Source organism: Castanea sativa, chromosome 11, assembly GCF_040712315.1.
Source record: "Castanea sativa cultivar Marrone di Chiusa Pesio chromosome 11, ASM4071231v1".
In the NCBI taxonomy this organism is placed as follows: Eukaryota; Viridiplantae; Streptophyta; class Magnoliopsida; order Fagales; family Fagaceae; genus Castanea; species Castanea sativa.
This window is the reverse complement of record NC_134023.1, coordinates 38088151-38212916: the sequence shown is the minus strand read 5'-3', so window position 1 is coordinate 38212916 and position 124766 is coordinate 38088151. Positions and strand designations below refer to the sequence as shown.

The 124766-nt window shown below is 33.3% G+C and overlaps 2 protein-coding genes, 1 long non-coding RNA gene and 2 pseudogenes across 3 annotated transcripts; 2 read left to right on the top strand and 3 right to left on the bottom strand.

Moving 5' to 3' along the window:
• Positions 1–8876: 8876 nt before the first annotated feature.
• Positions 8877–45332, bottom strand: LOC142616465 (uncharacterized). The gene is made up of 6 exons (XM_075789318.1): positions 45290–45332; positions 41205–41720; positions 40946–41095; positions 36054–36152; positions 21283–21713; positions 8877–9582 (listed from the first exon to the last, which is right to left on the bottom strand). The coding sequence occupies exons 1-6, from the start codon at positions 45330–45332 to the stop codon at positions 8974–8976; spliced, it is 1848 nt and encodes a 615-aa protein (XP_075645433.1). The 3' UTR covers positions 8877–8973.
• A 9847-nt stretch (positions 45333–55179) lies between these two features.
• LOC142617131 (uncharacterized) lies at positions 55180–120882 on the bottom strand. Its single transcript, XR_012840905.1, has 3 exons — positions 120658–120882; positions 120423–120487; positions 55180–55205 (listed from the first exon to the last, which is right to left on the bottom strand). It is a non-coding gene; the product is annotated as an uncharacterized LOC142617131 (long non-coding RNA).
• On the top strand, positions 57930–63727 carry LOC142615302 (nudix hydrolase 26, chloroplastic-like; annotated as a pseudogene).
• Positions 77755–79411, top strand: LOC142615300 (exocyst complex component EXO70A1-like; annotated as a pseudogene).
• Positions 87857–119932, bottom strand: LOC142615298 (uncharacterized). Its single transcript, XM_075788035.1, has 9 exons — positions 119622–119932; positions 119393–119541; positions 111384–111887; positions 111115–111264; positions 105593–105697; positions 98193–98240; positions 91741–92171; positions 88506–88652; positions 87857–88339 (listed from the first exon to the last, which is right to left on the bottom strand). Exons 1-9 carry the CDS (start codon positions 119930–119932, stop codon positions 88334–88336), a joined length of 1851 nt encoding a protein of 616 aa, XP_075644150.1. The 3' UTR covers positions 87857–88333.
• Positions 120883–124766: the final 3884 nt, after the last annotated feature.

The window sequence follows — 124766 nt, the reverse complement described above, 5'->3', positions numbered from 1 at the left end:
TGAAATTAGATTAGCATTAGCTTCTGCTGTGCTAAAAGAAAAAAACTTTTTGATTTTTAACACACCAAAAAATTATTTTATTTGTATACTACTTTATAATGCACCTTGCATCATATTTCTTATTTTAACATATTAACAATTAAATAATCTAAAATAACACTCACAATCTATTAAAAAAACAAAAACAAAAAGTAATAAAGAGAGAGAAGAGAGGAGAGAGATATATGAAAGAGGAGAGAGAGTTAGTAGAGTAGAGAGAGAAATTATTTAAAAAGTTAGCACATAGCTAAATACACTTATACTAGTAGAAGTGTGCTGTAACATGCATGTGTTAAAATAATTGACATATAACACATATGATGTGGTTTGATTTTTGATATTTAGTGTACCAAATGCTAAAAATTTAGCATTTGGCACACTTGATACTCGTGCTCTTATGTCTTCACATTTCTTAAGGCCACAACACTTAAAAAGTCATTTTTCTTTCTTATACAATCACACACTTTAATGTAATTTCTTCTCTTTATTTATTTATATAGTTAATTTTTTTTTTTAAAAAAAAGAAAGAAATAAGTTATATCTTATAAGGTTTATATATATAGTGAAGAGTCGAGGGATTTGACCTCTAAATATTTCTTTTTGAAATACCAAGAGGTATCACTTGAGTCACAAGCAAGGTAGTTGATTTCGTAGGCCAATATTACTGATATTTTCCTTATCAACATGCAATATGGTACAAAAACAGCCCTAAATCATACTATGTTGGGTGCTGATCAAAACTGGGGTGTTTCAGCCATATCAAGAAATATATCGTGTTTCTACCAAGAGGCAATGCGCATACATACATCTAAGGCCTACCAAGAGGCAATGTTCATACATGCACTGAGAGACAATATCAAGAATCATACATCAAGTGCCTACCAAGAGGCGATATCTAGAATCATACATCCGGGTCTACCAAGAGTGTCAACATTTCAAAGAGAGGATCTTTCCCAAAGCATTGAATCTAGAATTCAACGAATCAAGGAACCTAAAGAGCCCATAATGGGGCAATCCTTCCATTCTCTTGAGCATTGGTTGGAGTCTCAATGATCCAACACAACCAACAAACACTTTCGCCTTCAGGTAGTCTTCGGACTTGTTTCTCTCGTTGAAACATATACACCTTCGGGTAGTCTTTGGATGCATTTCTTTCGTTGAAACACCTTTCACCTTCGGGAGTCTTCGGACTCGTTTCTCTCATTGAAACACATTCACCTTCAAGTATCCTTCAGATGCGTTTCTATTGTTGAAACACCTTTCACCTTCGGGTAGTCTTTGGACTTGTTTCTATTGTTGAAACACCTTTCACATTTGAGTAGTCTTTGGACTCATTTCTCTCTTTGAAACACATTTAGCTCTAATTAGCCCCCAGAGGTTCTCTTTCAAAACTTCTCCATGCTTCCACGACGTAGGAATCCTTTATGGTACTCAATTTAGCCAACCAGCTTGGTACAACCTTCCACACTTCCACGATGTAGGAACTTCTCCACGCTTCCAAGGTGTAGGAATCCTCTTATGATACTCGATGCAGCCAACTAGCTCGATACAACCTTCGACACTCACAGCGTAGGAATCCTTTTATGATACTTAATGCAGCCAACCAGCTCGGTACAACCTTTCACACTTCCATGATGTAGGAACTTTTTCGCGCTTCCACGGCGTAGGAATCTTTTATGGTACTCGATGAAACCAACCAGCTTAGTACAACCCTTCGCGCTTCCACAGTGTAGGAACCCTTTCCAAACTTCCAAGGTGTAGGAACTGCTCCACGCTTCCATGGCATAAGAATCTTTTATGGTACTCGATGCAGCCAACCAACTCAGTACAACCTCCCACACTCACGGCGTAGGAATCCTTTTATGGTACTTGATGCAGCCAACCAACTTGATACAACCTTCCACACTTCCAAGGTGCAGGAACTTCTCCGCGCTTCCACGGTGTAGGAATCTTTTATGGTACTCGATGCATCCAACCAGCTCAGTACAACCGTCTGCGCTTCCACGGCGTAGGAATCTCTTATAGTACTCAATGCAGCCAACCAGCTCAGTACAACCCCTTTGCACTTCCACGGCATAGGAACCCTTTCCACAATTTCACGGTGTAGGAACTGCTCCACGCTTCCATGGCATAGGAATCTTTTATGGTACTCGATGCAGCCAACCAACTCGATACGACCCTCCGCGCTTCCATGGCATAGGAACCTTTATGGTACTCGATGCAGCCAACTAGCTTGATACAACCCTCTATGCTTCCATGGCGTAAGAACCCTTTCCACACTTTCATGCTATAGGAACTACTCCACGCTTCCACGACATAGGAATCTTTTATGGTACTCAATGCAGCCAACCAGCTCGGTACAACCCTTTGCACTTCCATGGCATAGGAACCTTTTATGGTACTCGATGTAGCCAACTAGCTCGGTACAACCCTCCGTGCTTCCACGGCATAGGAACCCTTTCCACACTTTCATGGTGTAGGAACTGCTCCATGCTTCCATGGCGTAGGAATCTTTTATGGTACTCAATGTAGCCAACTAGCTCTGTACAACACTCCACACTTTCATGGCATAGGAACCTTTTAATTTTCACTCGATGCAGCCAACCAACTCGGTACAACGCTCGGTGCTTCCATGGCATAGGAACCCTTTCCACACTTTCACAGTGTAGGAACAGCTCCACACTTTCACGGCGTAGGAATCTTTTATGGTACTCGATGCAACCAACTAGCTCAGTACAATCCTCCGCACTTCCATGGCGTAGGATTCTTTTATGGTACTTGATGTGGCCAACTAGCTCGGTAAAACCCTTACAACCCTCCGTGCTTCCACAGCACAAGAACCCTTTCCACACTTCCACAGTGTAGGAACTGCTCCATGCTTCCATGGCGTAGGAATCTGTTAGGTTCTAAGTACTTAGGAACTAATGTATTAAAACTCTAATATGTATTATTGGCGAACCATGATCAAAACAGGTGTCTAGTTGCGTTTTAGACATGTTCAAAGTATGTGATTTATGTAAAGTTGGAATCGAGTTAACTGCAGAAGTTACTGTGCATTTCTGCCTAACTCGATCGATTGAGAATTAGACTCGACCGATCGAAAGTCGTGCAGATTATTTTTCTACAAATTTTCCAACTCAGCCCTAAGCCCATATAACGTGTAGGGTTTTATGTTTTGTCCTAGGTATAAAAGGCAAACCCTAGCCACGTTTTTGAGGTTACTCATATTGCTGTTTGTGTGAATCTCTTGTGAGATCTGAGAGGTGCTTGCCTTCACACAAGCTTAGGATTATCAAGAAGGAGATTTCATCGAGAGCTTGATGATCGTTCAGTTGCTGCCATAATAGCTTAAAGATATACAAGCGGGGGTGCTTGTACTTGCTGGAGAATCCAAGAAAGAAGGAGTCCGTGGTCTCAAAGCTTGTACGTGGTCGTGTCAGTAAATTCTACTAGTGGGTAGCAATAGGATGTTAGTGGTCTAAGTCGCTATTGTACAACTTCGATTCTTTCATAGTGGATTCAGGTTTACCTTGAGGATAGCTAGGTTAAATCTTCCCTAGGTTTTTTACCGGTTTGGTTTTCCTAGGTCATCATATCCTTGTGTTTTTATATTCCGCACTTTACATTGATATGATTATATGATTGTGATAACCTAGATCTGGAATTTGGACTAAGTAATAACTTGGCTTATTAACTAGCTTAATCCAATTATGGTATAAGGGGTCTAAACAATATTAACATAATCTATTATGGTACTCGATGCACCCCAACCTGCTTAGTACAATCTTCCACACTTCCACGAGGAAGGACCTACTTCACGCTTCCCCAGTGTAAGAATCTTTTATGGCACTCAATGCACTCTAACCTGCTCAATAAAATCTTCCACACTTCCATGGGAAGAAGCTGCTCCACGCTTCCATGGCGTAGGAATCTTTTATGGTACTCGATGCACCTCAACCTGCTCAGTACAATCTTCCACACTTCCATGGTGTAGGAACCCCTTTATCAAAATGTCATGATTTTCAAAACACCTCTCTCTCAGGATTCAATTAGACCAGATTCGTTTAATCCTATTTCTTTTTATCTCAAAATGTCAAGGTTTTCAAAATACCTCTCTCTCATGATTCAATTCGACCTCGTTCGTTTAATCCTATTTCTTTTTATCTCAAAATGTCAAGGTTTTCAAACACCTCTCTCTCAGGATTCAATTCAACGGTGCTCGTTTAATCCTATCCATCTTTTAGAGATTCAATTTGACCACGTTCGTTTAATCTCATGTGGATTCAATTTGGCCATGACCGTTTAATCCTATCTATCTTTTGAGATTCAATTCGACTATGATCGTTTAATCTCACACGAGTTCAATTCGGCCATGACCATTTAATCCTACCTTTCCCAAAAACTACTCTCATTTAAAATTGCGTTGTTCCCACATTTTCAAACCTTTCCCAAAATTTCCTTGTTATCATGCATAGTTTCTCATGTTTACCTAGCATTTCTCCTAGTTTTTCATTGTTTTTCTGTGTGTTTTTATAGCATCGAGCATTTGCATGTTCATTTATGTTGCCTAAAAAAAAACTAAAAAAAAAAAAAAAACAACAACAACAAAAATGCCATATCATCTATGACTATGTCCATGAGGTGTTGCAAGTTATGCCAAAGTCAAAGGAAAGGCAAAGAGGAAGCCGAGCATAGATCCCAAGGCAGGTAAAAGAGGTAACCGAGCATAAATCCATCTGTTGATTATTTCAAAGCTTGCCTTATTTTTTATGAGAATTGGAATGAGATGTCGGCAAAATACATCATCATTATTCTTTATCCAATACCTCTTATTGCAGTCGAGGTATTAGATATAGAAGGGGCAGCTATAGATACCGTATTTTGTCTGACCTTAATTTGGTTGGGAACCCAAGTTTTAAATCAAGGATCTTAGGGGCTTGTTTTGACATGACATTAAACATACTAGAATTCTCTTCATTTTCATATCCAAAGACCAAAAAAAAAAAAAAAAAAAAAAAAATCAAGCTTGAGTTGATCGAATTGTTGTGAAAGTGAGAAATTTTCCAGTTGCAGGTTTGCCATTAAAATGTGCTTTATTTCTTAAATTGACAATTGTTTCCCCTTTGAGATGCTTTAAAGATCATATTTGACATATTACTAGAGTTTGCTGGATTGCTCTGGTGAGCTGCATTCGGAATAGAAATTAATCTTGGAACATGCTTAGAATTACCATTTGATGTAGGATTTTAGCTGTGTTTAACATGAAATACTTGTCACTAGTATTAATTGGGGTTGACGGTTTCACAGTTATATTATTTTGGTCCCATGATGTTTATCTCTTGACAAATTTATCTAACTATCCTAACATTTTATTGAGTGTGTTTAAGGTCCGTTGATTATTGAAGAGTGTCAAAGAATGAATGGTGGATTGATGAGAAATGGCTTGGTTCTAGAGTATTCCCCAAGTAGCCAATTTTGGACATATCTGCTGCCAGCTCATGCTTGGCTAGCACGCAATTACAGCTCATACCTCTAGCTACACTCCCACGCATCACTCAATGTTCTATACCCACACACATTCCTCATTTCAGAGGAGGACCACAAAAAGGCAGAGCTCACTGATTGCAAAAATCCCTTGGAAACCCACGGGTAGAGAGAGAAAATCTCTCTAGCCCTCCCTTATTCTCTCCTTTTTCCTCCAAAAATCTCAAAGAAAGACTGAAAAAAGAGAGAAAAGGGAAGTAGCAAACACAGGACTTCCATGGCATCTACAGAGAACCCATTCACACAACCATGAGATTTCTCTTTCTGTATTCCTTTACTCAATTATTTGTTTTGTTTTGATTTGAATCTTAACCCGTCTCTGTGTTTTCTCTTCAGCTAAACATCAACAAAGATAAGCATATTCAAGGTTATCACATACACAAAATTAAGCTAGAATCAACAACAAAAAGAACAGCAACCAACAGGCCAAGCAATGACAAAAGAAGATGCAACCCCACAAAGGGCAATGTTCAGTAGATTAGAGGCCTAGCCTCCCCGAGTGGTTATGTCCTTCTATCTCCCTCTCTAAGCCTCTTCTTTAGAGCATGTATTAGGGTTCCCCCTTTCCTTGTACCCTTTAATTTTCCTGCTCTTTGCTTGGGCCGCGTTCCTTGGGTATGGCAATGTTTGTTTTACATTTCCTATACCTTGCTAAGCCATACCCTTAGAACATTGGCAATGTTATTTACTTTCCTGTTCTGTGTGATAGCATTATGCATGATGTATGAATATCTATATTAGCTTATAGGTGATTATGCACTTTGTATGATGGACTCTCGTGGCTATGTGAGTGACCCTCTCTAGTCATGAGAGCTCTTGACCTTGTAGTATGGGTATGTGCTCAAGGTGATTGTCGTAGGTGCATATTCATGCTATATTGTGTGCACGATCATCGCAGTGTGATTGTCTTGATCCATGTCACTAAGTGGCGTTGGTTTTCTCGTGTATGCGGCACGAATCAACGTGTTTGACGCTTTAAAGGGCTTCGGCTCGTCACAGTACAAGCATGTCGATACGCGCCATATACATAGATGCAAAACCTTGCCGGTGCTCCATAGTGCACCAAACGTGAAACTCTGCTGGATTTTTGCTGTGAAAATAGGGCATCCCTATTGCCGTACTCTCACGTTGAAAGCTTGGTGAGAATAGCATTTTGCGTGCTATAATGCATCTGAGGTGAAGCGCTGCCGGATTTCCACCATGAAAATAAGGCAAAATGCTGCCGGATTTTCACCGTGGAAATTTGGCAATGATTTCAAACACACTTAGAAAGCATCGATCGGGACCACACCCATTTTGAAACCAAACCTCAAAGCCCAATTCATTTAAAGCCTTGAAAGCTAATGCCAACAGCTTGTTTTCAATTGCCAATGTCTAAAAATTATGATTTTACCAAAACAAAAGACTATCCATTGACAAGCGTTGTGGGGTGCCTAATACCTTTCCCACACGTAATTAGGCTTCCGAACTCAAGAATCAAGATTTTTTGTACATCCATATTAGATTAGGAAAAATGTCATTTTTCTTAACTTGGAGTTGGTAATAAAATCAAATAGAGTCAGGTGACCAATCACATCTTACAAAAACCCAATGATTGGTGGCGACTTCACTTACCCTTGGTAATTTCCTTAAAATTGACTCATATTCCAGTCACACACCCGAGGTATGACACACCTCCACACATAGTGTGTGAGCGTCACTGCGATGGGTGGTCTAGCAGCTGCAAGGCGTCGACATGTATTTTACTTTTCCTATCCACATCCACATGTTTTCTCATTTTTAAGTGCAAGTCACATTTGGATATTCTTCTCAAAAATAAAAACAGTCACATCAAGATGTTTGAATTCCCATTAATTTAGCTCATACACATAGACTCAATATTAATTTAGCAACATACATATAGACCTTGAGAAAAAGTGGATTTCAGTATTAGTCAGTTCCATGACATTGGTTCTAATCACACATGTCAGTAGGGTGCATTTTATTTCATGTAAAAGTTTTTACAAATTGCCTTAAAGCTACTTTAAAGAAGTGTATTTTAGAGATTTTTGCTCGAGCAAAAGTGAATCTTGCTCAAGCGATAAAGTTACTTCACTCAATAAGTAAGTGAATCTTGGTCATGCGAAATAATAAAGGAACTTGAGACTTCACTTATCCTTTGTTCAAGGTTCGTTTGAAAGAGATTGCGGAAACTGTTATCTAACAATGTTTTCTATTTCCGTTTGGGCTAGAAGTTTCACAAGTCTTTTACCTTACTCTGTGTACCTAACCTATAGATAGATGGAAGCCACACATTGAGCTTCAAGAGAAAACCACGTATGACATAACTTCTCTCCTTGTGCTTAACAGAGAAAACCCTTCTTGTAAAATAAAATCCTTTATGGTGTGGCTCACTACAACAAAATCTTTCAAGAGATGCTTTGGAGTGGTAGAGTTTCTGGTTTGTGCAAATGAATAGTTCGTGGAGAAGATTCACTTAGCTAGATTTTAGATGTTCTAGGGTTACTATGGTAAAAAGGCAAGCGGAGAATTTACAGACTTTGCAATGGAGAGTCTAGCCATACAAAGGTTTTGTAAGTAGATTATTTTAACTACTTTTCCTATAATGAATTTTCTACAAGATTTTGTCCTCAAAGTGGTTTTTCCATTGAAAAATTTCTTTGGTTTTCCATTTTGTTATCAAATCTTGGTATTGATATATGTGGTAATTGTTTATCTGTGTGGTTTAATTTATATTGTGTAAGATTTATCACTAATTTCAATAATTTCATTGAACAAATCACATAGGGTCTAAGTTTTTTTACAAATGAACCAAAGCAAACAAATAAGTGAATTTTAGTCACTAAATTAGTAACTGAACAACCAAGAGCTTTGTATCTCAATTGATTAGCACTTTCAGGGTTCAAATTTTTCCTCCCTATTATAAATATCAAATTATCAAAAAATGACCTATAAACAAAAGAGAATTGAGAATTGTAGCATATCAAACTGGACCATATGCAACATATGATATCAAAAACTCCCTTTATATTAATAAATAAAATAGTTATTAAATGACGAACATTAAACTTGTAACCTCTTTGTTTAATTTCCAAGCTAGGTAAAGTCCTAATATTGAGGTTTGAGGGGATAATCTACTAAAATATAAGGTATTATTCTACCCATCCCCAAAGTAACTAAAAGAATAAATATTGAAGAATAGCAACGTCATAGCTGTATGATTTACATGAAAGAGTTGTAATCTATCTACGACGAAAGAATCATAAAGTGTGCAATTGGAGCTAAACATTCAGCAGTTACAATCCAAGAAAAAAAAAATTTAGGTTTGCCTGGTGTAAGACAATTATTAACAGAACACTTGTACATCGTATAGCATATTCAATGAATATGTTAAAACCAACGCTCCATTTTCCTATTGAAGATGTGAGGTCGGTAGGTTAAAATGGTCATGTCAACAAGAAGGGGAAATTGCATCAATACAAAAAGGGTGACAGGAACACTAGCCAAGCAAATGACAGGAATGAAAATCCATGATTGTTCACGTAGCATAAGAAAAAGAGCAGCAGAAAAGGTTGTCATCATGGCTGCAATAGAGAAGAAAAGGGTAGAAAGGCCTATTATCATTTTTGTAGGCAAGGACTTAAGAAAATCTTCTTCTGCATAACGAGATGTGAGGATTCCCAAAAACATCAAGACTGAAGTTGAGGAAGAAAAGAGTGAGAGAGCATCGGATACTATAAAGACCATAAATAATTTTTCATTTAAGAAAATTGGGAAGCCCTTATTTTGGTCGTTACCACCTGGAACAGTAAATGCTGCAGCAAACATTATGGTTACAATGAGAGCACCCACCACGGTACAAGAAGATGCTGTGTCCTTCATCCATTTCTCTCCGTTGCTCATCATGTCTGCATGGTTCTTTGTAAACAATTGTCGGGGAGTCAAACCCTCTTTGTTTAAAAATCCATGAGACTTGGAAGGGACAATGCTCTCTACCTCCTACATTTGTTAAACAAAGTCTTAAAAGCCAAAATAGCCCAACATTAAAAAAGACAAAAATTTTACCTCATGGTATCGGAAATGTAAATATTAACATTAATATTTAATAGTTCCATAAGTATCATTAACTATAATTCATATCATATATATCTTTATTTTATATTTACTATAAAACCGGATCCTTTGATTTTTGTTGACCTCATAATATGTTGCATGTCAGCTTTGTAACTCTCATAACTTTCCACATCAATATCAATATTTTAATTAATTTTTTAAGGTTTATTTTCAGTAGTCGATTACTCAATACATTTGCTCTGTTTCTTTCTTTGTGTTTGAAAATTGAACACCCTATGGTCTAACACCCCTTCTTTCTCTTCTCATTGTCAAAGCCATTGCCCTATTCTCACTCTCTCTTTCTTCTCTTCTTTTGTCGGTGATGACAAAGATGATGATTCATCCCTTAAAAAAATTACTGTAGAGTTCAACTTATTATTGTAAAACTCAAATTTGAACTTTTAATTTAGCTTAAAAGTAAGAATAAAAATGTAAATTTAACCCTTCAAATTTAACAAAAATTCATTTTGTCTCTAACTTTATCTTCATTCAATTGAATCTTTTAAATTTCAAATTTATTCAATTAAAATCTTTCCTCCAATTCCAATAAAAATTGCCTTTAAGTTTGCAATTAACTAATGAAAAAAATATTTTTTGATAAAAAATTTCTCACATAAAAAATCTATAAAATATTTTTATTTATTTTATAGATTTTTTTCATGTGTGAAAAATATTTTTTTAATGGAAAATTTTTAACGAAATGGGATGGAAGGCTTGAATTAAATAAATTTGAAACTTAAAAGACTTAATTAAATGAAAGTAAACTTAAAGCACTGAAATAAATTTCATTCAAACTTGGAGGGCACAATTTGCATTTTAGCCCAAATTAATCCGTACATTTAAAATTTGGGGTCTAAATCATTATCTAGGCTAGATTAGGTAAATCTCACTAAGGATTAGCAACAAAATCTTACTCAATCTTTTTGGTTTTTGTTGTTTTAGTATCTAGTTGGTACAGCTATTTTTTTTAATTAGTTGGTACTACTATTTAAAAGCAGGGCTACAACGGCACAAGTTGAGCTTTGTCGAGTATTGAATATTCAAGCTCAGCTTGAAAACTAAAAGCTCAAATAGTGTAAAACACTAGAGTTTGTTTAGACCCCCAATTTTAAACTTATGGTTAAATTGTTTTTACTCTAACTTATCTAAGTGCGAAACAAGAGTAAATGATATGCAATAACCAAAACTACTCTCTAAGCCATAACCACAAGCAAGCAATGATAAATATAAAGCTTAAAAAGTAAGGGAAGAGATATGCAAACACAAGATAATACAGAGACGTGTTGTCGAAGAGAAAGCCGAAGAACTTGGTGAAAAACCTCTCTGCGACTCTCCAAGTCAAAATCGATTCACTAGTAAATAAGTTGGAGTACAATGATACCCAAAAGACCCTCTAAGCCTAATCTACCCAAAGTACTTAAGCTCTCTAAGCTCTAGATACCAACAGACTTCTCGGAGTCTTATATTCACTAGTTATCCAGATCTCGCAATACCACATGATTGCATCTGCCAAGCTTTACCGGCTTCTTTTGGCAAATCTCCAATGCTTCCTAAGTTCCAAAACACTATCTACACTCTGAATATGTGTAGGTTGTGCTTGGGTACAAATATTCTCTCAATGTATAACAATGGGAGAGAGAAAAGAAAAGAGACTATAAGGATTTCTCTATTGAGGATGAGTAGCTCTCTCTAACAAGGTAGGTGTATTGTAAAAACCACTCTAGGGTTTTCTATTGAATAGCCTCCTTACAATTTTGTGGGTAATAAGGGTATATATAGTATGAGTGAAGGGTATAAGAGTCACACTAAAAACCTCAATTGTCAGTGCATTTTGCGGGTCATCTCGCGACTTGGCCAACTCACTAGATGAGTTCTGAAACACATTGATTGTTCAGCTTCTAGCATGTGCTCCTCATGTGACTTTCGTGGGTTGCACCACTCGTGAGCCAAGTCGTGAGATCAACTTCTTGAGCAATCTTCACCAACTTAATACTAAACCCATTACAAATAAATCCCACAAAATAGAAGGAAATAAATTAATGCAATTACAACACTTTTTATCATGGAATAAAGCCAACATAAATTTTATGTGAAAAACCATAACTTAACAAAAACAAATACAAAATTTTCAAGATTAGCTTAGGGATTAGCAACAGACTCTTCCTATTTTTTTTATAAGAAAATTTCTCACTTTTTTTTTTTGTTTTTGTTTTAGTTTCTAGTTGACACTACTATTTTTTTAATTTTTTAATTAGCTGGTACTACTATTTGAAAGTAGGGTTGTAAACACGCAAACTAGGCTTTGTCAAGTAATGAATGTTTAAGTTTAACAGCTTCAGCTTGACAACAAATATAAAATATTGAAACTTGGCTTGAACTTGAACCAAGCCTACAAACAATGTTTGAGCTTAAGTAGTCAAAAAATCCAAAAGCTTAAGTTTAGCTTGTCTTGACTTGATTCATTAATCAAACTGAGCTCGAGCTCAATACTAAGCTCAAACTCAAGCTTTTGAGATCAAGATCTAACACAAGTATATTATCAGGCCCATATTAACTATTAAGCATATCCTCAAGCTCTTTTGACTTGGATGATGGTCTCAACTCACAATCAATTAAAGACTTAGTAAGATATGAGTTAATTAATAATCTCATAAGTAAATATATATATATATATATATATATATATATATATTTTGGATAAATTTTGGGGGGCTTATTTTTACTTGGAGGCCTTAGGCAATTGTCTAAATTGCCTATAGCTTTAGCGGGTTTTATTTTCATGAGATGATAATTGCAGGGGGAGGGGGGTGGGGTGGTTTGTTCACTTGAGAGTTGAGACGAACAAATGTTTTACACTCATATGCAGTCTCAATTAACTCTCAAGTGGCTATCCCCCCCCCCCCCCCCTCCCCCCAAAGTTATTGTATCATGATGGAGTTATCCTTAAAATTTTCAAAATCACCAAATATCCCCTTAAAAACTTCAAAATGACTGAATTCCTCTAAATTTTCCAAAATTATTAGAATACCCTTTCAAAACCTTCAAAATACCCCAAAAACCTTTAAGATAACCAAAATACCATTAAAACCACTAAAATAATTGGGGGGGGGGGGGGAATACAGTTTGAAATTCTCTAAAATAAGACCTACTAAACCTATAAAATGACAATAATACCCCCTAAGATATTTGAAATAACCAAAAATAAATAAATGAAAACATCCACAATAACCAAAGTAACCTACAAAATTACCAAAATATTCTTGAAGCCTCCAAATGACCAAAAAACACCTTCAAAAACCTCTAAAATCACTTAAATGCCCCTACAACCACCCCAAAAACAACTTTCAAGTGTCCTTTTATAGGTTTTAAGTGTTTGTAATTTTGCATGTGAATGTGTAAGTTTATTTGATAATTTTTACTAATTGTTTTAGCATTTCTTTGTTGTTGCACTCTTGTTTTGATTTTTGTTATTAGTGTAATTCCCAATAATTTTATTTTGATCGTGTTTTTTTTTAAGTTGATTTTAGTTTTCTTTTATTTTGATCGTGTTTTTTTTTTTTTTAAGTTGATTTTAGTTTTTTGTGTTAATATTTTAAAGTGGTCAATTAAAATTTATTATCTAATATTTACATAAAAGTATAGAAATTTTTTGTAATTTTCAGTATGGGTGAAAGTACTAAAACCAAATACCAAAAAATATTAAAAAGGGCCACAGTAACATTTTTTAGTTTTTTTTTTTAAAAGAAAAAAACACATTCAAGGCATGGACAGATTCAGGATTTCAAGCTAAATGGCTGGAGCCGAAGTATAAGCAAAAAAAAAAAATTTACTCCAAATCGACATCTATATAGTATTAACGAATTATAAATACACAAAATCATTTTTTCTTAATACATTAAAATTCATCATCTACCAATAAAGACAAAAAAAAAAACACAAAATAATTTTATCTTTTAATACTAGGCTAACTAGGATTTAAAAAAAAAAAAAAAATTAGAGCATCCACAGTAGTGATGCTAAAAAATTAGCTTTTAGTGCTTAAAAATGCTACTTTATCTATTTTACCACCTCACTTTACAATACACCTAATATCAAATGTTCTATTTTTTTTCCACTTCATTTAAAATAATATAAACAACTCATTAAAATAATAAAATAAGAGAGTGTTAGGTTCTAAATATTTAGATTAAATGTTTAGAATCATGGTTGTAATGTGCTGGCAAACTGAGAGCAAAACTAGTCTAGTCTAAGTGTTTAGAGTGTGCTTAAATAAGTGTATTTCAAGATTGCATAGTCCAGCTAATTGCAGAAAAGAGAATTCAAGTTCTATCATTCTAGACCGATCAAGAAATAGACCAGGCCGATTGAAAATCACAGATGGGGTTTTCTACATAAGGTTATTTAAGTCCAATCACAACAAAAACGTTTAGGGTTTCACTTAAACTTCGACACATATAAAAAGAAACCCTAGCTACGTTTTGGAAACTTTTAAAAGACTTATGTGTTATTCTTTGTGAGATTTGAGAGGTTTTGTACCTTCTAACTACACAAGATTCTACCGGAACTTAAACTACAATCAAGGATTGGTAGAACTAGTTGTTGCATTAAAGATTAACTACTGATGGTGATCTGAAACCTTTAAGTGGAGTCTCAAAGTCACAAACAAGGGTGTGCTTGTGTTGCTGTTAATCCAAGAAGAGAAGGTGTCTGTTGATTCGGAGCTTGCACATGGTCGTGTCAGTAAGTTACTACATAAGGTAGCATTAGACTTAGGGTTAAATCTTTTGTAAAAACTTCAATTCTCTTATAGTGGATTTGGTTTATCTTGAGGATAGCTAGGTTAAATCCTCCCCAGGTTTTTACCTTGAAACGGGTTAGTTTCATTGGTTTTCTTGGGTAATCATATCGTGGTGTTATTTATTTTTCCACAAATTTGCATGATATGATTTATTTGTTTTAACCTAGATCTGAAAATTAATCTAAGTAATCACTTGGTTAATAAATTAGGTTAAACAATCTGTTTAAGGGGTCTAAACAAACTCTCAATTGGTATCAGAGCAGGTTAGCTCTTGTTTTTAGGTATCTTTACCTAGAGTTGATCATTGAACCCCACTGTCATGGAACACGATCACTCTCTTGTGATCCCCCCACACTCTGATAGAAATAACTATGCTTACTGGAAAGTTAGGATGGAAGTTTTCTTGAAATCAATTGATGAGAGAGTATGGCTGTCTGTTGAGAACAGTTGGGATAGACCAACTACTGCCATTAGTAAATGGTTTACTGCCCAAAAGGGAGTAGCAAGCTTTAATAGTAAAGCTATGAATGCAATATTCAATGCTATTTCCACGAAAGAATTTAAGAGAATCTCAAATGTGGAGATTGTTCACACTGCATGGAACATCTTGCAAACTGTGGATGAAGGCACTAAGGCAATAAAGATTAATAAACTCCAACAATTGACATCTAGGTTTGAAAGTATTAGAATGTTTGAAGATGAGTCTTTTGATGAATTCTATGCAAAATTGAATGATATTGTTAATTCTGCTTTTAATTTGGGCGAAGTCTATGATCAACTTAAAATTGTTAGGAAAATTCTTAGATCTTTAACTGAAATCTTTAGACCCAAAGTGACTGCCATCACTAAAAGTAAAGATGTTGACTCTATCCCTGTAGATGAACTAGTAGGATCTCTTCAATCATATGAATCTGATTTACCTAAGACTAATAAATCCAAATCTATGGCCTTAAAATCTGTTGATGATGTTGATGATTGTGGATTTGATGATGAACTATCATCTACTGAGATTGCTTATCTTGCCAAGAACTTTAGAAACTTTCTAAGAAACAATAATAGGAGGGAAAGAAATAGAAACACTACTGATTCTAGGAATGTTAAGAAGAATGACACTGCTAGGAACAATAATACTGAAAAATCTAAAGAAAGAGTTGGTCAATCTTCAAATAATTCTTTGGGACAACAGTGTTATGATTGTCAGGGTTATGGTCACATGAAATCTGAATGTCCAACCTTCTTGAGGTCAAAAGGTAAGGCTATGGCTGTTACTTTGAGTGATGATGAAATTTCTAATCATGATTCTAAAAGTGATCAAGAAGGAAACTTTATGGCTTTAACTGCTACTGCTGTAGTAAGTGAAATTGAGAGTATTGATAAGAACCTTTCTGATGGAAAATTCTCAGAAAATACAGATTTGCTGGAAGCTTATAACAAGCTTTGCAAGATAGCAACTAAAGATGCTATGAGTGTGGAATTAGGTTTGAAAAAGATAAACACTCTTGAACTGGAAAAGAAAAATTTGTTGCTGAAGTTGTTTGATGCTAATGAACTCCTGAATTCTGTTAAGATTGAGAACATGTCTTTACTTGAAAAAGTTAAGAGTTTAGAATTAGAATTATCTATTGCTAGAGAACAAATAGATAGAACTTCTACCTCTAAACTAGATAAGATGTTACATGTTCAAAAGTCTGTTTCTGATAAGACTGGTCTAGGGTTTGTTGAGAATGGATCTTCTACTGTTGTGAATCCTCCTAAGTTGTTCCTGCTACATCATCTTCTTTTGTTCGTCAAACTTCTATTGATGTTAAGGTTCATAAGGTAGTAGCTCATGTTTCTAGAAGAACTAGAATAGATCTTAGTAAGTGTAAGCCCAAAAAATCTAATCAATATGGAAACAAGAAAAACCACAAATCACAGTGGTTTTGTCACTTTTGTGGTAAAGCTGGGCATACAAGACCTAATTGCTTGAAGCTGCAAGCTTTAAAGCAATCTCCCAAACAAAGAGTGCATGTGTCAAAAGAACAATATCCTGTTGCACTTATTTATGAGTTGGTGAAGGTTCTTAACCTTTATACCAATGATGGAGCTAACATAAGGAATAATTCCAACTCCAAGGTTGCATCTAAAAGGGTTTGGATGCAAAAGACTCAATCTCAGCAAGTTAGTCTGACATGGTTCTTGTGTTAATTCTTTCTATCTCTTATGGCCAAAAACTGTTTTTCTATAGGATTACATTTGCATTACATTCATGCATTACATTCTAGGTTTGTTTTGTTTTAAGATTTTAAAAAAATTTTGAAAATTGTAAAATAACAAAAAAAAAGGTTTTTGTATTATGCATCTTCAAAATGTGTAATTGAGGTTGGCTAATGAAATTTACATTTCATGACTGTGTACCTTGTTTAGCTTTGATGAGCTTATTTTTTTCTACACTTTGCTAGTTTGTGCTATGTTGTGCTTATATTGTGTAAGTTGTTTATGGTTTTTAAACACATGATCTCAATTTTGAGGTCACATTCTTGTGATTGTAAGGACTAAAAAAATTATAGGAGAAAAGCATAAATAACCATCTCACCACTTTACTCGCCAATCATGAATACTTGTGTGCAAATCATAAAAGTCGTGCTCGGTAAGGTGTAGCACTTGTACAGCAAAATTCTTAAGGTGTTATTGTACGTTAGTTAAAAGAAGCAAAAAAAAAAAAAAAAAATTAATAATAATAATAATAATAATAATAATAATAATAATAATAATAATAATAATGAATAATATGCTTCAAAAGAAAAAGAAAAATTAAAATCAATAAAAAAAAATTCATGGTTGCAAACGTGGTTTCTAGGAGAAGTGGGAGTTATATGATGTAACTCTTTAGGTGATAGTTACTTTCAAACTTATGTGATGAATAATGTAGAAAGTGTGTTTATTTTCTGTTTACATACCACCTTGTAAGTATCTCATGCACTTGCTAGTTGAACACACCACAAGCAAAACTTTGTTAAATTTGGTACATATGATTGTGTTGTGATGTTTTTGTGGCCTACCAAAGTTAAATTTCTTGAAGTGTTTAATGCATCTCTGGGGTGTGAGAAAAGAAAAGAGTGAGGAGTTTGATAAAGTTGAATTACCTTTTGAAAATTTTGATTTTGAAAATCATTTGAAGTCATGAACATACATGTCATACATAAAATAAAAATTAAAAAAAAAACTAGTTTTCAAATGTTTTTGCCAAAAAAGTTTTTCCAGAATTTTTTTAAATTTTTGTTCTTTGAAACTCGACCAATCGAGCTTATTCTTCGATCGATCGAAATGTGAAGGAGAAAAACTGGATTTTCTTTTAAAAGTCTCGGGTTTTCCCGATTCCTACCCGATTCCTCTAGACCGATCGAGCCTATTTTATGTTGTTTTCGATTCCTGTCTGATTCCTCTCAACTGATCGGATTCGGAGTTTTTAAAACATATAGGAATCATATCTGACTTTTTCAAAACATCTTTTTGTCTATCTCTTCGATTCCTCTCTCGATCTCTCATCTAAAATTTTTTTTTTGTCATTTTCGTGGTCAAAGCTTCCAAGATTTTCTTCATCTATATTGGGTAAGACCTTTATACCCTTTCTTTTTCATCATATTACATGTTTTCATGCATTTTTCATTGATTTTTTCGCACATTAGAAAATCTGGGATTTTTTTATGAAAATTTAGTTTTTTTTCAAATCTAAACCATTGGTTTTTCTTCATGCATCATTTAAACATGATTCACATGCTTTAATTTCAAAAAATTTAAATTTTATTGGAAATTTCGAAATTAGGGTTCTAAGTTCTTGAGAATTTGGGGATTTTGTGAAATTGGACAAAATTGTTTGAAATTGGCTAATGTTTTTGATAAATTGAGTAATTATAACCTATTTTATACATGTTGTGTTGTTCAATTGATCAATATAAGGATTTTTGAGAATTAGGTTTTTCAAAATTGAGAATTTTTCTATAATTCTTAAATTTACCTTGTCAGTTTTGCAAATTTTGATGATTTTGGATTGTGTAAGAACATTAGATCATGCATCATGCAAGATTAAATGTCATGCATCATATAATTTTTAAATTTGCATGTTATCTTGTCTCTAATCCTTCTTATGCAGTCTGCCCTTGGTTTTTACACTTAGACATGGCTCCTAAACCTAGTGGGATATTTAAAACTAGAGCCAAAAGGACCCTTGGTTCTTCCTCTTCATCTAGTTCTGCTGTAGGTGTTAGGTTTTTGACAAAACAATATGAGGAAACCTATGAGACCTTGAAAAAATATAGGTCAATTTGGGGTGAAAGGGAGATAGTTCTGAGTGAGTTAGATCCTTCCATTCGTAGGACTTTTGTGGCTAGGAACTGGGTTTCTCAATGTGAGTTGTCTGATACTCCTCCTGCTGCCTTGATTAGAGAGTCTTACTCTAATCTTTCTATTTATTCTGAGGACACCGGTGGTCATTATTTAACTACTTGGATCCATGGTCAAGAGTTTACTATAAGTAAACAAGTTGTTTCTGATGCTTTAGGAGTACCCATAGTTCGTAAACCTGTTTATCCTTACACTGAGTTTCCTACTGTAGATGATATGATGTCTCTTCTTTGTGGTTGTCCTGTTTCTTAGGGATCAGAACCAAGAATCAACTCTTGTGAGTTTACTGAGTTTAACTCTTTATACTTACGGATCACTTGTCATAACATCTATCCTATCTCTCATGTTCATACAGTACGCATAGAGCGTTGTGCTTTTCTTTATGCTCGTATCATTGATGGTTCTATGTGTTTTCCCTCTATGTTTATTAAGACTATTGTTGATGTCTATCGTAGTAAAAGTGAAGGTCAAAAGCTTTTCTTCCATTTGTTTATTTTTAGGATTTTGAGATATTTAGAGATGTTTGAGTTCCCTTCCCTAGAGTTAGTACATATTATGGCCCCATAGGAACTACCTATCTTAGATAAAGATAGGCATAGATGAAGAGGGCTGAGCCAAGCACTGGAATGTTTAAGAGACCAAGAGGAGATGCTTCTACTACCTCTAGTGCCATGCTTGCTGCTGAGGAGATTTATGTGGAACCTATTGCAGCTGTGGATCCTGCTGGTTGTCCTGAGGATGTTGATCCTTCAGGAGCTCCTCCTTTGTCACTTCGAGCTATGATGCAGTCTATCATGACGACTCAGGCTGCTCAGGGAGAGTTGCTTGATGAGCTCTTGATGAGGTTGCATCCTTGAGAGCTGACTTCTCGGATTATAGGAGTTCTTTTCCACCACCTCCACCCTTTGAGGACTGACATTGCCTTTGGCAATACAAAACAAAAAGGGGGAGTAGATTTATGTATATAGTGGGAGTTCACTATGTATTTTGGCTAGGAGTACTTTGTTTTTATTGTATTTTGCTTTATTTAGTTTTGATGTATTTCTGTTTTTAGTTATTTTCTTTGTTTCACTTAAACATTGATGTGATGAGATTATGATGGTTGATTATTCGAAGGTTATTCATTTTGATGTGTTCACTATCTACTTGTTTGTTTTGGTGTTTTCAAAGTTTAAATTCTGTTTAGAATGTTTAACTGTATTTTCCACACATGCGTTTATGAGTTGTTTTCAGTGTTTCAGGAATTTACAGGTTAAATCTTTCAACAACTGCTAATTATACTAGCAACTAATAGTTAGTAGTTGTGTAAGATATGTATTTGGACAATAACTTGTATTTGAGCTAGTTTTTATTTAGGCATTGCATTGGTATATTTGTTTTGTCATGGATTGACAAAGAGGAAGATTGTTAGGTTCTAAAGATTTAGATTAAATGTTTAGAATCATAGTTGTAATGTGTTGGCAAACCGAGTGCAAAACCAGTCTAGTCTAAGTATTTAGAGTGTGCTTAAATAAGCGTGTTTCAAGACTGCATAGTCTAGCTGATTGCAGAAAAGAGAATTCAATTTTTGTCATTCTCGACCGATCGAGAAATAGACCCGATCGATCAAAAATTGCAGATAGGGTTTTCTGCAGAAGGTTATTTTAGTCCAATCTCAACAAAAATGTTTAGGGTTTCACTTAAACTTCTACACATATAAAAAAGAAAACCCTAACTACGTTTTGGAGACTTTTGAAAGACTTGTGTGTTATTCTTTGTGAGATTTGAGAGATACTGTACCTTCTAACTACACAAGATTTTACTAGAGCTTAAACTACAATCAAGGATTGGTAGAACTAGTTGTTGCATTAAAGATTAACTACTAATGGTGATTTGAAATCTTTGAGTGGAGTCTTAAAGTCACAAACAATGGTGTGCTTATGTTGCTGTTAATCCAAGAAGAGAAGGAGTCCGTGGATTCGAAACTTGCACGTAGACGTGTCAGTAAGTTACTACATTAGGTGGTATTAGATTTAGGGTTAAATTTTTTGCACAAACTCCAATTCTCTTATAGTGGATTTGGTTTATCTTAAAAATAGTTAGGTCAAATCCTCCCCAAGTTTTTACCTTGAAACTTGTTAATTTCATTGGTTTTCCTAAGTAATCATATCGTGGTGTTATTTACTTTTCCACAACTTTGTATGATATGATTTATTTGTTTTAACCTAGATCTGAAAATTAATCTAAGTAATCACTTGGTTAATAAATTAGGTTAAACAATTTGTTTAAGGGGTCTAACACAAACTCTTAGAGAGAAAATTTAAATTTTTTAATTGAAGGAAGAGAGATAATCTTAAAACAACTATCATCTTTGTTAAAAAAATAAGAATAAAAAAAACCAAGAAATTTAAAGTGAGAGAGATAACCTTAAACCACTGTAGTTCTCTTTGCATCTTCAAAGCTGCACCTGGGATCTGATTAAGTGATGTAGAAGCTGCTGACATCCCTGCCATATGTAATAAGTTATTTTTGTTGGTGAAATCTGGAAAACCCGCCAAACCGTTTTCAATATTAAGACCATGAATAAGGCTAAAGATGTTGGCTCGACGATATTCGACAGCAACCGAAAAAATGTTTCTTGATCTTGCATCATGGCTCCACACAAGTTGTGGATTCGCTTTCACCATTTCAAAAACAATCTCAAAAATCCCTTCCTTTGTTGCACGGAGGATGGCATCTTCGACGCGACCAGCCCTTATTTGTTGAATATTTGAAATTGATAACTGGTCCCTCATGCGTCTCAGGAGTTCATTGGATAGGAAGTGGGCCAACTTCATATCATATAGATGCTTGATACCTTGGTTAATAATCAAAACATTGTCAACTTAAATTATAAAACAAAAATATCACAATTTCTATTGCTCGTAACTATCTAAGCTGCCTTACAGATTAGAGTAGTCCATTTAAGTCTCATTTACTTGTCCCCTTAATTTACTTAGCAAAGAGAAAAGAATTTCTGATCCCATGGACTTAGTTTGATAGTGTTAAGAAGTGAGTAAGCATGTGTGCTTATAATAAGTAACCAAATTACCTAATAAGTTCGGAGTATTATTTTTTAAGTGAGCTTTAAGACTAACATTTGTAAACTCTATCCACTTGTATTCTTCATTTTCATTTGGTGAGAATAAGCAAGTGAAAACATTAAAACTTTAAAAATTGGAGGGAATGTAATAAAGAACCAATTGGAGTCAATGTGATGTTAATATTTTCAAAATGGACATGGGAGGAAATGTAAATTTAAAAGAACCAATTGGAGAGAATGTAACGTGAAATTTTCGAATATAAAATTAGATTCAGGTAGAAATATGAAAGTTGAAACTCTAACTTTTGAGTTTTGATTATGAAGGGAATGTAACTTGGAAAAAAAAAATTAAATAGTTATTTTAGGAGCTGTGTGTTCCCATTTTGAACCTTTTTTTTTTAAACAAAAAATAACCAAACTAAAAACAATAAAAATTAGTTATACTGTTCTTAGTTGGTATCATTTTTTTCTCAAAAAAAAAAAGGGTGGATTTCAATCCAATTGTCAAACACGCAGAAGAAATCATGTGAAGTCAAACAATTAAAAATCAGTTATATTAAAACCAAATATGAGAGAAAATCTAATTAAATTCTAAATTGGATCTCAATTGAAGTCTAATATTGAGTCATGTGTCAAATAATTTTCTTAATTTGGTGCATGTATTTTTCACTCATTGCAAAAAAGAGGAGTTTGTTAGTTTTATATTAAAGGTGACACCACTTTTAATACAAATTATTTCTTTTTAAAATATAATAATTCTATAGAAAATTGAAATTTTAGTTTTAAAATTTTCATTTATTTCAAGAAAATTAGAAAACTCCTTTAAAAAAACAATTCTTTTTTAAATATAAGAATTTGATAGGAATTATAATTGAGTAAGATAATTTCAAAATAGATTTTTCCTATAAATATAATTAAAAAACTTAAATTGTAATTATAGTTAACATAAGCGATAATTTATATGAGGACGAAATTAACTTTAAGAATATAATTTGAAAAGAAAATTTGTTAGTCTCTAAAAGTGAACTCTTATTTTTTTTCCAAGGTCCCCACCAAGAATAAATTTTTTTATTAAATTATAATATAACGATCAAAAACATAGTTTATGATATTGACTCTAAAACATAATATAAAGACCAAAGTCATAAAGTAAACATATAAAAAAAAATCTACAACAAAGGTCAAACTATTCTAGTCCAAAAACCAAAAAAAATCAAACAACAAACAAAATAAAATGTAGATTTTCAAATAAATAAATAATGTAAATTGCAGACTACATTCCTAAAGTTTAAGGGTGTTTGAATTTTATACCATGAAATTTCAAATTTTGGATTTTACCCCCCTGAAGTTCTGTTCTATTTGCATCAATAGCCCTTCATTTATATTTTCCATTAAGTGTCACATAAGCTTGCTACACATGTTTAGTTCATCCAATAAAATGATGCTTGTAGGGGACTTGGGCTAGGTGATCAGTACTGACCCACCAAACTTAACCCTAAAACCTGTAAGCCAAAAATAACCTGGGGGGATTTGGGCCGGCTCGAGTCCTGTCGAGATGGGCTTGGCCCAATAATAAGTGTATAAGGATCTGGAGAGCGATACTCGGTGAACTCGTTAAGTGTTCGGTCGCATCTCGGCCCAATACTAACTGTCCAGACAATATGAGATTAATGAGGAAGTAGAGAAGTTTAGATAGTCAACGAACACTAGGAGTGCTTTTAGGAAGTCATTGTCAAATACTATTTGGCGTCTGGAACAAATTTCAAGAGAATTTTCAAAAGACGTGATAATCCCTTGGGATTCTGGGTGAAAGTGTGATTACATGAAATTTGGTGAAACGTTAATGATTTGAACCCTACTCAAAAGAGAGTATATAAGGAAAGGAAGAGGTGGAAAGAAAGGGCGGACTAAGAGAAAACACCATAAGGGAGGACAAAAGAACTAAGGGAAAGATACGGGAGAGAAGAAGAGGCAAGCTCTACGACAGAGAAAGTATTTGGGCTAGCAACCACCATAGTGCTCTTAGCTAGGCTATTTAGGCTTTGCTTGAGGCTAACCCATAGGACTGTGAGGAATCCCACCAACAAATAGATTTGGGGCCCGAATTCACGCTCTTATCTACGTTAGTAGGGTTGGGCACCACAATACTGTTAGGATGTGTGCCTTTAAATCCTATTATATGATGCTATGTATTTTATTATGTATGACTTAATGTTGTATTTAATAAAATTGTTTTGTTATTATCTAAAAATAATGGTAACATGAATATTAGAATATTATCATATAGTCCATGAGATGCATTGTATGTGATTTAGTCACAGAAGATGTAAATCACAAGTTCCTTGTAAACTCAAAATATAGTTCGTAGTCGGTGATGAAAATTGAGTATTTCATCTGCGAAGACTATAACATATCAACTAATATGATTTTTCTTGATCATGGAAATAGAGATTTCTAGTTGATATGTTGATATGTTTTAAAAGTTAAAACATATTGAACTGGACCACTGTGAGATTTATTATTTTCCTAACGACTGTCAAATGAATAATAAACTCATTACTTATATTTGCATGAACTCTTAATCCTGAGAGAATAATGGACTTGATCATGAGGTGTAAGTTGCTTTGATATATCAGGAGTGAGATTTAGAGTTACAGTCAAAACCTCAGTATGTTGGGCAATCATATTTAATGTTGATGGAACATATATTTTCAAAATGAAATTCATAATCTCTTAAAGGAGATACAAAATATTCCCTTGAGATAAATTTAATGGGTTTGTTATTCAGAATGTTAGGCCTAACTATTTTAGTAAATAGTTACTAGAGTATATATTTATGAAATTGAATTTCATAAATATATGATGAATAACTTAAAGGATTAAACCGGGTACTCAATGATAAGATGTAGTAATTTACAAAGTGGCAGTCTACATTCATGACTTTGTGTTACTACGAATATATTACGAAGGGGTTGCATGTACAATAAAGTCTCGGGATATAATTTATTGATAAGGCCTAGAGTGCAACTATATTTATATAGTGATATTAAATATAGTTAATGGTAACTTTGGACTTATCAAGAGTTGACAAAAAAGCCCAAAGCCCATTGGAGCCAGTGTCTTATTGGTCCCTTTTGGTCCCATTCCAAGCCACACACTTAAACCCAATTGGAAAGGCCCAAAAGGCCAGCCCAATTAGAATAATCAGTTAGACACAAAGAGAGAAACATACAGAATTTTCTGTAGAGATTTTTGTAAGAACAATATTGTGTAGTGGTGCAAGTAGTGTTAGACACTCCTTGACATTCTTCCTTTGAAACTGATTGAGAGACCACACATCTTGGGCATTAGTGGAATTGGAGTGAAGATTGAAAGTGTTCCCAAGCGCTTCTGATCTTCGGTTTTGAAATTCATCGCTTCAAGGTACACTCTCTTGTTCTCAAATTCTGAAACTTTTATAGTAGGTGTTAACTTTTATGAATGAAGTAGATCTGTGATTTTTCCGCTGCGCACATCCATATTTCCATCAAATGCCACATTAATTTTATTGTTCCATGTCATTTTTAATTTTTTTTAGGCTACAAAAATGATGTGTCATCATTTTATTGTATATATTGAATGCATGTGGCAATTTTATGTGACACTTAATGAAAAATATAGATGGAGAAGCTATTAATGCAAACGGAATAGAACTTTAGGTGGTAAAATTCAAATTTTAAAATTTTAGGGTGTAAAATTCAACACTCCCAAACTTTAGAGGTGTAGTTTGTAGTTTAACCTAAATAGAATGAAATAGTAATACTAATAAACTGCAACTATATAACTAGAGTTAGAGCTACATAATATCAAACTTGAGATGTTGGTGGTACAATGGATGAGTAATTTTATGCTAGGTGTCCCTATATTTTAAATGGGCCTTAATTTGTGCTTAATGTCATTCCATCTCATTAGAAAAATTTTGAATGTGTAATACTTGCAACAATTTAAAACTATTTTAAGTCCATCTAAAACTACTTCTAGCTCATTCTATTTAGATCCCATTTGAAATTACTCCCAATATATTTAAAACCTATATTTTCTTTCAAAAACTTATTATTATTCAAATATAAAATTGAATGACAAAGTATACTATGTTCTAAAAATTAGTTGTTCATATTTTATTTGAAAAATGCACGCATGAAATAAATTTACTACATCACAATAACATAAGTTAAGATGTAACATAATTTTTTTCCTCTAATATAAAATAAACAAGCACTAAAATTTTTACTTTTTACCAAATGATAATTTAAAATGATTTTTTTAAGAGTTAGCAAAATATAATATTGACAATATTTATTTATGGAAGAATTATACTATACATCTAATTGCATATTTTAAAATTTATTCATGTATAAGCATAAGGTTACAAGCTAGTTAAATTAATGTGCAAAACTTAGACATAATTTTTTAGGTTTAGTACAATAGAATTTCCAATTAAATTTAAACACATAGTTATATTAACTAATAAAACACAAATAGTGTTATTATTTTTAAATATATATAATTCAAAACAATTATATGTTTAAATTTAATTATATAATCAAATTTATTGTACCTAAGGAATTATAATAAATTGAGTTGTAAAGTACAATACCCAAAAGAGTTCGGAGATTTGAAACTAGTTGGCTCGATGAAGATAGCCCTGCAATTTAAAACCTTGCTCAATTGTGTATTTGAAAATTATTACTCTATATCAGAACAGATGATTATATGTGTGTATATATATATATATATGTAAAACCCTAAATTTTAATCCTAATTTCAAATTAAATACTAAAATTTAAATTTCATTATTTTCCATCCTATAATTTCACATTGTTGTGAAATGCTTTCATCACTGTTTTCTATGATGAAAGCCTCGAAAGGAAACATGGAGTAGTAATCCTAATTGAAAAAAAAAAAATCACAAAATTTGATTGTCAATGTTAGTCATCACATTGGTCTCTCTCTAAAATAGTGTTAAGAGATGGTGCAAGCATGAATACAAGCACAGATGCAGAAGCATGAAGACAAGCCACTGAAGCTATTATTTGCTTAAGCGACAAGTAGTTTTATTTGTATAGGCTATACAATATGTAGATAAGCTTAAAATTAAAATGTGGAAGTTAGTTGGCAACGTCTACAAACTCTTAGCTGTTAGTTCCTAATTTCCCAGTTCTCTAATTATGTATTTAAAGAACAAATTTCTATGATTGTATCCTTCTAACATATCACAGTTTACAACATTTTCTCTCTCTATTTTACTTTCTCCCAAACATTATGATTCTCAATATGGTATCAGAGCATTTTTCACATTTCTGCACTCTTTTGTGAAAATTTTCTTTCTTTTCTTTGTTCATTGCTTTTTATCTTTTCCTTGTAAAAGCTTGAATTCTTGTTCTTGAGAGATTTCGATGGCAACAAGTGAGAATTCTCAGCCTCCTCCAAAAGGATCTTCTTCTTCATCTCCGATTGCTTATCAACCTTCTAGTCCATATTTTCTTCACGGTGGAGAAAATCCTTGACTCATTTTGGTCTCACAATTGCTTTCAACAGAGAATTATCCAACATATATAGTTCAATGACCAAGGCACTCTCAGCCAAGAACAATTTGGGTTCTGTTGATGGATCCATTCCAGAACCATCGAATCCTGATTCTCCTCTTTTCCAAGCTTAAAAGTGTAATGACATGGTGATATAGCTCATGAAGTTTGTAAAGATCTAAAATGTGCGATATATTCAGAGAAATGGTCAAAGACTTCTTGAATTGAAGAAAGCCTTAGCTTGTCACACTCAAGGTTCACTAACTGTTGGAGAGCTGAAGTTTTTGTGAGAAGAATTAGTCAATTACTGAATCCTCCCTGCTTGTCCTTGTGGAGCTATGCTGAAGGTACACGATATCTTTCAAGAAGAATATGTTCTTCAATTTCTCATGGGCATGCATTAGAAGGCAGATTCTTTTAATTGTATGAAATTTATTGAGAAAATGATTTCATTGATCTGAGTAAAACCAGATAATTACAAGTGTTTATATACTACACTAAGCAACTAAGTAAAGCCAAAACTAACTTAACTGATCTAACAAACTTCCTAACTAATTAATAGAGGTGTAAAGTTAAGTCAATCACGTGTAGCTCACATGTTCACTAACTAATACTATACTACATGTAGTTTTTATGCTTAAACTACTTGACATTGAGCTCTGCAGCTATCTGGACTTTTGGACTCGTGTAATTCACTATGCTGCACTAGTTTCTTTGATTTCTGATACTCCCCCTCAGGATGGACATCATGAGAAAGAATGTTGGAGATGCCCATCTTGGTAAGAAGACCAGAAAATTGATTCCAATTCAAAGCTTTTGTCAACAAATCAGCTAATTGATATTGAGTTCTAATATCCATTAACTTTATAACTCCTGCTTGCACCTTATCCCTCACAATGTGACAATCTATCTTAATATGCTTTGTACGCTCATGAAATACTGGATTAGTGCCTATATGGATTGCTGCTTGAGAATCACTGAACAATAAGGCAGCTTGATTGTGTTTAACATTCAGATCCTTAAGTAAATACAAAATCCATGTTACTTCACACACTGCAACAACCATTGCTCTGTACTCTGCTTCTACCGTGGACCTTGAAACTGTATTTTGCTTCTTAGACTTCCAAGAAATCAGAGAGTCACCAAGAAATTCACAGTAACCTGTGATGGAACTCCTAGAATCAATGCATGCAGCACAATCTGCATTTGCAAAGGCTTTGATGTGTAAGGAGGATTGAGTTGAAAACAACAAGCCTTGTCCTGAAGTGGCTTGAAGATATTGAATTACCCTATAGGCTGCCTTGAGGTGAGGCTCTCTAGGCTTAGACATAAACTGGCTCAGCCTATGCACTGAGTAGGTGATATCTGGCCTATAAATAGTAAGAAATAGCAGCCTCCCTATCAATCTTTTGTACATACCAACATCAGCCAATAATCTGCCTTCATTTTTGCTTAATTTCAGATTGACCTCCATGGGAGTTTTAACAGGCTTACATCCAAGCATTCCCACATCATTGATCACTTCAAGGGCATACTTTCTCTGGCATAATGAAATGCCTTTCTCAGACCTAGCCACTTCCAAACCCAAAAAGTATTTCAGACTACCTAGGTCTTTCAATTTGAAATGCTTATCTAAGACAACCTTCAAGTATGCTACAGATTGAGGATCATTGCTGGCAATGAGTATATAATCAACATATACCAAGAGTGCCATGAAAGAAACTCTTGAGTGCTTGGTGAACAAAGAGTAGTCTACCTTAGACTGCAAAAAACCATGTTGCAGTAGACTGGTTGAAAACTTGGAATACCATTGCCTTGAGGCTTGTTTAAGACCATACAAGGACTTATTCAATTTGCACACAAGCTCCCCCTTGCTGGGCAGGCCTGGAGGAAGACACATATACACTTCTTCATGCAAATCACCATGAAGAAATGCATTATTTTCATCCAATTGGTGAAGCGTCTAGCCTTGCACAGCAGCCAAAGGCAAGAAAAGCTTAATAGTAACCATCTTGGCAATAGAAGAGAAGGTCTCAGTATAATCCAAACCCTCCTGTTGAGTATAACCTTTGGCAACCAACCTTGCTTTGTATCTCTCTACACTACCATCAGACTTGTATTTGATATTGAAGACCCACTTACACCCAACAACCCTTTTATTGGGAGGCAAAGGAATAAGAGACCAAGTGTTATTGAGTTCTAAAGCCTGAAGTTCAGCTGCCATGGTAGCATCCCAATTAGGATCACCAACTGCTTAATGGTAAAGTTGTGGCTCTTGAATGGTGGAAATACTATCGCAGAAATGAGAGTAAGAAGGAGAGCGTTTGTGACTAGAAATATAATTGGCAATAGGGCATTTTGTGGAAACAGCATTGCACTTATGGGCTTGAAGATAAGCAGGTGGTTTAGAGACTCTAGTAGACCTCCTAGGGAGAGGATCACAAAGAATAGGACTAGCTAGAAGGGAATGAGGAGCATGGACAGGTTTTATGGACAAAGAAGAAGGAGAAAGATCAGGAATGGGAGTAGTAATGTCATTAGGAACAAAAATAGACAAATCCTTAAGAAGATCAATAAAATGTTCTTCAAGAATAGTAGAGCAATATGAGCTTAGGGGTCTAGGGTAGGAGCAGAATGATGAATAGAATCAGTGATAGGCAGAGATGGAGCATTAGGAAAACAATCATGATAAAAGGGATCAGTTTAAGATAAAGGAACACAAGCAGGAAGAGACTTAAAGGGAAACACAAATTCATGAAAAAGAACATCTTTAGAAATGAAACAAGACTTGGTTTGTAAATTCAAGAGTTTATTTCCCTTAACCCCAAAAGGATACCCCAAGAAAACATGCCTAAGATCCCTAGGGTCAAACTTGCCTCTATTGTGAGAGAGAGTAGAAGCAAAACATAGACAACCAAACACCTTGAGATGTGAATAATCTGGAAGTTGATTGTAAAGAAGCTCAAAAGGAGATTTGTTATTCAAAAGAGGGTAAAGGAGTCTATTTATAAGATGTACAACAGTGAGGATACAATCACCCCAATAAGCAATATGAACATTTGATTGAAGTCTTAAAGCTCTAGCAACACAAAGTATATGTTGATATTTCCTCTCCACAACAGAATTTTGTTGTGAAGTGGCAACACAACTATATTGATGAATGATGCCATGAAACTTAAAGAAGTCAATCATTTGAAACTCAAGTCCATTGTCTGTCCAAAAGACTTTAATAGACTTACCAAATTGAGTTTTAATCATGGTATAAAAGGATTGTGAGAGAGATCTAGTTTCAGACTTAGATTTCATAAGATAAACCCAAGTTGATCTAGTACAATCATCAACAATGGTAAGGAAATACTTGTGACCTACAACAGTAGGTACCACATAAGGACCCCAAATGTCACAATGTATCAAATCGAAAGGAAATTTAAATACATGATTATGAAAAGGAAAAGGAAGCCTTTTATGCTTAGCTAAAGGGCAAATTTCACAAATTTCATTAGAGATAGAAGTGAGATCAGGAAGTACATTCTTCAAAACATAAATCTTAGCATCAGAGGGATGCCCAAGTCTGGAATGCCAGACAGAAGCTAGAAGTTTTACATTATTGATTACATGAGATTTATTTGTACTAAAAATGGAATGGAAAACATAATTAAAAACAAATTGGAAGGATGGAGTAGCCTAGGACTGAGTTGGAATGGCATGAGTATCAGAAGGGCTATGTTGAAGGAGATACAACCCATCATGAACTTCACACACACCAATCGTCCTCTAGCAATTAAGGTCCTGAATGAAACAAAAAGTAGATAAGAAAATGAGACAGCATTGCATTTTCTTGGTGAGTTGGCTAACTGATAAAAGGTTGAAAGAAAAAGATGGAACACAAAGTACATTGGTTAAGATCAGATTTTCAGAATGACATATAGAGCCAATATGAGTTACTAAAGCAGTCTCACCATTAGGAAGTTCAACCAGACAATTAACAGCAGTAAAATCAGTTAATAGATGAAAAGAATACACTATATGATCTGTTGCTCCAGTGTCAATGACCCATGTATTACCACCAAAAGCTATTCTGTGTACAATTTGGGCAGAAAATACAAAATGCCTCAAATCAGGACAAGTAGAACTTAACATACCTGCCATGGTGAGAGCATATGTGGTACTAGAAGAAGAAGGAACAACTGGATTAGACTTAATCACATTGTTGGCCATGTGTGCTTCCTTTTTGCCCATATTAAACTAAGTCTCCTTGCCACCAAAGTTGAGATGAACAACTTGCATTTAAGTCCCTAACATGGTAAAAAATTGCTGACATTGCTCTTAAGTGAAAGGGAAAGTAGCAAATGTAGGACCATTGTCTGCACAAGCCTTTTGAACATTGACATGATTTACCATAAAGTTCTTGCCTTTAGGTTTGAAGCCTAGAGGAAAACCATGTAGCTTGAAGCATTTTTCCATGACATGTCCCAGCTTCCCATAGTGAGTGCAGATAGGTCTGTCTCTGCCTTTGGAATTCTTTCCTCCATAAACACCAAAATTACCAAAGAATCCTGGAAAATTGGAATTGACATTAGAACCCTTCACTGCTGGAGTAGTAGACTCTATGTGAATAGAATTGTCAAGCCCTACACTCCTTTGCCTCTCTTCTTGAATGAACAAGGAGTAGACTTTGTTAATGGTTGGCAATGGTTCCATTGACAAGATCTGTCCTTTGCTCTGAGAGTATGACTCGTTGAGCCCTATCAGAAATTGCATGACTGATTCTTGAAGACGAAGATCTTCAAGCTTCTGAGGCAAATTACAGGTACACTTTCCACAAGAACAAGTAGGAGTAGGCCTAAAATTCTGAAGTTGATCCCAAAATAGCTTCAACTGAGTAAAATAGTTGGTAATTGAAGACTAACCCTGACACATTGAAGCTATATCTTTTTGAAGTTGGACAACCCTAGGTCCATTCCCTTGAGAATGTGTATCTCTAAGATCATTCCAGCTTTCCAGAGCAGTGTCTTTGTAGGTGATACTCACTTGAATCTGAGGTGACACAGCCTTCATCAACCAAGAACCTACCATGTTGTCACAGCGAATCCAAGCATCAACTGTTGCTGGAGTCTTTATCAATGGTGAAGAGAGAGTAATACTACCATTGACAAAGCCAAACTTATTCTTGAAAACCAATGCTTTCCTCATTGAACAAATCCAAGCATGGTAATTCTCACCAATCAATGATTCAGACACAAGCATGGCTCTAGGACTTTCAGCGTGATGAAGAAATAGAGGATTTGAGATATCCTCTACGAGTGCAGGATCTTGCACAGAGGAAGAAGATGAAGTATTAGTTGCTTCAGCCATTGACGAAGCTTCAAAGCTCTCAAGAACAAACCCTAGAAATTTTGGGAGAAAATAGAGCAGGAAGGTTCTGATACAATATGAAATTTACTGAGAAAATGATTTCATTGATCTGAGTAGAACCAGATAATTACAAGTGTTTATATACTACACTAAGCAACTAAGTAAAGCCAAAACTAACTTAACTGATCTAACAAACTTCCTAAATAACTAACAGAGGTGTACAATTAAGTCAATCATGTGTAGCTCACATGTTCACTAACTAATACTATACTACATGTAGTTTTTATGCTTAAACTACTTGTCGTTGAGCTCTGCATCAGCTCTTCAGCTATCTGGGCTTCTGGACTCGTATAATTCACTTTGCTGCACTACTTTCTTTGATTTCTGATAAATTGAGTCTATACCTACAATTAACAAAGTTTTCTTTCCAGTTCAACGAGAGAAAAAGCAAAAATTTGTAGTTTTAAGCATACTTTTGTAGTTGAATCTGCTGTGCTAGCTACTTGAACTGAAAGCTCTTATGGTCATGGATTTAATTCCAAGAATAAGGATTGTGCAATTTTTTCTTATTGTGATTTAAAAGGTCACATTGTTCACAAGTGCTACAGGGTTCATGGATTTCCTCTGGATATAGAAATAAAGGAAGGGGAGGAGGTCAAATGCATCAAGTTGTTGCAGCTACTATGGTTCTAAACAAAAAATTGCATTTGAAACTCCTCGGTTCATTCTTTCACAAGAACAATAACAATGTCAAGAGCTAATGAAACATGTGGCTATGTTGAGTTCTCGATTGCTGAAATGGGAACTGCAAGCAAAGACATTGAAGCATCACCAACATTGGTTCAAAACTCAAAACCACAAGTTGCTAATGTGATAAAACAATCTCAGCCTTCAGGTTCATATTTACAGCCTTCAAACTTTGCAACTTTTGATCATATGGCAGGAAATTTGTTTGATCATCTCTTGAAAATTTAGTATTTTTATCCAATTTCATTGCCCCTTCTTTAATTTCTTCCCGAGATTGGATTTTAGATATAGGGGCTATAGACCACATGATTCAATCTATTTCCTAGTTTACTACTATCACTTCTGTAGTAAATCTTACTTTTAATCTTCCAAATGGTGACAAGGCAATTGTTACACATGTAGGAATGGTATAGTTAACATCTACTCGTTCCTTGCATAATGTATTTTGTGTGCCTACTTTCTCTTTTAATCTAATTTTTGTGAGTCAGTTAACAAGAAATGTTTCTTGTTGCTTAATCTTCTTGGATACCCTTTGCTTTATCCAGGGCATACTTCCATTGCAAACAATTGGATTGGGTAGAGCAAAGGAGAATCTATATCTCTAGGACACTACTCTTACTACGTACCCTTCATTCACATTTCCATCCATTATTTCAGAAGTTTCTTGTATGAAAAATCTTTCAGCAGTTTACCTACAAGTTTTAATTCCTTTTCTTTTGTAAAAACATAAAAGCCAAGATTTACATCTATGGCATGCCAGATTGGGGCATCCCTCTATATCTAGGCAATTGCTATTATCTCATTGTATTCCTCAAATTGTTGTTAATAAAAATGAGAAATTTACTTGTACATATGTCCTTTGGCAAAGCAAAAACGGTTACCTTTTCCTGATGCTAACCATATTTTCCATGGTTAACACTTAGTTTAATACTAAAATCAAATGCTTTAGATCAGATAACGCTCCTGATCTTAAGTTACTAAAATTTTTCAAATCTAAGGGTATGTACCATTAGTTTTCATGTATAGCAACATCTCAACAAAACTCAGTGGTTGAAAGGAAACATCAACATATTTTACATGTGGTTAGAGCATTAAAATTTCAATCTCAAATACCTATCCATTTTTTGGGGTGAGTGTGTGTTAACTGCTGCGTATCTAATTAACAGATTGCCTTGTCCCTAATTGCATAATAAAAGCCCCTATGAGCACTTGTTTCATCATCCTCCTTCCTATGAATATGATCACCTTAGAACTTTTGGGTCCTTGTGTTTTGTTTTTACACTCTCACAACACAGGTCCAAGATTGATCCTAGAGCCCAACCTTGTCTATTTATTAGACATCCTACTAGCATTAAAGGTTACAAGGTTTTAGATCTAGCTACTAGGTCTATCTTTGTTTCTCATATTCAGTTTCATGAGGATGTTTTTCCTTTTAGAGACTCTTCATCCATACTTGATACTTATGTCTCTTCATTTCCCGATCCTATCTTAGAACCTTTTCCAATTGATTTTGCAAAATTTTTACAATTTCAACCTGATCCTATAGACTTAGATCCTGTCTTACCTAGACATCAGTCTCTTGATACTCCTATACCTAAGAAATCTACCAGACCTCATAAACCTTCATCATATCTTCAAGATTATCACTGTCATTTGGCTTCAAGATTGCCTTTGTATCTTCCTACTCATGCTTATCCCATTTGTAAGTCCTTGTCCTACTCCAAACTGACCCATCCTCAAAAAGCATTCAGTATTGCTTTACTTACCAATGTTGAACCCATATACTATCACCAAGCTCCTCAGTTTCCTGAATGGCAAGAAGCTATGCAAGCTAAATTATCTGTCTTGGCTACTAATGATACTTGGATAGTCACTTCTTTGACTCCTGGCAAGCAAGCAATTAGTTGTAAATGGGTTTACAAAATTAAACTCAAGGCTGATGAAAGTATAGAAAAAGATATAGGGCTACGCTGGTTGCTAAAGGGTGTACATAGCAAGAGGGGCTTTATTACTTTGAGACATTCTCCCTTGTGGCCAAATTTGTCACTGTTAGGACACTCTTGGTAGTGGCTGCAATTCGAGATTGGCACATCAGTCAGCTTGATGTAAATAATGCATTCCTTCATGGTGATCTTCATGAAGAGATCTATATGCATTTGCCTTTGGGTTATGTCACTGCTATTCCCAGCAAGGGGAGGTTAAAGTTTGCATATTAAACAAGTCATTCTATGGATTGAAGCAAGATAGCAGACAATGGTTTGCTAAGCCGACCAATTCTGTTCTTGAACAAGGTTTTGAATAGTCTAAATCAGATTACTCATTGTTTACAGGAGTAACAGAAGGCATACCTGCATGACCAATTCAATTTTTTGGAGAAAAATTTAGAGATACAAGATGAATGCTCTTACAACCCAATTCTTGAGAAAAAGAACTTTGGATAGTGACATACCTGATCCAATAATTTCTTTATCATTGCTTAGGTTTCCCGCTGGTTTTTGAATGTTCAAACGAATTTCATTGATGGGACCAGCCGATTGAATATGGATACCTTTAAGGGGAAAAAACACACACACAAAATTATCAAACTTCACTACATCCTAAGATAAATTGATATTTTGAAACATAAATATTATTACAATTTGGCTTTATCCTAGGAGTGGTGTTTATTACATGCAAATTGTTGTGAAGTCACAATTTCAATTGCTTTTTGAGGTATGTGTAAACTATGTAATATAGTTTGTATAGAACAAATTTAACCCTTAGTTCACTGCAAATACTAGCTTGTCTCATTATTGTCGAGATAATGGTCTAATTCTTCACCCCTTCCTCCCTTTTTTCCTTCCTTCCTTCCCTCCTCCCCATTTACATTCAGCATAGCCATGCATATATGGGCAAATATAGAGGACCTATTTTTTTTCTTAACATTTTTGTAAATAATCTAACTTTTAGCTTTTTTTTTTTAAATAAAAAATTTTTATTGTCCGTTTTGAAATAGCTTATCTAGTTTTTCAATAAAAGTACTGTATATAAAAACTAAAAGTTAAATAAGATAAGTTGATTGATTTTTTGTTGAAAAGTATTGTAAATAAAAATATAAATAAATAAAAGTAGAGTGGGACACTAGGACCCACGGTAAGTAAAAAAGGACTTAGTATTTTGAGGAAAAATCAGAAAATGGGACCCACAAATAGTTAATTTAAACTGACTTTTTGACCAAAACTTTGCAGGAGAATACATGTAATATGGAACGCTAAATGCAAAACGAATGAGCTTGGGTTTTTGTGGAACTCACTTGGGACCCACAAACAGTAAATAAGTTTAAGCTAAAAGCTAGTAAAAAGTGGGTGTCAAACTCAACCTTAGTCTCTTGTGACATATTTAACATAAAAGTTATTAAAAAAATATATATATATATATATATATCTTTTGATAAATACTATGCAAATGAGGTACTAAAAATAACCAAATTCCGAACAATCATATTAATATAACTTTCTAAGTGATTTTTTTTTAATTTTTTTATTTTGAGAATCAACTTTTTAAGTAATCCACCCCCCCTCCCCCCCAAAAAAAACTTTTTAAGTAACATGATCATGTGGTTAAGATATAAACAAGTTAATTAATAATAAGTCTCATTTATATTCTGTATGTACTAACTCACATTTTCTGTCGCTTTCTTCTTCATGTATAAAAATAATAAATTATTATAATGTTATATATGAGTAGAAATCATCTTTCTTTCTTCTTTTTTATTTTTTTCTACATTGATTTAAGTTGGTAATTACACATTATACTTGTGAAATATGATTTTGGTTTAATGTAAGTGTTACTAGTCATAAAATACTTGGGCATTATGCTTGTGCTATGCAACTTGACTTAAGTATTATCTATATTAGGACGTGCTTTCTTAACCAACCATACTATAAATATTAAAATTATTAAGATAGTTTTTTTTATAAATTAAATTCTACTTAAATTTCAAGAAATTTAAAATAAAATTCCAATAAAAATTAAATTACAAGAACTATCAAGAATTTTAAATAAGTTTTACTATTTATTTTAAATTATAAACCCTATAAGTAGAGTTTAATTGATAAAAGCTAAACTTACACAATTATTATTTAAATAATTTGGATAAATTATATTTTAAACCCTATAATTCTCTTATATATTTAACGTTTTAACTTAAAATATTTTCTTTTGTTTTCATATAAGTTTGGATTAGCCCGTACTTTGCATAAGCATACAAATACTATAATATAGAAAATGACATCATTTCAGTTGTATTCCTTTAACTGCAACGACTTTCTAAGAATTCTAACAAATTTAATTTGTTAGTATTTTTAGTGTTTCCAAGACATTTAGAGTTCAAATTCCCTCTCTCCATTGTAACTATTGAATTATTAATAAATAAAAAAATTCACATTACACATTAATTTAAATAAATTAATATCATTCCCAAAACATTAAATTAAGATTTCCTATTTCAAAATAGATCCATGCCATTATCGATTATTAAAATAGTCTCTTATAGAAATAATTTCTTACAAAAGTACTCTTAATTTTTCTAATTATAGGATGTTTTAAGGGTTGTATTTTAGCAAAAAAGCTATTTAGCACTCATAGAACCAAAAATCATGCTTTATCGAAGTTGCTAAATCTGAATATTTTTAACAATTCAATATAGTAAACTGCTAAAAATAAAACCCAAATTTTATGAGTAAGGTTTTTATGCAACCTCAATTGCAAGAATTTTTATACAACCCAATACACAACAATTAAAAAAAGTCATTCACATGTATTATTTTAGTAAATCATATGACTCATTATAAATGTCATGGACTATAAATCATGTAGATGGTGTTTTTTTAACTGCCATATAGTGGATTGCATAAAAATTTCTAGAACCAGTTTGCATAAAAATCTCTCTCATTTTTTATTAACACTATCTCTCTTCCTTCAATAAAATAAAAAAGCTCACATTTTCTCTTCTCTGTCTCACGCCGCTTCTCTCTCTCTCTCTCTCTCTCTCTCTCTCTGAGACAAACGATGAAGATTAAGAGGTGGGTTTGTGGTGTTGTGGGTTCATGGATCGGATAAGTATTGCTATGGCAGGTTAGCGGTGTGATGGGTTCGTGGGTTGGAGTGAGTTTTCTCTTCTTTCAGTGGCTATCTGGTTTTCTCTCTTGATCAAATCCAAGCTCTATTGATATGGTGCTTTTTGGTTTTGGTTGATCTAGTGGATTTCGTTTGTGGCAATGATGGTGGCAAGCTGCTGCCTGGTGGGATGGCGAGTTGGTGGGTTTTGTGGCTGTTGAGTTGTGTTTGTGTGTTTTTTTCAACAAAAAAAGAGTTGTGGTTATTTGAAAGATTTGCTTTGGGTTTTTTTTTTGGATGGTGAGCTTGTATCTAGGAGTTGTGGCGGTTGCCATGATTGTGGTGGGTGGTCGTGAATTGCTATGACTTTTTGTGGGTGTGTGATTATTATTTTAATAAGTGCTTATATTATTTTAATAGGTGATGTGATAAGAGATGAGATGTAGGTTTTATTGTTTAAGTGTGGTATTAAAATAGAAAAATTAAATGTTTGGAGCGCTAAAAGCTAAAAATTTTAGCTCTATATATTAATGTATGTGAATGCTCTAAGCCTCTAAGCACAAGAAAATTATAAAAACTCTATAATCAAAGTTGTAAGATGTTTAAAAATGTTTTTCTTATTAAAATTCTATTATAAAAAATTTCTATATATCTAAAAAAAAATCATTATTTATTTTAAATTATTTTGATCATTTATAATTTGTCATAATTTTTTATATTAATAATAAAAATTGGGCATTGTGCTTGTGCTATGCAACTTGACTTAAGTATTATCTGTTGTAGGATGTGCTTTCTCAATGTACCGCATTATAAATATTAAAATTATTAAGATAGTTTGTTATAAATCAAAGTCTACTTAAATTTCAAGAAATTTAAAATACGATTCCAATAAAAATTGGATTACCAAAACTGTCGAGAATCTTAAAGAAGTTCCACTATTTTATTATAAATTATAATCTACTATAATTCTTGGATTTGATAAAACCTAAACTTACACAATTTATAAAAAATTTGGATAAATTATATCTTAATCACTAGAATTATATTATCTATTTAATTTTAAAAAAATATTTTATTAAAATATCTTCTTTAGTTTTCATATAAGTTTGGATTATTAACCAATACTTCGCATAAGCATACAAATACTATGATAATGAAAATTGACATCATTTCACTTGTACTCCTTTAACTACGACAAGTTTCTAGGAATTCTAACAAATTTAAAATATAACTCACATGCCAAAAGCCTTTTAGCTCAATTGATTAGTATTTTGGTGTTTTCAAGATATCTAGGGTTCAAATTCCCTCTTTCCACTATCAAATTATCCCCCCCAAAAAAAAAAAACTCATGTTACATATTATTTTTTAAATAAATTAATATCGTTCCTAAAAAATTAAATTAGGATTTTTTTTTTCTTATTCTTGCATGCTTTTTCCATAAGCATGTCTAAATTCATATTTTGAAATGCTTATATTCACTTCCAATGCTATCGAAGGGATCAACAATTTATTAACGTAAAATCTAATTTTTTAAATTTCGAATAATGTTTAAGACTATGTTTAAGAACTTGACTGTTTAACAACATATCTAATAGGGCTCCACACCTCTTTATGTTTTTAATAAAGGCATTTAAAATTCAAATATCTCATCCCTTACTGTAATTAGCGCAATATAAAAAGGTGGAAAAAGATATGAAGAATGAAAAGATATCCCATTATAAAACAGGGGGAAAATGAGAAATAATAAGGTCCCCATGGTGGATAAAGTGACGTAGTCCACCATTCTACTAAAAGACTTCCACCTGTTTAAAATTGCTGAGGTGAAATTTTTTTTAAATAGAAACTGATTACTGACTTAACAATTTTAAACAAGTGGAAGTCTTTCAGTAGAATGATGCATAAATGACGTGGTCCACCATGAGAACTCTATAATTACTCGAGAAAAAGATACTCAGAAATATTCCAAGTTTCAAAAACCCCTTTCCCCTAAATAAACAAAAAACCGTTATTGCGTCATCTTAACTCAAAAATCCTTAATAAAATTAAATCCATTTGCCAAATGGGCCTCTTGTAATGCCTACAGCCTTACACCATGCCTTCTCTTTTCTTTTGGGCTATAGATTGGATCTATACGGAGGAGAAGGGCTTGGCCCGCAAGGCCCCCTTTTTCATAGTTTTTTTTTTTTTCCACTTAATTCATCGATTTATATAATTGAAAAGCAAGAGTAAAAGGGTGGTACTAACCGGAGTAGATCCATCGTTTCCAAAATACGAGCTGATTCCCACCTAGGAAATAATCAGGCATACAAGCCAGTGCGTACAAAGGACAGTAACCAATTCTGTCTTGAGCAATAGCCAAACGTGGACAAAGCTTGACTAAATCCAAAGCAATATCTATAGTGTTGTACCATATGGACAAAGAAATTAATCAATCATATATAGCAAAAATTTCGAATAGAAAATAACACTCAATGGATAGTTAAGACGAAGAGTTAATTCTTACCCAAAGCTTTGTTATATATAGCCTCGGAAACAATTGCAGCCCCCATGGTGCCATTTTCTGGCATTAGAATTTCCAGTGGAGTGAGCAAATAGAGATAACGAGCCAAATCTAATTGCCCATTGTAAAGGGCCAGAATAAGTGGAATATTTCCCTCGTCGTTTCCCATGCTGATCAAGTTCTTGTTCTTTCCAAGCATGCAGTCTACCATTCGGTAGCTTCCTCGAAAAGATGCTTGAGCTAGAGCTGTGAAACCTTCAAAATCTTTTATTTCCAAATTTTCTTCAGACATTATGTTCACCAACTCCTCCACTATATGCTCATGTCCAGCTTCAGCAGCAACATGAAGAGCCGTCTTGTTCGTATCTGTGATTCTTGCACTTTTTGCATGCGGATGGGTATTAAGAAACTCCTTTGCAGCATTCCAATCACCACTTTGCAAAGCTTTGTTTAACTCCGTGTAGATCTCAACATCATCATTAATTTTTCCCTTCTTGTCATTTTCTCCTGCTAAACTTCCTTTTATTTTTATTTTTTTTCCAGAGAATGAAATGAAATGAAACCATTCTGACATCTACATGCCAATTATCATTTGATATTTTCTGTTGATTCTGAATTTCAATATTAATTAAATACCTAGAGGACATTGGATTTAGTACAGACAAGAGCCATACCATGTCAAAACAAGTGCAATATGAGCCTAAAACATCCCTACAAGAAAGTATGGTGAAACTTGGGGGGAAGACAAATCTATAGGTGATTAAACATGATTCTTATTAACAAAATAATTTTGAAGATGAATTAGGGGCTGTTTGGATTTTGTGTTTTCATTGCTTATAACTCAAAATATGTGGGTCCCACGGCTGATAAGCTTGTTTGGTTTTTGTTTCCAGTTTTTGTTTCTATCACTCATAACTCATAACTCAATTCTCTAATTTTTGAGTAATGAGTTATGGAAACTGAAAACACATTTTAGGTGTTTTCAGTTTCCAAAACTCTGTTTTCAATAGCATTTTCGTAATTAAACATACACCAAGGGACCCACCAGCCGCAACTTTTGACTAACTCTCCTTTTTTTTTTTTTTTTCTTCTCCTCTTTTCTTTCTTCTTTCTTTATTCTTCCATTCGGTCTTTCTTTCTTTCTTTTTTTCTTCCTTTTCGCCATTCTCATCTCAATTCGTTCTTTCTTTCTTTTACTTTTTTTTTTTTCCTTCGTCTTCGCCTTTCTCATCTCAATTCTTTTTTTTTTCCCTTCCTTTTCGCCTTTCTCATCTCAAACCCATAAAAATAAAAATAAAAAATAAAAATCAAGAAACAAGGTTGAAGGGGTGGGTTGCTTGAATCCGTCTGAGTTTGGTGTTGAAGGACGATTTGAATTTCGGTCTTGAATTGGTAGGTTGCTTGCCGGTTTGGGTGTGGGTTTTTTCTGGGTTTTTTTTTTTTTTTTCTTTTTTTCTTCTTTGCTTTCCTTTTCACTAGGTTACCATTCCTTTTTTTTTTTCTTCTCGAGTTCGTCGAGGTTGTCATAGCTGTTGATGTTGATGTTGCTATTGTGGTTGTGGTGGGTTGTAGCGGCGGCTATGGCGGTGACCCCCCATTGCCAGGATCGGAGGTGAATCTTATTTATTCCACTTCAAGTGCCATGATTTCTTGGGTTCTCCATTGCTATGAATTATAGGTGGGTTCTTCATCGCCACGTTCAGGTTGTGGAATTTCTTTGTATTTTTGAGTTTCAGCTTTGTGAATTGTAAGTGGGTTTGTATTCTGTAATTATTGAGTTGTTGTGGATAAGTGAATATGGGAAATATGTGTTAACATGAATGAAGAGAAAAGCAGAGAAAAATAGTGGAAAACGAAGAGAAAAGCTAAGAAAAACAAAGGGGAGAGGCAGGAGAAAAATAAAGAGAGAAAAGTCATTTGACACTGGTTTAGTGTGTGGGTCCCAGTGTTTTTAGTTTTTTTTTTTTTTTTTGAAAACATTACTGAGTGATGGTGCCAAAGAGGGTGTGGTAAAGGAAATTATGGCATTTTAAGTGATGAGTGATAAGCAACGAAAATTGAGTGAGGAGTGATAAGTGATGACCAAAAAAAAAAATCCAAACAGGTCTTTAGTGTTTAGGAATTAAATCTACGTAAATGTGAAAGGTTTAATAAATGTAATGCTACTAATGGATTAAGTATTAGACAAAGAGAGCTAGAAGCCATGTCAAAGCCAAATTATTTTTTTGGGATCCAATATATATATATATATATATATATATATATATATATATATAATCTTCAAGATGATAAATATTAATAAATATGTAGGGTCTGTTTGGAATCCACTTATTTTACTGAAACTGAAAACTTTTTGCTAAAAGTATTGTAGCTAAAAGGTAAAAGTTAGCTGAAATAGTACAATAGGACTCATGAATAGTATCAAAAAGTGCAATGAGATCCATGAATAGTAGTAAAAATAAGCTAAATAGTAAAATAAGTTGGCAAAAATAATTTTTGCCAAACGGATGTGTAATAAATCAATTGTTTAAATTTAAATTTTTGTAGTTTAAATTAATACATAAAAATGACTTTACAAATCGAATAGTAAATAACATCCGATTGATATGAAAATTAGAATGCATATTAAAACATATAGAACATGTAGTCCAAATGTGGGATTTTCAAAATATGAATTCAATAACAAGTTATTGGGTGATGTAACATTGTTTAGAGTTACACCATATATAACTTAAACCCAACCCTATCTAAAGAACCACTACAACTTCCATTACCTAAATAGCAAACCACCAATTAAGGTTTCAACAGATAACTTTTAAGAAAAGACTACGATATTCTCTTGAAGGATTGTAGTTGGCAAGGGACTACATAAACAGTGTGATAGGCAAGGTGCTGATGACATTTAAATTTTGCTGGACTTACAATTTGTGGTGGAAAAATAAGATGGTGAGGGAATTGTCTTCCATTGAACATCTGACCAAATATACGAAGATGTATCATTGTTAAGAAATCAAGGAATAGCTTTTAGAGAAGCTATTATAAAAGAAACTAAGCCACTGTATCTTGTTCATAACAATGTGTGTGGACCGAAACCATAATTGCTTTGTACAAACAACTATTTTCTTTTCTTCATTGATGATTTTAGTCAAAAGATGATTTTTTTTTTCTTTCTAAAATAGAATTAAGAGGATTTTTAAATTATTTAAAAAGTTTAAACTATTGTTGATAGGTATAGTAGTTATGAAATTAAGACCTTGCGATTTGATAGAAGAGCAAAGAGTGAGAAGTTATGATCTAATTATTAAAGGCTATAAGCTCTACAATCCAACCATTGAAAAAACTATAGTCAAAAGAGATTTTAAAATTCAATGGCAAAAGTGCATGGTGTAAGGATCATTATTTTTATGTGTTGGAAAACCAGTTCCTATTTGGAGTCTAAATTTTTAGTCTCAAAAAGTGTATTGAAGATTCCTGTTGGAGACACAAGAAAATTGATTAAAAAAAAAAAAATTTAATTGCTTAAGAAGTTTTTGAATTTGGTATCTTGACTGCACCTCGATAGTAGGTCAACCAATCAAGAATTACAAGTTAATATCAATATTTGGCTCAACACCTCTCGAACGATCAAGATACAAGAAAATGAAACATAATTTTTTGTTTCAACCTATAATGACTTGGCCCGTCTTAGGGATCCATGCAATAGGGTTCCCAAAGGTATAAAAGCCATGTTTTACAGTCATTATCATAGAGAGAGAACACATGTATACTGAGAAGTTGTTGCGACTTTGTACACCTAAGTTTTGGTACTGAGCTGCTACCATTCATATTGGAGCATGTTGCTGCGGAGAACTTTCGCAAAAATTAATTGCATCAATCAAGGATTTCTGTAAGGTTCAAGCCGGATTGGTAGATTCGTGCACATGGAAGAAGTTTGGTAAAAAGAGTACTCCAACTAGGTTGGAGTTGGGCTTGAATAAGTCAATAGGTTCTACTATAAGTAGTTACTTCAAGATTGGGCAATATTCCTTATACTTGTAAACTCAATCTTTGTTACTAGATTCTTTAGGGAGCATTGATCTAAATTTTACCTGTATGTGTTTTTTCTGTGAAGGTTTTCTTCATCATAACCATATCGCCTATGTCAAATTTGTTTCCACTATAATAATTTACTCTAGACTAGCAATGTGGTTGTGCCTTTTAATTGGACATTGCATGTAACTTGGCCAATTATTCAATTTGGGTAATTGGTTAATTTAACCAGGGTCAATTTGAACCCAACACATGGAATAGGGGCACCCAAGAAGACAGAGAATATCTTTTTTTTTTTAATTATACTTTATTACTTTAAACTATAATCTCATTAATACTTACTATCCTGAACTTTCAAAACGCATTGTTACCACCCTAAACTATAACTTGTGTTTCACTTTGCACCTTGCCATCAATTAGGTTTGTAAAATTGTGATTTACAACTATGTTTTATGTTGGCTTTATTCCATAACAAAAAAGTGTTGTATTTGCTTTAATTTGCTCCTTGTATTTTGTGGGATTTTAGTGTATTGGGTTTAGTATTAAGTTTGTGAGATTCAAGCTTAATTGAAGATCAGTGGTTTTCACGACTGTCTCGTTAGTAGCTAACCCGCGAAAGAGGCACGTGAGAAGCACATGCTGGAAGCTGAAGCGTCGTGCCAACTTGGAGGATTTCACTAGTGTCTTGCAAGTAAAACCTTCCTGCGAGACACCCGCAAAACTTTCTGGCTGGAAGATTTTTAAGTATGACTTTCTTACCTTTCACCCATACTATATATACCCTCATTACCCACAAAAGTATGAAGAGACCATTCAGAGAGAAAAACCCTAGATAGGTTTTCAACAACACACACACCCATCTTTTAGAGAGAGAGCTACTAATCCTTAGTGAAAAACATCCTAGCATCTTCTCCTTCCCTCTCCCATTGTCATATCTTGAGATGAGATTTGTACACAAACACAGCCCACACATTTTCAGAGGGTAGAGAGTTTTTTGGAGATTAAGAAGCTTTGGAGATTTGCCAAAAGAAGCCGGTAAGGCTTGGTGGATGCAATTGGGTGTATTGCAGGATCCGAAAAGCTAGAGAAGACATGACTCCGTGAAGTCCGTTGGTAGTAGGAGCTTGGAGGGCTCAAGTACATTGGGTAGACTAGGCTTGGAGGGTCTTTTGTTATTCGTGTACTCCAACTTTATTCTCTAGTGGATCGATTACCGCTTGGAGGGCGGCGGAAAGGTTTTTCGCCGAGTTCTTCGGTTTCCTCTTCGATAACACATCGGCGTGTTATCTTGTGTTTGCATCTTTCTTCCCTTACTCTTATACTTTACCTTTGTTGTTTGTTGTTCATGTTTATGCACTAGAATAGTATCAGTTGTTTGCGCTTCACTTACTTTTGTTTCCGCACTTAGATAAGTTAGAGTAAAAGCAACTTAGCTGTAATCGTTTAATTTGGGGTCTAAACAAGCTCTTGTGTTTTTAACACAATTCTGAGCTTTCAATTGGCATCAGAGCAGGTACACTTGTATTGGTTTCATTACCTAAGTGTGATCCTTGACCCCTTCGTGTGTTTTGCCATGGATAGTGTTTTGTATGCTTTTATGGATCTTGTTGATTGTAACATGCCATGTGTTTGTGAAAATACCTCTATGAATGTTAATCCTCAAAATTGTGATGCCATGCTACATGAATCTTTGGTTGTAATTGATATTCCAAACATCAAACTCTTGAAGAAAGAAGCTAAGAAGTTTTATAAGAATTTGAGAAAGTTTTATTGTGAAAAAGATGATTTGATTGCTAAGCTCAATGAATCCAATAAATTGGTTGAAAAGTATAAGAAACTTGCTAAACATTCTCTTGAAAAACTAAAAAAGTTTGAGTGTTTGAATATGGACTTGGATGCTAAACTTGTTTTGTCTAACAAACTAGTTGATGAGCTAAAATGTGAAAATGAATCTCTTAAGATGCATGCCAAGTGTTTGATTGCTAAACCGAGTGTTAAAAATGATGAAAACATTTGTTGCAATCATGTTGTGGTACCCGATTTTGTGCTTATTGTGAGTTCTACCTCTAAGGACAAATCGGTGTACATTCCTCCACATAAAAGAAACCAAAAAGTGGAGAGAAAGGCTCTTAAGCCTAAGCCTTCGATTAGATCTCATCCTAGGGAGTTGAGTGGATCTAAGTTTTTCCCTACTTGCCACCATTGTGGTGTGATCGGTCACATAAGACCTCAATGTTCCATGTTAAAGAAATGACAAAACCATGTTGCTAGATCCCTCCCTAAAAAGCCTAGTGGACCTAAACCCATTGTTTGTCACCATTGTGGTGCCTTTGGTCATCTTAGACCTCTTTGCTCTAAGTTTCGAGTTCTTAAAAGAATAAAAAGAAAAAAGAAACTTAAGCTTCTTGGAAGTTGTGCTTTACAAGCTAAACCGGTTTTAGGGAAAAATGGTAAGTTGTTAAAAAAAGATTTTAATGTTCTTACCTCCTTGTCTATGTGCATCTCCAGTTATCATTCTTCCAACTCTCGTCTCACTTCTCATGAGACACTCATTCTAAACAATCGTTCCGTTTAGATGAGGAAGGGTTCATATGGTTAAGCTTTTGCTCTTTTGGTCATTGATCTAATTCTTTTAATCTTTGTAGGACCCTTCATGCATTAGATACTTCATTGTCATGCATTTGTGTATCATGCATCTCTTTATATGCATTGTTTTTGTTATTTTTGCATTTAATCTCATTTTATTACTTTTGTTTTGTGTGAGTAAAAATCCAAAACCACATAAAAAGTGAAAAATTGAAAAAGTTTGATCGTATATGTTTGAACACATGTCACATGTGAGTTTGGCCTAGTACATTCGTACTAATGGCGTAGTGCATTTGCGAGTTTAGCTTGTTTTGTATACACATTTATCTTTGTGGGACAAATCTTAAAATCTATGTGTGATTGTTGTAAATCAATCTCCAAGCTTGTCATGAATGATTAGTCAATTGTCTTGTTGGTCTTGATACATACATAAACTTGTGCCTATATCTTTTCCCACGTTTTTATGTTTTTGCTTAAAGAGATCATCAAATGTCAACTCTCAAAAAGAGACATTGAGCTGCAAAAGTCGTTGCACATACTAGTATTTGACTAGGAAAAAGGGAAAGTGACTTGAATTGAAATATATGGTGCCTTAAAAAGCCAAAGGCTTATTCGCTTACAAAATTAAAATATCAAAAGTTCAGGCATCAATCTCAAAACGAAATGTACTTTGTTCAAAAATTGATCACATGTTATATTTTGTAAAGAAGCCAAATGAAAAGTTTCAAAGTTATATAATCATTTTCTTGTGGGAAATCATATATGTTCATTTCTATAAAGATAGCCCACTTGACTTAGTACTAGGTGTGTATGACTTGATTGAATTGATCATTAAAACTTCACTCTAAATTAAGAACTATTTCACACTTGATACTTACACATAACACACAAGACTTTGTTCAATGAATGTCTATTTCATTTGTGTGATTGTACATGTTCAAATGTGATATGATGTGTGTGTGCTCAACCTTATGTGGATCAAACCAAAAAGATTTTTGTTCTTTTTGTTTGCTTTTGGAAGTGATTTGTATCACTCATGTTTTTCAAAATTTTTCAAGTTTTTGTGTGAAAAACATGTTTTCAGGGTGTTTTCGTAGTGTAAGCTCAGTCACGAGTTAAAGAGTCTAATTCTCAAATTTTCTAGCTTTGGATAGAGAGTTTCGTGACTGTTTCGCGAGTAAAGTTTACTAGCGAGACACCAGCGAAATTTTGCTAGTATCTCGCTAGTATGTAACTAGCGAAAATTTCCAGATCAGCTTTTTAAAGGGCATTTCGTGGGTCATTTGTCTTAATCGTCTCCCATCCTTTCCCAAACCCTTGTTTTAATGCTTCTACATCAAAACCCAACTAAAATCAAGTGTTTTTCATTCCATTAACATTTCTAAGGTAATCTTTAACTCTTTTCATTGATTTTGATCCTTAGATTATGTTTTTGGGGGTTTTATGTACATAGTTGGGATTTTCTCAAATGGGAGTTGGAAAACTTAATTTTTGTCAATATTTTTTATTGGGCTTTGTTTCAAATGATGATTTGCTTTGGATGTTGGCCCCTTGTGGCAAAAGTAACATATATTTAGACAAGATTTTCATATGTACTTACATTGTTTAACATACATGTGTAGTGTGTGCACTCTAAGTGTTTGATAAAGTGCCCAAATGACATTTTCTTGTTGTTTTTACTCCGATGAGTACCAAACTTTGGGGATCACCATAATTATTCATGTTTATCATGTTTTGATCATTGGTGGTGTATTTTATACACTTTGCCTCGTGAGTGCTTATTCATGCATTGGTCATGCATCTCACATGCATACTAGATGCACACTAGATGCACCTTTGCTACACACACTCTAACACTTGACATGTTTTGCATTCACTCACGCAAGTTAAGTTTTTTTAGACCTTTTAGCACATATAACATGTTCTTATGACTATGTCATGCATGGTCTATATCTTGTTCCACATCCTTAACATGTCATGTTTACTTTATGCTTTGTAGCATTGTGTCTTTATGATGTTTTATCTTTTGTTTGAACTTCATTTTCTCATTCATCTTGCACCCTTCATGCATCATACCCTTGCTCATATCTTCTTTTCTTTCCCTCATTCCTCTTGTTTCTTTTGTCTATTCGTGACAAAAAGGGGAAGATTGTATACCGGAGAGTATACAGGTGTGTTTCGTCATTTCTATATGACTCATGTGCACATTCTTAGAATGAGAAATTCTACCTTGTGCACATTCGTAAGGGAAGAAAGCTATAAGGGAGATGCATATACCAAGGGGGAGAACACAACTTTTTGAGAAAACCTTGTTTTGTCTTTGCTTTACTTTATGTTTATTTTCTCATTACTTTATGATGCTTTAAGTTACATCTAGTATCTATACTTTGTTACTCTCATTACATCGTGTTTATGTGTTGGAACGCACTTGTGCCCTTGTTGGATCTTATATCCTTAATGCAAATACTTTTGTATTTTGCATTGGTTGTGTGTTCTTGTGCCTTTGTTGGATCTTGTATCCTTAATACAAATACTTTGGTGTTTTGCATTGGTTGTGTGTTGGACATGCATATATCCTTATGTCTTTGTGCTTTAATGATTGCATGTTCGGATGATCATTTGCTTTGCTATATGATCATTGTAGTCATTTCCATATGACTTTTTTTGTGTATGATCAAGTTGCTCATATGTTTCACATCATGTTTATTTAATCACATTTTACTTGTTACATTATGCTTGTCCTTTTATTACTTGCTTTACGTTGAGGGTCTAATGTGTTTTGTGCAAGTTTTTTAGGTTACAGGTATATATGTTCCAAGTGCTTCACAGCTTCTAGATTTAGGTGTGAGTGAGTTTTGCCATTGTTCCTAAACTCACGTTTACGTCTAGAGTTTGTTATAGAGTGTTTTTGTCACGGAATAGCTAAATGGGGAGATTGTAAAGTTATGATTTACAACTATGTTTTATGTTAGCTTTATTCCATGACAAAAATGTGTTGTATTTGCTTTAATTTGTTCATTGTATTTTGTGGGATTTTATTGTATTGGGTTTAATATTAAGTTGGTGAGGATTCAAGCTTAATTAAAGATCAGTGGTTTTCGCGACTGTCTCGTTAGTAGCTAACCCGTGAAAGAGCCACATAAAAAGCACATGCTAGAAGTTAAAGTGTAGTGCCAGTTTGGAGGATTTCGCTAGTGTCTCGTGAGTAAGGCCTTCCCGCGAGACACCCGCGAAACTCGCTGCCTAGAGGATTTTTAAGTGTGACTTTCTTACTCTTCACCCATACTATATATACCCTCATTACCCACAAAAGTATGAAGAGGCCATTCAGAGAGAAAAACTTTAGATAGGTTTTCAATAACACACACACCCATCTTTTAGAGAGAGAGCTACAAATCCTTAGTGAGAAATCATCCAAGCCTCTTCTCCTTCCCTCTCCCATTGTCATACCTTGAAAGAAGATTTGTACCCAAACACAATCCACACCTTTTCAGAGTGTAGAGAGTGTTTTGGAGATTAAGAAGCTTTGGGGATTTGCCAAAAGAAGCCAGTGAGACTTGGTAGATACAATCGGGCGTATTGCGGGATCTGGAAAGTTAGAGAAGGCATGACTCCGTGAAGTTCGTTGGTAGCAAGAGCTTGGAGAGCTCAAGTACATTGGGTAGACTAGGCTTGGAGAGTCTTTTGTTATTCGTGTACTCCAACTTTATTCTCTAGTAGATCGATTACCGTTTGGAGGGTAGCGGAGAGATTTTTCGCCGAGTTCTTTAGTTTCCTCTTCGATAACACATCGGCGTGTTATCTTCTGTTTACATCCTTCTTCCCTTACTCTTGTACTTTACCTTTATTGTTTGTTGTTCATGTTTATGCACTAGCGTAGTATCGATTATTTGCGCTTCACTTACTCTTGTTTCCGCACTTAGATAAGTTAGAGTAAATGCAATCTAATCGTAATCTTTTAATTTGGGGTCTAAACAAGCTTTTGTGTTTTTAACACAATTCCGAGCTTTCAGGGTTGTTAACTTGAATGAAAAAAGCATATCACATGTAACTCACGTGACCTTTGCAAAGTGAAAAACAAGTTGTTGCCCCCCTTGTTTTTTTTCTTTACTCAAAGAAGAAGAACATGTTAATTAAGTTTGGAAGAACTTTCCTATTCTAGCTCCTTCATCACCAACATCTTTATTCATAAAAGTATTGTCATTATCATCACTAGCTAGAAAGAAGTTCTAGTGAAAGACCATGGTAAATGGGAAGTCTACAGAATCTCAATGATTCAATAGAGAATATCAATGACCTAATAACGTTCTATTTTTTTCCCCCTGTTTGAGGATTGAAAACCCATAGAATATAAAGAAATGTTATCAACAAAAAGAACAAAAAATAGAGAGGAATGATAAATGGGGGTCAACAAATGTATGATAAATACGTTTTTTTAAATGCTTATCTGACAAAAGAAGTTTTTGTTGCCACCTGCTATACTCTCAAAGGGAATTAAGACAAAGTTTTAAGGTTGAGGAGGCACAATCTAGCTTTAGAACAACATAATTGATAGATGCTTTCAGAACATCAGATTCGCTAAATACCCACTTGAACATACTTTTTTATTGTAAGTCACATGAATTGAGATATCTTGATGAAAGCATTTGTAATAACTTATAATTACAAATGCTTTCATCAAGCTGATTTTTTCTTTTCTTTTTTGCAAGTTTGTCGTAGTCTTGGTAGCCTATTTTACACAAACATATACGCGTACAGAAAAAGAAAGATAGAGACAGGTACCTGACTTACTTGAGTCAAGAAGCTCGTCTTTTCTCAGAGGAACTGGAGCAATACTGTCTAAAGTAAAGAGACCCTTTTTTTTAAAATCATGAGAGAGAGAGAGAGAGAGAGAGAGAGAGACTTGACTTTTAAGGGTGTTGAATATTTGAATGATCTAAATTACCTGCTACTTGGGTCAGGACTTTTAGGTTTGTACTTTTCTGCCAAGGTATCCCAAGCAATTCTGGCTGAGCTAATCTCCCTAATATCAGAAAAACTGTTTGGCTGGCATGACATCTGGATCACATGTAAGGCCATGGCATTAGTCTTGCTCCAAGCCTTAAAAGCAGCTTCAATTTCCGGTGCAGGAGGGTCGCTCCTTGATTCGACAATCTCCCAAAGATCTTGGGCCATCAAATGCGTCTTCAACTGAACACTCCAATCCAAATAATTGCTTTCGTTAAGAGCTTCAAGAACAGCGGCACTCAAGGCAGGCTTTGTCTCCATGTTTGATATCTCAATATAACCAAATTGTGACCGAAAGACAATAAAATGAAGATTTGGTTATATCATATATGCTACGAGTTCTTGACGGGGTTTCTTGTATATGCTACTCACTGATTATTAACTGATTGAAATTGTTACAAACTTTTTTAAAGTTTAGATCTACCCTTTAAATTCTTTTTCTTCATACTCTGTTAAAGAATATAACATAGCAACAAAGACAATATTGGTGTGTCATATCCATTTGAAAGTAATTCCAAACTTTTATTTGACCAATAAAAAAAAATTCCAAACTATTATTTATATATTTTTACTTTAAGGAAAAGGAACTATTAGCTTAGCTGTACCCCAGTTAAAGAATTTAAGAACCTAACAAAGAAACTACGTGACCACTTGTGATACCCGGTTCCAGAAAAAAATAAAATAAAATAAAAAGGATATTTATTTTTAGGGGTAACTTAGTAATTCTGATATTGGAATTAGCAATATTTGTACCCTAGTTGCATTATGTGAACCCTAGCCACCTTAAGGATTTTGCTTAGCCAACCTGTATATGTCCAGTTAAGCAAAATTTCACCACTAAAAGCACATTACTTTTATTCCATGATTCTTATTAAAGGCAACGCAACTAGATGCTTGCTGGCCATCATGAGCATTTCTGACTTGTCATGTAAGGTTCCTTATTGATAAATAAAAGATAAAGTCAATACCAATTATTTGAAGATTTCTAAGGATTTAGTCTTTTCACGTGTAAAGCATCTTTGCTTTGTTCCGTGGTGTTGGATGGCATTGAGATTTGAGGTCCAAGGATCTAAGTAACAAACTTCTTTGAAGTAAATTCTTTACTTGGTTTGCTAAAGGGTTTACATTGGATTAGTCTTGGGAAACTGCAAGGATTTTGAATTGGCATTGGATTGAAGTAAGTAAGCTTTCTCCTAATTGGTTTGATTTTGCTTATACTACTTTATTTTAGCTACTAATTATTGTCTTACAATTTTATTTTGATTGATTAAAGTAAAGAATAAAGAATTGTCATAAATATATTTGATTACTGAATATATATTTTTTTATATATATATATATATATATATATATATATATATATATATATGTATGTATGTATTTGAATGAGATATATTCTTGTTTGAACTATGATTCGATATATATGATTTTGAACAATCTGACTATGTTTTGACTTTGATACCTAGCTAATAGGGATAATTCATTGGTACTCTAATACCCAGCCAATGGGGGTTATTCATTGGTATTGAAACTAGTTCTATCTAGGGCATCACAAGCCTATCGTGTTTCTAGACCCAGCTAATGGGGGATATATATTAGCACGGAACTAATTTCATCTAAATCTTATGCCCAGTCACGGGTATATAGCGTAACTATAGTCATAAAGATTGTTAAGAATATGAATTATGTTTGAGTATTTGAATTGTTTTGAGTCCTTGAAATTGCTTATGTGTTTTTGGAACATATTGTAAATTACAGCTTTTGATATATGGAAAACTAATTATTTTCTAATCCATCTATGATATATTTGTAAGATTAAAATATTCAATCTATGTACAACTTATTATTTTACAAATCTTTTGCTTGATAGAACTTATTAGGATTTTGATTACTTATTGAGTTGTCAACTCACCTCCCTTTTTCCCCTCTAGTTTCAGATTGTGAAGAATAGCAAGTTTTGGGAGATTTGCTGTTATGTTGTGAGCATAATAGAAGCTTAGTGATTTTGGGGTTAGATGGCTTTGTAATAGTCTTATATTTATTGGCCAATTGGCATTATGTACATGAGGTTTGGATTTTGTCCCTTACAATTATTAGAGATTTATTTATAAAGAAATTGTTGAGGTATTTTGGATTTATTTGATGTAATTTTGAGAATAAATTTTAGTTGCTAAGAAGGCCTTACACACTTGTAGAGTGATTACGTTATGCGGTCATTGTCACTTGCCTATCTTTATAGTTAGATTCGGGGCGTGACACCACTACTGTAGCTTGATTTGCAATTTTTCATAATATCAATGAAAGAAACACTCCAATCAGAATATATGACTTGGTTAATTAAGAACAGTTGCACTCAAGGCAGGTCTTGTTTCCATGTTTAATCTATCACTATAACCAAATTGCGTCGGAAAGAAAATAAAAAATGAAGATTTGGTTATATCATATATGCTACGAATTCCTTGATGGGCTTCCTTATATATGTTACCCACCGACAATGAAGTAATTGAAATAGTTTTGAATTTTTCTAAAATTTAATGACTGAAGAACTATTAGATGTACCCTTTCAATTCTTTTCTCCATACTCAGTTAAAGTTAACAATCTAGCAACAAAGAAAATACCATCATACCCATTTGAGAGATGTTCTGAACTTTTCCACACAGTTAACAATCTAGCAACAATGAAAATACCATCATACCCATTTGAGAGATGTTCTGAACTTTTCCACACAGATAAAGAACTAAAAATTTTAGCTTTTAATACTTTAAAATATACTTTTATTTATTTATTTTACAAGTTTAACTTTATAAAATACTCAACATGACTTTATTTTAATAATAATATATTAAAATAATATAAATAATATAATAAAATAATATATCAATACAGTAACGTGGATGTGTTAATGGAGCTTTCTCAAGCATACGATACCAAGGGAGCTTTCTCAACTTTCATCACGTACATCATAGGATCAACCTCATCTTGCAACAACCCCACAGCAGAAAGCACCTTGTTATGCATTAATATCGCACAGCCAAGCTCCAGCTGATCCTTATCCACAAAAGACAAAATCCCCACATAGTATTCCAGTCCCACTGACGATGAAACAATCACGAGATTCTCATCTATGAGTTCGTCCAGATTTCCAACACTCATTGGTGAGCCTCTAAGATCATCGATTTTAGATTTGTCTTCCTCAGCTTTTTCCTCTTCTGGTTTGAGTCTTTCTTGGTTGCTCACAAACTCTTCCTCCATTAACAGATAGTCTTTGACACGCACGAGCCTTAGGAGTCAAAGACGGCACTTTGTGTGTGGAGTAACGCTTGGGAGTCGAGAAGCGGCATCTTTTTTTTTTTTTTTTTTTTGGCTTAATGTCGAGAAGCGGCATCTGGGCCTTTTCTATTTGCGATGTTTGCGACCCACTCGAGCTGGTGGTGCCGCCGGCTCGAATTTCTTCTCCTTCTTGTTGGATCCATCAGATTTTCGATCACCCGGTAAGCCTTGCCAGTTAAGCCCGCCCGAAGTTCCTTGGCCCATTAGGATGATTTGATTGTCTCAGAGACAGAGAAGCTAGATAGCGTTGTTGTTGTACGTCGATCTCGTTCCCCTTGATTTTTTTTTTTTTTTTGGTAATTGATGTTTTTCAGGAAAATTAAATTAAGAAATTAAAAATAAAATCATCCAAAAAACGGTGTTGTTTTGATTTAGTAAATGGCAACACTTAACAAAAAGGTAATGAAGTACTGAATTGACAAAATTTGAAATTTAAAAGAACTGAAATGACAAATAAATATTTATTTTATTTATTCAGCAAAAACAAATATTTTTATTTTATTAGATTTAAAATTTATTTTTATTTTGGTTTTAGATTTTTTACTTACATGGAATAATTAAATTGACTGACATGATTTCATTAGGCAAATTGCACATGTAACACACATGTAACACGCTTAAGTGGTCCTTAATGGACACATCAACATTGTATATAGAAGAGTTTTTTTTTAACAAACTTTATCTAACAATTGGGGAAGTAAACTAAAATTTAAAAATGAGGGAAAAAATTAAAATTATCCCACACTTTAAGAATGCAATTTGCAATTTAGTCATACTATTATTTACCCATAGGGTTTTGGAAATAGTATTGCCTCAACTGCTTGTATATTAGTATATACATGTGTAACATGTGTAAGTAATCTTATTTTGAAAAATAAAAAGATGAAGAGAACTTTTAAATAAAAATTGAATTTTGTAGTGGCTCGCTTAAGCAAAGCCTTTGTATGTGCAATTAATCGACATTCTTTAAATGTTGATTGGAGACATAAAGTTTATTTTTGACACTCCATTTGTTTTGCTCAAGCAAGGATTGAGCGGAGACAAGCCCACTCTAGCAAAGTTGAGTGGGCCCTAATAGGCGTCCACTAGAAACAAGCATAATAAGCACCCTATTTTGCAGCCCTTCATTCCTTTTGTTTCATCATGTTTCAACCAAGGGCAAAATGGTAACTTTACACATTTGAAAATTCCAAAAAATGACCTTAAGAACGTTTACTTTTTTGTTTTTTTAGCAGATATGAAAAATCATGTTGTACGATGGCAAGAGAAAAGAGGAGCATTTTGTTTAACTAAACAATGGCCTCTTCTTCCTCTTTTGCATCTCTAGCCAAAGTTAAGGTGGCACGTTTACTGTGAAAAGTAATAAATAAACAAAACTATCGCTACTGAGAATGATGTCTTCGAGTATCCAGTCAGCCTCAAGGAGCAAAATCTATCAGAATTCAGAAGTTCCACAAGTTCTGCAAAACTATCCACTCTGCTCTGTGTATAATTTTATGAGGGGCAGAAGTGCCATGGCATCTAAGGTTTATTGGGGTTCTTTTTTTTGTGAGGTTTCCCTTTAATTCTCATTGTCCTCCTTTTTTTTTTTCTTCTTTTTCGTGGGATACTTTTTTTTATTTATTATTAGTAAAAAAAGAAAAAGATCTAGCCTAAGGAAAAAAAGAGTCTGTCAGTATTTTTAATACTAATGCTCCACGGTTGTCTATCAACTCATGCATGATATTTTAATCTAACAATTCCATTGTTAGCAATAAGTTAAAGCTTTGACAGATATGCGTTATGCACTTTATAAAATCAGTGACTTTGGATCACATTTTAATCTTACAATTCCGTTCCAGTATGTTTCACTTTCACATGCAGGTACCTTATTGGTTGACATATGACTTCCCACCTGAAAGGGAAAAGCTTAAACATTAGTGGGGATCAGACTGGAAGGGTCAAGCACTGAAGTGGTGAGCATATGATATAGCCATACATTGTTAGATGTGGTATATATGGTGAAGGGCTGCAACTGAGTCTAGATTAGGTCAGATTTAGTTTAGGGAATTAACCAAGTTGAGGATTAGTCTATCAAACCCAGGACAACTGAAATATCAATTTGTAACCGTTTTTTAAGGTGTAATTACTATTCATTCAATTTTGTGGAATTGCATTTATATAAGGGCCATACCTGCTTTTGTAATTTTTTGATATGTGACAAAAAATTTAAAATTTCATCCACATGCATGGGTCCTCACCCCAGTTTTGCTTCTGCTATGCTCTTAGGTCTCCATTCAGAACTGTTCAAATGATAAAAGTAATATAGAATTTTATGCTTGAGAAAGAACTTTCAGACGTGATTATTAGGATTCTACTTTTGAAGTTTCTAATGCTTTTCATATGCTATTTAGTTTGTTATTTTACATTTTGTAACTGCAAATTTCCAAAACTCTGTCATATTATATATTTGTTTAATCATTTTTGTTTTTCAGAATTCATTATAAACTTGTTAATTGATTTTGCAGTGGTAGCTGTTCTTTTGGTTTCTTGAACTCAGTGCTAGGTTAGTATTAGAATTTTAGAATTGCACAATTATTGGAAATTCGGGGCTGTTACATGTACTGTGATAATCTCTTAAGACTATATCTCCAATTTTCATTGCTTGATTTAAGCAACCACTTCAAGGCATTTGTCACTGGAGATACATAACTGTTTTCTGGATGGAAGTGAGCCTGTCTGTAGATAGTTATAGTAATTTTGGAGATCTGACACCAAAGCTAAAACTTCTCATTCTGTCTTCCATTGAATATGAGATGGGAGAAAGCATCATTGATTTAGCTATTAAGATTTTAGTGATTTGTGATTGTGGTTGTTGAACTAGTAGAACTTATAGTAATTAAAAGTTATAGTAGTTTTTACTAAATGTATTTCCTTCTATTCATGATATAATTCTTTTATATGAGATTATTATTGGTATTTTGTACATTTTAATTTAATAGGGTGGTGTCAATGAGGGTGAAGATCCTAGAAGTGCAGCCATCAGGGAATTAAGATAACAGATAGGATTTTTTTTTTTTTTTTTTTTTTTTGAGAAACAAGAGACAGGAGTTAGTTCGGCAGAAGTTACTGCAGAGGTATGAAATTTGGACTTTTCTTCCTTAAATTACCATTTTTTTGGGATGCTTATAGACTTTGCTTGAGGAAAGTGTGGACTACAGTAGAATTGCTTAATAAAGCTGTTGATGCTTTCCTTTGGAGATCTGAATTGAATGTCTTTTATGCTTAGATTTTAAGAAATTGATCAGCTTTGATGGAGGACAATTAAAATAAGGAAGGCATAACTATTCCTGAACGGATCTTCATTGTCTGGAAAGTATCTAGTTTGTTAACCTTCTTTAATTTTTCTTTTTTTAAAACTCCACTGTATGGTATTATAACTGCTTTGCATGACTGATCTCCTTCGATTCAGAACCTTCAATACCTTACCACCCCCCCCCCCCCACCCCAACACACACACCACAAAAGGGGAAAACTGAAATCTTCTCCTCTTGCATACTCAACCAAGCATGTGAAAGGACATGGTTGCCTCTGGCTGAAAAACAGAGAACTTAATTGTTTTTTTTTTATTAAAACTTAAAAAGGAAAGTGAGATATATTTCTGTTTAGCATCTTTACTACTTGACACTATATCTTGGCAAGGTATCTATCCCATAGGTGTTTGTGCACCCTAGCTAACTTGAACAGCAAAAGAGGACTCATGTAGCCAATTCCAATTAGTAGGGCTTAAGGCTTAGTTGTGTATTTCTGTGTCTGTGGAGTGTGAGATTGATCCAACATCTTTGAAAGAGCAATATAAAGATCAAAATTATTCTTCAAAAATATGGTCTAAGGGCCTAAGGAACACACTTCTCTAGGCTTCATTAGATATTGCTGAGTCGTTTTTTGGGTGTTTCTTTACATTAGAAAGTTGCTGGTTTAGTATAAATTAGTGTTATTTTTATTTTTATTTTTTTTGAAGTCTTCGGTGTTTTGTAATTTTCAGGTTTCAGGGTATGGGGTAGAACTTTTTGTTGGTTGAGTCTTATGATGAGTTTTCATATGTTGTTAGGCTTTATCTGTGGGTTCTAAAAATAATTTGGAATTAGTTAATAGTCAAGCCCGGAGCCTGATAGGGTTATGTTTAGCTGGCTAGCTACATATATTGATGTTACAGTATTTATTCAATGCACAGAACAAGTTGTGTTAGAATATTGTAGTAAGTATGCTCTTAAGTTTATGTGATGCAACCCTTCTTCCTAGAAGCTTTGATTCCTAGAAGCTTTTCTCTTTGTTTTCTGCAACTTGAAAGTTGAAACGTTGCATCCAGACCTTGATTCCTCACTCTTAGAACCCTGAACTTTATAGATTATAATTAAAAGCCTAGCACCGCCCACATTTTATTAGCCTCCAAGCCCATAAAATCAGATCTTGTAGAGTTCTGATTTTCTGTTTGCAGCCCTACATCGGATCTGATCTCATTAAATCACCTATTTGAGCTTCAGAGCATACCCATCATGTTACTTTGTAAGTAAACCTTAATCCAATCTTTGTTTCCAGCCTTTTCCACTTTAAAACCCTAATCCTAGGTCTTCCTAAACACTACAACAAATGCTTTCCAGAAACTCATGCATTAGATTTAGTATCACCACCTCTGTCCCACGTTAATCTTACCAAGCTGTGTATAATGACTGGTTTGGTGACTTAGGTCAAGAATTCTGAAAAGTGGCTAAAATGTCACATTTTTGTTTGTATTTGGGGTCGGAATACACCTAAAAGCGCACAGAAAGAAAAAAGGAAAATATAGGAGAGATGAGTTGAACATGAACTAGGGTTCTTGGCCATCACACGTCCATCAAGTAGCTAGTTTTCCCATGTTTTCTTCATTCATTTCTTTAAGATTATGTAGATCCATAACTTTTACAGATGATGGCCAACCAAACTTGGCGTCATTGTTTTGTCAAAGTCAGCATACTTGCCGCTGACCACAGAATTGATAAATCTTACCCTACCTTGAGCTTGACACATGAGTTACACAAAACCAAAGTCAGAAGCTAAAAATATTGCAGATATATCCTTATACTTAAATAGAGGTTTTACCTTATTTTAGAACCAAGATTTATTACTGGTTTGTATTTACCCGAGAAGTGCCATTAACTTTCAGACTTGAAATCAGAATTGACTTGATGATCTACCATTCTGCAGTTTCCACTTTTCTTAATTCGCAGAGAGAGAGAGAGACTGTAATACTTGGTTTTTGAAGGTATGCCAATGTTTAATATCCACTCTGCTCTCTGTGTGTTTTTTATGGGGGGCAGAAGTGCCATGGCATCTAGGTTTATTAGGGTTCTTATTTTTGTGAGGAGGCAGAAGTGCCATGTCCTCCTTTTCTTTTTCTTTTTTGTACGTGGGCTAAAAACAGCAATGTAGCCTAAGTTAAAAAAAAAAAAAAAAAAAAAAAAAAAAAAAAAAAAAAAAAAAAAAAAAAAGATTCTGTCAGTAATTTTAGGACTAATGCTCCACGGTTGTCTATCAACTCATGCTTGTTATTTTAATCAATTCCATTGTTAGCAATAAGTTAAAGCTTGAGTTGGGTTTCAACCTTATTGGTTGACATATGACTTCCCACCTGAAGTCAGGGAAAAGCTTAAGCATCAGTGGGGATCAGAGTGGAAGGGTCAAGCACAGAAGTGGTGAGCATATGATACAGCCATACATAGTTAGATGTGGTATATATGGTGAAAGGCTGCAACTGAGTCTAGACTAGGTCAAATTCAGTTTAGGGAATTAACCAAGCTGAGGATTAGTTTATCAAACCCAAGACAACTGAAATATCAACTTGTAACCATTGGATGTATTCAACCTAACATAACCTAATCTAGGGTACAAAATTACAGATTTTTTTGGCTGGGGGCACGTAGAATATAGTAATTTGGATGCGCAAGTAATTTCAGAATTAAATTTGTCTCCATATATGTACATGCCTGTGAGTGTAAATTTGTATTTAACTTCTGTGAAAGCAATAGAGATGAATCTAAGGAAGTCTCATCTAAACAGGAGAAAGCTAAGAGGAAAGTCACTGCAGAAGCTACTGCTACTACTGTTGTAAAATAGTGAAAGCTCAAATTACCAAAATTAATTGTGGAAATATTTTAGGCTTGAGAAAAATCTCCAAACAAATAATTGGAACAAAGAAAATTAATCCAAAATAAGATAGACACAAAACACCAAGATTTACGTGGTTCGGCAATAGCCTACATCTACGGGCGACGACGAACAAATTTACAAATTTGGGATATTACAAATTAGTGTAGAGACATTCTCACAAACCCAAATCCCAAATACACCCAAATAACTCTCTCACAAATACAAAACAAAGAACCAAAAGTTCACAAATACCAAATACGAATACCAAATACCAAATGCGAATTACGCACAAACCAAAGAGAGAGCCACAAAACAAATCCCAAAGTTGCAACGTACCAAGAGAGAGCAAATCACAAACCCCAAAACCAAAACCAAGCGGTAACAAACCTCTCACCATTTCAAATTGCAACTCACAATTATCAACACAAATATCAAACAACCAAACGAAGAGAGGCCCTTTTTCTCACACACACTCTCATCTCTCTCTCTCTCTCTCTCTCTCTCTCTCTCTCTCTCTCTCTCTCTCTCTCTCTCTCTCTCTCTCTTCAATTGCTGCAACACACTGCATATATAGGATGTTAAGTCGGTGAAGACACAAGTCCTCCAATCAATAGAATTGTATTCCTTCACGTGCAAAATACTAATTCAAGTAAAGACAAAAGTCTATCTACTTTGCTACTATTCCAAACCAGTCAATATACATTAAGCACGTGAGGTCCAAAACATTAATTCCAAGTTGAACTTGGATATCTAAGCCGGGTTGGGAATTCAATGGGCAATTATCCCAAGCGACGTGGTGCACAATAATAATCCAAGCCATCAAATATAACAACTAATGCAGAAACAGAGGATAAGAAGAAGAAACAAGTTACAGAGCTACAGGCCGTTTAGTATTTTGTTGTAAAACTACTTGTAGTTTAGGAGTTAGTTTATAGATAGTGGATTACAGCTGTCAGTTCATTTTCTGGAGGGAAAGTTAGTTAATTAGTTTTTGTTAGTTCTGTTTATTATCTTTCAGTACAGGTATATATACCTTTGTACACAAACAATAATTAATTGAGTCATTCAGATTTCTCAATTCAGATTTTATAACTTCGTCAAACTTGCAAACCCTTTCAGGTTTCTTCTTAAATTCACTGGGAAGGATGAAGAAATCAATCTGTTGGGTGATGGGACTGAGAAAGCTTAGTTTGGCGAGTGGTCTTGGATATCTCCAGAACAAATAGTTGAACTTGTGGGTAGACAGTATCTTTTTACTTTTCTTTACTGGTTCAAAAACGGCTAGAATTGGTATTTTGGTCTTGTTGGTTTACTTACATGGTCTTTTTTCCATTCTGTGCAGGCAGTGGATTTTAATAAGCCTGTTTACAAGGAAGTTATGACAGTTTTTGCTCCATATCTTCAGTAAACTTAAGTTATAGTATTCACTATTTGGTTGCTTCCAAATGGGCAGTCCTTCACTTAACGAAATGAGATGATTCAAAATAGGAAAATGATTCAATGAGCCATGGTTGACTAAGTTATACATACCGGATATCACCTTGCAAGGCCAAGTCCTTGTAATGACAACATGTTGCTATGTTAATAAAAAATATATAAATTAATAAATTCACTAGGTCTGTTTGTGGCAATATCATCCCGTTTTCCGGGATTTATCTTCATTCTAGACAGGTTATTAGTTATAACATATTTCTTCTTAAACTAAAATTTAACAGATTACATATTCTGTTATTTAACAGCTTAGGGCCTTAGGCTATTGAGATAAGTGTTAACTTTTAAAAATTCAACTTTCAATGCAAATTATCAGGAATCCCATTCAGATGATTTTACCAGTGGGTTTCATCTGTGATTTTATGGTTAGCTGCAAAGGTAATAATTTACCTTTGAAATATTGTTTGAGTCAGTGGCGGTGCCACCTACATTTCAGGGTGTTCTTGGGAACACCCTGAACTGGATTTTTTTTTTTTATATATAATAATTAAAAATAAATTATTTATTTACCCTTAAAAAAAAATTAGTAACACCCATCAAAGGTAGGAACACCCTAAAAAAAAATTATTTGTTTAGCAAAAAAAAAAGCCAAAAAAAAAATTGAACTAAAATCTGAAAAAAAAGAAAAAAAGAAAAAAAGAAAAGTGTAACAAAGCAAGCGGCAGGCCCACAGATTCCCGAAAAAAATCAACGGATGGCAAGCCCAACATATGGTAGCAAACCTAGTAACCCACGGATTCTCCAAAAAAAAAAAAAAAAAACCTAACCTAATATACTGAAATCAAATTAGGCCAAACACTTCACATTTCACAGACGCAACAACCAACGGAACGGACGACGGAGTAGGAGATCGCCAGATCGGGCCGGCTCAAACTCGATCTCCCATTCAAACGGAAGCTACATCTCGATGTGCTGCCCTGCCTGCCCGATCGGTCTTCCTCAGTTCCTCGCCTCGCCTCGCCTCGCCACTGTGCCCGATCGGTCTTCCTCATTTCCTCACCTCGCCACTGTACCCGACAACGCTGCCCCTTAGGTATTTCATCTCTGTGACTCTGTCTCAGTCTCTCTGCTCTTTATCTAAAGAGTGAAGAGGGAAGAATGAAAGTGAAAAAATGGGACTCTCTCTGTCTCAAACTCTCTCTCTCACTCTCTTTTAAGACTTTGAATTGCGAACTGTGATTGTCATTTGTCTGCTTTTGCCTTTTGGTTAGTATACTTTATAAATTTTTATTTATATTTGCACTGTTTTTGGAGTTATCCGTTGGTGTTGATGTTGGTGTGGTGAGATAAATTAATTGTCTGTGTTGGTGTTGGTTTCTTTTGGTGAAATACAATTAATTGGCTTTATTTGATTGACTCTAGTCTTGTAATTGGGGTCATGGGGCATTGGGGCCTGTTGAATTGGAGTGAATGGGGTGTGGCTGTTTGCTAGTGCAATAGTGCAACTAATAATTAATAAACAATCATTTAATTAACTAATAATTAATTGGAGGAAGTAACTAATACACAATAATTAATAATTTAATTAACCAATACATTATAAAAGACAAACAAATTAAATTATGTTACTCTAGGGTAAATAACAATTAATAATTTTATAATTAATGAAACAACAATATAACAAATTATAGTTTATAAAAGACAAAAAATTGATGAAACAACTAAACAACAATAATTAATAATTTCATTAATATTTCAAATAAACTTATAGTTTATTGTTTATTCTTTTGCTAGAAATGTGGACAAATATTTGATAAGAAAACCACAAACCCAAAAAAAAAATTCATGGAAAATTTTTTTAAGAACACCCTGAGAAAAATTCCTGGGGCCGCCACTGCATTTTGAGTTGATTGTTTATTTAATTATTTTACCCAAGCCAATAAATAAATCGTTAAATACTAAAGAACCTGCCAAATCATTGGCCAGTCCTAAAGAATTGTGACCCCCCCCCCCCTTTCCCTCTTCCCATACAGGCTGTCCACCTGCAACAAGTTGGTTCCGTCATTTTTATTTATTTATTTATTTATGTTTATGGTGCATTTTTCTTTTCAAAATTGAGTGTCTATTGGCTCCGTACTTGTTCTGAACTAGTGCATATATGTTTATAAATAGGACTTTGATCATTCATTTTAGTCAACTTTTTCATTCTCATTTCTACCTTTCAAGGATAGATCAAATTTTCCATTTAATCATTATTTTAGCAACTATTTCGTTAGTTGGCATATTTTCGAAACATTTTAGCAAACTAGTATCTCGAGCCTTTGAGACTCGAGTTCAGTGAAGAAACTCGAGCCTTTGAGACTCGAGTTCCAAGCTGATGTAGATAAGTAATCCACGTGTAGAGACTTGAGTTCCATTGAGTGTGTAGAGTGAAAGAGACCCACGACAGGAACAAACCTAGCACACACAAACCTAAATCTTTCTTCAACAAAACTCGAGTACCACGTAGATTTTTTCATCCACAACTTTGAACTCAAGGATTAGAGACTCAAGTTCCTTCACTGAACTCGAGTTTCAAAGCCTTAAGATACTAGTTTGCAAACTTGACAACAAATTAAATAGTTGTTAAAATAATGCTAATTGCCAAATTTCCTCTAAAAGGATGTCTCCTTAAATCTTCTCAAAAAATAAAAATAAAAGCTTCTCAGTGTACGGTTTGAGGTGGTAAGTGGCTCCCTTATTCATTTTTGGGATGACATGTGGTGCAGCGAAGTTCCTCTCCAAGCGTCTTTCCACATGTTGTATAGGATTGCTCAAAGGAAGGATGCAATTTTAGCTGATGTTTTGGGTGGACAGAATGGGTTTATTCATTGGGATATTCATTTTACTCATTCTATCCAGGATTGGAAGTTGGAGAGTTTACAATCTTTCTTTGCTTTATTGTATTCCACTAATATTGATCGGAATGGGGTTGATAAAATGGTGTGGAAGCTTGCAAAGAATGGATCTTTCGAAGTTAAAATCTTATTATAGAGTCCTAACTACCGGAGGAAGTCATGCCTTCCCTTTGGAAAAGTATTTGGAGGGTGAAAGTTCCTTCTAAAGTGGCTCTTTTTACTTGGCCAGGCTAGGGGAAAGATTCTCACTTTGGTTAATTTGAGGAGGAATATTTACATTGTCAACAGATGTTGCATGTGCAAGAATAGTTGGGAATCAGTGGGTCACTTGTTCCTTCGCTGCTCTTATGCATATAATTTGTGGACATTTGTGTTTAGCCTCTTTGAGGTTTCTTGAGTGGAGAAGGTATTAGGTGAGACAGGTGTCTCACTGGCATGATGTGGGACCCACACGCGTGGATCTACTAGCTTGTTGGAATAGAGGGGTGGGTGGCAGGTGTTGGGCAGCAGTTATTTGGGAGCAATTCCCCAATGCATCATTTGGACTATTTTGCGAGAAAAAAAATCTTAGAACTTTCAATGGGGAGGAACTTTCCATCATTGAACTGAAATGGTTTTTCTTGCTTACTCTGTCTGATTGGATGAGGGCAATGAGCGGTCACATCCCCTTTTTTTGGAAATTTTTAGATTTGTGTTTTTTACTTAATGTCTTGTTTCCTTTGGTACATGTCCTGTGTACCATAGGAATAGTTTGTGTGCTTCTCTTCTATTAATAAAGTTCTCTTACCTATCCCCCCCCCCCCCCCCCCCCCAAAAGAAAACTTCTCAATGTTAATATCTTTATAACTCTAGGCTGTCAAGTGTCACCAGTATTTAAGTGGTATGATTCAGCTGAAGTTTGCAAATTATTTTTCCCTAGATCATTGCTGCTTAGTTTTGAGTGCACAAATACTGATGCTTTTAGATGTGGAATAGTTTCATTATTTTTTTTTAAATTGAACTTTTTATTAAAAAAAAGGGTAAGATAAGGAAAATGGGACCTTTTATTTTAAGAAAGGGTAAGATAAGGAAAAAGTTATAGTACTTTAATTCCACAAGCCAATGCAATGCAAAACATTTTGTCAATATTAGATGCAGACCACCTTGAACTTTGAATACCAAATTCCCCATCTCTGTGATGGTTGACCCGTCAAATTTCAAATTCCAACTATGGAAGGGCTCTCAATTGCTTTGGCATAGGGTAACAAATCCGTCTGACTGATTTCTCTTGGTTTTTCTTAATCCAAAAAAAATAAAAATGAAAGAAACAAAAGGGTTCTGGGTTGATTTGGTGCAGCTAGCAAATCAGATTTGTTCGGCAAGGAATCATGAAGGAAAGGAGGAGAATGATATAAAGGCCCACACAAATTATATCTAGTTTATTTTAGGAATCAGATTTTGGTAAAAACCAATCACACTCAGAGGAATTAAAAACAAAAAAACAAAAAACTGGTGGAAATTCTTTGCAATGTTTTATGAAAAGTTGATTTCTTACCTATCTTTGATCAGACTAGGAATTATGGATTATAAACTAAAGAAAATTTGAAAGTTAACTATTAGTCTAAGCTTTAAACTACTAAAGGCCATCCAGGTTATGGATTCATTCTTTCATGGAAGCATGACTTATGTTTATCTTTAAAATAAAATATAGAGTTTCATAAGAATTATAAAAAAGAAGTAGAACAAAGAGGAGAGAAGATAGAGCAGGTAAACCATCTTCTTACTCAAAATTCCATTAACCTTACTTGAGAAACTTCCTAATAGGATTCTTCTGGGTTACTAGGACTGTGAATTTAGAGTATCTAATAAAATCATATGTAAGCTAGAAAGAGGGAAAAACAACTAGGACTCTGATGCGAACCTCAATCGACACACTTTGAGACCCAACAAAAATATTGGAATATTTAACACCAAATGATGCGAACCTCAATCGACACGCTTTGAGACCCAACAAAAATATTGGAATACTTGCCCAAGAAAGCTAAAATTCAGATTTTTGATAGAAATCCTAACCCAACGTTTATAATTGAAACGCGAACCAAAGCTATAAGTTGACCTTGACCCAATGATTATAAAGAATCACGAACCAAAGGTATAAAGTTTGAACGCCACAAGGAAGAATCCTTGATAAGTTCACAGTTCTTGAAGAACCAAAAGAAGAGCAAAGCCTCACCTTTTTTTGATTTTTATTCAATAATATTCTATGAAAAACGTTTACAGACTTAAGGGCCTATTTAAGGGCTCCATAAAACTTGACAGACAAGAAAATATATTCTAAAATAACTCCTAATTGATACCTTACCATATCTAGAATCAAATTTAACCTAAAAAGCATTAAATGCACCTAAAAACAAGGAATTAAATCACCTAAACCTAAAATAACGTTTTTACATAAAAATACCAAAAATAATAAATTACAATAATTAAACAGTAAATTGTGTCCTACATCAGACCCCTCCACTTGAAACAAACTCGTCCTCGAGTTCATCTTTGAAATCTGAAATCTTCCGCTCCAAATAAACAAATACTTCGAATGCTTTAATGACTTGATCCGGTTGTGAAATTTGAATCCTTCATAAAGTGTAGCAGAAAATTTCTTCTCATCTACTTTCAATTTATTTGCAATATCAATCAACAAAGGGTTGATAATAAAATTAAAATTTTCTACTCCAAGAAAATCAACATATTGTATAGTCATCTTCAACAAATCAACTGAGACTTAAGGATTGTAAGTTGTGGACTCATCCTCATATTTGACCTCAATTGAATCTTCCACAATGTTCTCAATAATTACCATCTCTCTTTTTTTTCAAGTTTTTTTTTTTTTTTTCACTTTTTTTTTTGGATGATAACAGGAAACAAAAGATAAAAGGGATAGAAAACTGATTTTAGAACCTGTGCTCTGATACCAAATGATGCGAACCTCAATCGACACGCTTTAAGACCCAACCAAAATATTGGAATATTTAACACCAAATGATGCGAACCTCAATCGATACGCTTTGAGACCCAACAAAAATATTGGAATACTTACCCAAGAAAGCTAAAATTCAGATTTTTGATAGAAACCCTAACCCAACGTTTATAATTGAAACGCGAACCAAAGATATAAGTTGACCTTGACCCAATGATTATAAAGAATCACAAACCAAAGATATAAAGTTTGAACGCCACAAGGAAGAATCCTTGATAAGTTCACAGTTCTTGAAGAACCAAAAGAAGAGCAAAGCCTCACCTTTTTTTGATTTTTATTCAATAATATTCTATGAAAAACGTTTACAGACTTAAGGGCCTATTTAAGGGCTCCATAAAACTTGACAGACAAGAAAATATATTCTAAAATAACTCCTAATTGATATCTTACCATATCTAGAATCAAATTTAACCTAAAAAGCATTAAATGCACCTAAAAACAAGGAATTAAATCACCTAAACCTAAAATAACGTTTTTACATAAAAATACCAAAAATAATAAATTACAATAATTAAACAGTAAATTGTGTCCTACATCAGACTCTGTGATAACAATTTGAGAATTGTAAACCATGCTTAGCTAAGTTCGTATTTGGGAAATCTAAGTTTGTTTAGCAGTAGAAGGTTGTGTATATATTAGAATTATTAAAACTGATCCACTTTGCAATTCCCATGTTGTTTGCTTGGTCCTTCATTGGCGTTGTAATTATATCATTATTATTAAAGCTTGCTAGTGAACTGCTATACCTAATATTTACAATTTTCTTCTAATGGATTTGGATTATTCATAGAGATGATTTGTAGCTAATTGACATATGTATGCATTGTTATTTTCCTTTATTGATCTAATCCCATATGAAATATGCATTATAATATATATGGCGTAGAATTGGATGTACACGTAACATTGGAGAAAGTAATAATATAAGGACATGTTAGTTAAGGAAGTGATAAAGAAATATGATTTTGGATAGCATAGGATGATGGAGATGAAGATCCCTAGTGAACTCCATATAAAAAAGTGGACCTATTTCGACCCTTGTTTTTTGAGGGTTTATTAAAATTTGTCCAAATAAACACTAAATGTAACATGCAGGTGACTATTACTAGGCTTACGGAGAACCTTCAAAATAAGTCAACATATAACCCTGGAAAAAATGGTGGGCACACCAGCGTGAGTTTTCGCTCTAAAATTTGTAGATTGCTCTTTTTCTCTCTCGCGCTCGCTCTCGAAGTAGATCGCATTTTCTCTATGTGCGAAGATGAATCTCCAGAATGTGAGGAATCTCTGATTGGAGGAAGGAATATTCCGATGGTACCTTTTTTTTGTGAAAATTAAGTTCGTATCTTGATCATACATAACGCAATCGTAGTGATTGAATATTGTGCATTGCTCTGTGCCTCAATCTTTGTTTTTATTGATTGACTATGGAAATTAGGGTTCAATTTTGGTGTGTGATTTACTGATTTAGGGTTCAATTTTGGTGTGTGATTTTAAACTTTGCTTTAGTAGCTGAGTATTTTTACAATTCAAAATTTCAACCAGCCATAGATAGAGTACTAATGTTCCCTAAATCATTTCATATGGGTTAGTAAAAATTGTTAAGTCTTTTTGCAATTTTTTTTATTATAAATAGGTCTTTTTGTAATTCTATATTCAATTAATTTAGCAGGCTGATGCGAAAGGAAATAATAAGTCTTTTTGGATTGATTTTGGTTTTAGATTTGTGATTAATCGGGCTCTCTTGTGGTTGAGATTCATTCAATAGATAATAGGGTACTACCAATACATCAAAATAGTATACACATTGCACTCAAAGTAGCAACTGATTTGCGAAGTACCACTTTGTTTCATGGTAGATTGTCTCAACAAACATGGTTGGTTCTCTACTCTGCACTCGAGAAGCCATGCGTGTGATGAAGAACCAGGATAAGGGGGGCCACAATTTTTAGTACTATAGGGATTTAGTTTATTCTCTAGTGAGCAGAGGTATGTCATGTGGTTTTTGCCAATCATTATTCAATGATTCATGGAAGTTTGTGCTATTCCAAGTTGTTGGTGACTCAGAACGATTTTCATTATTTTATATCCTTCAACTTGTAGCTATGGGTCCACAAAGTGTGGCCTAAGGCAGCTTCAAGCATCACTCTTGAAAGAGTGCAAGCGGTCCAAAGTTGGGGTGCACACAGCATCTCCAGTCATGGTCCTTACTGATCTTCTGCTTAGGTGTGGAATATATATCCCTGCATTTTGCAATGCACGTATAGCTCCATTCTGATTCATCTCCCGACAACATTTTAAGGGCCTGAAGTCCCTGAACTATTGAATGAAACTGCGAGAACTTGTTTCTTTTGGTTTATATTGTATTTATTCATATTACATTGGTTGACTTCTTATGTTATGATTGCCCTGCTCAAATGTTTGTCATAAAATACTTTAGTTGAAAGATAGTGGGTTTAATCTTTTCCCTTTATTTATGATTTCTTTTTGTTAACCCTTTTCCAAATCCATTTATTAGAACTTATATTAATCGTAAAACTTTCTATAATGTTACAGAAGTTTTAGCTCAAACAATTTCAATGGAACTTTACCAGCTTGGAATGATGACCTCCTTACAACAGCTGTAAGTTTTATATATATATTTGTCAAACATGAAGTAACCTCTTCTTATTAGCTGTGCAGTATCATTATTTACCTATAATGTTTCAGGAACATTAAAACTCTGATAAAAGTTATAAAAAAAAAAAAAAACCAAGGGTTTGGTATACCTGTATGAAATACTGTTTATTTAGAATAGATTATATTTTCTCTGAACAATTTAGGCATGCTCTGGCACTAGATTTCTTGACGATTTCTTTTTAGTAAATGCAATTAAGATACAGCCCTATACAATTGTCATTGGTTTGGAAACCAAATTTTACCGGATTCATAGCTTAAATGTTCAAATCTGTTTAATTTTTAGATTACATATCCTCTATCCTAACAGTTGTAAAACCAGCGCATTGTAGGAGATGATCTATGAATCTCTCTCATACAACATGTGGATTCTACAAACATTATACTCATATTGTGTTTCTCATTTTAATCCCAACTGGTAGCATTATATTTATGTTTCTCTATAAATCCCAACTGATGCACAGAACCATCCTTGCATTATGATAAAGATCTTGCTATCACATATTGCCAAGGAGAGGCTTGGATGTTGGAGCATAATCTGGGACACCGGTTTCCAACACAAATGCTAATGAAAACAGTAGTACTAAGGATTATGAAGGTGTGCAGTTTGTTATTGTTGACTTTTATTTCTGCTAGTTAACTCACATTATGATCTGCATCATGGTTGTTGTTGTTTACTCTGCATGGCTGTAATCTAGTTAATATGTATACTTTGCGTTTTATGGCCAGCCAAAGGTTATTCCATCTACAAAAAAAGGCTTCCCTTTGAATGTCACACCTTCCCTACTAGAGAATGAGTTCAAGAAGTTTGGACCTATTAAGAATGGTGGTAATTCAAGTTAGAAGCCAAAAGCTATGTCATATGTTAATCAAGTTTATGTTGTTCATTGTTAGCTGTTCCCTGAGCATATAATTATTCTCCATGTGTCAATACAATAGGGATTTTGTTTTGGCTTTGTGGAATTTGAGGTGGCAAGTGCTGTGCAAAGTGCAATTAAGGTATACATCTGTGTTATTCTGGGCTGATCTGTTTTCTATTTCTCTGTTATTCTTGATATGATTGAGCAGATGAATGGGCCATAACTTCTTTCATTGGTTGAATTTAGGACTTCTTAGATCTTGTTGGTGTAAATATGAGTTTATACTTATTTACATACTAAATCTAAGGCTGTTTAATAATTTATGGGCCTTTGTTATGACTGGGATATGCTGTTTATGTTTCTGAGTTTTTGGTTTAATTGAGCAAGTTCTCTGCAAGGTGCAATTTTGTTGTGCTGTTGTTCATCGATTTTGCCTTGGTGATATGTTCTTCCTTTTTCCTTTACCTTTTACCTCTCTTTTTATGTTTTACACGATGGAGTAGATAGATGCACTATAACTTGTTTCATTAGTTGTTGTTGTTTACTCAGTATGAGTGTATTAATCTAGTTAATAAGCATACTTTGCATTTTATGGCCAGCCAAAGGTTATTCCATCTACAAAAAAGGCCTCCCTTTGAATGTCACACCGTCCTTACCAGAGAATGAGTTCAAAAAGTTTAATACAATGTTTGAATTTTCTACCTCTTGATGTCAATTTTATTACAAATCATGCTTCAGAATTTTCTGCGTCTTGGTTCAAGCTTGCCAAATAGTGTAAGATAAGTTTTGGTGGTATTCCACTTGAATGGAACACATAATAGTCCTAAGATCAGTTTTGTTTTCTGTTGTGGTATTAAGCAAGATAGTGGTGTCCTTGGCCATTTCATTAATTTCGAAAATGTATATCAGATATTGCTTAATTTCTCCATCATTTTCAAATTTATGTTTCCTTTAATTTCAGTGCAGATGCCAAGTGTATTGCTCATGGCAGCATTTCCCAATTTTCCTATAGTATGTGTCAATTCTCTGTGCTCCTTCTCCCTTATTGAATTAGAAAAAAAAATTTCTAGGATTTATTGAATCAAAATCTAACTTAAGAAAACTCTTGGTTTCTTTGCATTTCTCTGATTTTCCCACTACAACAAAATGTATTTTCAGTGACGAAAAAATTCGTCACTAAAAGTCCAGTTTTTCGTCACTAAGAACCTTTAGTGACGAAATCGGACTTTTAGTGACGAAATTCATTTCGTCGCTGAAACCCCGTCACTAAAAGTCCCGGTGATGAAAAATTTCGTCGCTAAAAGTCCGATTTGATTTATAAAAAAAAAACTTTTAGAGACGAAAACGTTTCGTCACTAAATGTTTTCCTCACTAAAAACATCATTCAGTGACGAAAATATTTCGTCACTAAAAACACTTTAGTTTATTAAATTATATTTAGTGACGAATAATTTCGTCACTAAAACTATTTTCGGGTACATATAGTGACGAAAAAGTTCGTCACTCCTAATGTATAAGTTGTAGAAAGCAAATATAAACTTTTCAATCAAGATGGAAAGGTCAAATTACACCTATTATGCATCAATTTTAAACTTTTATGTTAAGTACATATATACCAAAATCCTTAGACTTTCTACCTTAAAGTGCATTGGCAATATTTAAAATAACATTAAAGTGATTCTGTTTAAACTAACCAGTGCCATCATGATCCTCATCAATACTAGTGTTAAAGTCTAATTCCACAAAACCATTCACTTCACCTGTAATGTCATTCATATATCTCTATAGTCTATATCCTCATTCTACGCTAATCCCAAAAAATTGAACACTCATTTTGTCATCAAAATGGATGATAGAAAAAACTAGCAATTAGGGAAAAAAAATCTCATCATTTGTCTTGCAAGAAATATTAATAGAGTAGCACAACGTATCTAAAACATAATCTAAAGAACAATCCCCCATTAAATCAAGTAAATTAACAATCAGAGAACACAATCCCATTGTGAAATCAGAGTATCATTACCTAAGCAATAATCAACACAAGAAAATTTAGAAGATGGGTAATCTCATTTTGAGTTCATACATTACACCTAATGTACAGGTACTTGTACACTACATATATCTAACAGTGGTATCAATGTGGAAACCAAACCAAGAGAGTGAGGATCCAAAACTAGAATCATCCAAACAATAAGAACCATAGAAATAAAAAAGAATTACAATAATTGATAAGTACGTATATAAGAAACTTTCTTCACAACCATTACACAGTAAATATCAAATACCCAAACTAAACAAAAATGCATATACCCATTACTGTATCAAACAAAGAAAAAACCAAAGGAACTAGAATCATTAAACAAAAAAATTAGCAAGAATTTAGAATCATTAAACAAAAATATCCAAAGGAACTAGAATCATTAAACAAAAATTAACAAAAAAATTAACTCAAAAGGGAAAAAAAAATACCCAGGCTTGTTGGTGGGAGGCGAAGGGTCGCCGAAAGCGTCGCAAAGTGAAGCGTCGTCGGATGAAGCGTCGCCGGATGAAGGATGAAGTGTAGCGAACTGAAGCGTCGCCGGCGAGCTTGAAGCATCGCCAACGATCGGCGGCCCGGCTGCGTCGCGATCTGCGACCTGAAGCGTCGCCGATCGCGACGCTTCAGGTCGCCGATCGTTGGGGACGCTGAAGTGTCGCGATCTGCGACCTGAAGCGTCGCCAATCGCGACGCTTTGGGTCACCGATCGCGACGCTTCAGGTCGCCGATCGTTGGCAACGCTGAAGCATTGCGATCTGCGACCTGAAGCGTCGCCGATCGCGACGCTTTGGGTCGCCGATCGCGACGCTTCAGGTCGCCGATCGTTGGCGACGCTGAAGCGTCACGATCTGCGACCTGAAGCGTCGCAGATCGCGACCTGAAGCGTCGCCGATCGCGACCTGAAGCATCGCCAATCGCCGGCGACTTGAAGCGAAATGGCTCTGGGCTTTTTTTTTTTTTTTTTTTTTTGGACCGAAATGGCTCTTGGGTATTGAAAATGTTTTGTGGTTTAGCTGAGTTTTGAAATTAGGCTTTTAAGATGTTAGTGACGAATTTCAGTTTCGTCACTAAAGACCGGGCTTTATTAAGATTTTTAGAGACGAAATTCATATTTCGTCACTAAATCATATTTTTAGTGATGAATTGTGATTTCGTCACTAAAAACATATAAGTACAAAACTATTATTATTTTTAGTGACGAATATTTTTCGTCGCTAATTTTTCTTTATAGCGACGAAAAGATTTTCGTCACTAATACTATCCACAGCAATACCTACAGTGACGAAATGTTTCGTCACTAAAAATTTCAACTTTTAGCGACGAAATATTTCGTCACTATAGACTAATTAAACTCGCGCCAAAGTTTCCCTCCACTGGCGCCCATTTTTCAGATCACAATAGCGACGAAATTCATTTTTCGTCGCTAAATGTTATAATTTTTTTCATTATTAGTGACGAAATTTATATTTTGTCACTAAAGCTATATTTTTAGCAACGAAAAATATTTCCTCACTAATTTTCGTCACTAAAAATACATTTTGTTGTAGTGTCCTTTCGCACATTTCTCAAAAATCTGAAAGTTTTATGGTGCAAGTCAAGTTGATTAAGTTCAAAATAGAGTGGGTAAGTGTGTGTATTTGTGTGTTAGACACCTGTGGTTAAGATAATAACTCACGAATTGAACTATGCTACTTAATTTGCTTTTTTAGAAACATGTTACATTTTGAAAATCACATGTCAATATGGACTTCATTGTATGACAATTTTTCAATCAAACACCTAAACCATTAACAAGTGCATGATTAATTGGTTTGTCTATTTCCTTGCAGTTCTTAATGCAAGGGAAAGTTGGTGGCTATGCATCAGTATTTGAGAAGTACCAGGAGAAGGCAGAATCTTTTATGTGAGACCCTTTAAACATTAGTACATCAGGTTGTACTCATTTCTCTTCTTCTTCTTCTTCTTCCTTTTTTTTTTTTTTTTTCCTCCTTTATCTAGTTAAAATACTAAGTTCCTTTATGTTAATGTGAAAATGTCTACATAAACTTCAAGAATGAACAATTTAGTAACTTGGAAAGCTAATTGAATTTTGTTTTGATATTTGTGTTTTGGTATAATATAGATTTTTTAATATGTGGTTCTTTAAAGTCTATGTGCATGGCTATGGGTTTTTATTTATTTATTTTTTTGAAAAGAGAAAACCTTATTTTGAGGGTTGGGAGACCCTCAAAAAAAGGTTATTGTTCTTTGGTTTCCAAACCTCGATAAAGATAAAACATTTGTTTCAAGAGTCATGTAGGCTGTTGAAATTTCGGTTTCAAGGGTCACAATAGAAACTTCTGTTTTGAGGGAATTTGTTTCAAAGGTCATCAAGGGTCAGTTAAACCCTCAAAATAATATTATTTTGAGGGTTTTTAATACTTTTTTCAAGGGTTTTGACCCTCGAAAAAAATTAACTTTGCCGTAGTGATAATTTTGAGCACCCACACAACCATGTTATTTTTAAGTTGATGTATCAAGATGTTCAACGAGTACCCTTTGTTTAGGGATACTCATTCTTCAGTTCTAGAAGAAAGCCTCCGAAAATTGGGAGTTGAAAAACTTAGCAAAAGGATGTTCAGAAGATGCAATGGGAGGTTTTGGAGGCCAAAATCGAGAATTGGATTCATTTCATGCGTATTGCTGTAATTACTTGTCTGGAATTTGAAGAAATTTGGCAGTTTTCATGTTTTGAATATATGGTTATGCATGAACAGGTCAAACTGCTTTATGCTGGAGAGCGGATAGTTTGTGATCAAATATTTGAAGGCTTTGATTCTCTCAGGGATCAGTGTTTGGGTGAGGTCACTGCGAGCAGTGTTTCAATGCTACTTAGTTTTGGGGATGCGATTGCCAAGAGCAAGAGATCACCAGAGAAGTTATTTGTACTTTTGGACATGTATGAGATAATGCGAGAGCTTCACTCAGAGGTATAGTTGATATTACTAATCCATAGAAACCTGCACTAAGATTTCTGCTTATGACTCATTGGGACCAGGGTAGATGACAAGGCTACTGGGAAAATTCATAGTTATTTCATTTTATTTTGGATGGAGCTGAAAATTTTGTTCTGAGATTGTTGTTTGAAAAGTCTAGGATCCTTGGAGCTAGTGGTATCCATTCTATCGTATATTATACTTCATAGAATCCCTCTCATTTTGATTGTAATCCATTCATAGTTTTCAAAGAATCCCTCTTTAAAGAAATTTCCTGTACATATCCTGTGTACCTTATATATCCTTATATATCTAACTTTTCAAAGATCATATTTTAGGACATTATAAAATGGGATAGAGAACCAATTAAGAAAAGGATGTAGGGAGTGATATTTTGATAAATTTTCAACTCTTTGAATAAAGAGCTTTGCAACCCTCTCCCCCAATCTGTTGTTCAATATGAGGTGGATAAATTTTGCTTAAAATGTATGTATCTACTAAGTTCTTTAGATTGATGCTTTTCTTTGATTATATAAATTATTCCCAAAAAATTCAAAATGTGTTTCTTTTAATTGAAGAAAGAAATTGACAATTTCTGAGGGGCAGGAGAAGAAGATAAATTTTGCAAATAGACTTTAATTCTTTGGTGCTACCTATTAATCTTTTAAATATATCAATTTAAACATTCTTTAATTTTGAAATCATCCTACAAGCTTCCCTTCTGTTTCGGTCCTATATAGAATGGTATGGTTTCTACATTGCCCTAATTCTGGGTATGTGATTATATTTGATGAAATAATTTGCACTATATATCATTTATCATGTCATTCTTACATAATATCTACCTTTTATTTCAGTTGTAAAGGATTTCAAGGTTTAACAGGTTCTTATGCTTAATTAGCAGTTGCCCTTTGTATGAAGTCATATTTCAAGAGTGCTACAAGCCTACAAATCAGTTTATTAACTTAGGTAACTGAATTTATTTGCAGATTGAAATGGTTTTCAAAGGTAAGGCTTGCAGTGAAATAAGAGATTCCGCATTTGGTTTGAGAAAACAGCTCGCTCAGACAGCTCAAGAGACCTTTGGAAATTTTGAAGAAGCTGTTGAAAAGGATGCAACTAAAACTGCTGTCTTGGATGGAACTATCCATCCTTTGACAAGCTATGTTATTCCTATAATCCCATTTTTTGTGGCAGGGTAAAATTTAGTTTCATACATTCTACTTTGTTCTAGTTGTTGATGATTGAGCAGTTAAAGTCATAGTGACTTCACATGTATCCACCTATAAAATAAAAATAAAAATGTATCTTTATATTAGTATCTTTCATTGTTTAAATCTTTATTTTCTATTCTTATCCTTTTATATTTGTTCTTTTACTTTTAATTTTTTAGTTGTGTCAGACTTTGCTTTCATGTTCTAATTTGTTGGGAGGTGCTGCCGCCTTAAAATAAAGACGAGAGCTTCTCTCTTATTTACATAACAATTCAATAGAAAGCCTTGTGAAGAATATTTACAGAAGATCCCTGAAAGGAGGCTTGAAGGGCAATTTTGGTAGTTCTTGAGAAGTATGTGGAAAGGAAAACTCTTGGATTACAAGCAACTATTCTTTGGGTTTATTTTTTTGGTGGGTATTTACAGGCGACCATTTTTATACTGGAAGAATTCATAGTATCAAGCATTTAGGTAAAAAAGTATTCTAAAGTATGATCAGGGGCTGTTTGGTGGCTAGTGGGTAGAGAAAATGCTGTTTGGTGGCTATGGGGTCCACGGATGAAAGAGTGACATATAAATGATATTGGTTGCTGTATGGCTAATGTTTTGTGGTCCACTTTAATAATGTTTTGTCATTATATGATAGTTGTTTGAGCATGCTGCATGGCTGTTTGAAAAAAAAGATGGTTTGCTTACGTCTTTCTTTGTTGTGTAGCAAAATATAGTATACCATTTGGTGAACTATAAACGTGGTGTTTTTGATCTAATACAAGGAATAGGACATGGCAGTATATCAGTTGGTGAACTATAAACGCAGTATATCATTTGCTAACATATAATGTTTTTTTTTTTTTTTTTTGGTAATGAAAAGTAGGATATTATTGTTTTTGATTTGATATAAGGAATAGGACATGGCAGTCTATATGCTATTAAATTCTAAAAATAAGATTTTGAACCATGAAATTGGCATAATGGACAGATTTTGAAATGGAAAAACAAAATCTTATTTTTGTGAGTGCTACTTGAATGGTGTCCTTGGCTTTGTTTCATTTAAAATGAATATATTTAAAATATATTCATTTCAATGTATTCAAGTCTTATACTGTTTCTTGTTCATATATTTAATTATATGTTAAAATATAATTAAAAAAAATTAATTTACATTTTAAAAACTATCAAAAACATATTGTGAAGTGTCCAAATTTTATAATAAATAGAACATGTGCCTGTAACTTCTTTGACTAGGACTCTGAATAATATCATAACTATTTTTTTTATTTAGATGGATTTGAATGATGAGGGACTTAAGACCATAATTTTTTCGAAATATATGCGGAAACTAGCCTTGGTTCATGGTTCATACCGCTATTTGTGCTACATTATTCATCGAATGCAACGTTTGAAAAGACATGTTCCCTACATTCCTACACAATCAGCCCTAGAAAGACAATTAGTTCGTGGTGAAATAATGCATCGACTTAGATCTAGTGAAAAATGCTATAATGTAATACCCATGGGTCCACAAGCTTTTCAAGGTTTGTGTGACAGTTTGCGAAGAGACGGTGATCTTCAAGACACACAACGTGTCACAGTTGAAGAGCAAGTTGCCAAGTTTCTTCACACTCTATCTCATAATGTGAAGATTCGTACAATGTCCTTTTTTTGTCGTTCCGGTGAGACCATTAGTCGCCATTTTCATAATGTGTTAAGATCAATAATTATGTTAGAGGATCAGTTCCTTCGACAACCTGATGGAACCCAAGTGCCAGTTGAAATATTATAGAGTAGTAGGTACTATCCATATTTTAAGGTAAATATATCATGTATATATTATATATTTGATAGTTGTTTAGTATAAGTATATTTTAAGGTAAATGTCTTTGAGAGATATTTTTAATTTCAAGATTGTGTTGGGGCACTTGATGGAGCACATATTCGTGTCAAAGTGTCTAATGAGGATGCACCAAGATATCGGGGTAGGAAAGGTTACCCAACACAAAATGTCTTGGCAGCATGCTCATTTGATTCGAAATTCACGTACGTATTACCGGGTTGGGAAGGAACTGCTTCAGATTCGAGAATAATAAAGAGTGTTTTAACAAGAAACGATAATTTCAAAATCCCACAAGGTAAATTGAATTCAAATACGTATTAGGATGTATTCTTTATAATTAAAAAATTTATAGTATATAATTAACAATTGTTATTGTTTAACAGGTAAATATTATCTTGTTGATGCCGAATACATGAATAGAAGTCGTCTGATTGCACCTTATTGGGGAGTGCGTTATCATTTAAAAGAGTACTCTATTCGTCCCCCTGAAAATGCTAAAGAATTGTTTAATTTGCAACATGCGTCATTGCGCAATGCTATTGAAAGAGCATTTAGTGTACTTATAAAGAGATTTCCTATCATAGCAAGTACAACAGAGCCTAGTTATTGTGTTGACACACAAAATGAAATCATTTTAGCATGCTGCATACTTCATAATTATTTAATGGGTGTCGATCCTGATGAAAGTCTTATTGCTGAAGTTGATGAAGAGATTTTACATTCTCATTGTGAACGTGCGGCCCCTACTCCAAGAGAAGATGACGAGGATGCTAGGCAATGAGATATTATAAGAGATTCTATAGCATTAGCCATGTGGCAAAACTATGTCCAAATGTGATAGCTTTTGTGTTTATAGTTGTCATGTTATTTAAGACTATGTTATGTTTCAATTACTTAGACCTAGATGTTATGCAAATTTCTCTTTTCATTTTGATATTGCTCTCTATCTTTTGATAATTAATATTAATATTTACAAAATATTTTATATGTATTTTTTGTCCTATTAATAATAGCATGGGTAAGATATCAAAGAAGAATGGTAGAGATCCAAGTAAAGAAAGTACAATGGAGTAGTGTTATGGATGATGCTTTAGTGGATGCTTTTTTACATCAGGTGATCATAGGTGGTAGAGTCAATGGAACATTTACCTCTAAGGCATATGATGGCATAGTGAAAGAGTTGGTTGAAAATTTTAACATGGAGATTACTAAGGATAAGGTGAAAAATCGACAAAAGACACTGAAGAAGAATTTTCATGAATGCTATGACATATTTAAAGATGGATTGAGTGGTTTTGGATGGAATGATTCTTTAAATATATGGACAGTTGAACCAGAAGTTTGGGAGCCACTCATAGCGGTAAATTACCATTTTTTGTGAGTTTAATTTTGTATTACATAATTACATCTGTTGTTTAACCATTTTTTTTGGTTTGTAACAATCTAAACATGCAACCAAGAAGTGGATGACAACACCTACGCCCAACTACTCTAAGATGGCACAACTTTGGGCTAAAGATAGAGCAACAGGTGATCATGTTGAAACTGCAAAGGAGAAACGTGCTAGGTATGCTGCATTGACCACTATTGATGAGATTGATAATTTGATTTCTCAAAATGAAGTTTCTTTGGAGAACTTTAAAGTGGAAGATGATCAGAGGTCACCAGAAATTAATGTTGCACGTTCTCAAGTGTCATCACAAGATGCAATGTCTTCTAAAAGCAAGAAAAGACAACTAGCAGAAGATGATGAACTCGGGAATGTAATTTCCCAGTCATTTGAAAATGACTCAAAGGCAATTGATAGGGCGACTGAGGTTATGGCAAAGTGCTTTTCAAAGTTATATGAAGCAGAAGTTCACGCAGCTTTGGGCGTATTGGACTTAGATCCAATATCAAAGGCTGAGGCCTACATATTTTTGATGGAAAATCCAACATATAAGGAGATGTTCTTTGGTTGCCCAGATCATGAGCGCAAATGTGTCCTATTGACACTGATGTCTAGGCCTAAAAATTAAAAAAGTGTGGGATTTTTTGGCCAATCTTAGTTTTGGAATGGATTATGTTATTTTGTTTTGTTTTGGCAAGACTCATTACATGAGTTTTTTAAAAAAAAATATTTGTTTGCATTTTTAGACAATATTTATTTGTTGAGAATAAATATGTGATGCGGGAATTGTTTTACAACATAGAAATATACATAACTTGTTTTTTAGTTACAATAAAATTTTCTTTTTCCTTAAACTAGAATTATTTTAGTTTTATATCTGGAAATTGATATGTTAATAGGATGTTGCTCAGTATAAGTTTTCATTGATTATTTTTTATGTTCTTTAAAATAAGGGGTATAATAGTAATGTTATTATAAAATAATTCAATTCCATTCATTCCAATGTCACTTCTAAACAATGTTACTTACATTCCATCCCATTCCATTCCTTTACTTTATAACATCCAAACAAGATTTTTAAATTCTATTCCATTCCTTTCCCTACTAAATCCATTATATTCTATTCCATTCCATTCAATTCCTTAATAAACTCCCAAAGGGTTTTAAATTGGTAGGAGAAAAGGGCTTGATTTAGGATTGGAAGAGAGATGAAAAATTGGGTCTGTCGCAGCGCTGTGAAAAACATTAAAATTGGTAGGAAAAAGCAGAGGGAAAGAAAAAGGCTGAGACTAGAAGCTATTCAGACTTGTGATCAGTAACACTAAAGGGAGAGAGAAAGAGAAGATATTAGGATTCTAATTAAAAAATTATTTAACTTTGAGAAACTAAAAAAATGCTAAATAAAGTGTCCGCTTGGGAACAACTTATCTAAATTTTTGCTAAAAACTTTTTGCTAAAAATGTGTTAAAGTATGATTGTACCTTGAACAAAATTTGAAAGTATTAGAAAATGTGAAAAAAAAAAAAGTGAGATTTTAAAAATCTGTACATAAAAGCTAAAAAAAAGCTAAAAGCTTAATTTATAAGTAGATGCCAAACACACTTGAAAGCTTGTTTACTGAGCTTACATACTATTAGACTAAAGACTCATGGCCTAGAACTATAGCCCACAAAGAATTCACATATGTCAAATTGGCACATATTTTTATGAGATTTCATCTTGCCATAATCCTATATGTTAGGTTATTATTATTATTTTCCCTGTGGAGAGTTGAGCAGTTTTTTTTTTTTTTTTGTCTGATTTAACTACTAATGTCGATCAAATGATTGACTTATGATTATTTACCAATTTTTTACAGCTATCAATCAAACTTGAAGCAGCTTACATAGTTAATTTGAGTTCTTACGCTGAAGTTTGACATCTTATGCTGTCCTAAATGGTTGAAAATCAGAACACCCTCGATATGTAACCTGTCCTGACTATGCTTAATGCATTAGAATACTTATTTCCCTTTAAAATATTGATCTGGAAAGGAACTTGGTTTCGTATTGCTAAATGCAGGTGCCTTTTTCCTTTGCATATTCTTCAGTGCCTCACTATCCAACGCCTAACCTCATCCAGGGGTGGGAGTTCAGTAGGTGGTGATGGAGGAAATAGTAGTGGAGTTTCTAGAGCTTTGGTGAAAGACAGGTTGATAACGAGCAAAATCTTTATAGGAGTTTTTCAAGTAATTTTTGTCACAAATGTTCTGACCTGGTGGGATTTCTCAGGTTCAAGACGTTCAATATGCAATTGAGGAACTTCATCAAAAGCAATCTTAGTGGACAGTTCTTGACACTGAGTTGAGAGACTCTTAAGGCTTGCAGTTGCGGAAGTGTTGTTGCCTGCCTACAGATCTTTTGTAAAACGTTTTGGCTGCGTTTTCTCATACTTGAAGTAATACACACACATGCACTTGCACACACACACAAGCATGTGTTTGTGTATGTGTGTGTAAAAGATGTTTCTTTCAGGATGTGCTTATTACAAAGTCAATAATGAGGTCTATTTAGAAATTTTCAAACAACAGTAATGGATAAATGAAACACATGAATGTTGTCATTCTTCACATTTTTTAAATGGTCATATTTAAAATTCTAGAAAAGCTCTACGTGAGAGCTAAAGATGACTTAGGGTACTGAACCCAAAGCTATGCAAAATACATGTAGATGGATTGTTTTTTCATTGGCTGTCTAATGATTCCTCGTTACTCTGTCATTACTTTCTTGTTTACACTTGCTTTCGGATGTTTTACAGGCCTCTAGTTGAGAGTGGCAAGAACCCTCAAAAGTACATCAAGTACGGAACAGAGGATCTTGAACGAATGTTGGGTGAATATTTTGAGGGAAAGAACTTGAATGAACCTAAGCGGTAGATTTGATCTCTTTCTCCTTCTGTGTTTGTGATAATGAAGATGATACGGGCCATTAACCTCTGCTTTGGTGGTACACATCACTCTCCTTTTGTAGTGAGTTGTGGTTCAGTTCCTGAGAGGTTCCTTTTACAGAGCCATATAGGTGATCGCATGTATGTGTCTACCTATTATTGGAAAAAAGTTGGTGAATAGAATAAAAGAAGCAGATTATACTGGATGCATTTGCTATTTAAAATACTTGCTATGCAAAATGCTAAATAAGAGTGTGACTCTTCTTTCGCAAAACGGCTGTGTACTTTGGTTTGGTGGTGATCCAAGTATATATTTTACCAGATATATTTAGTTATTTACCAGTGGTTGTCATATAGGAGCGATTTCAGTAGTGAAAAAGGCCGATTTGTCTTGACCAACAGATGTATGTGGATTCTTTTGCTAAATTTGCTGAAACATTAAATTGGTATATATAAAAAAAAATGAAATGAAATACAAGAGTAATTGTAAAAATAGTTGCCTACTAGAGGTGAATTTCACAATCAATTGATGTGCTACAATGCTTTTGCTATGCACTATTTGGAGTCCTTCATTTCTTGATGGAGCGGCGTGCTTACAAATGTTTTTTCTAAAATTTAATTTTTTTATAATTTAACAGTAACTATAATTGGGGAGAGGAATTTGAATTTTGGTTGTACTTGTTAAAAATAATAAAAGGTGTCAATGGAGTTAGAAACACTTTTGTGATATTTTCAAATGCAGCCTGAACAATTGTAGTTTGTCCCCAAAATAAAAAAGGCACTGTACACAGAAACAAGCAACCGGTATTTATAAATAAAAAGTAAAGCTACCAGAAAACGTCGGAATTTTAATTAGGCTTGTTAACATTACGCACAAATGACCCCAACATGAGCCCATCTCCCAACTAATGAATTGCTTATCAACAGGGTAAAAATCCTGATCATTTATTAAAATAAATTAATAAGTGAGCTATACAGGGGCGATTTTCTTCAAGCACCAGTCTGTGCACAGTAGGGGTTGATTCCAGTATTGGTTAGTTCCATGACATTGGTTATAATCAAACATATCATTAGGGTGTATTTTATTTCATGTAAAAGTTTGTTAAAAATTGCTCTCTATTTTAGAGAATTGTGCTCTAGTAAAAGTGGATCTTTGCACAAGTGATTGAGGTACTTCGCTCAAGTGAGTGAATCTCGGTCATGCGAAATAATAAAGGAACTCGATACTTCACCGATCATTTGTTCTAGGCTCATTTGTGTGAGATTGCGGAAACCTGCTATCCAACCATTTTTTTTTCTTCATTTGGACTAGAATTTCCAACAAGGTAGCCTATACTTCGCACGATTGTTCTATAGATAAAAGGTAGCCACACATTGAGCTTTCAGATAAAACCACGTGCCTTCTCTCCTTGTGCTTAACTAAGAAAACCCTTCTTGTAAGTTGTAAACTAAAATCCTTTATGATGAGGTTCGCTACAACAAATTCTTGTAGGAGATTCTTTAGAGTGCTAGAGGTTCTGGTTTGTGCAAATAAAGAGTTCATGGAGAATTCGCTTAGCAAGATTGTAGATGTTTTAAGGTCACTACGATGAAAGGGCAAGCAGGAAATTTGCAGGGTTTGTAATAAAGAATCTAGCTATAAAAATATTTTGTAAGTAGATTATTTTAACTACTATTCCTATAGTGAATATTCTACAAGATTTTGTCCTAGAAGTGGTATTTCCATAAATAAATAAATAAATAAAAAAGTTCTTTAGTTTTCCACTTTGTTATCAAATTTTGTGCCTTACTTATATTGCTTTCATATTTACTACTCTTAAATTTGGTATTGATATATGTGGTTAACTGTTTATCGGTGTGGTTTAATTCATATCGTGTAAAATTTATCACTAAATTCCATAACTTCATTGAACCAGAGCAAACAAATAAGTGAGTTTTTATCTACTTTATTAGTAAGTAACCTACCAAGAGCTTTATAGCTCAATTGGTTGGCATTTCTAGGGTTCAAATTTTTCCTCTCTATTATAACTATTGCATTATCGAAAAATACCTCTTAAAATTGAAAATAGTAGCATATCAAATTCAACCATAAGCAACCTATGATATCAAAGATTCCTTTTATATAAATAACTAAAATAGTTATTAGATGATGGACATTGATAACCTTGTAACCTAGGTAAAGTCCTGTTGAGGGGGTAATCTATTGAAATATTAGGCATTATTCTATCCTTCCCCAAAGTAACTAAAACAATAAATGTCAAAGAATAGCAACATAGATGCATGATTTATATAATGGACTTATATTATGTCCAAAACCAAAAAATAAAAAAGTATGCAATTGGAGCTAAACATTCAACAGTTACCTTCCAAGAAAAAAAAAGAAGAAAAACTTCATCTTTAGTTGGTATATCCCAATTATTAACATGACACCAGTACATCATATAGCACAATTGATAAATATGTTAAAACCAACGCTTCGTTTTCCTATCGAAGATGCTAGGTCCGTAAGTTGAATTGGCCATGGCAACAAGAAGAGGGAATTGCATCAATACAAAGAGGGTGATAGGAATACTAGCCAAACAAATGACAGGTTTGAAAATCCATGATTGTTCATGTAGCATAAGAAAGAGAGCAGCAGAAAAGGCTGTCATCATGGCTGCAATTGAGAAGAAAAGGGTGGAAAGGCCTATTATCATCTTTCTAGGCAAGGACTCAAGGAAATCCTCTTCTGCATAACGAGATGTGAGGATTCCCAAAAACATCAAGACTGAAGTTGAGGATGAAAAGAGTGAGAGAGCATCGGATACAAATCATACAATAAAGACCATAAATAATTTTTTATTTAAGAAAATTGGGAAGCCGTTATTTTGGTCGTTACCACCTGGAACGGTAAATACTGCAGCAAACATAATGGTAACAATCAGAGCACCCACCACAGTACAAGATGTTGCTGTGTCCTTCATCCATTGCTCTCCGTCTTTCCTCATGTCCTTGTGGTTTTTCGTAAACAATTCTCGGGGAGTCAAACCCTCTTTGTTTAAATGTGAATGAACCTTGGGAGGGGCAATGCTCTCCACCTCCTAAATTTTTTAAACAAAGTCTTAGAAGCCAAAATAGTGCAACATTAAAAAAGATAGAAATTTAAGAAAAGTAAATATTAACATTGATACTTAATAGTTTCATAATTAAATATCACTAACTATAATTCATATATATATATATATATACACAGACACATATATACATACACACACACATTATGAAACCGAAACCTTTGATTTTTTGTTGATCTTATAATATGTTGAAACATAAGTTTTGCCGCTCCCACAATTTTCCACATCTACATCAATATTTTAATTAATTTTTTAAGGTTTATTTTTAGTAGTACTCAATACTTTTGTTCTATACTTTCTTCGTGTTTTAAGTTTGAAGCCATTCCCTTCTTATCAATCTCTCTTCCTTCCCTTCTTCTGTCGGCAATGTTAAAAATGATGATTCATCCCTTAAAAAGAGGAAAAAAATTATATACAGTTGAACTTATCATCGTAAAACTCAAAATAGGACTTCAAAGTTCGATTACTTTGGGCATTAATTTTTAATTTAGATTGAAAGTAAGGATAAAATGCAAATTGCACTTTCTAAGTTTAACTAAAATTCATTTCATGTCTTTAACTTTTCTTTCATTCAATTAAATCCTTTAAGCTTCAAATTTATTCAATTAAGATCTTTCATCTAATTCTATTAAAAAATTATTTTAAGTATGCAATTAACTAATGAACATAGCAAAGAATTTTTTATACAAAATTTCTCCCATAAAAAATATATATAATGTTTTAATTAATTTTATAGATTATTTTCATGAGAGAAGAATTTTTTTTAATGGAAATTTTTTAACAAAATGGGACGGAATGCCTGAATTGAATAAATTTAAAATTTAGAAGACTCAATAAATGAAAGTGAAGTTAGAGAATTGAAATTTATTTCAGTCAAACTTAGAGGGGTTTAATTTGCATTTTAACCTATATTAAGCCTAAATTTAAAATTTGGGGTTTAAATCATTACCTAGGTTGGATTAGGTAATTCTAGCTAATTAAGGATCAGCAACAGACTCCTATTCAAAAAATTTAATATAAGAAAATTTCTCCTTTTTTAGTTTTTAGTTTTTAGTATCTAGTTGGAACTATTTTTTTTTTTTTTAATTAGTTGGTACTAGTATTTGAAAGTAGGGCTATAAAGGTGCAAGTTGAGCTTTGTGAAGTGTTGAATTTTCAAGCTCAACTTGGCAACAAATATAAAATATTCAAAGGCTTAGGGATTAGCAACAGACTCTAACTAATTTTATTTATATGAAAATTTCTCTTTATGTTTTATTGTTTGTTTTTGTATCTAGTTGGTACTACTTTTTTTTTTTTTTTTTTTATAAATTAGTTGGTACTACTATTCGAAAGTAGGGTTGTAAACACGCAAGCTGCGCTTTATCTAATATTGAATGTTTAAGCTTAGCTTGACAAAATATATGAAATGTTGAAACTTGGCTTGAGCTTGAACCAAGCCTACAAACAATGTTTGAGCTTAAGCTCATCACAAAATCCAAAAGCTTAAGCTAGGCTTGGTTTGGTTTGATTCATTAATCAAACCGAGCTTAAGCTCAAACTCAAGCTTTTAAGATCATGATCCAATACAAGTATATTATTAGACCCATATTAAGCATATTATTAAGCCCTTTTTGACTTGGACAATGGTCTCAACTTCCAATTAATTAAAAACTTAGTAAGATATGAGTTAATCAATAATCTCATAAGTAAAGAGATATATAAATTTTGGGGGCTTTTTCTACTTGTGGGTCTTAGACAATTGCCTAAAAATTTCAAAATCACCAAATACCCTTTGAAGTTTCAAAATAATCAAAATACCCCTAAAACCTTTAAATGATCTAAATATCCCCTTAAAATCTCCAAAATGATAAAATTCCTCTAAATTTTCCAAAATTATTTGTTTACCCTCTCAAAACCTTCAAAATATCCCTAAAACCTTCAAGATAACCAAAATACTCTTAAAACCACTAACATGATGAGGGAAAAAAAAAATACCCATTGAAATCATCCTCTAGAATAAGACCTATAAAATGACAAACATACCTCTTAGATCTTCAAAATAACCAAATAATAATAATAATAATAACATCCAAAATAATGAAAGCAACTTACAAAATATGACCAAAATATTCTTGAAGCCTCCAAATGGCCAAAAAATACCTTCAATAACCTCTATAATCACTTAAATGCCCCTACAATCACCTTAAAAAAATAAATAAATAAAAACCTTAAAGACCATTGAATGACAAAAATGTCTCATGAAATCTTCAAAATGATCATGCTATTCCTCAAAACTTAAAGAATCGCCCCCAATTTTTTTTGTATTAGAGGTGAATTTCGACAAATCCATCATTGAATTACATATTCTTCTTATATCTAACTTGCTTAAATTTTTTTTTAGAAAATTAAACAATAGCTATGTCATCAATAAATTGTTTTAATTGCAAGTTTTTGTAGTTTAAAATTACACATAAAATATAGGTTTATAGATCATATAGTAAATAATATTTGATTGATACAAAATTTGGCATGTGTATGGAAAGTGTAAAGAACATGCAATTCAACGATTAAATTTTCAAATATGTAATAATGTTTATTTTATTGAGTAAGGTTGTAACCTTAGGCTACAACACATTTTGTAGCTAAATTTTGTCATTTTAAAAGTAGCTTAAAAACAACTTTCAAGTGTCCTCACATAGGTTTGAAGTATATGTGAGTGTATAAGTTTATTTGATAGTTTTTATTAATTGTTCTAGCATTTATTTGTTGTACTCTTATTTTGATTGTGTTTTTTTTCTTTTCTTTTTTTACTTTGATTTTAGTTTTTTGTATTAATATTTTAAAGTAATGAATTAAAACTTATTATAAAATATTTACATAAAAATATAGAATTTTTTTTGTAAATTTCAGTACCAGCGAAAGTACTACAACAAAACAACAAAAAATATTCAAAAGGGCCACAGTAACATTTTGTAGCCTACTGTTACTGCTTGATTAAAGACTCTAATAGTTGTTTAAGTGAACAAATAGCCAATATTTAAAAGACCGAGAAATTGAAAGTGAGAGAGATAACCTTAAACCATTGTAGTTCTCTTTGCATCTGCAAAGCTGCACCTGGGATGTCATTAAGTGCAGTAGAAGGTGCTGACATCCCTGCCATATGTAATAAGTTATTTTTGTAGAAGGAATCTGGATATCTCGCCAAAGCGGTTTTAATATCAAGACCATAGATAAGGCTAAAGATTTTGGCATGACGATATTGGACTGCAACCGAAAAAATGTTTCTTGATTTTGAATCCCCGCTCCACACAAGTTGTGGATCCGCTTTCACAATTTCAAAAACAAACTCAAAAATCCCTTCCTTGACTGCACGGAGGATGGCTGCATTAACTATACCAGTCTCTCTTTGTTGAGCATTTGAAATCAATACCTGGTCCTTCATGCGACTGACGAGTTCACAGGATAGGAAATGGGCCAACTTCAATTCATATAGATGCTCGATGCCTTGGTTAATAATCAAAACATTGACAATTTAGCTAGACGAACATATAATTATTAAAGAAAAAAAAAACTTACAATCTCTTTTCCTTGTAAAGTTGTAATTATCTAAGCTACCTTAAAGATTAGCGAACTCCATTTAAGGTGGGCTTGATATTAATATCTGAAAGTCTCATTTACTTGTCTCCTTCATTTAATTGGTAAAAAAGAAAACAATTACGGATCCCATGGACTTAGTTTAATAGTGTAAAGAAGTGAGCATGTGTGCTTATAATAAAAAAAGAAGATTACCTAATAAGTTAGGGCTTGATTGGTAAGAGTATTTAAATATAGTTTTTTTTTTTTTCAATCCATAAAATGGCGGGTCTCACACTTAAATTTATTGTTTGGCTAACATTTTTTTAAACATAATTTTCAAAAAACTAGTCTCATATTTTCCTAATTTAGAACAAGATTTTGAAAATAGCTAAGGGGGCATTTTCAGAATATAAAAAGAGTTTCTACCCTTCAAATTTAAAACTTATCATTATAAAAAGAAATAAAAAAATAAAAAGGATGAGCTCTATTCTCTTATTATTATCCATAAAAAAAAAAAGTAATCTACAGATTTTACGCGTTACTTTTGTAAATATATATTTTTAAAATTTTCAAAAATAGAAATGATCTCCCAAACAATTATTTTTTGTTTTTAATATTTTGAAAATTGCTCTAAAAAGTTGGAACCAAACACGTAAAATATAAAAATTATTATTTGAAAACTAGTTTTAAGTTCAATTTTTTTAAAATTGTTTTTATACTGTTTTGAAAAAAAAAAAAAAAGTCATCCTACCAATCAGGCCTTTAAGAGTATTATTTTTAGGGTGAGCTTTAACAAAATTACCTATAAATTCTATCCACTTGTGCTCTTTATTGTCATTACGTGAGAAAAAGCAAGCGAAAATATTAAAAATTGGAGGGGAATGTAATAAAGAATCAATTGATATTTTTAAAATGGGAGGAAATGTAAATTTAAAAGAACCAATCGGAGGGAATGTAATGTGAAATTTTCGAATGTAAAATTAGATTAAGATAGAAATATGAAAGTTGAAACAGTAAATTTTAAGTTTTGATTATGATTAGAATGTAACTTTTTTTTTTAAACAATTTTAAAATAGAAATTTAAGAAAATATGGTTGTTCCCAATTCCCATTATAAACCAACTTTTAATTAAAAAAAAAATAGTTATATTATTCTTAGTTTTTCTTTTTGGAACAAAGTTATACTAATTTTTTTTATGGGAAGATTGCAACTCTATTAAGAAGAAGTTAAATTCAATACATCTTGAGCTAAAACCAACTTAATCAGCGTTAAATTTTCCTCTATCCAAATTACATAGTTATCACTATTGAAAACTTCTTTGGCGTAACTTGCCAAAATGTGTGCTGACCTATTACCTTGTCACTTCACATGAGAAACTTTGACTAACCTAAAACCTTGAAGCCTTTGAGATACTCTAGTTAAGGTATTTAATACAGCCACCGGTGGACAGCCCAACCCCATAAGAGCATCAGAGACCACTTTTGAATCTCCTTCAAAAATCACATCCCTTATACCCACATCCCAAGCAAAAGTAACTCCCTCCTCCATTGCCTTGGCCGCTATCTCTAAAGGTCCCAGTGGCTGGTGGACTATTTTGCTTAGTGCTGCTGTAACCCTCCCAAAATGGTCGCTAATCACCACCCTGACACCAGCCTACTGACTCTGAGCAAAAACTGCATCGTCCACATTAACCTTATAATTCGGAGCTAGAGGCAATGTCCATGGATCATTTGAGTTGTCCTATACCTGTAAAATAGTATGGTTTGCTATTTGAAATTCATTTAGCAAAAATTGAGCTAACTGGATCACTTCTTCTGTAGATTATCGAGAGTGACCGTGTCTTACGACATTTCTATTAAACCACATGCGCCAAGCTATCATGAGAAGTATCTCCAAAATGTTATTGCCAACATGCTGGACAAAGATCAAATACCACACAAAATCCATGAACTCCAAATACCATATACCCTGTGTATCAGAACTAATCCCTGAAATTAGCCCATATTGCACAAGCTTTCTCGCATTCCCAGAGAATATGTCCACTAGATTCTTTCCCAATCCACAAGCTTCACATACATTCTGCATAAGTTTGCTTTTGTGGGAAGTATATTTTGACACGCTCTCCAGGCAAAAGACTTCACCATATTCAGCATGTTCAAGCTCCAAATTTTTCTCCAGAATTTTCTGTGTATCACCATTTGAAGGTTCACCCACCCCGCTATTTATGGCTTCATCCAAAGCAATTTTATAAGCACTACGAACTGTGAATTTCTCTTTTGGAGTGTATGCCGCAAACAAGAACTTAAAAATATGCGTAGAATGGATTGGACATTGGGTGGGAGAAAAATTTGCCTCACCAAATCTGTTTGCCATTCAAACTTCAGGGGATCAATGAGGTCACTAACTCTAGAAAGTTCAAAGGTATTATTTGGCGAAGAGATCACTTTGAAAGTGGATGGTTTAGGTAACCATTTATTAGTCCAAATGCCAACCGATGCTCCATTCCCCACCTGCCATCTACAGCCTTGTTTGACAATTTTTTGCGTTGCCATTATGCTCCTCCAAGCAAAAGAAGGTTGAGATCCTAGTGCAGCCCCAAGGAAGTCACTATTCGGGAAATAACGAGCTTTTAAAACTCTATGGACCAGTGATGACGTATTTCTCTGAAGTCGCCATTCCTGATTGGCTAAAAGTGCAAGATTAAAAGCGTTAAGATCACAGAAGCCTAAGCCACCCTCCTCCTTCAGTGTACAAACCTTATCCCAACTAAGCCATGTCATCTTAGTTTTTCTATGAATTTGCCCCCATGTCAACTAAGCCGGTCTCGTGGCAAACAAGAACTTGAAAATATGCTTAGAATGGATTGGACATTGGGTGGGAGAAAAATTTGCCTCACCAAATCTGCTTGCCATTCACACTTCAAGGGCTCATTGAGGTCACTAACTCTGTAAAGTTCATAGGTATTATTTGGTGGAAAGATCACTTTTAAAGTGGATGGTTTAGGTAACCATTTATCAGTCCAAATGCCAACCGATGCTCCATTCCCCACCTGCCATCTACAGCCTTATTTGACAATTTTTTGTGTTGCCATTATGCTCCTCCAAGCAAAAGGTCAAGATCCTAGTGCAGCCCCAAGGAAGACACTCTCCGGGAAATAACGAGCTTTTAAAACTCTATGGACCAGTGATGACATATTTGTCTGAAATCGCCACCCCTGTTTGGCTAAAAATGCAAGATTAAAAGCTTTAAGATCACGAAAGACTAAGCCACCCTCCTCCTTTGGTGTACAAACCTTATCCCAACTAAGCCATGTCATCTTAGTTTTTCCATCCATTTGCCCCCACCAAAAATTTCGAACCATAGTATAAGAGGAACATGTTTTTATGTACCTAACAACATTCCTCCTACTATAAGAGGAACATGTTGAGAAATTAGGGAAAGAGACAAAAAGATAGAGAGAGGTAGAAATTTGGGTAGTAAAGTGAGAAAAAGAGAGGCTTTTTGGGAAGAACATCACCATGTGTAAAACCTTAAACTTTGGGAAGAACATCACATTATAGAAAGCTTTAAAGAGTGAAGGATATTTTGTCCTTCACTGACCATGGTTTTTCATCCCTTCCTAACAGTTTTCCACATATGTCACACGCCTTCTTTACTTTCCTTGTTCTGCCTTTACAATCTTTAGATGTTAAAGTTCTCATTTTTATTGTTCATTAGCTTTTATATTAAAATGCATAGTTTTAAAAACCAGATCGGACCAGCTGGTTCAACTAGAAACCAGATAATAATCTGGTCCAGTTATGCTTAAAAACCAAAAATGTAAGAAAAACTGGATTTAGCCAGTAACCTTTGGTTCAACTGGGAAAACCGAAAACCGAAATGGTTGAACCGGTTTTGCGAAATTGATGAAAGAGATCTAAAATGGAGCTTTATTTTGCAAAAAAATCTTATTTTTTCTCATATCTGCTGGTTTAAGTGGGTAAGGACAGATTTTTCGCTCAAAAAATCTTCTTTTTTCTCAAATCTACTAGGCTTGAGAGTGAGAAAATTACAGAATGCTCATGCTTGGTGTTGAAACAAGCCTCTTGGACTAGTATGAGGTATCCCCAGCTCTTCGGTGAGACAAGGAATGAGAGGATCTAATGGAGATCTAACTTCCACACACACACACAGAGGGATGGAGGTACTGGAGGACAAAATACTAAGAACTGAAAAAAAAAAAAAAAGTTTTTGATAGTAAACTGTGTGGGGTGCTAGATTTATGAGGGGAAAATAAAAAACAAAATCATTAAAGAAGGGTACACGTGTGTGGCTGGGAGTGAGATAGTGGGAAAGTGGATTGGTCATAATAATTGGTAAGTCAGTGAGTTGTCTAATGTCTAGTCACCTGACTTTTGGGGGGGGGAGGGTAAATTTTTTTTTTAATAGATAAATAGTTAAAGTTAGACTATTATTTATAAAAATAAATATATGAAACCTTCATAGTAGATTATTCTTTTTTTGTCAATAATTACGGACTAGAAAAAAAAGGTAGCATGCAAAAAAAGAAAAAAAAATCTATATCTTATATTTTCTTAAAATAAGTTATTAAAATTCAAAATTCATATAAAAATTATTTAAATATTTAAATAATATTAATTATGACATCATTGGTTCGACCATCAGTCCAACCCTAGTCAAACCATAAAACCAGTAATCAGTCTATTTTCCAGTTCTTTGTCCGTTCCGGTTTTTAAAACCATGCTAAAATGTACTGTTAGATCTATAGCTCACTTTCTTTACAAGCTTGACAATCTAACTTGCATGTACAGTGAGATTCAAATGTTTCTCGATGGTAATCTTCCTTATTCTTCACAACATGGTGTACTTGAAACCTCTCTATGGTGGCATGCATCCAAGCCCCATATTGTTGTTCTTCCTTCTATAAAGTACCTAGGCTACTCACCCATAGCTTCAATCCTTCTCATCATGGTTCATGATCCCACACCAATAGCATAAAATCGACATGCGTTCATATTTAAACGAGATCCATTGTGGTTTAGGACCTCCTATATTCACTAGTCGACCTTTACACAATGGTTGCGTAATGTTGATATTGATCCCGACTTGCATACAACGTCCACGACAATCACCTTTGGCAGATTCCTTAACGAATTCAACCTTGCCCAAAGTGCTTCCAATGACCTCAGCATTCTCCCTTGTCATACATCTAATCTGTAGCCCACAACCCAAAAGGATGCTCCATCAAACCTAGTATCCTCCACTATTGCAGCTTCACCTGGATGAAATAAGCCAACCATGTATTTATGGAAAGACCATGGTCCCTACATCAATATACGCTTTGGGTCATCTTCATCATTAAATAAAAGCATAACTGTATTGTTCCCAAGGTCGCGAATATTAAAACTTCCCCCATACCTCCACATGATCTTTAGCATTCTCATAATAGCTTCTAGATTAATTCTCTGTTTGGTAAAAAAAAACTTAGCCACCAAAACCCTACTATTTTCCACAACATTAGTAGAAAGGTTTACCGTTTGGGTTTCCTTTGTATTGAGTGACAACTTCGCCCATCTCCCTTGAAGGTCGTCCCTAGTGTGCATAGACAAAAAACTAAGAGAGAAAAAAACAATAAAGATTCCACCAAAAACTGGGGAAAAGATGGTATGTGTAAGAGACAGACAAGTTGTTTCACCGTCGTAGGGTTTTCAAAAGAAAAACCTACAAACGTGAAACAATTCTTAGTTGATGTGATTATATGAATTGTCAAACACTTAATATAAAAAAAACTTAGATACCAGTTTTTTAGGTTTATAGGTTTCCATTTATGTTAACTGATAAAACATAAATAATGTTATGATTTTTAAAATAATATAATTCAAAATAATTATATGATCTAATTTATTGAACTTAAGGAAATATAATAAACTGAGTTGTGAAGTACAATACCCAAGAGAGTTTGGAGATTTGAAATTAGCTGGCTCAACGAATGTATCCCTGCAATGTAAAACCCTTGCTTAATTATGTATTTGAAAATTATTACGTACTATAAAAAGAACAGGTGAGGAAAGCATTATATATGTAAAACCCTAAATTTTAATCCTAATTTCCATTTAAGTACTAAAATTTAAATTTCATTATTTTAATCCTACTTTTTAATTTTACCATATTTAGTACCTAAAATAAAATTAAAAAAAAACAATATCGTTTTGGTTCCTACCATCATCTTACTAACGAAAACTATCTACATAGTAGATGAAGTCCACTATTGGCATAGTAAATACTAATGTGACCATTAAAATAATATTTAAAAAATTTATTTAGAATTTAAAAAATTCCTCGTCAACAATTTAATTTAAAAAAAAAAACCCCCACATCAGATAAAAATAATAATAATAATAAATTCTAAGCTTCTTATTTAAAAAAAAAAAAAAGGAATTAATTTTTTTTTTTCCTTTTTTTCTAAAGAACATGAGGAACTCAGAACATGTGTTCTTGCCAATAAATCATGTTCTTCATTTTCTTCCCCAACTAACCATGCCCATAAAGTTAAAAAATATGGATTTTTTTTTCTTGCATTTTCTTAGCAATCAAACCCATAAAATTACTCAGATTTACAAAATAGAAAGACATGCCCACAAAAATTTACAAAACACAAAGACATTCAACATGATTTTCTTATGCTTTGAAACTAAACACGAAAATACAAAATTCAAACCCAGATTTTCGGCCCCCATGCACAACCAAATACAAAACTCAACCCATATTTTTCTATGTTTTCTAAGAGATCAAACACAACTCAAATCTCAAATCAATGAACAAACCCTAGATTAGAAACCACAAATAGCCACACAACCACACAACCTTAAACACGACAATCCACGCCACCTCCAACCCCAAGTCCGAAAGTCACCACCAATTTAGTCCATGGGTTTAGAGAGAAAGCCACTGTTGGTATTGGCCATGGATTTATATAGAGAGAGTTGGGTTTTCGGCCATTGGTTTAGAGAGAGAGAGAGAGAGAGAGAGCTGGGTTTTTGGCCAAGATTTGGAGAGAGAAAGAGAGTTGGGTTTTTGACTTGGGTTTAGAGAGAGAAAGAGAGAGCTGGGTTTTCAATCATGGATTTAGAGAGAGTGAGAGAAAGAGAGAAAGAGGAGGATTTTTTGCCATGGATTTAGAGAGAGAGAGAGAGAGAGAGAGAAAGCTCACCTTCAGCAGCCCGTAGAGAGAGAGAGAGCTTGGAAAATATGAGTTGGGTCAAATTTTTTACTGGAAGTTAATATGGGATTGAGTTCTAATAATGTGTTTGGTTACCAAGAAAGTTAAAGAAAAATTGTGAAAGTTACTGTAGACAATTTTTTCCTAATCTTTAGAACTAAAAAAAAAATTCAATTTAAATTAAAACTAAGAAATTAGAAGTTTTTACTTTTGGTTTTTTTAATTAAATTTTAGACATGGCATCTTTTAAATGCCATATAAATTTTTTTAAATAATATTTTAATGGTTACGTTAGCATTTACTGTACCAACAATGCACTCCGTCTATCACGTAGACAATTTCTGTTAATGAGATGATGGTAGGGACCAAACAAGATCACTTATTGATTTTAGAGTCTAAATGCGGTAAAATTAAAAAGTATGGACCAAAATGGGAATAAGGTCAAAATATAGGAACTAAAATGGTATTTTCACATTTTTTTTAATTGTTTCTCTCTTTGTTTACACGCAACCGCCACTATTCACCGTCTTCCTTTACCTTTAGGAAAAGCAAAAAGAAAACAAAAATATTATTAGAGTAAACCAACTTGTGATTAGACCCATTGTAATAGTGCCTATTTGTGGTTTGGACTTCATCACTTTACCTATCTAAGATTGCTTTCGTTAGTCCTCCATAACCCACCTCATTAGTTTATCGTTATAAACATAAAAATAAATAAAAAGATGAATATATGAAGATCAAAAAGTTAGAAGTGTGTAAAAACCAAGAACAAACCCACATAAGAGAGAAAGCAAGTGCTGGACTTTGCCACATTGGCACATTTTCCCACTAAAACCACCATTTCAAAGAAATTTTGAGAGAGAAAGAGATGACGAATTCAGCTAATCATCATCAGCATTGTCCTTAGTTTTGATCATTAGATAATTCCTTAAGAAAGAGGCTCAATTGTGGACGTGGTGGTGGTAGCTCTCATTCCAAGCCAAATTCCACTCTATGCTCATTATTCTCAAGCCCAATATCGTTTCTCTTCTCCTAGTCTCCAATATCTACTCTTTTCTTTTTCTTTTCTAAATAAAAGTCTAATTTTTAAACTCTTGCTCAATCGACCACCTCTTGGCTTTCTCTTAAAACAATTTTTAATTCCATTCACTCCAAAGAAAATTGCAAATGACGATGGGACAATAAAGGAAAAGAAAATCCCTACTGAAATATACTATATTGACAATATATCATCCTAACTCAGGTGTAACATGTTACACCTAGCTAGTCCCCCATTTTTCTCATCCCCTATAAATACCCCCTCATTTTTTAGAAAAAATAGGGAGTAAAAGAGAGAAGAATAGGAAAAAATAGAGTAAGAGTGGAAAAATTCTTAGAAAAATACCCTAGAAATTCTGAAAAAAATTCTTTTCCCCCTCTCTAGGAAAACCACCACAAAAAAAGATCCTCTTTCCTTTTTTTACTTGTAATTTTGTAGGTAAGCTTGTAGGGATGGGGTAGTTTCTTAATAACTACACCCATCCCATTTCCTTTTACTATCTTGTAAACATCATATTTATTTATATATGAAGTGCTTTCCTTTATATTGTCTGTTTATTTTGTTATTGTGTAAATATCTCTCTTTATCTTTATGTCCATATTACTATTGCTTGTTTATGATATTGTGCTTGTTTCCTAGATGGGTATTGGACCATCTCCTAGGGTTTGTATGGGAAGAACCCTTAGGGGGAAGAAATCTCATCCCACCTAGGCATATAGGATTTTATTTTTCTTACTTTATATTTATGTCATCTATGGGGACCCGAGGACCGAGGAAGAATATAACCACTGTGGCTATCATTCGTTCTTCAGATGGAAGCACTTTAAGCCCGAGGAGTGGGTTCACCCGAGGATAGGATGGGAAGAGACAAAATACTTTTTAGAATTCCGAATGGAGAGAATGACGTTGAGAAAGAGAGTCAAGGTAGTTGAAAGAAGTTTCTTGTGAAAGCTCACCTACTGCCTCCGCATTATATGGCTGGCAACAGCTTTATCAACTGCATTGATAAGGAAATGACCCCTGAACAGTAAATTCACAGCTAAGCAGCTCCTTCTACCACCTTCAACAGAAATCTAATGGGACAAGTGTCCTAAGGATGGCCTAGAGGATCGCAGATGGGGGGCTATGATGCAAGAAGCTGAGGAGTATACCAAATGTTAAGAACCTTGAGAGTTTAACAAGGTTGATGAATTATGGTAGATCTCTTCAAGGGGATCTGGACATCCTTAAGAAGAAGATAGGGATAAGAACAAAGAATGAGAGAGGGAGAGAGTAATTCAATCTTATTAAGCTTGTTCCTTTACAATTACAACCTGCCCTCTTTATACAATCCATATCAGTACACTAATCAGTAACTAACCCTCCATCCCAACTACCTAACTCCCTAACGACCCTCACTGCCAAGCATTGCCGTTATTCAATTACACAATTACACAACTACACAGGTACTTATCAGTATATAAAGGAAGAGAACTTCCAGATGAGGGGATAAATAAGAAAGAGAAAGGAAAAGGGATGAGAACAAGAACAATGATAGAAAGAAAGGGAGAGAATAGTATATATTCTAACATAAGAACATCGTCCTTGGGCGAGCTTGTAAAGAACCATCAATATACTTAATTTTAACTTCGGTTCATTCCCTTCGTGTTTGAATCTTCGGACTAAGCTCAACTTGTATTATCCACTCTCTCTTAACAAATATCTATTAGTTTGGGCCTCGTGGGGTAGTACGAACTTCACTATTCTAAGTGGGTTTGGGCCGCTAAATTTTGTGTCCTTACATCATCCATTTTATTTTTCAATCAATTCCCTCCCCTTTTAATTTATGTCATCCGTTTAATATTCTTGCACAATCCCCATCCCCCTTTACTTTATTGCGCTTATATATGTGTGTGTCTTTATATATATATATTTATCTAGACACCGAAATATTTATAAATAAAAAAAAAAAAAAAGATTTTATACTCCCTCTCTCTTAAATGGCTTTTAAACCTCCATTAGAGCACAATATGGGTATGTCTAATAAGAATGGTTGATGGTTCAAAACTCCCATTTCTTTATGATGAAGGGCCCATGACGCTTGAAAGAGATTAACCTATTTAAGAGAGACAAAAAAAGAAACTCTTTAATCAACCTTTACAATACTTCAATCAACCTTTATGTCATTTAAATTTTTGCACTTTACTTTCCTTTCAATTTATTTTCTGCACTTTATTATTGTTGTCCTCTTATTTTTCTCATCAATAATGTCGCCATAAAATAAATATACTTGGGCAAAACAACTTCTTTACACAACTATTCTAAGGAAGTGCTTCTCAAAATCCTTTTCACCATTTTCAAAAAGAATGTTGAAGTTTTCTATAAAAAAAAAAAATTAGAGTTTTTCCAAAAAATGCTTTGCTAAAAACAATCTCTTCCTTTCAAAAAAGTTTCCAAAAAAACTCCCTTCATTCTTTTTTTAAAAATTTAAAGAAGGTGTTCTAAAAAAATGTTTCTCTAAAAAAAATCTGTTTAAAAAAAAAAAGTTCTTACCACGTTAAAAAAAAAAGTGTTTTGAAAACAGTTGTCTCAAAAAAATTGTTTTTCTCTTCCCTCCTAAAGGGAATCCGAATTTTTTGCAAAGAAAAACGGGAAAATGTTTTTTTTACTATGTTAATAAATGTTTTTACCCCGTTATATTTCCCCTCAAAAAATGTTTTCCCCTCCCTTTAATTAAAAATAATAATAACTCAAAAAATGGGTTTCCAAAAAATTGGTTTTTACCACATTGGAAAATGTTTTCAAAAAATGAATTTTTCAAAAACTTTCTTTCCTTTTTTTTTTTTTAATATGAAAATAAGAGAGAATTTTTCTAAAAAAATAAGAATAAATAGTCTTTACCACATTGGAAATTCCTTCAAAAAATAAAGGTTTTTTTTTCTCAAAACTCCAATATAAAAACTTTTCCAAAAAAAAAAAAGTTATTTTTCAAAACAATAAAAAGTTAACGTGGTAAACGTTTTTTCATACATTCTAATCTCAAGCTTTTCTTAGAATAGTTAAAGTTAAAGATTTGTATTCATGGTTCATTCCCTTGAGTCCTTGAACACCGTTTAAGCTTACATTGACCCTATCACTTTCTTTGGCACCAATGAATTTTATATGTCATCTTTTTTTGCATGACAAAAATGAGAAAATGGTGGATGATAGCAAGATGCACTCTTCCAACTCTTTTTTTTTTTTTTGTGTGTGTTGTAGTTTGTTTATTTATAATAGCTAGTACTCACACGCTACCTATGTATTAAATATTCTACTCATATGGTTGTTCTTGTATATCCTCACACATGCTATCTATATATATACCTCACATGCTTGTTTGTAAATATTTATTGAAATTAATATTCACCTGCTAATTATAAATAAATAATTACTCACATGTATATATGTATATATTGTTTGTAAAATTCTTTTTTCAAAAATCAAAATGCCAAGTGTTCTATTTCTACACAAAAAGATAACATTTGAAATAAATTAAAATGAGATATTATCTTCGAATAGCCGTTGTGAAGTGCCTAACACCTTCCCCACACGTAACCAAACTTCTGAGTCCATGACCTTCGGTTCGAGACTTTTTGGTTTGCCTTAATTAATGAGCCCTTAAAATTTGGTTTAGTTAATTACGTAACCTAAAACAAATTAGACACATAGGTGACCAATCACACCTAATACAAAACCAATGGTTGGTGGTGACTCCTAAATTAAAAATAAGAAAAAGGGACTCACATACCCCCCCCCCCCACTCTAGAGACACAAGCACACAAGAGTCACATTGCCAAGGACCCCATGTGGTACCAACCAAAAGAAATTTTGGGGTGCCCACACCGAACACCCATCGAAAATCTCCACTAGCATAAATAGTGTAGTACATGGATGTCTATAAACCCTTCAAGCCTATATCTCCCTATGTACTTGAGCCATCCAAGCTCCAGCTAGCAACCAACTTCGCCAAGTCTTTTCTTCATCTAGCTCATTGGAGTCACCACCGTTGAGTCGAAAACGGAAAATAACAAAGGATTTGGATTAAATTTGGCTTCATTAAGTTTCCATCCCTTCAACAAACTCACAACACTCAAGGTTTAGTGATGGAGGTGAAGGTTACAAATTTCTCTCGAGGATATGTCATTTGTGAGAGAAAAGGAGAAGAAAGGATAAAGAGTTTTGTTTCTCTAGATTAAGGCACTCTCTCTCATACAAAAGGGTTGGGATGAACAAATGCTCTAAACCTAGCAAACCCACAACCACACCCACCGCTAGCCACCACTAGTCACCACCACCGAAAACCCAAAAAAAAAAACCACAGCCACAAATCACTACAACCCACTAGCTACAAAACCCACTCAACCACCAACCACCAGCGAAAAAAAAATCACAACTCATTGAACACAAAACCCATTCAACAACCACCACAACCATAACAACCACTGCCACTGTCACCACCACCCAGAACCTCAACCTTAACCACCAAAATCGCAACCAAATCACAAACCCACAACTGCATCACCACCATCATCCAGGAAAAGAAAAACAAAAACCAAAATCAATAAGACCCACAAAGCCCCACTGAAGCACATATCAAACCGCCATAAATCCGATCGGACCACCAAAGCACAAATTAGACCATCGTAAATCTGATCAGAACCCAACCCAACTGCCACAAGCAAACCCAAGAAAGGAGAGAGGGACAAGATAGAGTGAGAAAGTTGATTTCTGTCAAGAGGGAGAAGAGGAGAGGCTAGGCAAGAAGGCGTGGGTGATAGAAAATTAGAAATAGAGGAGAAACAAAAAGAGAGAAAATAAAGGAAAGAGCAGTAGCACGCATGAACCAAATAAACAACATTATTTGTGTGTTTAACTTCCAACTACAGTCAGCTTCCAAAGATGGCAGTTTATTGTAGTTGAGAGTTAAAAAATTTTAAGTATAATATCTTTGAAGTTGTGGGTATTTTTAGTGTATTGGGTGCTAAAATAGCTTTTATAGCTATTTTAGCACCACTATTGCGAATGCTCTTATAACCCAAATCTTGAGAAAATGAAATTTGTATAGTGACAAACCTGATCCAATAATTTCTTTACCATTACTTCGGCTTCCATTTCTCGCAGGTTTTTGAATGTTCAAACGAATATCATTGATGGGACCACCCGATTGAATATGAATACCTAGAAAAAAAAATATACACATGCATAATTATATAATTCAAACTTCGCTAACTATTGCAATTTGGCTTTATCTAGGAGTAATGTTTATTACATACAAATTATTTTACACAGTTTTATACACCCCCAAAATGAACTAGAATCATGACTTCAGTTTGTTTACAACAAATTTAACCCTTATCTTAGATTACTAGCGACGTTCAAAAGGCAACACATATAAAATCAAGAAAACTACGAATTGGATTAATGGGGAATGATTTCTTCAAACAATTGATAGACACACTTTAAATATTGGAAATTTGGAAACAAAAGTAATACCATAAATAATATTAAAATCTTTAAGTAAGGGACTTACATTATAGTTGTGGTACTGGTAGGAACGCGCCATTAACATTTGTGGGGTGTTAGGTGTTACCCATTTTATTTTTAATTTTTATTTGTTTATGTATAATTTAATAGTTTGGAGGGAAGTTTAAATCCTAATTGCCTTTTTTGGAAATATAAGAAGGTACAAGTCAAAACTATAAGACTTTTGGCCTAAATGTTACCCATTTTAACATGTACTATTGGAATTGTTTTTGGTATAAAACTAATTCAATAAATTTATAGATAAGACATATATCTCTTAAAATTAGTTAAAATTAATAAAGTCCAATGACGTTACCCATTTACGTATATGGCAAATATAGACAAATTATTTTGTCTCAAATTTTTTGCAAATAATCCAACTTTTATCTTTTTTTGAAATAAAGAAGTTTTTAGTGTCTGTTTTATAATAACAACTTATCTAGTTTTTTGTTAAAAGATTTTTGCTAAAAATTTTGTAGCTAAAAGCTAAAACCTAAAAAATTCAAAAGTTGATGTTGAAAGATTTTTGCTGAAAATATTGTAACTAAAAGCTAAAAACTAAAACAAACAAACAAACAAATAAAAAAAGCTTATTGATTTTTTGCTGAAAGTTCTGTAGCAAAAGAGTAATGTGGAACAGTAGACAAACAATAGGTAAAAGAAGACTTGGTATTTTAAGCAAAATTTATAAAATGAGACAACATAGATAGTTGATTGTAGCTAACTTTTTGACTAAAACTTTGCAGTAGAATTCATATAACATAGAATCCTAAACTTGAACCAAAATAAGCTTGGGTTCTTTGTGGGACTTGCATGGGCCCACAAACAATAAATAAGTTTAAGCAAAAGACCAGTAAAAAGCTGGTGCTAAAAGCAGCTTTAGCCTTTTACAACACATCTATATATATACATATAATAAAAATAGGTAAAACTGAAATAAAATCCAAATAGATTTCAAATTGGAATTCGATTAAAGTCTAATTTTGCGCCACGTGTCTCATCTAATCTAAATTTTAAATTTTTGTACCAAGTATGTTAATTCAATATAAAAATTAGATTTTAATTAGAGTTTAATTTTGTGTCACGTGTCCCATCTAATCTAAATTTTTTAATTTTTGTGCTAAATGAGTTAATTTAGTGTAGAAAATGAAAAGTCTAATATAAATAAACCATAAACACCTAATCATATAATTAAAAACAATTCAAATTTATAAGTCATTTACGTTGATAGGCCAAAAACGTATTGACCCCTTGTGATAGATTAATTGATTAATTAGCCAAGTTTAATTAATTAATCAAATTAACATACAATGTACGTGGCAACACAAACAAATCACCAACTAAATAAATATGCAGCGAAAAATAAATTGACAGGGTGATTTGTTTACGAATGGGAAAAATCTCCGAGACAAAAATCTCACTAGGTGATTTTAAGGTCACCACTCCCGAGAATCCACTATTATCACAACAAGCGGTTACAAGTAAAGGAATCTCAGTACCTTATACCAACTTACAGTTGAACCTTTACCCCAATACCCAATTGGACTTGTTCTATAGTGACAATCTCTCCTTATATTGCACAACTCCCAATACGTGACTAACCAATAGATGCACAGATCCCAGTACGCGGCTTGATCACCAACTTGAGAAGGATGTTGGCTATAAAGTTCTTCAGTTCATCATACGATGAAAATCATGAAGTTACTTGGTCACAAAACCCTACGGTATTCAAACACAACAGCTTCTTCAAGATGAACTAGGGCAAACTAGATTTTCGGTTACACTTCTCTTTACACTTGTAGAATTGTGCTCTTGTGCAACCGTGCTACCTATGACGACCCTTAAAATAATCTTTATAAATTTTTAGGATTGTGAGAAAAAAAAAAGCCCAAACATACATTCACGGATTGGATGAACAGGACTTCGTGCTTTATTGAACAGCACTTCTATTAAGGTTTATAAATACAAAAGAAGTATCTCAATAGATACTTCTTTTGTACGAACAACACTTCTATTGGATGAGCTCTTTTAAACCTCAATAGATACTTCTTTTGTATATATAACATACAAAACGTACTTTGCCTGTATTTGGGTAAATCTAGGATGTGTTTAATGCTTCAAGAAACAAAGTTTCAAGTTCAAGGGTTAAAGTCATGCAAGCGGTTTCATATTTTTTTATACCGTTTTTATTCAGATATTTTGTGTACGAAGATATTGAATGCAACAAACTGTAATTGTGCTGAACGATCTCATACACATACCATTTCAATTTAGAAGATACTATTTGACCAATTTATTGTTTTATTTTGTGTTGTATTTAGTAGAATTTCGCAGACAATAATTATGAATTGATATTGTATATGTAATATCCAATAGTGATTTTCAAAATCATATACGTAATAACAATTTAACAAGAAAATTGGTGTAACCAATATCATGAAAATTGTAAGGAAAAACTATTTTAGTACTCTTAAATGTCCTGATCAAACTATGTCATATATATTTAATAACTCAAGCTAACATCAACAGCACAACTACAATTCATCATTCCCGTGTGCAAGCACGATTTACATACTAGTTTAATATAAAGGTTACCAAAAATTATATCTTTTTTATAAATACTATGTAAATAAGTTACTAGGAATAAGCAAATCAAACGGACATATTAATATAACTTTCTAAGTGAATATTATTATTATTATTATTATTATTATTATTATTTTGAGAATCACCTGTTTAAGTAATATATTTATCTAAATTTTCTTAAAGTAATATAATTACAAGGTTAAGATATAAACAAGCTAATTTATAATAAATCTTAGTTATATTCTGTATGTGCTGACTCACATTTTCTGTCACTTTCTTTTTTATATCTAAAAGTAGTAAATTATTAGAATGTTATATATGACTAGAAGTTTTTTTTTTTTTCAACATTGATTTAAGTTGGGTCATACACATTATTCTTGTGCAATATGATTTTGGTTTAATGTAAATGTTACACGTCATAAAATATACTTTCACTATGTGCACACACTATAAGCACATTAAAATTATAGAAACTCTATAATCAAAGCTTTAAGAAGTTTAGAAATGCTTTTCTTATTAAAATTCTATTATAAAAAATTTCTTTATATCTAAAAAAATAATTATTTATTTTAATTTATTTTGATCATTTATAATAATTTTTTGTATTAATAATAAAAATTGGGCATTGTGCTTGTGCTATGTGACTTGACTTAAGTATTATCCTTTGTCGTAGGATGTGCTTTCTCAATATACCACACTATAAAATTAAAATTATTAAGATAGATTTTTATAAATTAAATTCCACCTACATTTGAAGAAATTAAAAAAAAAAAAAGAAAAAAAACGACTCCAATTAAAATTTAATAATCAAAATATATCAGGAATTTTGTAGAAGCTACACCATTTATTATAAATTACAATCTACAATAATTCTTGGTTTTGATAAAAGCTAAACTTACACATTATATTATTTAAATAATTTGGAAAAAATATATTTTAAACCTTATAATTCTATTATCTATTTAATTTTTTAATTTCAAATATTTTGTTAAAATATATTCTATAGCTTTCATAATTAGTTAACCAGTAATTTGCATAAGCATATGTATACTATAATAGTGAAAATGACGTCATTTCACTTGAATTCCTTTAATTGCAACGATTTTCTAAGAATTCTAACGAATTTAAAATATGACTGGTCATATGCTAAGAGTCTTTTAGTTCAATTGGGTCATTCATAAAATATTAAATTAGGATTATCTATATCAAAAATAGATCCACGCAATTACCGACTATAAAAATAGTCTCTTATAGAAATAATATCTTACAAAGATCCTCTTAATTTTTTTAATTCTTGCATGTTTTTTCCATAAGCATGTCAAAATTCATATTTTGATATACTTATTTTTCATTGCCAATGCTATCGAAGAGATCAAGTTATCAACGTAAAATCTTACTTCTTTTTTTTTAAATTTCGAATAATGTTTAAGACTGTTAATCTTAACTTAATTTTTTTGAAATATTATTTTGTATTTAGGCTTACGAATCACATGGATATTCTAGAATTTATTCATATTTTAATTGAGAAAAATAATTTTCATTACATCAAAATGGTAGTATAGTACCACTACATTTGCGTTTGGCTCCAAATTAAAAAACCAGCTTATTTTTGCTACTATTCATGGGCCCATTGCACGTTTTGGTATTATTCACGAGTCCCATTGTACTATTTCAACTGATTTTTACCTTTAATTTATTTACGGTACTTTCAGTAAAAAGTTTTCAATTTCAACAAAATAAGCGAATCTCAAACAGACCCGTACATGTGTTATCCGATGTAGTATTAATAATGTTGGGTGTTACAACCTATAGATATGTTTTGTTTAACTGTCAAGATTTTTATTATTCAATTGGCACATATTTATTTATTTTTCTTTTTTTAATAAAAATTCAATAGTTATAACGAGAGAGGGGAAGTTTGAACCTTGGTGTATCTAGGTGAGAAGGTGCAAACTAGTTAAGCTATGAAGCACGTGGAGCACCTCTTTATGCTTCTAATAGAGGCATCTAAAGTTCAAATTTCTCATTTCTATTATAACTATCACAATATGAGAAAAAAAAAAAACATAGAATTTGTAAATTTAGATATGAAAGAATGAAAATATATGATATTCCAAATTTCAAACCATTATTGGATGATACAAGCACCCCCGCTCCCCCTCCCCTTCTTAAATAAACAAAAACTATTATTCCATGTTGTACCTAAAAAATCCTTAATAAAATTAAATATATTTGTCAAATGGGCCTCTTGTAATGCTTAGAGCCTTGCACCATCTCTACTCTTCTCTTTTGGGCTATATTGGATCTACAAACGAAGGATATGGGTTTGGGCCTCAAGGGCCCCCTTTTTCATAGATATTTTTTTTTTTAAGGGATATCATCACATAATTCACATTTATATAATGAAATTAAATTCATCCATTATTTGCATAATACTAAAACAAGTCAACGAAAAATAAGAGTGGAGTAAAAGGGATGGTACTAACCGGAATAGATCCATCGTTTCCAAAATACGAGCTGATTTCCACTTAGGAAATAATCAGGCATACAAGCCAGTGCATAAAAAGGGGACTCACCATCTATGTCTTCAGCAACAACCAATTGTGGACAACGCTTGACTAAATCCAAAGCAATATCTATATTGTGTTGTACCATATGGACACATAAATTAATCAATCGTACAGAATTATATTGCGAAAATTTTGAATATTTTATAACACCCAATGGATAGTTAAGACGAAGAGTTAATTCTTACCCAAAGCTTTGTTATATATTGCCTCGCTAACAACTGTAGCCCCCATGCTGCCATTTTCTGGCTTTAGAATTTCTAGCGGAGTGTGCAAATAGAGATAACGACCCAATTTTAAATGCCCGTTGCAAAGAGCCAGAACAACTGGAATATTTCCAGTTGTTTCTTGAATACTGATCAAGTTCTCATTCTTTCCAAGCATGCATTCTGCCATACGGTAGTTTCCATTATAAGTTGCCGAAGCTAGAGCTGTGAAACCAAAGTCATCTTTTATTTCCAAATTTTCTGCAGACATTTGATTTACCAACTCCTCCACTATATGCACATGTCCAGCTTCAGCAGCAACATGAAGTGCGGTCTTGTCCCTAACTGTGATTTTTGCACTTATTGCATTCGGATGGCGCTTAAGGAACTCCTTGGCAGCATTCCAATCACCAATTTGCAAAGCTTTGTATAAGTCCATATAAATCTCAACGCCGTCATCAATGTTTCCCTTTTTGTCACTTTCTCCTGCCAAACTTTGTTTGATTATTTATTTATTTTTTCAGAGAATTTATTTATTTATTTTTTTTCAGAGAATGAAATGAAACGAAACCATTCTGAGATCTACATGTCAACTATCAGTTGATATTTTTGTTGATTCTGAATTTAAATACTAATTAAATACCTAGAGACATTGGATTTTGTACTGACAAGAGCTATACCGTGTCAAAGCAAGTGCAATATTAAAAATCTATAAGAGATTAAAACATTTCTATAAAGTATGGTGAAACTTGAGGGAAAAAATCTATAAGAGATTAAAAATGATTCTTATTAACACGATATTTATGAAGATTAGTGTTTAGGAATCAAATCTACATAAATGTGAAAGGTTGAATAAATGAAAAATTAAGTAGTATACAAAGAGAGCTAGGGGCAATGTCAAAGCCAAATTAATTTTATGGGGTCAAAGTTTTTTTTTTTTGTATATATATATATATATATATATATATATATATATATATATATATATATATATATATATATATATCATGAAATTCTAAATCCAAGAATAACCCCTCTCTCAGGCCATCCTTCAGTTAATATATATATTGAAGATATGGACATAAAAAATAAAAAATAAAGAGAAAAAGAAGTGGAGTCAACTTTGTTGTTAGTGTACAAAGGAGTAAAATGCTTTTTTTAGATTTTGATTAACCAGTAACTGCAAATGTTACTTTCAAAGTTTCAATAATTCAAATAAAGTTCCTTTGAAACAAAAAGTAAAGGTTCATATCTGCTTAAAAAATATAGATCACCAATTTATTTCTGATGTCTATTATATATTTATATGCTCAGTTTGAAAACTATTATTTAAGACTAGGCCAAATGTCAAGAATGAACTGATTGGAAAATTGCTATAGAGTAATTGTTGTAGCAAGCTCAGTGCAGCAGCAAGTAGTGCAACAGCAGTATCAGGTCAATAACAGCATGTAGTTAATGTGCAGTTCGTGGCATCTGGTTAATTGTAATCCGCACATGCTTATTTCAGTTAGGTCACATGCGTATTTGAATTAGGACATGTGCTAGTATGAGCTATAATAGTAGTTAGATGGCTGTTAGGAGAAAGATAGAGTTAGTTACGATAGTTAGTACACTAGAAGAAGTTGTTTCTAACCAAACCTTGAGTATAAGAGGCTAGTTCTTGTAATCATGGAAGTTAAGCAATAAATAACTTCAGTGAATTCTCTTCCAAGTCTCTAAATTCTCTCATTCTCCCTCTTAATCTCTGGGGGTTCGGTTCCCTCTAAAGAACCACTACAATTTCCATTACCTAAACAGCAAACCACCAAGACCTTAAGGAAGGTCTTAACAACCAACTTTTGAAAAAAGACTGATATTCTCTTGAAGGATTGTTGTTGGTTAGGGACCACGGAAACAATGTGATAATCAAGGTGCCGATGACATTTAAATTTTTCTGGACTTACAATTTATGGTGAAAAATAAGATGGTGAGAGATGTATAATTGTTAAGCAATCAAGAAATAGCTTTTAGAGAGAAACTGAGCCACTGTAGCTTGTTCATAGCGATGTGTGTGGACCGAAACCATCATTGCTGTGTACAAATAACTATTTTCTTCTCTTTATTGATGATTTTAGTCAAAAAGATTATTTTTTTTTTCTAAAATAGAATTATGAGGATTTTAAAATTATTTAAAAAGTTTAAACTGTTGTGGATAGTTATAGTAGTTGTGAAATTAAGACCTTGTGATTCGATAGAATGGCAAATTCAGATAAAATGAATTTAAAGAATTTTATGAAACAAATAGTATTGGTCATCTTTAAAAGTCCTTAGCTGAAAGAATGATTTGATAAATTCTTAAAATGATCAAGAGCTATGATCCAAGATTAGAGCGGACAAAAGATACAGTTTCGACTTATGTGTTTAGGAGCATAACATGGTGTTAGGTTCATTATTTGTATGTGTTGAAAAATCTACTCCAAAATGTACTTTATATGTATTTAGAGTCTGAGTTTTCAATGTTCAAAAGTGTATTGAATATCCATTTTGAAGAATGAAGAAAACTGTTCAAGAAATTGCTTGAGAATGCTGAATTTTGCATCTCTACCACACTTCAAAGAGATAGGCATACTAAGAAGTTGTTGCGACTTTGTGCGCCTAAGGTTTTGTGCTGAGCTAATACCATTTCTATTGGAGCATGTTCCCATGAAGAACTCTACACAAATCAACTACATCAATGATTGCTGTAAGATTCAACCACACATTGGTAGATTCGTGTACATTGAAGAAGTTAGCTAAAAAGAATAGTCCAACTAGGTTAGATATGGGCTTGGATAGGTCAGTAGGTTCTACTATAGGTAGGTACTTTAGGATTAGGTTATATTTCTTGTACTCGTAAACTCAATATTTGTTAGTGGATTATTCAAGGAGTGGTAATCTAAACACCACTCATTGAAGTTATTCTTGCGAAGGTTTTCCTATTGTAACCATATTGCCTATGTCAAATTTATTTTCTACTACACTTAACTTTAGACTAGCAATGTAGTTGTACCTTCAATTGGACATTGCATGTAATTGGTCCAATTAATCAACATGAAATAGGAACACCTAAGAAGAATGGAAATATCTAGTTTTTTTCTTTACCTAGAGAAGAACATGTTAATTAAGTTTGGAAGAACTATCCTATCCATGTCCATCTCCAACATCTCTTATTCATAAAAATATTTTCATTATCATTACTAGAAAGAAGTTCTAGTGAAATACTATGGGAAATGGGAAGTATACAAGCTCTCAATGATTCAACTAGAGAATATCAATAATCAAATGTGTTTTTTTCCTGTTTGAGGACCTATAGAATATAAAAGAAATGTTATCAACAAAGAGATCAAGGCAATAGAAAAGAATGATAAATGGAAGTAACAACTTTGCTGTATGGAAGAAAGGCCATTGATGTACAATGGTGTATAAGATGAAGAAGAGTGAAAAAAAAAAAAAAAAGGAGGTAGAGAATGGTACGCCCAGCATTGGGTATTAATTGGGATGAGATATTTGCCTTAGTTTCTTGTTTGGAAATTATACCACTAATAATTACAAGAATAGCATAAAATAAATATATAGATATCAAATATATGATAAATATGCTTTTTGAATGCTTATCTAGCAGAAGAAGGGTGTTATGTATGTTTAGACCCCTGTAAACTCAGATTGTTTAACTTAATTAATTAATCAAATTGTTACTTAGGTTTATTATGCAGATCTAAGTTAATAACAATCATTTCACATAAAACGGTAAAGTAAATAAGACAAATGATATGATGACAACCAATGAAACTGTCCAGTTTCAAGGTAAAAAAACCTAAGGGGGATTTAACCTAACAATCTACAAGGCAACCATTCACTAATAGAATGGAAGTGTTTACAATAGATTTAACTATAAATCTAATGCTACATCTTGTAGTACTTACTCACACAACCACACACGTCTCCAAAGCCGGACTGTTCTATTCTGAATTTGTTGAACACAAACACTCCAGTTTGTGACTTTGAGATCCTACTCAAAAGTTTAGATCATCAGCAGTAGTTGATCTTGTTTGCAGCAACTTCAGATCTACTGATTCTAATGATGTGTAGAAGGAATTATGATAGTAACTTTGAAAGAATAAGGCACAGTACCTTTTAGATCTCAAAAAAACACCTCCAAAGTCATAACAAAACGTGTCTTAGGGTTTCTTTTAAATACTTAGTGAAATATATTTGAAACCCTAGTCACTTGATGAGCTTAATGAGCGGTTGGGCCTTAATTAAATTCTGCAGATTTTTGTTTCAATCGATCGAACCAGGCATGTTTGGAATTCCTTAAACTTACAGATTCCTTGTTCTTGTGTTCTAATTTGTAACACCTTGAGTATTATCTAATATACCCTATAGACATAGTAATCCTTATCTAGACAAGTTCGTATTCACAGTTTGCCAGTTGTTCTAAACTTTTAAAACCTAACAAAGTGTTTTTCTACTTTGTTGTTGCCATGGGCTATACTCGCAAAAGGAATTAAGAGTTCACATATATTTAAATGAGAAACAAGAGAAACATTCTAAAGGAACACTAACAACAAAAATAGTACGAAAGCTTTAACAAATAATAGAAATATCCTCAAAATTTCAAGAAGTTATAGAGGACAGCTTAGGCTAAGAACTTTCATATAGGGTAGGAAGGTTGAAGAACAACCTCAGTAGTGGAAATTAGAGCTGTTTTACACACCTTCATGACTCTCTTTTTAAGTCAACAAATCATCTTTGTCAATGCTAGTTTGAGTAAACGGCAGAAGTTTTTTTTTTTTTTTTTTTTTTTTTTTTAATTTTTTAGAAACAGACTCCATTAATACCAAAAAAGGAGATGACTTTCTCACTCTCTAGGCTAAGGCATTGCCTTGTCGGAAAGTGTGTGAGAAAGAAGTGCCTTGCCGGAAAGTGTGTGAGAAAGTTTGAGTAGATGGAGGACATTTTTTAAATACAAATAAAAGTGCACTTTCAGTTGTGTTTTAAGCAAACACTCCAAACTCCTGAATAATAAATTTCCATGTAACATACTTTGTAAGTCACATGAGTTGAGATATTTTGATTTTTTTCTTTTTTATGTAAATGGTTTAATTTGACAAGCAACGAACCAAATATGTTCAAATAATTCAATAAATAAATAAATAAATAAAAATCAATGGTTTGTGTATGCAATTGTAGACATGGCAAAACGGTCGTGTCGGGTTCAGGTCAGGTCAAAACAGGTCATTTTAAGCGGGTTAAAAACAAGTTTGGGTCAATCGGTTGCAGGCCAAGTTGACCCGTATTTTTCACATGAATTTTTTTTTTAAAAGAAAATAATATGCATTTGCCATTTAAGAAGTCATGCAACAAATTACTTTATGTAAAATGCATTACTTTGAATTCACCACTTATATCAAGAATGAATTACACTTATCAATACTTATTCAATAATTTTAAAACTATACAAATCCTAACATTGCTATCTAAAACAAAATAACTGAAAGATAAATAAAAAAAAATGCACAAGTTTTATTTCTACACAATATCAACATTCCAAAATATAAAACAAAATTACAAATGACTTATTGGATAATTCATTTGACAAAGAATAAAAACATATAAGAAATTTACAATCTTCAAAATTAATTTTATAATCTATTGTCAATTGTGGTTAGCACTCTATTTCAATTTGAGATATATATTAAAGTTTGATTGTTTACTTATTTATACATGGTCTCTTTTATGAATATCATATTATTGTTAAGCAACACATACTCTAAGAAATATCATAATTTTTTTTGAAAAGCCATTTATTTTGGACATAAATTGTTAAAAAATAAGTCTAAGCATTCATAATTTATGTTAATTTGATTATTGACTTCACTATTTTCACACTTGTGAATATTTTTCATACATGTCTACAATTTTAAATCTATGTTTTTAATTGTCCTGTAACTAGATTATCTCGGCATGTATTTTGCCATTTGATATCTAAAAATTTTTACTTATTACAGAATGCTCAATCATTCATCTTTCAATTAATTTTCATATAATTATGTAAATGTCTCAATTGTTTCCTTAAAGCTCACAACAAACAATTACCAATATTGCATTTTTTTTTTAACAAAAAAAAAAAGTTTTAAAAAATGGTTCGGGTTGGGTTGACCCGCAAAAAACACGTTCGGGTCACAGGTCAACTCGTTTTGTTTCGGGTAAAAAAATCAGGTTTGGGTCAAGTATTTTTCGAGTCAGGTCGAATCAGAAGATTCTGTCACATTTTGCCATGTCTATGCAATTGGGCTTATAGCCTATCATAAGAGCATCTCCAATAGCTTAGGTAAAAGCAAAATAATCTCTATAGTAGAGAATGAGACCTAAAAAATGGTCTCCAATGGATTCTCTAAATCATGATTTTTTTTGGGCTCATGAATAGTAGCTTATCAAATCTAATCAACTACTGTACATTAACAAAAGAATAAAACTACATAAAAAATTAGCAAAGAAAGAAGTGGGGATGGGGCTATGGGAATATGTGTTAAAAAATAAATAAATAATGAATGAAGAAATAATATTTAAATGAGGTAGAGAAAGGATAGAGAATCTGTTTAAAGATGTATTTGAAAAAGTAAGTAACTAAAAGGTAAATATTACTGTTCACTGTCTAAACTGTAAAAAAATATAAAGAAGCTGCTGGAGATACTCTAACAATGAAGATAAAGTAAACCCAAAATTGTTAAATAGTTTGGTTAAAAGCTTGGGTTATCTAACACGTACAATGAAGGACATTTTCTTTAATATTGGCCTCGAAAGTCACAACATGAAACTGAATGCGCTTATTAGGACATATTTGAAGATTGCTAATGAAACTTTTTACACTTAATGTTAGACTGCCTTATTCAATTTTTAAAGAATTTAAACTTTTGGGATATAGCGATAAGGAAAGGGCTAAAGATATGGAATTATGGATAATAGAAAGACCATTGTTAGGTTTGTCTATTAAACGGGAGATAAAACTCTCACTATAATATTGACTATTAAATCTCCCAATATTTAATACACTTTCTAGAAATTTTAGGGGAGAAAAAATGCCCCTATACTTAAAAAATAAATGCTTTCATTCTTTCTTTCAAGATAATATCGTGTTTATTAAATTATAGCACAAGTCAGCTAGGAGTAAAGGTGGGCAGTTAAACTTAGCCACCCACTGGTTTTCTATTCAATGAATGTTGTCTAGCTAGACAATGTGATACATTTTTTGCCTCTCTACGTAGAGCACTGAAGCTACACCTCCTAAATTGCATAAGCTCACACAACTAATTTGTCTTCAAATTTTCTATATATAAGCTCATCCACTGTACGGTTTGCAATAAGTTAAATTTAAACTTGAAAACCAAATAGGGTTTTTCTTTTAATATATATGAAAAATTAATAAGGTTATTTTAATGTTTCAATTAGTTGAATTTTTACATCAATAAATTCAATTTATGTAAATCACATAAATTACATCATTTAAAATTGATCAATTTCATGTTTCACACATTAAATATTACAAATTTTAAAGTATATTTAATATCACATTATTTAAAATTTTAAATAATGAAACAGTTTCTATAACAATAATTATGTGAGAATCTAATTATTTCTAATGAAATGGAGAGGACTTCCAAAGTTTTAACCATTAACTGCGCGCAAAGTGTAATGTAATTTGTAAGATGGTGGCAATGGGAACTATTTGGACCTTAATTTCGTTGTGACACGTCACTATCTATTCCAATTCTTTGGGTGAGAGACTCTTCATAAAACGTGACCTAAGGCTAGCTCTAACGCAATCACAGCCTATTTCATTTTTTTTTTCCCCTAGTTTTGACAAATGCTTTCAAGCCTTTTTTTTTTTTTTTTCTGAAGTTTGTAATCGTCTTAGTTATCTTTCAGCCTATTTTACACACACAAAATAAAAGAGACTGAGAGAGAGATACCTGGCTCAGTACTTGAGTCAAGCTTGTCTTCTTCTAAAGGAACTGAAGCCATACGGTCCGAAGTAATCTCCCTATCAGATAAAATCTGGATAGTACCTGACTCAGTATTTGAGTCAAGATTGTATTCTTCTAAAGGAACTGAAGCCATGCTGTCCGAAGTAAAACCGGTTTTTAAAATCACGTGAGAGAGAGATACTTGACTTTTAACTAATTGAATGATCTAAATTACCTGCTACTTGGGTCAGGACATTTAGGTTTGTACTTTTCTGCCAACGTTTCCCAAGCAAGTCTGGCCGAAGTAATCTCCATAATATCAGAAAATATGTCTGGCCCTAATGAACTTTGGATCACACGTAAAGCCATGGCATTCATCTTTCTCCAAGCCTTAAAAGCAGCTTCATTTTCTGGTGTGGGAGGTTCGTTCGTTGCTTCAACAATGTCCCAAAGATCTTCAGCCGTCAAATGTGTCTTCACCCGAACACTCCATTCCAAATAATTGTCTTCGTCATAAAGAAATTCATGAACAGGCTTTGTTTCCATGTTTGATCTGTCAATATAACCAAATTGTGTCTGAAAGAAAATAAATGAAGATTTGGCTATATCGTATATGCTACGAATTCCTTGAGAACTATGTGTGTTTCTGTAACAATAACCAGGGACGAACCAGGATTTTGATTGAGGGGGCCGAAGTGTGAAAAAAAGAAATCAATGCAACTTAGCATGGTGTTAACAAATTATCATGGCATTAATATCAACTTTTTAAAATTTTGTTTGATAATAATTTTGAAGTCAGTATCGACAATTTTTGAAATTGAGATGTCAAAATGTTTAGAGATTGGGATACATGGATATTAGTGGTCGGTAGTGCTGCATCGATCACTAGCATTGAATTTTAAATAATTTTAATTTTTTCTTTTGAAAAATTCACATATTAAAATATTTTATTTTCAACAGATTCTAGTTGATTTTCTCTTAATTTACAAATCAAATAAAAATTTTATTGATTTTCTCATTAAATGTCTAATAATACCAGTGATGAGGCAGCGACACGGGGAAGACGATCGGCCTGCTGGCAGCGGTGGCGTGGCCTCCTCTCTTGGAAACAACATAAAAGAAAAAAGAAAAGGTTGGTGAGAAACAAACCAAAACTATTTATAAAAAAAAACTGTGTGGACAAAATCACAAATTCAATGACCATCAAACAATTTCTTACAATATGAACAAAAAATCAAAAGAAAAATATGACGAGTTGCTAACGTACTTACCCCAAGATCCAAACACGCACTTGTATAGATAATAGAAAGGAACTGGTGACAATTAGAGGAACTCTTGAAGATTGAGAGAGAATTGGTGTGAAAACCAAAAAAGAAAGGAGAACGAGAGATTAATAAAAAGTCACTGAGAGAGAACCAAGGAGAGATTAATAAAGAATCACTGAGACTTTGAGAGAAAAGAACTAGTGGGAAAAAAAAATAAAGGGGAAAGAGAGAAGTTGCGAGGGAACCAACGAAGAAAGGTTTAGAAAAGAGGGTTAGGTTCTTAGGTTTGCGTGATGAGAAAAAAATAGTGGGAAAAGAGAGCGGGGTTGGAAATTTCTTAACTGTTCAAATTTTAAAACGCGTACGGCCGTAAAAATAAAATAAAAAAAATGACTGACACACATGACTTTTCCACTTTTCTTTATTTTTTTAATCGCACAAATTCTGGAATATTTAACTCCACGACAAACTTTAAAGATGCTTGAGCTAGAGCTGTGAGACCAACTCTGCCTCTCCATGCACATGTCCGTAATCTGAGGAGCCGTCTTGCCCCTCAATTGTGATTTTAGCACTTACTGCATGGAGAAGGCCAAGCAACTCCCTAGCTTCATTTCAATCACCAACGCCATCATTAGTGTCACTTTCTCCTGCCAAGCTTTATTTTATATGGGACAAAACTTACATACAGTGTCTTAGGTGCTGTTTGTTAGGTTCTCCTCTTAAGATTCTGTCATGTGACTACTTAACTTAAAAAATACACTTTCATTAATGAGAAAAAAGCCATATGGCAGAATTTTAAGAGAGGAACCTAAGGAACAGCACCTAAGTACTGTACTTAAGTCTTGCTCTTTTATATATTTATTTTTTCAGAGAATAAAATGAAATGAAACCATTCTAACATCCACATGTCAACTATCAGTTGACATTTCTGTTGATTTTGATGGGAAAATGAGCGGGGTTGGAAGTTTCCTAGCGTTTTACGGCCGAAAAATTAATAAATAAATAAATAAATAAGAGAAATATCAACACACATGGCATTTTTATGTTCTATTTTTTTAAAAAAATATACATTATCTTTTTTAGAGCATTTACATCAAATATGTCAAAAAATATAGTATTTAGAAGCTGTTTAGTAATGTTGTTCTAATAATTTTTTTTTTTAAATATGTGTAAGTGAAAAAGTGTGTAAAAATACGTGTAATATTATTTAAAAACTGAATTTTGTATTTAAACGCATGTACCAAATGGGCCCTTAGCATTTCAAAACACTACTTTATCTTTATCTATTTTAACAATTCACTTTATAATACACCCAAACATAAAAGGTTTTATTTTTTTACCACTTCATTAAAAAAATATTTATTTTTTATTATAATTCCTTCTTCTTTTTTTTCTCCATGAGACATTTCTCTCTCTCTTTCTCTGTGTGTCTCTCTTCTCCAAGCTAAAACAATCAACCCACCACTCATGGCCACGGCCAGCCACCACCCACTCAATGTCACCACCCTCACCACCCACAACCAACCACCAAATCAGTCAACCCACACCCATTACATAGAGATTTCACTAGAGAGAGAACGAGAACCCACAGCCTTAACACACAACACAACCCACGGCCTCAACCCACGACACAACCCACAACAAAACCACCACCAAATCAATCAACCCACACCCATAATCCAAAGCCACCGAACCAACCTAAACCCACAAATCAACTTAGCACCCACAAATCAATCCACACCATGGAATCAACCTAGCATCTACAAATCAACCCACACCACGGAATCAACCCAACACCCACAAATCAACCTACACCATGGAATCAACCCACACCCATAACCAGAAAACCCCGATCCACCCAACAAAACCCAACCACACCTGGAGCATCTCGTGTCCAGCGTGGCACTGGCAGTGGAAGCCATGCTCAACAAAAGTGGGCTATGGTGACAAAATCTAGTGAGGATAAACAATTTCGTCACCAAATGATAACATTTAGTGAGGAAAAGAAGAATTCGTCACCAAATATTATAAAAATTTTAAAATTGGTGACGAAATCAATATTTCGTCACCAAAGATGTACCAATTGGTGACGAAATATTTATTTTGTCACTATAAGTCATGAAAAAAGTCAAACCTAGGGTGACAAAATATTTGTGTCACCAAAGACCTACCAGAGGTGACGAAATTTTAAATTCGTCACCCAATATTAGGATGTAGGTGTATTTGGTGACGAAATAAATTTTTGTCACCTATTGTTTAACCAAAGACTAACCAGAGGTGATGAAATTTCAAATTCATCATCCAATATTAAGATGAAGGTGTTTTTGATGACGAAATAAGTGTTCGTCACCTATTGTTTACAAATAATTAAGGATGACCATGAGCAGGGTATACCCATATATACCCGGTCTGTTTATCCATAAATATACATACCTTACCCAAAGCCAATTTTTATAAAATCAGCAAATATGCTCAAAAACCACTAAAATGACCAATATATCCTCAAAATCTCTAAAATAAGCAAAATACCCATGAAACCTTTAAAATGATCAAAATACTCCTACAAATCTCTAAAATCACCAATTATGCTAAAACCCCACTAAAATGACCAAAATATCTCAAAATATCTAAAATGAACAAAATACCCACAAAATAACCTCAAAAATTACCAAAATATCCCAGAAATCACCAAATTTGCTCAAAAATCACTAAAAATTACCAAAATATCCCCTAAACTTAATAAATGACCGAAATCCTCTAATCCTAAAAAATGACCAAAGTACACACAAAGCCTAAAAAATGACCCCCCAAAACCTAAAATTTGGCCGAAATACCCCTAACACAAAAAATTACCAAAATAACCCCTAAACCTAAAAAATAATCGAAATAACTCTGAAACCTAAAAACTGACCGAAATAGCCTTAATGCTTGAAAATTACCAAAATACCCCTAATCCTAAAACAATTCCCAAAATACCCTCCAAAACTTAAATAATGGCTAAAAAATTACCAAAATACCCATTATTTCGGTCATTTTTTAGGGTTTAGGGTGCATTTCGGCAATTTTAGAGGATTTTAGGAGTACTTTGGTTATTTGCAAGTTTTAGAGGCAATTTGGTAATTTTGATTATTGGGTAATTGGGTGGGTTGGGGTTTACCCATAGTAATTTGGTTGAGTTAGGTTTGGGTTAGATTTAATTAGTTAAATGGATAATAATGGTTAAATGCGTAAACTACACCCGATTGCATTAAAATTGACATGCATGTTAAGAACATATATAACATATAATCGAACGGTTGGATTCTCAAAATGAGAATTCAATAATATGTTATTGAGTGGTGTAACATTTTTTAGAGTTACAATAGTTGTATCTTGAACCTAGCTCTATATTTCTTAATTCAATGTGAATTTTGACAAATCTATTATTAGATTACATTATCTTCATATGTTTTTCATGCTTACAAAATTTAAAGGTGATCAAAGATTAATAGGCATGTCATCAATCAATTGTCTAAATTTAAGTTTTTGTAGTTTAAAATAACGCATAAAAGATGAGTTTAAAGATCAAATGGCAAATTACAGTCGATTGGCATGAAAAATTAGCATGCATGCTAAGAACATATGGAACATGTAATCTAATGGTTGGATTTTTAAAATATGAATTCAATAATAAGTTATTGGGGGGTATAATATTTTTTAGAATTGCATTAGGTGTATCTTGAACCTAGCTCTATATTTCTTAATTCAATGTGAATTTTGACAAATCTACAGTTAGATTACATTATCTTCATATGTTTTTCATACATACAAAATTTAAAGGTGATCAAATATTAATAGGCATGTCATCAATCAATTGTCTAAATTTAAGTTTTTGTAGTTTAAAATAACGCATAATAGATGAGCTTAAAGATCAAATGACAAATTACACCCGATTGGCATGAAAATTGGCATACATGTTAAGAACATATATAACATGGAATCCAACGGTTGGATTTTCAAAATATGAATTCAATAATATGTTATAGAGTGGTGTGACATTTTTTAGAGTTACATTAGGTGTATCTTGAACCTAGTCCTATATTTCTTAATTCAATATAAATTCTGACAAATCTATT

Excerpts from the sequence above, each read along its gene's own strand:
- LOC142616465 (XM_075789318.1), bottom strand. The coding sequence starts at position 45,332 with ATGGTTATGATGAAGAAAACCTTCACAGAAAAAACACATACAG. Across the intron at positions 41,096-41,204 it reads TATATATAACAAAGCTTTGG|ATATTGCTTTGGATTTAGTC; the intron begins GTAAGAATTAAC and ends ACAACACTATAG. Across the intron at positions 9,583-21,282 it reads GAGAACTACAGTGGTTTAAG|GAGGTAGAGAGCATTGTCCC; the intron begins GTTATCTCTCTC and ends TAACAAATGTAG.
- LOC142615298 (XM_075788035.1), bottom strand. The coding sequence starts at position 119,932 with ATGGAAACAAAGCCTGTTCATGAATTTCTTTATGACGAAGACAATTAT. Across the intron at positions 111,888-119,392 it reads TGACTCAAGTACTGAGCCAG|GAGAAAGTGACAAAAAGGGA; the intron begins GTATCTCTCTCT and ends AAAGTTTGGCAG. Across the intron at positions 88,653-91,740 it reads GAGAACTACAATGGTTTAAG|GAGGTGGAGAGCATTGCCCC; the intron begins GTTATCTCTCTC and ends TAAAAAATTTAG.